At 41.4% G+C, this 144,179-nt stretch overlaps 2 protein-coding genes across 2 annotated transcripts; one reads left to right on the top strand and one right to left on the bottom strand.

Annotated features, from left to right (window-relative positions):
- Window positions 1-45,502: 45,502 nt before the first annotated feature.
- On the bottom strand, window positions 45,503-48,936 carry LOC147617141 (UDP-glycosyltransferase 85A2-like). The gene is made up of 2 exons (XM_086776731.1): window positions 48,240-48,936; window positions 45,503-46,820 (listed from the first exon to the last, which is right to left on the bottom strand). The coding sequence occupies exons 1-2, from the start codon at window positions 48,754-48,756 to the stop codon at window positions 45,796-45,798; spliced, it is 1,542 nt and encodes a 513-aa protein (XP_086632857.1). The 5' UTR covers window positions 48,757-48,936; the 3' UTR covers window positions 45,503-45,795.
- Window positions 48,937-66,278: 17,342 nt separating this feature from the next.
- LOC147617140 (ADP-ribosylation factor 1-like) lies at window positions 66,279-129,029 on the top strand. The gene is made up of 6 exons (XM_086776729.1): window positions 66,279-66,528; window positions 68,269-68,339; window positions 68,601-68,720; window positions 128,060-128,178; window positions 128,553-128,634; window positions 128,811-129,029. The coding sequence occupies exons 1-6, from the start codon at window positions 66,381-66,383 to the stop codon at window positions 128,814-128,816; spliced, it is 546 nt and encodes a 181-aa protein (XP_086632855.1). The 5' UTR covers window positions 66,279-66,380; the 3' UTR covers window positions 128,817-129,029.
- The last annotated feature ends 15,150 nt before the right edge of the window (window positions 129,030-144,179 follow it).

Genomic DNA, 144,179 nt, shown 5'->3' with positions numbered 1-144,179 from the left:
AGTGCTGCTTTTGTGATCATATGATGGACGGGCTTATGGAAGTGTAAAGAGTTCTTCTATCTTTACTGTATAAGTTCCGAGAATGAATAAAGTTTAAATCTTATTCTTATCTTGAATCTTGCTCTCTTGAGATTTTTTTAATTGGTGGTTAATCTTAATTAAAAAAATTTCTCTCAGTCTCATACTTGTGCATCTTGCGAAATTACCCCCAGTTTGCGAGATGAGGGCATCTCGCGTTTTTTAAGTGGGAGAGAATGTAAGATTCCTCCCCAGCCTCTCAAAATGTCCAGCATCTTCCCCTGTAATCAATCCCTCTTCAGAAATATAAAAGACTTGTTTCTAACTGTTTTAACCTAGAGAGAGAAAATATTCTAGAAAGAGAATATTCAAATTTTTAATATTTTTGGATAGAAAATTATCTCATCTTATTAAAATAAGTTCCCCTGAAACAGAAATTCAAAAAGAACTTTCCAATGTGCAATTGGAATTAATTGGAAATGGGTATAAAGGACCTTAGCCTAAGGGTCTAGATTTTCAGAAATTTTTGGATTATGGTCCAATTAAGGTTCCTATGGGCCAATAGCATCAATCCATGTGTAGGGAGGAGATAAATCCAATTTGTAAAAGAAGATACCCAAAAATGAGTAAATGCTCACATAAGATGAAGAGTTGAAAATGTACAAGGTTTATTAGTAAAAAACTATGAGAAATATTAAAAATATGAGATATTTTGGGTATCCAAAAATGAGTAAATGCTCACATAAGATGAAGAGTTGAAAATGTACAAGGTTTATTAGTAAAAAACTATGAGCAATATTAAAATGATTCCATTATGACACATATGTAAGGAAGGGGAGTTCTTTAAAGGAGGTGCATATTTCACATAAGATGAAGAGTTAAAAATGTACAAGGTTTATTAGTAAAAAACTATGAGCAATATTAAAATGATTCCATTATGACACATATGTAAGGAAGGGGAGTTCTTTAAAGGAGGTGCATATTTCACATGCTTGAATGAGTTTTAAACTCATAAAAATTGAGATATTTCATCTCTCCTCTCTCCTCATTTAAGTCTAGTTCCAAAAAGTTAGCTTAACTGACCTAAAAATGGTCAAATATTGACCAAACTGATTTAGAAAATTCTAGAATCAGTTTGTTTGGTTAGGAGCTCAATTTTTCCTATAAATAGAAGCCTCCCCCTTGTTGAAAAATAGATAGTGTTTATGCATCGTTACTCTACTCCACCTAAGCCAAGAACTGTGAATTCATTTAATAATTCACTAGTTTTTGGAGCTTCCCTCTTTCTTCAATCCCCATTAGTGGCTCCATCAACATACTTAACCAATTGATTGGTTGGGGGCCTCTACCGTGAACAAAGAATCAAGCAAGTTGTAAGGTAATTAGTGAATATTGATCTTTCTATAATTTCTCAATGTTTCTCTCTTCTCAACCCCTCTCAAGCTTGAGAAGTTTAATTGGTATGGTTTTTTAAATGCTATTGAAGTTTGAATAGTAGTGAAGAGTTACATAATTTAATAAATGCTATTGAAGTTAATTTTCATTTATGTTTAAATTCTAATGATTTTTATGTAAATTCTCTCTCTCACTCAAGAAATGGTCATACTCATGACCCGTTCTCAATCCAAATCAAGCTTTTCATAAAGCTTTTCCTTAACCCAAGATTAAGCTATGCTTGAGGTCAAATTAATGGCTTTTTTCTATGCTTTTAGTTTATGTATATTGATGATTCAATCCATTATGGATTAATAATCCAATTAGAGATCATTTTAATTATTTCCTTAATGATAAGCATTATCCCTTAGAAAAATTGAGATTTATCAGTCATAGCAGCGGAGCTATGGTAAAATTTTTATAAAAATTATGCATAAAATAATTTCATTCAAAGCATAAAAAGAGGACTTCCTACCATATTCTAGGAATTATCATCCTAGATTAATTGAAAGAATTTCATTACAATCATGGAGAAATTGAATTTTAATATCATGCATAAAGGATAAGTTTTTATATCAAAAGTGTTATTTTTACCATTTTTATTTCATGCATAGAAGTATGCATAATGGATAAATTTTTATATCAAAAGTGTTATTTTTACCATTTTTATTTCATGCATAGAAGTATGCATAATGGATAAATTTTTATATCAAAAGTGTTATTTTTACCATTTTTATTTCATGCATAGAAGTATGCATAGTGGATAAATTTTTATATCAAAAGTGTTATTTTTATCATTTTTAATTTTCATGCATAGAAGTATGCATAAAGGAAAATTTTTTATATCAAAAGTGTTACTTTTATCATTTTTAATTTTCATGCATAGAAGTATGCATAAAAGAAAAAAAATTTATATCAAAAGTGTTACTTTTATCATTTTTAATTTTCATGCATAAAAGTATGCATAAAAGAAAATTTTTATATCAAAAGTGTTACTTTTATCATTTTTAATTTTCATGCATAGAAGTATGGATAAAGGAAAAATTTTTATATCAAAAGTGTTACTTTTATCATTTTTAATTTTCATGCATAGAAGTATGCATAAAGGAAAAATTTTTATATCAAAAGTGTACTTTTATCATATTGGATTTCATGCATATAGGTATGCATAAAAGATATTCTTTTTATACTAAAAGTGTGATTTTCCTCATAAATGGATTTTATGCTTAACTTAGATGCATAAGAGAAATTCTTTTATTCTAAAAGTGTAATTCCCTACCAAATTGAAATTATGCATAAGAAGATGCATAAAAGATTGATTTTAATTTCGAAAGTGTTAGTCTCCTTAAATGGAATTTATGTATAAATAAATGTGTAGAGAAATCTTATATCAAATATAAGAATTCTCTTTTTTTAAAAAAGATATGAAATGTGATAAGATGTGATAAGAGGTGTATGAGATGTGATAAGAATTGATAAGATGCGTATGGAAAGTGATAGGATGTGATAAGAGGTGTATGAGATGTGATAAGAATTGATAAGATGCGTATGGAAAGTGATAGGATGTGATAAGAGGTGTATGAGATGTGATAAGAATTGATAAGATGCGTATGGAAAGTGATAGGATGTGATAAGAGGTGTATGAGATGTAAAAAGATGTGATAAGATGTGTATGAGATGTGATAAGATTTGATAAGATGCGTATGGAAAGTGATAGGATGTGATAAGAGGTGTATGAGATGTAAAAAGATGTGATAAGATGTGTATGAGATGTGATAGAATGTGTTAAGATGAGTTAGGATGTGTTAAGATGTATATGGGATGTGTTAGGACGAGAATGGATGTAATATGGTTGTATGAATGTGATGTGGTTGTATACATGTAGATGTATATGTATGAATGTGAATGTTGATGTGGATGTGGATGTATGGATGTAGATACGGATGTGTATGTATGTATGTGGATGTGTATGTATGAATGAGGATGTAAAAATGGACGTATGTATATAGATGTGGATGTATGGATGTATGTATGTAGATGTGGATGTATGTATGTAGATGTGGATGTATGGATGTGATTGTGAATGAAGAGGTGGATGTGAATGTGAATGTATGGATGTAGATACAGATGTGGATGTATGTATGTAGATGTGGATGTATGGATGTGATTGTGAATGAAGAGGTGGATGTGAATGTATGGATGTAGATACGGATGTGGATGTATGTATGTGAATGTGGATGTATGAATGAGGATGTGAAAATGGATGTATGCATGTGAATGTGGATGTATGAATATGAATGTGGATGTGTGGATGTGGAAATGGAGGTATGGATGTATGAATGTAGATGTGGATGTATGCATGTAGATGCATATGTATGAATGTGAAATTGGATGTATGATGTGGACGTACGAACATGGATATGTATGTAGAATAATGAATATGAAGATGTATGTGAGATAATGTAGTCTATATGAGTGAATGGATGAGAACGAGTATGGAATGTGGAATAAGTAATGTGGTCCGAGAGTGGATAATATGGAAAGACAAGAGTTCGTTATAGAAACTGTATTTGTGACTGTTTGTAAATGACTGTTTTATGTCAAGAATGCTGGAGAAGCATTTTGACCGTCTTGAGGATTAAGGTCATGAAGACTGAACTGATAAAGTTGCAACTGCTGACGGAGAGTCAATGGAGGACGTCTCGCGTAGCAAGGTCGATCGAGGTCTTGACCAGCCTCGGCTCGATTTAAATGGTGAGCTTCCGGTACGGTGGATGAGGGACCAAGGAAGCGGCCTATGAGTGAAGCGCTAGGTCACCTGCGAAGGATCCTAGAGGGTGCTGACCATACGGTGCTCGGGCTCTGGGTCGCCGAAGATACCCACACGTGCGTCGTGGAAGATATTGGAATAAGGAGTAAGAGTTGTTTTCTGAAACCGGGCATGGATCTGGTTGATTGACCTTGCTGGTCCTCAACAGATGAGTCCATGGCTCTTTTATATGGATCTGTGGGTTGATCTTGCTGATCTTCCACGGAGACTCCATTCTATTATATGAATATATTGCCGGTTACTATGAGCTAGGAACCATGGAAAAGGCCCCTGAGAGAACAGGTGGTGAGCGTTTTGGTTGCCAATGATGCCATAAGTATACCGATGAAAGAATGACTGGAAATAAGGATTCAACCAGAGACTTTGAGGATTGTCATCAGTGACATAATGGTTTTATTAAAGGATTGTTTTAAAGCTAGTTGATGCTAAGAAAAAGGCAATTTCATATTGGGTGTGTAAGTGGTATGACTAGTTTTATGTTTGCATGAACTTCCGGCTAGGGGGCCTTGGAACTCTTTTCCTTGGTACCTGGGACAAAACCTAACCAAATTCCAAATTGGATCCCATCACTACAGTGGTTGGGCGGTTGGCTAACCCATGGGATCGGATGGGGTTAGGCTGGACTGATGGATCCGTAAATCGAGATTTAATTTCTATTATTACGATAGATGAAGTAAATCCCGGATAGAAATTGTTCTATGGATAGGAATCAACGGCTGTGCCTCTTGATGGGAAAAAAGCGTTGATCCCAATGATCCAAGTGCAAGTTCTTCCTTGATTTGACCAAGTACCGTTAAAGGTGCAGTCAGATCAGTTTGATCAGTAATGATCTTGACTACGTTAGAGTAAAGAGTTATCCTAGTGGAATCGCCCGTGCTTTCCGGGTAAAGGAAGTTTTTCCGGTTTCGGTTTTGGACAAACCGACGGATTAGTCTCTTGTCCGGATATCCGTGGGCGAGGCCCCGAGTGTGGGACCCCTGTCCCGCGCGAGAAGTGCTACTTCCGCTGCTAGTACCCCGAATCCGTTGCTCGGTGGGAACAGGGATCTCACAGTTGGTATCAGAGCGGTTTTGAAAGCTAATAAAGATAATTAAATTCTTATCTGAAATTGGTAATAAGAATTCAGAAACAGCATTTTCATAATGTATTTTCATTCCGTAAGCTTCTTTAATGAAGAAATTTTAATCAAAGAAATTGTTTTTATAGATGGAAGTTCCACATTTATCTGGTATTTCCGACCTCACCCAGTCTCAAGATATGATTGCATTTGCCTTCGAGCATCTCATCTCTTTCGCTTCAACTCAAACAAGCCGAGCAAGACTCGCACGCCATTTCGCGGATTTATATTTTCCTACCCCAGCGGAGAGAATACAACATAAGTGGTTTGCAGAGCAATATGTCCACGCCCATTGCAACCGCCATACAATGCTGTGGCAGAATCTCTCATTGACTATGATCTTGTTAAAGCTGAAAATGGTGCGTGGTGTCATTCTATATCATTCGACACCTCGAAATTTCAGACTTTCATGTCGAATTTATAGACTCCTTAGTCGATTTATCCCTAAGGAGAAAATAATAACTCCCTTCGCAGTTAGAGAACTTATGTAACAGGGCATGACTATGGCCCAGTACCGTCGTCTTATGCGTCTCTCGAAGAGATTTTGAATTTTGGAGCCGAGCCACTCTATGTAATTATTGCAACTTGTATATAAATATACAAATGTTTTTTTTTTTACGGACGATCGGATAAAGAAAAATCTATTTATCAGACTTAAGTCATAGATCTCCAATAAGATCAACTGAGGAGCAAATTATGTCAAAAGTTTATCAAGACGCACAAAAAGGTTGTAATTGTTTGATATAATTCATACAAATTGTTAATTCAAATTGAAATTCGTAAATTAGTAATTGGGTCTTCAATTGGAAGTACCGCAATTGTATGGAACCCTGACTTACTTGAGACCTAGAGATGATGGTATTTACCTTATAGTTTCGAGTATCATGACTATCCGTATATACCGAGGGTATAACTGCAGCTCTTTACCGACAGTATATACGAGTAAATCTAAGACTTGAAATTATAAGCGTTAATGCTATCCAGATGATGATTTTGAATGTGGTTGATATGATTTTTAATTCTGTTTGGGAACTGATGAATTGATTTGGATTCTAATTGAAAAATGATGATCCTTGAAAATGGGTTGAAATGTAATAAGCTGAGCGAAACCACAATGTGGATGATTGGGATGAGTCCCTGTAATGATAAATGATGAAAATGATTCAGCAAATCACTATGAGATTAGTGGATTATGTTGTCAAATTGCTACTGTTAATACTTGAGACGGTAGATCAAGTTAAGGGATGACAAATTGAGAACTTGCTTAACTTAAATTCCATGGAGGAATGTTCAGAAGGAAATTTTCGATCTAATGGACCATTATCGTGTTAAAGATATGAATGATATGATCTTTAATTTTGAATGTGGTTGATATGATTTTTAATTCTGTTTGGGAACTGATGAATTGATTTGGATTCTGATTGAAAAATGATGATCCTTGAAAATGGGTTGAAATGTAATAAGCTGAGCGAAACCACAATGTGGATGATTGGGACGAGTCCCTGTAATGATAAATGATGAAAATGATTCAGCAAATCACTATGAGATTAGTGGATTATGTTGTCAAATTGCTACTGTTAATACTTGAGACGGTAGATCAAGTTAAGGGATGACAAATTGAGAACTTGCTTAACTTAAATTCCATGGAGGAATGTTCAGAAGGAAATTTTCGATCTAATGGACCATTATCGTGTTAAAGATATGAATGATATGATCTGAATGAATTGTTATTTAATGATGAATTCTATATAAGGGATATTTATCCCCATATTCTGTTGGGTTGACCGGAATATAAGGAACCCCAGAATAAATTGGATATTAAGCAAAAAAGTTGTCCTCTACTTGCGAGATGAGGACATCTTGCACCTTTTAAGTGGGGTAGAATGTAAGATTCCTCCCCCAGCCTTAGAAGTATACAGGAGTAAGAATCTCCCTTTCTGATCTTATAATTATTCTCTCTCTAAAATAAAAGAAAGATTCTGTTTAAAAAAGGAAGAACCTTTTTCCTGAATACTTCTCAAGAGTCCCACCTGTTTTAAGGATTCAGAACAACGAGTTCAGAAGTGAGAATCGATGTTTTGGATATCAAGGTTTTGGTCTCGAGTACGGCCCAAAAGAAGTTATTTATCTCTTGGAAAGTATAAGAAGTTATCTCCCAGATATTGTGGACCAAAGAAAGTAGGTGATTTAGCTTACGAACTTCTTTTATCTCCTCATCTCAAAGTTCTGAATGCCTTCTATAGAAAAATGTGCCAAACCCAAATCATGGAAAGATGGTAAAACTTCAGTGGCAAGTTACCGTTGGCTTCTAAGTTACGCTAGCTCCTTCCTTTATATAAATCGTAACTTTTACTTGTCATTCACAGTAATCTTACTTCCATCGATCTTCTTTCTTTCTTAATCTCCTTCATGGCTTGGCAACAAGAATTAGTTTTATCCTTGATGATTTCTCACCTTCAAGACGCAAGGGAGTCTGTGAAGAAAGATTTTATAGAGCAGTATGAGCGCTCACTTTTCCCTCACTTGGGAACTTCTGTAGCGCAGACAAAATGGCGGACCTATCAAGACATAACTAGGGTAACACCCTGGGGTCAGCATCACTTTCGTAACAATGTCCGCTTGGCCATGGTTATTGAAGCTTTGGGTTTGGGTCCCCGATACTACTGCGTCATGAGATCAAGGCATCCTGGGTTTTCTGAGCGGGTCTTCTTACTGGCGTGTTTTCTTCCTCATGAGAAGATATGCCTTTATCCCATTTTTGGCTTGCCTCTCAGAGGTCCTTTTGTTAGATCACCTCATACCACTGAGATAGGTGCGGCAATAACCAACAGAATTATTCCCATAGATGAGTTACCTTATACTTGTGCAGCTTGTGAGTGCTGCTTTTGTGATCATATGATGGACGGGCTTATGGAAGTGTAAAGAGTTCTTCTATCTTTACTGTATAAGTTCCGAGAATGAATAAAGTTTAAATCTTATTCTTATCTTGAATCTTGCTCTCTTGAGATTTTTTTAATTGGTGGTTAATCTTAATTAAAAAAATTTCTCTCAGTCTCATACTTGTGCATCTTGCGAAATTACCCCCAGTTTGCGAGATGAGGGCATCTCGCGTTTTTTAAGTGGGAGAGAATGTAAGATTCCTCCCCAGCCTCTCAAAATGTCCAGCATCTTCCCCTGTAATCAATCCCTCTTCAGAAATATAAAAGACTTGTTTCTAACTGTTTTAACCTAGAGAGAGAAAATATTCTAGAAAGAGAATATTCAAATTTTTAATATTTTTGGATAGAAAATTATCTCATCTTATTAAAATAAGTTCCCCTGAAACAGAAATTCAAAAAGAACTTTCCAATGTGCAATTGGAATTAATTGGAAATGGGTATAAAGGACCTTAGCCTAAGGGTCTAGATTTTCAGAAATTTTTGGATTATGGTCCAATTAAGGTTCCTATGGGCCAATCGCATCAATCCATGTGTAGGGAGGAGATAAATCCAATTTGTAAAAGAAGATACCCAAAAATGAGTAAATGCTCACATAAGATGAAGAGTTGAAAATGTACAAGGTTTATTAGTAAAAAACTATGAGAAATATTAAAAATATGAGATATTTTGGGTATCCAAAAATGAGTAAATGCTCACATAAGATGAAGAGTTGAAAATGTACAAGGTTTATTAGTAAAAAACTATGAGCAATATTAAAATGATTCCATTATGACACATATGTAAGGAAGGGGAGTTCTTTAAAGGAGGTGCATATTTCACATAAGATGAAGAGTTAAAAATGTACAAGGTTTATTAGTAAAAAACTATGAGCAATATTAAAATGATTCCATTATGACACATATGTAAGGAAGGGGAGTTCTTTAAAGGAGGTGCATATTTCACATGCTTGAATGAGTTTTAAACTCATAAAAATTGAGATATTTCATCTCTCCTCTCTCCTCATTTAAGTCTAGTTCCAAAAAGTTAGCGTAACTGACCTAAAAATGGTCAAATATTGACCAAACTGATTTAGAAAATTCTAGAATCAGTTTGTTTGGTTAGGAGCTCAATTTTTCCTATAAATAGAAGCCTCCCCCTTGTTGAAAAATAGATAGTGTTTATGCATCGTTACTCTACTCCACCTAAGCCAAGAACTGTGAATTCATTTAATAATTCACTAGTTTTTGGAGCTTCCCTCTTTCTTCAATCCCCATTAGTGGCTCCATCAACATACTTAACCAATTGATTGGTTGGGGGCCTCTACCGTGAACAAAGAATCAAGCAAGTTGTAAGGTAATTAGTGAATATTGATCTTTCTATAATTTCTCAATGTTTCTCTCTTCTCAACCCCTCTCAAGCTTGAGAAGTTTAATTGGTATGGTTTTTTAAATGCTATTGAAGTTTGAATAGTAGTGAAGAGTTACATAATTTAATAAATGCTATTGAAGTTAATTTTCATTTATGTTTAAATTCTAATGATTTTTATGTAAATTCTCTCTCTCACTCAAGAAATGGTCATACTCATGACCCGTTCTCAATCCAAATCAAGCTTTTCATAAAGCTTTTCCTTAACCCAAGATTAAGCTATGCTTGAGGTCAAATTAATGGCTTTTTTCTATGCTTTTAGTTTATGTATATTGATGATTCAATCCATTATGGATTAATAATCCAATTAGAGATCATTTTAATTATTTCCTTAATGATAAGCATTATCCCTTAGAAAAATTGAGATTTATCAGTCATAGCAGCGGAGCTATGGTAAAATTTTTATAAAAATTATGCATAAAATAATTTCATTCAAAGCATAAAAAGAGGACTTCCTACCATATTCTAGGAATTATCATCCTAGATTAATTGAAAGAATTTCATTACAATCATGGAGAAATTGAATTTTAATATCATGCATAAAGGATAAGTTTTTATATCAAAAGTGTTATTTTTACCATTTTTATTTCATGCATAGAAGTATGCATAATGGATAAATTTTTATATCAAAAGTGTTATTTTTACCATTTTTATTTCATGCATAGAAGTATGCATAATGGATAAATTTTTATATCAAAAGTGTTATTTTTACCATTTTTATTTCATGCATAGAAGTATGCATAGTGGATAAATTTTTATATCAAAAGTGTTATTTTTATCATTTTTAATTTTCATGCATAGAAGTATGCATAAAGGAAAATTTTTTATATCAAAAGTGTTACTTTTATCATTTTTAATTTTCATGCATAGAAGTATGCATAAAAGAAAAAAATTTTATATCAAAAGTGTTACTTTTATCATTTTTAATTTTCATGCATAAAAGTATGCATAAAAGAAAATTTTTATATCAAAAGTGTTACTTTTATCATTTTTAATTTTCATGCATAGAAGTATGCATAAAGGAAAATTTTTTATATCAAAAGTGTTACTTTTATCATTTTTAATTTTCATGCATAGAAGTATGCATAAAGGAAAAATTTTTATATCAAAAGTGTACTTTTATCATATTGGATTTCATGCATATAGGTATGCATAAAAGATATTCTTTTTATACTAAAAGTGTGATTTTCCTCATAAATGGATTTTATGCTTAACTTAGATGCATAAGAGAAATTCTTTTATTCTAAAAGTGTAATTCCCTACCAAATTGAAATTATGCATAAGAAGATGCATAAAAGATTGATTTTAATTTCGAAAGTGTTAGTCTCCTTAAATGGAATTTATGTATAAATAAATGTGTAGAGAAATCTTATATCAAATATAAGAATTCTCTTTTTTTTAAAAAGATATGAAATGTGATAAGATGTGATAAGAGGTGTATGAGATGTGATAAGAATTGATAAGATGCGTATGGAAAGTGATAGGATGTGATAAGAGGTGTATGAGATGTGATAAGAATTGATAAGATGCGTATGGAAAGTGATAGGATGTGATAAGAGGTGTATGAGATGTGATAAGAATTGATAAGATGCGTATGGAAAGTGATAGGATGTGATAAGAGGTGTATGAGATGTAAAAAGATGTGATAAGATGTGTATGAGATGTGATAAGATTTGATAAGATGCGTATGGAAAGTGATAGGATGTGATAAGAGGTGTATGAGATGTAAAAAGATGTGATAAGATGTGTATGAGATGTGATAGAATGTGTTAAGATGAGTTAGGATGTGTTAAGATGTATATGGGATGTGTTAGGACGAGAATGGATGTAATATGGTTGTATGAATGTGATGTGGTTGTATACATGTAGATGTATATGTATGAATGTGAATGTTGATGTGGATGTGGATGTATGGATGTAGATACGGATGTGTATGTATGTATGTGGATGTGTATGTATGAATGAGGATGTAAAAATGGACGTATGTATATAGATGTGGATGTATGGATGTATGTATGTAGATGTGGATGTATGTATGTAGATGTGGATGTATGGATGTGATTGTGAATGAAGAGGTGGATGTGAATGTGAATGTATGGATGTAGATACAGATGTGGATGTATGTATGTAGATGTGGATGTATGGATGTGATTGTGAATGAAGAGGTGGATGTGAATGTATGGATGTAGATACGGATGTGGATGTATGTATGTGAATGTGGATGTATGAATGAGGATGTGAAAATGGATGTATGCATGTGAATGTGGATGTATGAATATGAATGTGGATGTGTGGATGTGGAAATGGAGGTATGGATGTATGAATGTAGATGTGGATGTATGCATGTAGATGCATATGTATGAATGTGAAATTGGATGTATGATGTGGACGTACGAACATGGATATGTATGTAGAATAATGAATATGAAGATGTATGTGAGATAATGTAGTCTATATGAGTGAATGGATGAGAACGAGTATGGAATGTGGAATAAGTAATGTGGTCCGAGAGTGGATAATATGGAAAGACAAGAGTTCGTTATAGAAACTGTATTTGTGACTGTTTGTAAATGACTGTTTTATGTCAAGAATGCTGGAGAAGCATTTTGACCGTCTTGAGGATTAAGGTCATGAAGACTGAACTGATAAAGTTGCAACTGCTGACGGAGAGTCAATGGAGGACGTCTCGCGTAGCAAGGTCGATCGAGGTCTTGACCAGCCTCGGCTCGATTTAAATGGTGAGCTTCCGGTACGGTGGATGAGGGACCAAGGAAGCGGCCTATGAGTGAAGCGCTAGGTCACCTGCGAAGGATCCTAGAGGGTGCTGACCATACGGTGCTCGGGCTCTGGGTCGCCGAAGATACCCACACGTGCGTCGTGGAAGATATTGGAATAAGGAGTAAGAGTTGTTTTCTGAAACCGGGCATGGATCTGGTTGATTGACCTTGCTGGTCCTCAACAGATGAGTCCATGGCTCTTTTATATGGATCTGTGGGTTGATCTTGCTGATCTTCCACGGAGACTCCATTCTATTATATGAATATATTGCCGGTTACTATGAGCTAGGAACCATGGAAAAGGCCCCTGAGAGAACAGGTGGTGAGCGTTTTGGTTGCCAATGATGCCATAAGTATACCGATGAAAGAATGACTGGAAATAAGGATTCAACCAGAGACTTTGAGGATTGTCATCAGTGACATAATGGTTTTATTAAAGGATTGTTTTAAAGCTAGTTGATGCTAAGAAAAAGGCAATTTCATATTGGGTGTGTAAGTGGTATGACTAGTTTTATGTTTGCATGAACTTCCGGCTAGGGGGCCTTGGAACTCTTTTCCTTGGTACCTGGGACAAAACCTAACCAAATTCCAAATTGGATCCCATCACTACAGTGGTTGGGCGGTTGGCTAACCCATGGGATCGGATGGGGTTAGGCTGGACTGATGGATCCGTAAATCGAGATTTAATTTCTATTATTACGATAGATGAAGTAAATCCCGGATAGAAATTGTTCTATGGATAGGAATCAACGGCTGTGCCTCTTGATGGGAAAAAAGCGTTGATCCCAATGATCCAAGTGCAAGTTCTTCCTTGATTTGACCAAGTACCGTTAAAGGTGCAGTCAGATCAGTTTGATCAGTAATGATCTTGACTACGTTAGAGTAAAGAGTTATCCTAGTGGAATCGCCCGTGCTTTCCGGGTAAAGGAAGTTTTTCCGGTTTCGGTTTTGGACAAACCGACGGATTAGTCTCTTGTCCGGATATCCGTGGGCGAGGCCCCGAGTGTGGGACCCCTGTCCCGCGCGAGAAGTGCTACTTCCGCTGCTAGTACCCCGAATCCGTTGCTCGGTGGGAACAGGGATCTCACAGTTGGTATCAGAGCGGTTTTGAAAGCTAATAAAGATAATTAAATTCTTATCTGAAATTGGTAATAAGAATTCAGAAACAGCATTTTCATAATGTATTTTCATTCCGTAAGCTTCTTTAATGAAGAAATTTTAATCAAAGAAATTGTTTTTATAGATGGAAGTTCCACATTTATCTGGTATTTCCGACCTCACCCAGTCTCAAGATATGATTGCATTTGCCTTCGAGCATCTCATCTCTTTCGCTTCAACTCAAACAAGCCGAGCAAGACTCGCACGCCATTTCGCGGATTTATATTTTCCTACCCCAGCGGAGAGAATACAACATAAGTGGTTTGCAGAGCAATATGTCCACGCCCATTGCAACCGCCATACAATGCTGTGGCAGAATCTCTCATTGACTATGATCTTGTTAAAGCTGAAAATGGTGCGTGGTGTCATTCTATATCATTCGACACCTCGAAATTTCAGACTTTCATGTCGAATTTATAGACTCCTTAGTCGATTTATCCCTAAGGAGAAAATAATAACTTCCTTCGCAGTTAGAGAACTTATGTAACAGGGCATGACTATGGCCCAGTACCGTCGTCTTATGCGTCTCTCGAAGAGATTTTGAATTTTGGAGCCGAGCCACTCTATGTAATTATTGCAACTTGTATATAAATATACAAATGTTTTTTTTTTTACGGACGATCGGATAAAGAAAAATCTATTTATCAGACTTAAGTCATAGATCTCCAATAAGATCAACTGAGGAGCAAATTATGTCAAAAGTTTATCAAGACGCACAAAAAGGTTGTAATTGTTTGATATAATTCATACAAATTGTTAATTCAAATTGAAATTCGTAAATTAGTAATTGGGTCTTCAATTGGAAGTACCGCAATTGTATGGAACCCTGACTTGCTTGAGACCTAGAGATGATGGTATTTACCTTATAGTTTCGAGTATCATGACTATCCGTATATACCGAGGGTATAACTGCAGCTCTTTACCGACAGTATATACGAGTAAATCTAAGACTTGAAATTATAAGCGTTAATGCTATCCAGATGATGATTTTGAATGTGGTTGATATGATTTTTAATTCTGTTTGGGAACTGATGAATTGATTTGGATTCTGATTGAAAAATGATGATCCTTGAAAATGGGTTGAAATGTAATAAGCTGAGCGAAACCACAATGTGGATGATTGGGATGAGTCCCTGTAATGATAAATGATGAAAATGATTCAGCAAATCACTATGAGATTAGTGGATTATGTTGTCAAATTGCTACTGTTAATACTTGAGACGGTAGATCAAGTTAAGGGATGACAAATTGAGAACTTGCTTAACTTAAATTCCATGGAGGAATGTTCAGAAGGAAATTTTCGATCTAATGGACCATTATCGTGTTAAAGATATGAATGATATGATCTTTAATTTTGAATGTGGTTGATATGATTTTTAATTCTGTTTGGGAACTGATGAATTGATTTGGATTCTGATTGAAAAATGATGATCCTTGAAAATGGGTTGAAATGTAATAAGCTGAGCGAAACCACAATGTGGATGATTGGGACGAGTCCCTGTAATGATAAATGATGAAAATGATTCAGCAAATCACTATGAGATTAGTGGATTATGTTGTCAAATTGCTAATGTTAATACTTGAGACGGTAGATCAAGTTAAGAGATGACAAATTGAGAACTTGCTTAACTTAAATTCCATGGAGGAATGTTCAGAAGGAAATTTTCGATCTAATGGACCATTATCGTGTTAAAGATATGAATGATATGATCTGAATGAATTGTTATTTAATGATGAATTCTATATAAGGGATATTTATCCCCATATTCTGTTGGGTTGACCGGAATATAAGGAACCCCAGAATAAATTGGATATTAAGCAAAAAAGTTGTCCTCTACTTGCGAGATGAGGACATCTTGCACCTTTTAAGTGGGGTAGAATGTAAGATTCCTCCCCCAGCCTTAGAAGTATACAGGAGTAAGAATCTCCCTTTCTGATCTTATAATTATTCTCTCTCTAAAATAAAAGAAAGATTCTGTTTAAAAAAGGAAGAACCTTTTTCCTGAATACTTCTCAAGAGTCCCACCTGTTTTAAGGATTCAGAACAACGAGTTCAGAAGTGAGAATCGATGTTTTGGATATCAAGGTTTTGGTCTCGAGTACGGCCCAAAAGAAGTTATTTATCTCTTGGAAAGTATAAGAAGTTATCTCCCAGATATTGTGGACCAAAGAAAGTAGGTGATTTAGCTTACGAACTTCTTTTATCTCCTCATCTCAAAGTTCTGAATGCCTTCTATAGAAAAATGTGCCAAACCCAAATCATGGAAAGATGGTAAAACTTCAGTGGCAAGTTACCGTTGGCTTCTAAGTTACGCTAGCTCCTTCCTTTATATAAATCGTAACTTTTACTTGTCATTCACAGTAATCTTACTTCCATCGATCTTCTTTCTTTCTTAATCTCCTTCATGGCTTGGCAACAAGAATTAGTTTTATCCTTGATGATTTCTCACCTTCAAGACGCAAGGGAGTCTGTGAAGAAAGATTTTATAGAGCAGTATGAGCGCTCACTTTTCCCTCACTTGGGAACTTCTGTAGCGCAGACAAAATGGCGGACCTATCAAGACATAACTAGGGTAACACCCTGGGGTCAGCAGCACTTTCGTAACAATGTCCGCTTGGCCATGGTTATTGAAGCTTTGGGTTTGGGTCCCCGATACTACTGCGTCATGAGATCAAGGCATCCTGGGTTTTCTGAGCGGGTCTTCTTACTGGCGTGTTTTCTTCCTCATGAGAAGATATGCCTTTACCCCATTTTTGGCTTGCCTCTCAGAGGTCCTTTTGTTAGATCACCTCATACCACTGAGATAGGTGCGGCAATAACCAACAGAATTATTCCCATAGATGAGTTACCTTATACTTGTGCAGCTTGTGAGTGCTGCTTTTGTGATCATATGATGGACGGGCTTATGGAAGTGTAAAGAGTTCTTCTATCTTTACTGTATAAGTTCCGAGAATGAATAAAGTTTAAATCTTGTTCTTATCTTGAATCTTGCTCTCTTGAGATTTTTTTAATTGGTGGTTAATCTTAATTAAAAAAATTTCTCTCAGTCTCATACTTGTGCATCTTGCGAAATTACCCCCAGTTTGCGAGATGAGGGCATCTCGCGTTTTTTAAGTGGGAGAGAATGTAAGATTCCTCCCCAGCCTCTCAAAATGTCCAGCATCTTCCCCTGTAATCAATCCCTCTTCAGAAATATAAAAGACTTGTTTCTAACTGTTTTAACCTAGAGAGAGAAAATATTCTAGAAAGAGAATATTCAAATTTTTAATATTTTTGGATAGAAAATTATCTCATCGTATTAAAATAAGTTCCCCTGAAACAGAAATTCAAAAAGAACTTTCCAATGTGCAATTGGAATTAATTGGAAATGGGTATAAAGGACCTTAGCCTAAGGGTCTAGATTTTCAGAAATTTTTGGATTATGGTCCAATTAAGGTTCCTATGGGCCAATAGCATCAATCCATGTGTATGGAGGAGATAAATCCAATTTGTAAAAGAAGATACCCAAAAATGAGTAAATGCTCACATAAGATGAAGAGTTGAAAATGTACAAGGTTTATTAGTAAAAAACTATGAGAAATATTAAAAATATGAGATATTTTGGGTATCCAAAAATGAGTAAATGCTCACATAAGATGAAGAGTTGAAAATGTACAAGGTTTATTAGTAAAAAACTATGAGCAATATTAAAATGATTCCATTATGACACATATGTAAGGAAGGGGAGTTCTTTAAAGGAGGTGCATATTTCACATAAGATGAAGAGTTGAAAATGTACAAGGTTTATTAGTAAAAAACTATGAGCAATATTAAAATGATTCCATTATGACACATATGTAAGGAAGGGGAGTTCTTTAAAGGAGGTGCATATTTCACATGCTTGAATGAGTTTTAAACTCATAAAAATTGAGATATTTCATCTCTCCTCTCTCCTCATTTAAGTCTAGTTCCAAAAAGTTAGCTTAACTGACCTAAAAATGGTCAAATATTGACCAAACTGATTTAAAAAATTCTAGAATCAGTTTGTTTGGTTAGGAGCTCAATTTTTCCTATAAATAGAAGCCTCCCCCTTGTTGAAAAATAGATAGTGTTTATGCATCGTTACTCTACTCCACCTAAGCCAAGAACTGTGAATTCATTTAATAATTCACTAGTTTTTGGAGCTTCCCTCTTTCTTCAATCCCCATTAGTGGCTCCATCAACTTACTTAACCAATTGATTGGTTGGGGGCCTCTACCGTGAACAAAGAATCAAGCAAGTTGTAAGGTAATTAGTGAATATTGATCTTTCTATAATTTCTCAATGTTTCTCTCTTCTCAACCCCTCTCAAGCTTGAGAAGTTTAATTGGTATGGTTTTTTAAATGCTATTGAAGTTTGAATAGTAGTGAAGAGTTACATAATTTAATAAATGCTATTGAAGTTAATTTTCATTTATGTTTAAATTCTAATGATTTTTATGTAAATTCTCTCTCTCACTCAAGAAATGGTCATACTCATGACCCGTTCTCAATCCAAATCAAGCTTTTCATAAAGCTTTTCCTTAACCCAAGATTAAGCTATGCTTGAGGTCAAATTAATGGCTTTTTTCTATGCTTTTAGTTTATGTATATTGATGATTCAATCCATTATGGATTAATAATCCAATTAGAGATCATTTTAATTATTTCCTTAATGATAAGCATTATCCCTTAGAAAAATTGAGATTTATCAGTCATAGCAGCGGAGCTATGGTAAAATTTTTATAAAAATTATGCATAAAATAATTTCATTCAAAGCATAAAAAGAGGACTTCCTACCATATTCTAGGAATTATCATCCTAGATTAATTGAAAGAATTTCATTACAATCATGGAGAAATTGAATTTTAATATCATGCATAAAGGATAAGTTTTTATATCAAAAGTGTTATTTTTACCATTTTTATTTCATGCATAGAAGTATGCATAATGGATAAATTTTTATATCAAAAGTGTTATTTTTACCATTTTTATTTCATGCATAGAAGTATGCATAATGGATAAATTTTTATATCAAAAGTGTTATTTTTACCATTTTTATTTCATGCATAGAAGTATGCATAGTGGATAAATTTTTATATCAAAAGTGTTATTTTTATCATTTTTAATTTTCATGCATAGAAGTATGCATAAAGGAAAATTTTTTATATCAAAAGTGTTACTTTTATCATTTTTAATTTTCATGCATAGAAGTATGCATAAAAGAAAAAAATTTTATATCAAAAGTGTTACTTTTATCATTTTTAATTTTCATGCATAAAAGTATGCATAAAAGAAAATTTTTATATCAAAAGTGTTACTTTTATCATTTTTAATTTTCATGCATAGAAGTATGCATAAAGGAAAATTTTTTATATCAAAAGTGTTACTTTTATCATTTTTAATTTTCATGCATAGAAGTATGCATAAAGGAAAAATTTTTATATCAAAAGTGTACTTTTATCATATTGGATTTCATGCATATAGGTATGCATAAAAGATATTCTTTTTATACTAAAAGTGTGATTTTCCTCATAAATGGATTTTATGCTTAACTTAGATGCATAAGAGAAATTCTTTTATTCTAAAAGTTTACAGTAATTCCCTACCAAATTGAAATTATGCATAAGATGCATAAAAGATTGATTTTAATTTCGAAAGTGTTAGTCTCCTTAAATGGAATTTATGTATAAATAAATGTGTAGAGAAATCTTATATCAAATATAAGAATTCTCTTTTTTTTAAAAAGATATGAAATGTGATAAGATGTGATAAGAGGTGTATGAGATGTGATAAGAATTGATAAGATGCGTATGGAAAGTGATAGGATGTGATAAGAGGTGTATGAGATGTGATAAGAATTGATAAGATGCGTATGGAAAGTGATAGGATGTGATAAGAGGTGTATGAGATGTAAAAAGATGTGATAAGATGTGTATGAGATGTGATAAGATTTGATAAGATGCGTATGGAAAGTGATAGGATGTGATAACAGGTGTATGAGATGTAAAAAGATCTGATAAGATGTGTATGAGATGTGATAGAATGTGTTAAGATGAGTTAGGATGTGTTAAGATGTATATGGGATGTGTTAGGACGAGAATGGATGTAATATGGTTATATGAATGTGATGTGGATGTATACATGTAGATGTATATGTATGAATGTGAATGTTGATGTGGATGTGGATGTATGGATGTAGATACGGATGTGTATGTATGTATGTGGATGTGTATGTATGAATGAGGATGTAAAAATGGACGTATGTATATAGATGTGGATGTATGGATGTATGTATGTAGATGTGGATGTATGTATGTAGATGTGGATGTATGGATGTGATTGTGAATGAAGAGGTGGATGTGAATGTATGGATGTAGATACAGATGTGGATGTATGTATGTAGATGTGGATGTATGGATGTGATTGTGAATGAAGAGGTGGATGTAAATGTATGGATGTAGATACGGATGTGGATGTATGTATGTGAATGTGGATGTATGAATGAGGATGTGAAAATGGATGTATGCATGTGAATGTGGATGTATGAATATGAATGTGGATGTGTGGATGTGGAAATGGAGGTATGGATGTATGAATGTAGATGTGGATGTATGCATGTAGATGCGTATGTATGAATGTGAAATTGGATGTATGATGTGGACGTACGAACATGGATATGTATGTAGAATAATGAATATGAAGATGTATGTGAGATAATGTAGTCTATATGAGTGAATGGATGAGAACGAGTATGGAATGTGGAATAAGTAATGTGGTCCGAGAGTGGATAATATGGAAAGACAAGAGTTCGTTATAGAAACTGTATTTGTGACTGTTTGTAAATGACTGTTTTATGTCAAGAATGCTGGAGAAGCATTTTGACCGTCTTGAGGATTAAGGTCATGAAGACTGAACTGATAAAGTTGCAACTGCTGACGGAGAGTCAATGGAGGACGTCTCGCGTAGCAAGGTCGATCGAGGTCTTGACCAGCCTCGGCTCGATTTAAATGGTGAGCTTCCGGTACGGTGGATGAGGGACCAAGGAAGCGGCCTATGAGTGAAGCGCTAGGTCACCTGCGAAGGATCCTAGAGGGTGCTGACCATACGGTGCTCGGGCTCTGGGTCGCCGAAGATACCCACACGTGCGTCGTGGAAGATATTGGAATAAGGAGTAAGAGTTGTTTTCTGAAACCGGGCATGGATCTGGTTGATTGACCTTGCTAGTCCTCAACAGATGAGTCCATGGCTCTTTTATATGGATCTGTGGGTTGATCTTGCTGATCTTCCACGGAGACTCCATTCTATTATATGAATATATTGCCGGTTACTATGAGCTAGGAACCATGGAAAAGGCCCCTGAGAGAACAGGTGGTGAGCGTTTTGGTTGCCAATGATGCCATAAGTATACCGATGAAAGAATGACTGGAAATAAGGATTCAACCAGAGACTTTGAGGATTGTCATCAGTGACATAATGGTTTTATCAAAGGATTGTTTTAAAGCTAGTTGATGCTAAGAAAAAGGCAATTTCATATTAGGTGTGTAAGTGGTATGACTAGTTTTATATTTGCATGAACTTCCGGCTAGGGGGCCTTGGAACTCTTTTCCTTGGTACCCGGGACAAAACCTAACCAAATTCCAAATTGGATCCCATCACTACAGTGGTTGGGCGGTTGGCTAACCCATGGGATCGGATGGGGTTAGGCTGGACTGATGGATCCGTAAATCGAGATTTAATTTCTATTATTACGATAGATGAAGTAAATCCCGGATAGAAATTGTTCTATGGATACCTAGAATTAGCTTCAAAACCAACTTAGACACTAATTTAGATGATGCAAGGATTTGGTCATCAAGGGGGATGTGGTAACCACTTCATAGGTTAACATGGTTTCACCTGCTACTATATAGGGTTCTTTTCCATCTTACCCACCGTTGAACGGGAACCTATCTTTTCCATCTTACCCACCGTCAAACGGGAACTATCTTTTGTAAGATGTCTTGAACTTTGTAAAGAAGCCTTATCATGAGATTAATGTATAATAGGAAAAGTCTAAAGACTTTGTGTATATACATTCTTAGGACCAATAATAGTGGTTGGACCATTTTTAAGTTTACAGTTGAATTAACATAGTTTTCCCTTAGCCGAAATTATCAAGAATCTAGTTAAAAATTCAGTCAAATGATGGGTAGATTACCCTGATGAGAGATCAATGATTCTCATTAAGAAAATCTGGATTAAGGAAAAAGAGTTTTGTGGAACCAATCTCGAATTGGGAATTCTACTTGCATAGAACCTCTGTTTTCTTTAAAGGACTGTTTTATGCTAGAATGCTAGAGGAAGCATTTGGTATGTGATTAACTAAGGAGAGACTCGTTGTGCAACATCTGGCACGGCGGCGGGGAGTTGTTGAGGGACATCGCTCGGCAAAGCCTGCCGAGGTCTTGACCAGCCTCAGTATTGTTAAAATGGTGCATTTCTGGTATGATGGGCGAGGAGCAACGAAGTGGTCCCTGAGTGAAGTGCTAGGACACCTAAATAGGATCCTAGAGGGTTCTGACCAGGTGATGCACGGGCTCGCAGTTGCTAGGACACCCATGCATACGTCAAGGAAGATACGAAAGAACTGAAAAGAATGACTTTTGTGAACTGAATTTTGATATTGGATCTCATTGGTTGACCAGCTGGTCTCTTCAACGAAGAGTCCGGATGATATATTTTGTAAAACAATGGATTCAATATTTTGGAGGATTATGATCAGTAATACTATGATTTCATTGAAAGATTGTTTTAAAGACAGCAAATTTGTTATAATGGCAGTTTCATATTAGGTGTGTAAGTGGTATGCCTACCTTAAATTTTGCTTGAAGCACCGGCTAGGGGGTCTGGGAACTCTCTTCCTCGGTACCCGGGCAAAACATAACCAAATGTTTACAAAGGAATCCCACCAATACAACTAACCCATGGGCCGGTTGGGGTTAGGTTGGATTAGGAGATTCTTGCGATACAAATAGTTACAATTAAGTTATGTTAGTTAGATTAAGTCCTAGAAGACCCTTGCTGTTCTATGGGAGGGAATCAATGGCTGTGCCGCCTCGGTGATTCTATGGACCAAGTGCAAGTCTATTCTTTGATCTGACCATGTGACTTTTGGGTTTGGTCGGATCAGTTTGGTTAGTTAAGACTTTGACTCGTTAGATTAATTCTCCCGTTAGATGATTTTCCTGGTGGAATTGCTTGTGTCTTTCGAGCGAGGGAAGTTTTACCAGGTTTGGTTTCGGAGAAACCGTCGGGCTAGTCTCTTGTCTGGATATCTGTGCGAGGCCCCGAGTGTGGATCCCTGCCTGTTAAAACCCTAAGATCTCTCTAGATAATTGTTATGCATAAACATGCATAAATCAGGCATAAACTCAACCACCCAACCACCCCCGAGCCCAAGGGATGCACACATGAATAATAAATGAAATACATCATACCTCTACCTTGATGTCCCATACCATCAAGAGGTATAACTCCAATCCAATAGCATGTAGCTAAAGCGTGAAATGGTAGATGAGTAGATATGGACCTCTACACAAGAGACCATAGCCCAAGCCTCCAAGCCTCCAAGCTCCAAGCCCCCAAGCTCCCTTGAGTGTGCCCCATGCCCCTATTATATAGGAGGGCCCTCAAGTGACTCTTGACTTTCCATTTCCCATGTGTGACCCTTGGATGCTTGACCCTAACCTTAACCCTTAAGGTTAGTCCTAACCCATGCTCCACTAGAGCTTGTTCCCATGCTCCCATGCTCACAAGCCTAATGTGGGTTAGCCTCCTAGTATATGCACACATAATGTGTATATAACATAGCACACATAATGTACATATAACATACTTCCTCTCTCTCAAAACATTGCACTCTTGCAATGAAAAGAAGGAGAACTGCGCTGAACAAACTCAATCGACTCCCAAGTCGAATCCTCAATTTTCCTATCTTTCCACCTAATTTTAACCTCAGGGATTAGTCAACTACAAAGTTTCCTTTCCCTGAATTTAAGTACCTTATTAGGTTCATGTGGAACATAGGATAAATTTTCGACTTCAACGAGTTCTTGAGGAGTAACTATGTTATCCTCACCTCCCAGTTTCCCTTTCAATCTATCGATATGAAAGACTGGATGAACTCTAACAATTGGAGGTAGTTTTAGTTCATACGCAACCGTGCCAATCCGATGTATAACTCGAAATGGACCACAATATCTAGGAGATAAATTTGAGCATTTTTCCATTGACAAAGTCTGAGAATCTTTAGGAACATTAAAATAAACCAACGCTCCTGGTTCAAAAGACCGAGATGAGCGTCCCCTATCAGCATAAAACTGTGCCCTATTATGAGCACTCCTGATAGAATCCCGAGCTTCGGTCAACATTTCCTACATATCTCGCAAGAAATCTCTCGATGCATCAAGCTCGATATCCTTAAGACCGACATCAATAGGTGCCCTCATACATAAGTATGCATTGACTAAAACCAATAGCCGTATATTAAAAACTGTTATAGGCAAATTCCATCATTGGAATATTTCCCAATATGATGATTTTCTAGAGACATATGCACGAAGCATATACACTATAATCTGATTCATACACTCTGTTTGCCCATCAGATTGCAGATGATCAGAGCAATTCACATTCAAAGTAACTTCCTCGTTGTAAACCATTCGGAATAAAGTAGGAAAACATGGCATTATAATAGCAGAAACCAGTGATTCATCGGCGCCCCGACATACCCACATCTGCATATGGAATAATCGACGTCTCGAGTTACCCATATCAACATAGAGAGTCATCAACGTCTCGATGAGTTATATATGTCCATCTGTAAACAATCAGGTTGGCTATAAAAATCAGGTTGACTATATAAATCAGGTTGACTATATAAATCACCTAAAGTACGGAACTAAAGAAAGAAATGCCAACAAAGGAAGAATCCAAATTTCCTTATCCGAACACAACAAGATAAACTTGTTTGAACTCTAAAGAAAGAGATTTCAACAAGTGAAAATGTCGATGAGATTACCCTCATCAAAATATGCAGGCTATAGATAAAAGAAGTTTATCTAGAAAATGCCCACAGTATAACTTCTAGTGAATTTAGAAAATAAGATTGTCTTTGAATGTTGAGGTCAACATGCTAAGTGATGTAAGCAAAGCAACAATCTTGAGCCCAAATTATCCCATAAGATAATATATGTGAGGGATCACTAGCGTCCCATACCACCATGATACCACCCATACATACCTTAATAATTTGAAACTCCCTAGTATGCCGTCTAGGAAATATGAATAAAAATCCTGTATAAAAGGAATAAGATGGCCTTATCCAGACTTTCACATACTAAAACCTGTCTCTATATACTTGAGACTACATCAAGGAATAACTCCTTCAGAGTACATCATTAGAAAAGAAATTGAATTATTGGTGCCTTTCTAATGATAACTACCCAAAACACAATAAATTTAGGGTAGAAAAATAACTCACCTAGATATATAAGCAACTAGGTGTCCGAGTTGGAATATGTACAAGAGTACAAAAAATATACTCCAAAATTACGTGCAAAAAACGAAGGTAAATGCTACCTTCAAAGCACATGTAATTACTCAAAAGATCAAAAGATCCTTATAAAACCATGGATAAAAGCATAGAAGCTCCTTAAATCCATGAAAACCATAGTTGATCATAAAAATCAATGCATACCATCTAATGGACATAAATCATGCCAAATTGGAGGCCAACTCATCAATCCGGAGTATATGAACGTTGTGTTGTTCAAATAAAACTCCAAAGTAAGAAAGTGAAACACGTGTGTAACACTCAATAAAAAACCCCTAGACACAAGTGATCTAGGCAGAACCTGATGAGTCCATATAAAACTTGGAAAACATCCAATAAAATCCACCAAAACAAAACCATCAACTAACCCATGATAGAGGCTTAAAAAATTAAGCACAAACCACACTTAAACAAGTGCAAAAATAAGTTATCATGGAAAATTATAAAAGGTGAAACACACTTTGAACGCAAATTATAGCCATTAAAAGAAATTAAGGAACATGTCCAAAAAGAATGACTAAAAAAAATAATCATGAATACATCGTTTAGAATTAATCCAAACATAAATATTCATTAATACGAGGTATAATCGTATTAATAATATGCGAATAATCCGCATCTATCTAATGTCAGCATGAGAAAACGTACTTCAACATTAAATAACCCTCAAAAATATTGAATTCTCGAGAAAAAGAATTATCATGAATTTTTTCTAAATTTTTAGGGCCTCAAAATATAACAATTTTGAATTCCACCAAACCTATCTTATGGCATTCTAAACCTATATTTTTCCAGAAAATTTTTAGCAATTAATTTTGCCAAAATACCATTGATATTTTAAAAATATCAATTTTTAGGATTTCTAAAAATAATTTCTAGAAATTTTCTAATTTTTCCTGAGAATCCCATCGTCCACGAAATTTCCAATTCCGCCCGACAATTCTCAAATCCAATGAAAATTTTTAATTTTAATAGATTTTTCTAATTTTTTGGGTCAAAAAATATATTTTTAAAAGAATTTGAATGGTCACGGGCGCCCGAATGGACACACCACATGCCAAACACCAACCCCACATTTTTTCAAAATTTAAAATGACCTTTGTCTAATTTTTCACTAGTTTTCAAAAATTTTTTGAAATTTATAAATTACCCCGAACGCATTTAGAATACGAACGGTCAAAAAATTTCGGAATTCCAACGGTTTTCCCGGAATACGGAAAGCCAAAAGTTTTGGGAAAATGAAAAGACAAAAAAAAATCGGAATGTGAAAGGTCAAAGGTTTCCGGAATACGGAAGGTCAAAAGTTTTTCCGGAATTCGAAAAGCCAAAAGGTTTCGGGAAAACGGAAAGCCAAAGGTTTTCCGGAAGTTGAAAAGCCAAGAATTTTCAAGAAGAAATTTCCAAAAAATTTTCAAAGATTTTTTGTCCTCAAATCCCCTATTTTTCAGTATTTTCCAGGCTTTTTCAAGCTTTTTATTGAAATATTATCAAAAAGCTTTTTTTAAAAATAAAAAACTTATTTTTTTAAAAAAATAAAAAAAATTAAATAAAAGTTTTAATAAGCTTTTGATTTTTTTTGGGGGGGGGGGCTTTTTTTCCGCCGGCTGCTGTGCGCAGCCCCCCCTCCCGTCGCCTGCGCGGAGAAGATGTGACAGAGAGAGAGGGACTCTCTCTCTTCTCCCCTCTCTCCTTCCTTTCCTCTCCATTACACTCCTTCTCCTCCAATCTCTTCTCTCTCTCTGTTAATCAGAGAGATTAACTTAATCCATGATTAAGTTTTTAATTAAACTTTTTTAATCATAATTATTATTAATTATGATTAATGTTTAAAAAAATCATTTTAAAAAGATTTTCCCACGAAAAAAAGAAGAAAAAATCAGATTTGAGAGGTGGAGAGAGTCCCACGCACATGGGAGAGCATCTCATGCATCATCACGCTGTCCCCTACTGAATTTCAGTAGAAATTGACAGAAATTTGATCGCATTCCCGCGGAAAAAAATCGCAAAAATGTATAAAAATACATTTTAAATCATAAAAATGCTTCAAAAATTCCTAAAAAATTAGAAAAAATTTCTAAAATTTCTAAAAATTCAAGGAATCCATTCTACAAAAATATCCACATAAACTTTATGGTATTTTTGTAAACAATTCCATTGATGCTTGATTTTAATCATAAAAAATAGAGAAAAATAGCATTAACTCATGGAATTTTCCCGCAAAGTCGATTCGTCCATTGAATTGTAGTTACACACGTTCCAATCACCAAATCGATGATCCACGTGCAATTCATCAACACAAATCAATAAAAAATAACATTTTATTAGTAAATATTAAAATTTACTTAAAAAAAATCAACAACAATTAACTAGAGATTGCTCTGATACCACTGTTAAAACCCTAAGATCTCTCTAGATAATTGTTATGCATAAACATGCATAAATCAGGCATAAACTCAACCACCCAACCACCCCCGAGCCCAAGGGATGCACACATGAATAATAAATGAAATACATCATACCTCTACCTTGATGTCCCATACCATCAAGAGGTATAACTCCAATCCAATAGCATGTAGCTAAAGCGTGAAATGGTAGATGAGTAGATATGGACCTCTACACAAGAGACCATAGCCCAAGCCTCCAAGCCTCCAAGCTCCAAGCCCCCAAGCTCCCTTGAGTGTGCCCCATGCCCCTATTATATAGGAGGGCCCTCAAGTGACTCTTGACTTTCCATTTCCCATGTGTGACCCTTGGTGGATGCCTGACCCTAACCTTAACCCTTAAGGTTAGTCCTAACCCATGCTCCACTAGAGCTTGTTCTCATGCTCCCATGCTCACAAGCCTAATGTGGGTTAGCCTCCTAGTATATGCACACATAATGTGTATATAACATAGCACACATAATGTACATATAACACTGCCCCACATAAGAGGCTAACGCTGCTTCCACCGTGCCAGGGCCCTCGGAGGGGGCGGAGGTCTCACAGGTGATCCCGTATGACACTCAACAATGCTAAGTATGCTCTCCTGAGCTTGCTCTTTGTGTTCCTCATATGTCATGTGATCATAATTTTCAATATGGGGTGGCTGGGCGGGTTCTAGTTTCTTGATTGGATTGTTAGGTGAATTAAGTGACAAATAAAAACTTGTTTCATCTTCCCTAAGTGACATACTAGATGTGTCATCTACTGACTTTCTTTGGATTGTCAGATTTTTATTATGTTTGCCCATGCGACGAGAACGAACTTTCTTTCGGGTTTTTGTACCATGTGTTGCACATGTGGGTTTTGTGGTTTGTGGATGCATTTGCATCATATGTAGCTTTTGGCTCTTTTGGGATTAGGTCCTCCACAAGCTCCTTTCCCCTGTCCTTTATTTTAACCTTGGTTCTACAGTTTGTTGGCCCTTGTTCTTCTTGGGTTTAGAAGGTTTTGTTTCATCTTTTGCTTTTGGTTTTAAAACATGCTCTTCTACCCATTTTGAAGTGTGTTCTTTTGCATTCTTTATGACTATTTCTCATGCCTTGGCTTGCAAGAATGTAAGCACATTCAAGGGTATCGTGTGGACAATTGCCCATTTTGCACACTTAAGATGTTAAGAGTTGTATTTTGTGAGATAGGTTACATTGTGAGATAGGTTACACTTAAGATGTTACGAGTTGTATTTTGTGAGATAGGTTAGATTGAATCAACTCGCCTTGGGCAATCTTGGAATATGTGATTGATGCCACATCGTTCATATATTGGTTGTAAAGTGTAAGTGATTGTGGACATGGAGATATTCTAAACCATGCAGTCTGCCACTTTGTGCGGTCCATAATAACAATAGAAACACTGCAATGTTCGTTGAGCTGTTTCTTGAGAAGTTTTGACCCTTTGAACTGTTTTTGTTTGGGGCATGGGAGGCTAAAAGTTTTGAAGTAATTGTAGGTGAATAGGGACATTGGGGTGTGTTGTGACCAAAGGCTTTGTAATCTATATAGTACAGAAAGATAGGCCTAGGCTACGCACATTGGGGATTGGGATGGACGTAGTGATGGCAATGAACACAAGGCATTTTGCCCATCACTTTGAGAGGCATTTACGATGTTTGGTTTTGAGGAAGCTCATCCTCTCTTTGAAAGTTTGGTTCAAGGCTTTGAAGCAAGGCTATGTAGAATTTAGGAAATTACAATTCTGAGATCAATTTTTCTTTAGCCTTTGCTTCACTTGGTTTAGATGAGAAACATCTCATATCATGATCATCCTCCATCATGTTGTCATCTAAACATATTGTTCTTTACAATATTGATCGAATGTTTCAGGATTGGATACAACAATCAAGTTGTGTAAACTGTTTTTCTTTATATCCATTATGAAACATCTTTTCAATTGAGCATTGTTTAGTTTCTCCCATGGCTCACATCGTGAGTCCAAGATTTTTATCCCGCATGATAAAATCTCTAATGGTTTTGTTTTGTTTTCGCTCAATCAAATAGAGTTCTCTCATTACACTCCACCGATCACCTTGTCTTGAAAAGCCATGGATAAAGATTGTTTTCAAGGTCTTGAAATTTGTCTTAATCGTCGTAGGCATCAATGTGATAAACTATCGAGTAGCCTTTCCCACTAAGAAAAGGTTCAACACATGTACCTTGGTAGGGTAGTTTGGATTTCCAAAGGCTTCACATCTTTGTTTCAAACATTTGTATAAATTGAACATGATTAGTCGTTCCATCGTACTTGCCCATGATTTTGGAAATCTGTATGGCCATGTTTTTGGATGAGTCACTGAGGCTGTGTGTGGTTGCTAATGTGGTTAGGACCTCATTTAGTCTATGGGCGACCCCCTTTCCTAGATTAGTCAATATGTCTAAGGTTTGGGTATTTAGGGGCTGCAAAGGGTTGGTACCTAGCACTTCTAAAGGTTTAGAACTTGTGGTAGTGCTAGGCAAGGGACCAAATCTCGGAGGGTTTGATGTGACAGGGGATGTCAAACCCGATGACATGCTTGTTGTCGGCATGGCGAATGGTATTGGGAGGTGCATTTGGGACATGGATCGCAATGGCTCGAAGATTTCAGCCATTAGGTTGAGTTTGGGTGTTATCCCACGTTAATCTCTCTATTGTTGCCATATCTTGACATTACCAATTGCTCCTTAATGAGCAAGCAAATGTGTGTTTATTTTTCACTTTTTAGGTTTTCTTACAAAGTGTTACAGCCTTAGGAGGCATGGCACACCCTTCGCTAGGTCAAATGAGGGTCCGTTTGCCCTAATTTGCTTAGGCGTTATGTGCACGTGAGCGACCTCTTAGAGATATTTTTTTGAAAAAAGTAAGTGCCACTCATGTCCAGATGGAAGTCGAGGTCCCAAAAGTGTATGTGAATGCCCTTAGGATGAGTTTTTCTGGAAAAAGTGCATTCCAGTAGCATCCCAGATGGAAGAGGAGGTCTCAAAACCTATTTTCCATCACTATCTTAAGATGGATTTTTTTCCAAAAAGATTTTTCCTATTTCACAGCCCGTTTTTGAATGTGTTTCGAAAAGAATTTGGAAAAATGATGTATGAGAGAGTTGTAGTATTTTTGGAGTACTACAACTTTGTCTCTTTGGCTTTTTCATGATTTTGTCATTTAGACACTCAAAAAGTAGCCCAAATATGATACACGGTCTTTTTCAGGCTGGGCGATTTTTAGTGCTTTAAGGCTCATTTTTTTGCCTCGATTTTTGGGTCAACTTTTGAGGCTGTTGGTCGAAAGCCAAAATGATGGATTTTCCCCTCGGACACTTGAGAACAATTTTATAGAGCTTGATGTAGGCTTTCCAATGAGCACTAGAACACGTTCGTTGGCCTCACGGTTTAGGAGATGTGAGCCTCTAAACAGGGCTGTTTTTTTCCCACGGACTTGTTTCGCGTCGTGAAAGTGCAGGGACCTTTCACGTTGTGAAATGGATCTCACGTCGTTATTTTTTTTTTTCGCATGGGTCTTTTTCACGTCGTGAAAGTCGAGTCACGAAAACGTGAAATGGATATTTCATGGATTTTTTTTTTCACGCGAGCAACTTTCACATTGTGAAAGTAAGTCAAGCTGTGAAATGTGTCTCACAACATGAAATAGGTATTTCACAAAAAAAATTTTAAAACACAGGGAACTTTCATAAAAGTCAGTGTTTCATGAAAACGTGAAAGTTAGGGTTTCATGAAAATGTGAAAGTCATCTTTCACAGATTTTTTTTTTTTTTTTTTGCGCACGGGCCTTTTCACGAAAACGTGAAAGTCAGGGTTTCACGAAAACGTGAGTCATCTTTCATGTTTTTTTTGTTTTCTTTTTTGCGCGGGGAACTTTCACGACGTGGAAGTCAAGGTTTCAAGAAAACATCAAAGTAATCTTTCATGTTTTTTTTTGGGGTGCGCGGGGAACTTTCACGACGTGAAAGTTAGGGTTTCAGGAAAATGTGAAAGTCATCTTTCACGGATTATTTATTTATTTATTTTTGCGCGAGAAACTTTTACGTGAAAGTCGGGGTTTCACGAAAACGTGAAAGTCAATTTTTTTGGGGGAGTCTAGAGGGAAATTCGAGTTTCCTTGTGTGAAGGGAATATTTTTTGAAATTTAAATTGGGGAGATTTTTCCCTTTTGGACTAATTAAGAGTCTTAATTAACCACTTATCATTAATTCACACCATTGGACAGGGCATGAAATTGCTAATCTATGTGCATCAACTAATGTGTAAATTAGTCCATAATTAGAGCTTAATTAACTCTTTGTTTTAGTCTCTTCTCTTTATGCAAAATTAAGCAGCAAAATTAAGCAAAAGAAGCAAAATTCCTCCAATTGATGAAGAAATGGATATTAGGTGTTTTGATGCATCGTGATGCTCTCAAAACACTCAAGAACACTAATTTCGACCTTTACATGATCGATTTTGACCCAAAAAGCACATTTTCTAGTTTTTTTTTGCTAGTTGAACTGGATTAATCACCCCTTAATGATAAAAACCAGTCAATTAAGGAAGATTAGTCGATTTTAGGAGTTTTTTAATATTTTGGAGAAATTTTTTAAATGATTAAGCTACTCCTAATACTTGCTAACACTCCAATGTATACAAATCAAACAAAAAACACACAAATCAAGTAAAAATTAATGATTCTAGCTCTATGCTTAACTCTAAAGAGAGCTCGAAATTATTAAATTACAATCCATTGCATTGTTTGATGCAATGGATGCAAACTGAACCTAATACACTCTATGTACACACTTAACAAACACTAAAAACTAGATTAAAACTAATAAAACAACACATGTAAGCCAAAAAAAATTATTTTAAAAGAAAAATGAGAGAGCTATTTCTCACAAAATTACACAAAAATATCCATCAAAACCACATTTTTTTAATGGAAAACCACTAATCAAGACAATGGGCAATGGGTATGCACAGATTAGAGAGCAAACAAAGGAAAAAGCCAAGGGATGGCTCCCTGGCACCAAAAATGTAATGGCTCACCCAAACCCCCTTCGAAACACATTCAACAAGAAGATTACCCGGCGAACCGCAACTGTTGTGGGGATCTTCCCATTGGCTGAGATTGTAAACCTTGAGGTCTCCAAGCTCCATAACTCCTTGAGAAGCAATCCCACCGTGTTGTCACATCGCCGCGCATTGCACTATATGTACTCATCCCTCCTCTCATCAATCACACACACTCACTAGCATGGATTAGAGAGACATTAGCAAGAGGATTAGCAAGAGCAAGACTCTATTGCACAATGGGAGAGTCCTTTGTATTATGAGAGATATTTATATACATGGCCATAAGTGTTCACACTCACCCTCACTTAAACTATGATCGGGCAGGCACTTTAGGCTCATAAGAGGCCTAATGCTATTACAATGACTACTCTCATAATATATCCATGAAGTAAATCACTTGGGACTTCATCCTAACTTGCTACCACATGATCTTGAAGCGGAAATCGACATAAGTATTTTGTTGGACCATTACGAGCGCTCGTCCAAGTTGTAGATTTGGACACTATTGCTTCATATCTTGAATGTATAACCTTTTGGTGCATCTACCTTGACTCCTTGATGTAAGATAATGCTAGTAGCCCTTGTTAACCCTAGAAATGGGTTAACAACACCAACCTAGTTTCCCACATGAAAGGTATGTGACATCATACGAATCTGGTTGGTGTAAGAAGTTTATCACTATGAACATCTGACGATATCGAAGAAAAAATCTTTTCTATTTGAGCTATTTCAAGACTTCAATGGGTCTTATTGGTGCTTCATCCTTGGAGGATTTACTTTCAAAATATGTGAAATAGCACGAGAGTTCAATAAAAGGAAAATTTTATTTTTTTAAATATAAATTTACAAAAATATATTTACATAAGTGTATTATTTAAAGGATTTTTTTTAAAAAGTTATAAATTTATAAAAAAAAAGGGTTCATTTTATTTTTACCAAATTCATAGATGAGGGATTTTGAAGGGATTTTATATATAGAGCTTGAACGCACGTGATGTATACGATCTTTATTTAGTAACCTCCCCGAGGTTCCATCGGCCATGTATATAATAAGATCCATTTGTTCCAAGGGAGGTTTTCCCCATTTTCCTTAATAGCATTTTTCCATAATGATGCTCACTTTTACTCCACCATCAAGGATCGTAGATTCCTGATATCCATTATGGTGGATAGGAATGGCATCATTTTTACAGTAATGTTTCGATTGATTGAATGGAATTTAGATGAATCTAGGAGCATCATTATTCTCTCTCAAAGGTTGTGAAGCATTGATCTCTAGGTTGTTTCTTAGTTTAGCATCATGTGGTTCTCTCTACCCATTCTTTTGCATCCCTCCAAAGAGTAGGATTGCTATGAAGCAAGGGCCCCATTGGTATTTACACCTCTAACGATAAAAATGACATTAAGCTAGCTACATCCTTTGGTCCACATACCACCTCACTTTCCCCAACTAGTTGTTATGTCATTTTGTGATCTAGGTGTATAAACCTCATCCCTTGTTTTAAACATCCTATTTATGAGGTCATCTCCCGGCCCTTCATTGGAGCTAAGTTCTTTACCCTCTTCTTATTCTTGAATTGGCTTTAGGATATCCAATTTTCTATTTTGTGTTACCTCCCCATGGGGGTACATTGTTTCTATAGACTTACTACTCCTTAATCTGTGCTCCTTAATCTGTGCTCAAACTTCCCATGGGCTTCTCTAATTAATGCCTTTATAATTTCTAAAATTTCAATCTCTTTTTCAGCATTAGGATATTCTTCAATGCCCTTTGGGGTCATTGGCCTTTCTAGGGCCATCTATTTAGGGATTTTTTATATTCGGATACTATCCTAGCTGGATCCTATTGACCTTATCGCTATAGTCCCTTTGTCTGAACTGTCTTGGATCAAGACCATCGATTCTTTGGGCATCTTCTCCTCCCTACTTTAGAGGTAGGAGTTGGTAATGGATGAACTTTCACCTTAACTTTGTTCAACTTATGGGGCTAGGCTTGGGTTAACACATTAATTGAGGCCACTATTTGTCCTCGTTATATATGTATCAAGCAAAGGATTATTATAGGATTGGTGGCAGTTGTCACTTCTCCATTTGACTTGTATGGATAATCCTTGAGATGAGATGATCCACTCCACACTTTGTACAGTTGAATGCTAGAGTCGTTGGAGAGCTTGGAGTAGGAACAACCATTTTGAGTAGGCACTCTGATTCTTGATGAGGTCATTGATAGTGATAACATTGCAATGGGTCCCTCTAGTTGTTATTACATTCATTTCTTTCCTCTTCCATTGTGTAGAGGTTTGAAATAGTGGCAGTAGTGTAACTCCTTCCATAATTTAAAAGTCGGGTATAATATCTTGTGGCTCTTCACAAAAGTCACGTTTTAGTACTCGCTCATGAGGATACTAACTTTTCTTCAGTGGCTCTTCAACCAAAACCTAAATGCTTGGTGTTATATTCCATGGAGGTGGTGGTAGGATCAGTGGTGGTAAGATTAGTGGTGGTAAGGGTACATCGAGTACCCTACACATTCCACATGCATAACCTTATCCTTGTGTTTGTGGTGGTTTGGAATTCCTAGTATATTAGAATGGTGGTGCTGTGGTAAAGCAAGAGTTGGTATCTACTTGTACTTGTGCTAGTGGGTTGAGTGCCATATCTACACATGGATATATCATGGTTTCCTAAGCTTCTACAATATGTGCACAATAGAGGAGTGGTATAGGTTATAGATGAGGGCACTCTATGCTCATGTGGTTTTGTCTACATATCAAAAACCTGACTACCTCTCTCCTTGGGTAGAGGTGTGGTATTGTCTTTTAACTTGAAATTCTTGAGGATTTTTGAGGTCAAGTCATCCATCGTTGTGGCTTTCCCTACTATCTCAGTCATGCCGTCTTGACATTCGAGATGGCAGAGCAAAAAATGGAGTCTTATTTTCTTTAGGTTGGGTTAATTCTTTCTATGTAAAACTATAGTGTACATTTTTATAGGCTGAGGTCTTTCCATAAGTAGGGGAGATGTAGGAGTTTCTATTTGAATGGGCCATTGACTCTTCAAGGCAACCCTTACATTATCATTACCCTTATTTGGAGATACCATTGGTTTTTTAGCAATGGTGGCCAAGTGGAAAAACTAAACTTTGGGGGACTAGTGGTAGAATTTGGTGGTGTTGAGATTACAAGCTCGGTGACAGCTAGAGCCAGGCATGATATGTGCTAGCATGGTAGATAGTAGCATGTGTGTGACAATAAATGGCCACGTCCAGTTGGCCACAGTGTGTGGACATTAGATAGGGTTATTTGGTGTGTGAACAAATCACATTTAGTGTGTGGTGTGGAGTTCTCTTCTATTATGCATTGTGTGAGATTGGATATGGCTTTCCTCTGTGGTTGAGGTTACACTAATGGATTAGGCTTTTCTCTCTTGTGTGTGTGCTCTCTCTTTATAAATTTTTTATCATGGTATCAGAGCCTAGTGCTCTCTATTAGGGTTTTGTAAGTGAGTAAAGAAGAGAAAAAAATTCTGTTTTGGAGCTATCCATTGGAGCTTGGAGCTTGGAGCTTGGAGCAAAGAGAAGCTAGGTAAGCAAAGCTAACACCCTTGAGCTTGGAGCAAAGAGAAGCTAGGAGCACACCCCTGCTCAACAGATCTGAAAGCTAAGGACCATGGGTAAGCAAAGCTAACACCCTTGAGCGGATTGCAGGTGAACAAAAACAGAGGATACATGCTCAAAATCGAAGCCATTGGAGCCCATTTACATGTAAATTGCAAGCATTGATGTGTGGGGAGCATACCTAGGACCATTGCTAAGCCATACATGAGCTCATTGATGATTAGAAACTCTCCAAACTCCCATAGGAGCAGGCAGCATTGAAAAAGCAGGTTCTAGGAGTAGATTTTAACCATCTTGCACATGTTTGATGCCTCCAAATGCTATATAATGTGGTTGGATGCATATGAAGCTTAGCAATTATGTGCATGTGAGTTTGGAGAAGCTTTTTGGGAGTTCATTTGTGAGAAACAACTTATTTGGAGCAAATTAGTAGAGGTTTTAGTCTTTAATTAGCAAAACAGAGCTTACTAATTCATCAATTACTCACTCACTACTTAAAATTAGATCAATTCCTCTTACACGGAGGTGGAGAAACATCATATGGAGCTAATGAATGCATGGGCCCTGAATTTGGATCTCATTTGAAGCAATTAGATTGGGATTAGTGACTATAAATCACTATTTACAAGTTTTTATCAAAAGAGAGTACAACATTTGGCATGTAATGACCTCGAGAATGATGTTTATATGCTACATGGAGGATGTATGGATGTTAATGCATATTGTACACACTTGATTTGATCATTTTCCAATGTTTTGGAAGATTGGAAGGCTCGGAAAAACCCATCACAACAAGGCAAAGTGGACTGTTTGCACATAGTTGAGCTCAAATGCTATGTGGATGATCTTGTATGCATAACACGAGCAAATTAAAGGTTTCTGCAAAAAGTGGAGGACTGTTTTGGATGCATTTCTCAGAATTTGTGAGCGACGCCAGATTGTTTTGAGCATTTGCAAAGAGTGTTTTTGAGTCTAAGAAGTTAGCGCCATAAAAATTTTGGGTTGTGTGGACACCATTGGCGCCGAGGTTTATTTGTGTATGTGTATGTATGAGTTGATTATTGGAAATCCTCAGTGAGCATTATGGTAAACAAAATGAGTGACAGTCCTAATAAAATTATTGGTGAGATACTTGATAGGCACAACTTCCGTATTTGGAAGTATCGTATTTTTTTAATGATAAATTTTCTCAAAGGCAAAGTGTTATATGCACATTATGTGTGCATATACTAAGAGGCTAACCCACATTAGGCTTGTGAGCATGGGAGCTTGGGAACAAGCTCCCATGGGTTAGGGTCAGGCATGGGTTAGGACTAACCTTAGTGGAGCATGGGTTAGGACTAACCTTAAGGGTTAAGGTTAGGGTCAGGCATCCAAGGGTCACACATGGAAAATGGAGAGTCAAGAGTCACTTGAGGGCCCTCCTATATAATAGGGACATGGGGCACACTCAAGGGATGGTCTCTTGATGTTATCTTGGAGGCTCAGGCTATGGTCTCTTGATGTTATCTTGAGGCTAGGTTATGTTATGTTCTCTTGTGTAGAGGATCATAACTACTCACCTACCATTTCACACTATAGCTACATGTTGCTGGATTGGAGTTATACCTCTTGATGGTATGGGACATCAAGGTAAAGGTATGATGTACTTCATTATAATTCATGTGTGCATCCCTTGGGCTCGGGGTTGGTCGGGTGGATGGGTTTATGTTTGATTTATGCATGTTTATGTATAAGAATTATCTAGAGAGATCTTAGGGTTTTAACAGTGGTATCAGAGCAATCTCTAATTAATTGTTGTTGATTTTTCTTTCTTATTATAATTTTTGGTATTTTTTTGAAGTAAATTTTAATATTTACTAAATAAAAATGTTATTTTGTTGATTTGTGTTGATGATTTTGCACGTGGATTGTTGATATGGCAGTTGGAACGTGTGTTACTACTATTCAATGGATGAATTGATATTGCGGGGGAATTTCGTGAGCTATTTTTTCCTATTTTTTGTGGTTTAAAATAAGCATTAATAGAAAGTTTTACCAAAATACCATATATTTTATTGTGGATATTTTTGATAGAATGGATTCTTTGAATTTCTATAATTTTAAAGAAATTTTTTCTAATTTTTTAGAAAATTTTTGAGTATTTTTATGGTTAAAAATATATTTTTATGCATTTTTACGGGTTTTCCGCCATGGATATTCTATCCATTTTCTGTTGAAATGCAGTAGCGGCAGCATGTTGATAATGAAATGGTCTCCCGTGTGCTTGGGATCCTCTTCATCTCTCAAATCTGAATTTTCTCTTCTATTTTCCTCCTGCCCATGATGAGAACCCCTTTTAGTTGGCATAATTTGATTAAACTTTAATCATAAGTAATATTATTGATTATGATTATCATTTTTAATGCAATGTTAACCTCTCTAATTAATAGAGAAGAGAGAACAGAAGGAAGAGGTGGAGAGTGAAGTTTAATTTGGAGAAGAAGGGGAGAGGAAAGTGGAGAGGGAGACCCTTCTCCCTCTCTCTCAATTCTGCGCGCACGCGGGGAGGGGGGGTGAGGGCTACGCAGCAGTTGTCGGGAAAAAAAATGCCCCCCCTAGAAAATTTTTGTAAAGCTTTGCATTAAAGCTTTTAAAATAAAAGCTTTATTTTTTTAATAAAAAAAGTTAAAAATCTAAAAAAAGAGATTTGTTTTTTTAATAAAAAAAGCTTTTCAATGCTTTCAAAAAAGCAAGAAAAATAGATAAAATATGAGATTTGGGAGAAAAAAAATCTCTAAAAATTTCTCAATTTATCTTTTTGAAATCTCTTGGCTTTCTGCATTCTTGGGAAACCTTTTGGCTTTCTGAATTCCGGGAAATCTTTTGACCTTTCGGATTTCGAAAACTTTTGACCTTTCACATTCCGATTTTTTTTTTTGTCTTTTTATTTTTCCGAAACTGTTGGCTTTCTGTATTCCGGGAAAACCGTTGGGATTCCGAAATTTTTTGACCGTTTGTATTCTAAATGTGTTCGGGGTAAATTAAAATTTTTTAAAAATTTCTAAAAATTAGTGAAAAATTAGACAAAGGTTATTTTAAATTTTTGGAAAATGTGGAGTTGGTGTTTGGCATGTGGTGTGTCCATTCGGGCACCCGTGACTATTCAAATTCCTTTAAAAATATATATTTTTAAAACCCAAAAAATTAAAAAATCTATTAAAATTATAAATTTTCATTTGATTTGAGAATTGTCAGGCGAAATTGAAAATTTTGTGAACGATGGGATTCTCAGGAAAAATTAGGATTTTTTTAGAAATTATTTTTAGAAATCCTAGAAATTGGTATTTTTAAAATATCAATGGTATTTTAGCAAATCTAATTGCTAAAAAATTTCTCGAAAAATATATATTTGGAATGCCATAATATAGGTTTGGTGGAATTCAAAATTATCGTATTTTGAGGCCCTAGAAAATTAGGAAAAAATCATGATAATTATTTTTCTCGAGAATTTAATATTTTCGAGGGTGATTTAATATTGAAGTACGTTTTCTCGTGATGACATTAGATAGATGTGGATTATTCGTATATTATTAATACGATTGTACCTCTTATTAGTAGTTATTTTTGTTTGTATTAATTCTAAATGATGTTTTCATGATTTTTTACCATTGTTTAGCCATTCTTTTTGGACATGTTCCTTAATTTCTTTTGATGGCTATAATTTGCATTCAAAGTGTGTTTCACCTTTGACACTTTTTCATGATAATTTATTTTGCACTTATTTAAGTATGGTCGATGCTTAATTTCTTAATTCTAAGACAAATTCTATCATGGGTTAGTTGATCTGTTTGTTTTGGTGGATTTTATTGGATGTTTTTCAACTTTTATTTGGACTCATTAGGTTTTGCCTAGATCACTTGTATCTAGGGGGTTTTTAATGAGTGCTACACACATGTGTTTCACTTTCTTACTTTGGAGTTTTGCTTGAACGACACCACGTTCATATACTTTGGATTAATGAGTTGGCCACCAATTTTAATGCTTCTTTTGGCATGATTAATGACCATTAGATGGCATGCATTGATTTTTATGATCAACTATGGTTTTCATGGATTCGAGGAGCTTCTATGCTTTTATCCATGGTTTATAAGGATCTTTTGATCTTTTGGATAATATCATGTGCTTTGAAGGTAGCATTTGCATATTGCTTGTACTTTTGTACTTATTCCAACTTGGATACCTAGTTGCTTATGTATCTAGGTGAGTTATTTTTCTACCCTAGCTTTAGTGTGTTTATTGGGTAGTTATCATTAGAAAGGCACCAATAATTCAAAATTCTTTTCTAATAATATACTCGATAAGGGTTATTCCTTAATGTGGTCTCAAGTACATAGAGACAAGGTTTTAGTATGTGAAAGTCTGGGATAAGGCCATCTTATTCCTTTTATATAGGATCTTATTCATTTTTCCTAGATGGCATACTAGGGAGTTTCAAATTAATAAGGTATGTATGGGTGGTATCATGGTGGTATGGGACGCTAGCGATCCCTCACATATATTATCTTATGGGATAATTTGGGCTCAAGATTGTTGCTTTGCTTACATTACTTAGCATGTTGACATGAACATTCAAAGACAATCTCATTTTCTGAATTCATTTAAAGTTATTATGTGGGCATTCTCTAGATAAACTTCTTTTATCTATAGCGTGCATGTATTGATGAGTGTAATCTCGTCGGCATTTTCACTTGTTGAAATCTCTTTCTTTAGAGTTCAATGAGTTTATCTTGTTGTGTTCGGATTAAGAAAATTTAGATTTTTCCTTTGTTGGCATTTCTTTCTCTAGTTCTATACTTTAGGTGATTTATACAGCCAACCTGATGGTTTACGGATGGAATTATGTGACTCATTCGAGACATTGATGACTCTCTATGTTGATATGGGTAACTCGGGATGCCGATAATTCCATGAGCAGATGTGGGGTACATCGGGCTGCCAATGGATACCAGGTTCTTGCTGTTATAATGTGATGTTTTCCTACTTTATTCCGAATGGTTTACAACAAGGAAAGTACTTTAAGTATGAATTTCTATGATCATCTACAATAGTCTGATGGGCAAATAGAGGGTATGAATCAGATTGTAGAGTATATGCTTCGTGCATATGTCTCTAGAAAAGTATCAAATTGGGAAAAGTATCTTCCAATGATGGAATTTGCCTATAACAGTTCTAAAGATATGGCTATTGGTTTTAGTCTGTGCATACTTATGTATGGGTACAATTTTATGCTGATAGGAGACACTCATCTCGGTCTTTTGAACCAGGAGCGTTGGTTTATTTAAAAGTTCCTAAAGATTTTCAGACTTTGTCAAAAGAAAAATGCTCGAATTTATCTCCTAGATATTGTGGTCCATTTCGATTTATACATCGGATTGGCATGGTTACGTATAAACTTAAACTACCTCCACATATTAGAGTTCATCCACTCTTTCATATCAATAGATTGAAAGGGAAACTGGGAGGTGAGGATAACATAGTTACTCCTCAAGAACTCGTTGAAGTCAAAGAATTATCCTATGTTCTACATGAACCTGAGAAGGTAACCTACTTGAATTTAGGGAAAGAAAACTTTGTAGTTGACTAATCCCTGAGGTTAAAATTAGGTGGAAAGATAGGGAAATAGAGGATTCGACTTGAAAGTCGGTTGAGATTGTTTAGCGTAGTTCTCCTTCTTTTCATTCCAAGAGTGCAATGTTTTGAGAGAGGGGAAGTATGTTATATGCACATTATGTGTGCATATACTAGGAGGCTAACCCACATTAGGCTTGTGAGCATGGGACCATCGGAACAAGCTCTAGTGGAGCATGGGTTAGGACTAACCTTAAGGGTTAAGGTTAGGGTCAGGCATCCAAGGGTCACACATGGGAAATGGAGAGTCAAGAGTCATTTGAGGGCCCTCCTATATAATAGGGCATGGGGCACACTCAAGGGATGGTCTCTTGATGTTATCTTGGAGGCTTAGGCTATGGTCTTTTGATGTTATCTTGAGGCTAGGTTATGTTATGTTCTCTTGTGTAGAGGATCATAACTACTGACCTACCATTTTACACTATAGCTACATGTTGCTGGATTGGAGTTATACCTCTTGATGGAATGGGACATCAAGGTAAAGGTATGATGTACTTCATTATAATTCATGTGTGCATCCCTTGGGCTCGGGTGGATGGGTTTATGCTTGATTTATGCATGTTTATTATGTATAACAATTATTTAGAGAGATCTTAGGATTTTAACACAAAGGCCTATGGAACTCGATGAGGCAGAACTAAGGGTTCCCCAAATGAATGCAACACTTACCCAGCTTATAGCACATCGAAATTGGACAGAGAGAGCCTTCAAAGTGTTTCATTACTTCTCGATATGTGTTATAAACAACATGTTATGCCATATACAGGACTCACAAAATCCCAAGGATGCATGGGATACTTTGGTAAAGTTCTATGGTACGACTACAGCACCAAAGAAGATGCAATTGAAGCAGAATATTCATGGTGTGACTCGAAGCAATAGAAGTGTAAATGATTATGTGCAAGAGATCAAAGAATGTGCTGATGCCCTAGCATCTATTGGTGCTTCTATGGATGATGATGACTTGATAACCATTACATTGAATGGCTTGGGTAAAGAGTACAAGGCATTTGAAACTTGATGAGCTTATTTCATTGCTTATTGTGGAAGATATGAAACTTGGAATAGGTGCCTCATCTAGCACAAATGAAAGTTTAAGGGATCAAGCATTCTACACTCATCGTAGTGCTAGAGGCAAGGGGAGATTCAGTCCAAGAGGACATGCAGGTGGCCGTGGTTGGCAGGATCGATCACATTCTCAACAGAATTTTCAGCCATCTTTCGGTGCTAGAGGTGGTCGTGGTTTTCACCCTCATGCTAGATGAAGATTTGTATCTAGAGGCAGGGGGAGATGGCAAACACTGCAACAGAATGTTAGTAGCATTGAGTTCAGTATTGTGGTAAAATTGGACATATGGCTAGATAAAAAGTAGAATGACTTCCGTGGTGGAAGAGTGCAGCATGGCAATTATGCATCATCTACTAATGCAAAACATGAGGAGCACTTATTTGCCATGAAACATGTAATAGGTACTATGACATCACAAAGGGAGAGTGATGATATTTGGTATATGGATTCTGGAGCATCAAACCACATGACAAGCCATGGTGAGTGGTTTGACAGGATGATGCCTACACATACGGGGGATGATACTCAACATCCTATTACACATGTTGGTAGTGTGCCATTGTGTATGCATGATGGCAAAGTAAAAACCATGTCAGATGTGTTGTATGTGGTGCCAACAATTACAAAGAGTCTTGCATCGGTTGGTCAGATGGTGGGTCAAGGAATGCAAGTTAGGTTCAATCAACATGGTTGTTTTGTTGAGGACTTCAAAAATGGTGCAAGTTAATTGCAAAGATTGTTCAAATTGAGTGCAGGCATTCCAGAGTTGAAGGCTGCCATGTTTTCAAAAAGTCAAGGGGTTGTGTCAGACATTGATATTTGGCATAAGAGAATTGGGCATGTGAATATTCAAAAGCTGAAATCTATGCAAGAAAAAGGTATAGTTGGTGGTTTGCCTAGGTTCAAATATGATGGTAGTAATCATATATGTGAAGCATATAGATTTGGGAAGCAGACAAGGTTGCCATCTCCAAAAGATGGTCAAATCAGTAGAAAACCATTGGAAATCATTCACAGTGACATATGGGGTCCATCACAGACTCCAACTATTAATGCTTGCAGGTATTATATCACATTTAAAGAGAAGAGTGAAGCACTTGGGAAGTTCACTGACTTCAAAGCATTGGTGGAAAAATAGTATAGTCAATGGATCAAGTGTTTGAGGACAGATGGTGGTGGTGAGTACACATCACGTGCATTTGATGCCTTCTTAAGAGAGTATGGGATAAGAAGACAAATTACATGCAGGTACATACCTCAACAAAATGGTGTTGCTGAGAAGAAAAACAGGATCATTGGTGAGATTGCAAGAGCTATGCTTAATGAGAAGTCTATGCCAAATTATTTTTGGGCAGAAGTATGTGCTACTATAGTGTACTTGTTGAACAGGACTCCTACCGCAGCTATACATAAGCGTACACCTATTATGAGGATGACAGGATTTAGGCTGGATATTGGTCACTTAAAAGTCTTTGGATGTGTTGCATATGTTCATGTACCAGATGAGAGAAGAAGGAAATTGGATCTGAAGGCTAAAAAATGTGTTTTCATTGGGTATGCGCAAGAGAGGAAAGCATATAAATGCTATAATCCAGTGACAAAACAAGTTGTCATTAGCAGAGATGTGACCTTTGATGAGATGGGAAGTTGGTACAAAGAAAGTGACCATGTCATAGTTGATGACATAGATGCAAATGAGGATGTGAATCTTCCTATGATGCAGGAATCTACGAGTATGAGTGGACCACTTGAGTCTTCCAGTAAGAATGAGAGTCCATGGTCAGGAAGATTGAGACATGATGTGAGCACACTGAGAGTAGTGCTGTGGACAAAGGAAAGAAGAAAGTGGAAGAAATTGGTATTGGTACTACATGTTATGATTCTCAGAAAGCCTTGATGAAGAATCGGGGATTCCAAAAATAACAACTCCAGGTGTTAGGAATGACAGGTATGTGCACCACATGCTAGAGAACATGGAGCTCGTAGTAGTAAGCCACAACCATTGAGGAGATCATAGAGAGGTTGACATATAGTGGTTATGCTATGCATTATACATATATGACATCAGTGGTAAAGCATGTAGGGCCTTCATGTTTTGAAGAGGCTATTGGCAAGGAAACATGGGATAGAGCCATGGATGTTCTATCTTGTGTGTGTGCATTGTTGATACCTAACCCTAATTCCAACATTAGTATCTGTCCTTTATTTCGGAACTAGACAAAAATATGAAGTGTGATTATGATAAGGCTAATGCACTGCATGTTTGGAAGTTGTGTGATGGTAGGACAAACAATTTATGCCATGCTAGGCTTTCACTTTTTGAGAGCTCACTAGAGTCCTTACAATAATGGCAGTACACAAACCATGAAAATATCCTATAAATATTAAACATCATGTATATATTGAAAAAAAGCACGGATATAAAAGCAAGCATATTTTTTCTCAGGTCGAGATGCTCAATTTTTTCTCCAAAATATACGACAAATTGTCTCATATTTGCAATCTTAGCTTGAAAGTAGAAAGTCTGAATGTTTTTACCCACATACGAAAGTGCCATGGCTAGAATTAAGTTGTTTTTACCCACATACACACATACACAAGTGCCACGGCTAGCATACACACATACACAAGTGCCACGGCTAGCATAAGATTTAACCTAAGGATTCTGAGTACCATGCTTGAGAGCATGACGTATCTGCATGTCGCGAGCGAAGGCGAGGAGGGTAGGAGGAGCATTAGAATAATTCTTCCGGAGATCGTGTGAGAGCTGCCTCGCTTTGATCCTGGCCTGTTTGCCTTTCTCTCCAACCATCAGTGTCTTCACCCCTTCTTCTACATCAGCTCTTAACAGACCCCCTTCCTCAGTGCGCCCCATCTCCAGGCCAACGCCCCACTCCTGGGCTATGAAGCGCACATTCACCCTCTGGTCTGCACCTCGCGGACAGCCCAGCATAGGCACCCCCTTCCACAAGCTTTCTAACAGCGAATTCCATCCACAGTGCGTGAGAAAGCCGCCCACTGCCGGATGTCCGAGCACTGCCACTTGCGGCGCCCAAGGGACAATCAGTCCTCGCGTTTTGGTTCGGAGCTCGAAACCCTTGGGCAAGCTGAAGGCCTTCTTGTCGCCTCTCACTGCATCTGTGCGGATGACCCACAAGAAGGGCTGCCCACTGGCTTCAAGGCCGAGAGCCAGCTCGGTGATCTCTTCAGCCGGCAAGGTGGCGTTGCTGCCGAAGGAGACGTAGATGACTGAAGAGTCTGCATGGGCGTTTAGCCATTTCATGCAATCGGCGTCGTGGTTGGTGTTGCCGTTGGTGGTGCCATTCTCAGTGGCGTTGCCATTCTCAGTAGCGTTGCCATTGGTGTAATTGCCATTGGCGCCATTGCTCTCAGTCGCATTGAGAGCATAGTGAATGAGAGGACCAGTGGCATAGGCTTGAAGTCCATAAACACTAGCCATGGCGTCGAACGGGCTGCTCTCCAGCTCGTACGCTGTGTGGATGAGAACCCTCTCCACATCCTTCACTTTTGACGCTGTCACCAGACACCTCTGCAAGAAAGCATCCGACTCCACATCTGCCGGATGGGTGAAGTCGTCCGGCAGCTCGTCTAGAGGGAAGCCACTCAGCCCCGGCATCCAGTCGATGAAAGTTGGCTTCTCACTTTTCCATCTAGGCCGTTCTGCATGTACATTTTAAGCGTCAGACATCTAACCCGCCAAAAAAATGCATGACCTTCAACCCCAACCCCAACCTGCTTTTATTGAAAAAAATATGCATCGATTAATCTGTTTTATAACTAAAACTTCAACAATTTTAATCTTTCAATTCAAAGCTAAGCAAAATTATAATCGATTTTTTCTCAATCGGAGCCCTGAAAATTAAGCAAGCAGTGGCACAAACCCACCCATTGACGTAATTATACAACTTTCAGCCACATAATCTCCACAAGCAAATAAAACCCAAAAATTTTTGAATAAAGAACTCTTTACGTCCCCTTTATTTACATGTTCCTTTCAAAAGTTAATTTAGTCCTACCAAAAAAAAAAAAGAGAGGGAAAGCTTCTCTTTACAAACGTAGATAGAGCTTTATATCTGTACTACCAAAAAGTTAAAGTACTACCAAAAAGGATAGCTTCTGTTTACAGAGGTAGATAGAGCTCTATATGTGTATGTGTGTGAGAAACAAAGGATAGCTTCTCCTTCCGGAGGTAGATAGAGCTGTGTATGTGTATGTGTATGTGTTTGAGAAACAAAGGACTACTTTAACACATCACCCAAAGGTCTATACTTGTTTATGTGTAAGGGAGAGTGTGAGTGATGACATGTATGTGTGTGTGTGTGTGTGTGTGTGTGTGAGAGAGAGAGAGAGAGAGAGAGAGAGAGAGGACTCCTTTAACATCCAATAGAGAGAGAGTGTGAGTGAGGTCTATACTTATATATACCTAGATGAATCCAGGAACATGCCCAAATTCACCTTTTAAGAACTCTCTAAGAGAGAGTGTGAGTGATGACAAGTATGTGTGTGAGAGTGTGAGTGAGTGAGCCCGAGAGAGAGGGAAAAAAAGAGGGGACTCCTTTAACATCCAATAGAGAGAGAGTGTGTGAGTTTGTGAGAGAGAGAGAGAGAGAGGACTTCTTTTAACATCCAATAGACCACTAATGTTCCATTGGAAAGACAGTGTGAGTGAATGAGCATGAGAGAGAGACAGAGACGGAGAGAGAGAGAGAGAGAGAGAGAGGACTCCTGTAACATCCAATAGACCACTAATGGTTCGTTTGACATCACAAGAGGTCTATACTAAACATGCATGCATGGGTGTCAAAGGAGATGGACATGGGGTGTAAGGTCTATACTAAACATGCATCGGTGTAAAGAGAGTTAGGAGATGGACATGGGGTGGAAGGTGTGTATACTAAACATGGGGTGGAAGGTGTAAAGAGAGTTAGGAGATGGACATGGGGTGGAAGGTGTGTATACTAAACATGCAGGGTGCCTTAGAATTTGTTCATCCCTTTATGTGTGTGCTTTGTGTGTGTGTGTGTGTGAGAGAGAGAGAGAGAGAGAGAGAGAGAGAGAGAGAGAATTTTGGAGGTTTACGCTTAAAAGGGATGTGGCCATTGGCAACCAGTGTTTTGACGCCTAGAATGAGCAGGTATGAAGTGGCGGAGGCTGTCCAGAGCTCGATTCGGGGGATGCCACAAGTGTCGGCCACGTCCTGCGACCAGGCCATGAAGGCGTCGGAAATTAGGCACGTCACGGGCTGCCGCTGCTGCTTGTCAAACCGCCGGATGAGCTGCGTGAGGCCATCTATCATTTCTGGGCCAGAGACGAAGAGCGCGTGGTAGTCCGGATCATCATCAGGAAGTCCGTCCGGAACTATTTCCAGCTGGATATTCGAATGACGGGCGGCGGCGGCCGCCAGAAGCGGCTCGATCTTCTTAGCGTTTGCGGCGTAGCATTTTGCAAAGCAAGCGACTGTCACAAGAGAGAAGCCTGCGGACAGCAGCGCGTTGGCCAGAAGCATGCTACCATTGAAGTGGCCAACGCCAGGTCCCGGCAGAAGGAGAGCATGCAGCGGAGGCAAATGGGTCTGCTCAGCAGCGGAGGCATCCATTGCAGTGAGAGCTTAATTCTACTGCCAAGGGCGCTGCAGGAAGACTATTACAGCAGGATTGCCGTATCCCACGATCCTCAAACCTGTTATATAAACAGCCGCCCTACAGCTTTTTCCACTCCGCTCACGTTTTTCTTCTCTTCTCTCTCTCTTTAAGGGAGGTTAAAAATGCACAACTCTAGTGTTTCTCGTGCCTAGCCTTCCTTTGACCATGACTAATAAATGTAATGCAAACATGAAATATGTCCCTTCCCTATTACCTAATCTCTAATTGGTGGGCAACCCTTCCTTACCAAACCTTTCCTTACCACTTCATTCTTGCTACATGGAAGCTTTGTGAAACTCTTCCTTAAGATAATATAAAATAATACAAAAAAGTTGCAAAAACTTTATGATGCCCTTTTTTTAAGCCTTATACAACACCCCTTGAACCTGGAGGATTCACTTCTTGTACAAAGGGGACCTCATGTCACAACATGTTGAGAGCTCTAATATAAGTAGCCATTAAAAGAAAAAAAATCCCATCTTGTAATTACCCCTAACTTCTTAATATAAAAGCCTTTAATTTGAAAAAAGGTGACCTCATGTCATGAAGTGCATGAGACTCATAAAAACCCCATATTTAAGTTTCTCTTAAAAATAAACTATATCCCTTTTTAAGCTTATGAGTCCCACTTATGAAACTAAAGTATCCCCTATTTAAGGTGAAACACATCTATGTCTTTAATGGAGGTTGAGAATGCACAACTCCAGTGCTTCTCATGCCTTGCCTTCTTTTGACCATGACTCATAAATGCAATGCAAACATGAAATATGTCCCTTCCCTAGCCTCCAAAATTGTAAAAACTTATGATTCCCTTTACATTAAGCCTTAGACAATACCCCTTAAACCCGTGGGATTCACTTCTTGTACAAAAGGGACATTATGGGCATGATTGAGATTGATAAAAACCCCCTATTTAAGTTTCTCTTAAAAATAAACTATCCCCTTTTTAAGTGTATGAGTCCCACTTATGAAACTAAGTTGCAACCCATTTTACACTACAAGAGACGGGGCCATTATCCACGTTTTTTTCGATGCTTTAGAACTAAGCTTAAAATCCCCTAAACATCAAACGTCGAAATACGCGCCGAAATAAGCATCGAAACAAGAGTCAAAAAAATTAATTTTACCACGCATTTTTCGACACCTTTTTCGATGATTATTTCGACTACTATTTTGACGGTTATTTTGACTGCTATTTCGATATGTATTTCGACTATCATTTAGACGCAACAAACTTTCGACGCTTATTTCGACGCGTGTAGGTATTAATTTATTTTTTTGGCATAATGGTGCATCCAACTGCAGTCTTGTAACTGGATGCACCATTATGCCAAATTTATAGAGTACCAAAGGCAACTGTACTCTGATGTGAAGAACAAAGCGAATTTGTTGAAAAAGTTAGAGAGAGTGCCATAACGTTTTCGACGTTACAAAGTAGGTACACAATTCACACGAGTGCAAAAAATGGCCAAATTATATTCCAAGATGTGAAATTTACATATCAAGCTCCGACGAGATAAGCCAAAATTGAAATTTACATATCAAGCTTTGACAAGATAAGCTAAAATTTGCATACAATCTATACAAGCTCAGACAAAGATGTGAGCTCATCAAAATGTGTATGTACAAGGGGAAAGACATGGGCAAGGCCACTCTATGCAGAGCCCTCACTCACTCAGGATCAGGCATTGGTCCCCTGCAAAAACCATACAAGATGCTTTTTTTGGTATATCAAAACAACGATCTAACATGACAAGGCAAAGCAAGTATACAAATCATAAGGTTAAGGGTTGCCGCACTTACCATATTATCTACAATGCGTCCCTAATTGAGGTTGGCGCCTTCTTGCTCAAGCTTCTCCAAAAGAAAGTATGTGTTATGGCAGCGAGCAATGTCCTCCTCTTCTCCCGTTTTGCTGGCCGACCAACCACTTGATTCTAAAAGTATCAAAACAACAAGATAAGCGTTGATACTTATACAAAGTAGACATAACATCAAATGAAACATACAATATAAATGTTGATACTTATAAAGTAGACATGAAATGCGTCCCAACCACCGCTTCCAAGGTGAGAGCTTCCTACGCTCTCCATTCGGGCTTTGGCTGCATCCTCTTGTTGCTTATAGCGTTGGGGATTTCGAGCATGCTTTTGCTTCTCCTCATTCCAATCCTCGGTGCTGATGTACCAAGGCTTCTCACCCCCTGCCTTTACTCTCCTAGTCACATCTCCCCGCCAATGTTTCATGACGTCCACCATGTGGTCCTTTATCCACCTTATGGGGATGACATCACTACCGCCGGTCAGCTTGTTCTCATCCTTGGTTTGATTTATGACTCTATCTTTCTTGTCTTTATCCAACTTTGGCCCCATAAAGTCATAAAGTCATTTGCAAAGACAATGTGGCAAAGCTCGCGGATGTGGCTCTTCATCTCTTGCCCGACATTATCCAAAACCACATTGCCATTGACAATTGTGTAAAATTTTTCTCCATCGACGGGTGTGGGCTGTGTGTCGAAACGTCGTGTGATGATCGCGAAGGGTGGAGTGCTTCTGGCGCTAGTAGATGGGAAAGGACGCTCACGTTGGGGCGTAGACCCATCCGTGCCCCCACTTGGACAACAATCGCCTCCACCTCCACTACTCGAGCGTTGTCCTCTGCGAGTGGACGAGTGACCTGAGGGAGGGGTTCTAGCGTCTCTTTGTGGGGTTTGTATAGGTGAACTAGGGTTAGCGATGGTGGTGCTGTCTCTTCTGATGGTGCGGCCGAAGTGCCCACCCCTCTCCCAAAATATTATTGTGCTATCACTCTTTGCTCCGGCGTGGCTTGTGCTAAAAAACCCATAAACTGCTCAGGCGACATGGCATATAGAGAGAAGGATGGAACTCTTTGTGTCAATAATTGGAATTGGTCACGAGGTTTTTGCTTGATTCAGATTTCAGAGATGGGAAAGTAGTTCATAGTCGTGGTCTAACCAAAATTATTCGGTTTACTTCTGACTTTGATTCTTAAGGATTTTCTTCAGGTAAAAATCTACTAAACTTCTAACTGTAAGGAAAATTTTAACTTTATGAATTTCATACCTTCCTAACCATAATAGATTAAGAAATGTTTCTATATTTATGACAATATTGAATTTTTATAAAAATACTCTTCTTCCATTAATCTAATTTTGGGTAAATATCAATTTGGTGATTTGTCCACATAAAATATCTAAGAATATTCTTTCTACCAATTTAATTATCAACCCTAATTTTCTAGGTGGATTTATGGTGAAAATTCCTCTTTTGTTACCAAAATTTAATTTAAACCTTTCTCTACTTAAAATACCATAAAATTTCTTCTTTTAATTAAATACAAATATCCATTTTTTAATATGCTTAAAATTCCTCTTTTTGTATTTAAATGATTGAATTCCAAATGTCATGGAAATTCCTCTTTTATCATTTAAAAATTCTTATACATAAAATAAATTTATCTAAAATTTCTCTTTTTTAAATTAAATAAAAATATCTATTATTTTAAATATGCCAAAAATTTCTTTTTTACCATTTAATTACTTGGATCTCAATTATCATGGGCTTTTCGCATAAAAAATAAATTTACCAAAAATTTCTCTTTTCTTTTTAATTAAATATTTATACATAAATACTAAAAATTTATTTTCCATGAATATGATGAAAATCATTCTTTTTACATAGGACGTCCAATCCTAGAATATGGTAGGAAGTCCTCTTTTAGCATTATGCATAAAATAAGATATGTATTATTTTTTAAAAATTTTACCATAGCTTCGCTGCTATTACTGATAATTTTTAATTTTTCTTAAAAGAATAAAACATTATAATACAAATATAATAGAAGATCTATTCTTAAACTTAAATCTAAACTATGAATTTGAATCATAATTTTAACCATAATCATAAACTTAATTATGATTATTCTACTAGATTAAGCTATTTTCATTAGTCCTCTTTTCCCAAATTGATAGGATTATCTCTTTCCCATTTAGAATCAATTAAAGTAGGTTTTAACTACTTATAAATAATCTAAAAGAATTAACCATGATTTTGTTAACATAAAAGCATTAAAATACCATTTTCTTATTCTCTAGCTTAACAAGCTTAGAGTTTGATTTTGAATTAAGAATTTATCAATGAGAAGCATTCTTTTGCTAAAGAATTAGCCATAAGAATGACTATTCTTTTTTTGTGAGAGAGAGATATACATAAGAAAGCATTCTAATTAAGCATAAAGATTAACTTTTTCTTGATTACACATTAAAATTCTTAGGGAAAGCTTGATTTGAATTTAAAACAACCAATTAGAAACTTCTCAAGCTTGAGAGGGGTTGAGAAGAGGTCATTTGAGAATATTAACAAAAAACCATAAAATTCATTCTTACCTCAAGGATTAGCTTGCATCTTTTTCTAGAAGTGAAGCCCCCAACCAATCAATTGGTTTAGCAAGTGGAGAAGAGAGAGCTCCAAGAGTTGTTGAAGAGAGAAAGAAGCTCCAAGCTCCCCAAAAGTAAAGGATTTTTAAGGGATAATAGAAAATATGATTATTTTAATATAATATTGGCATCGTATAGCTCACAGATGAGAATACAAAAGAATGAGAGTCCATTTATAGGTAAGGGAGGCCACTAACTGAGTCCAACTGGGTTCTAGAATTTTCCAGCGTCAGCTTGACTGAATTTGGACAAGATTTGGACCAATTTGGCTCCCCTTTTGATCGAGGAGAGAGAAGAGATAAAAATATTACAATTTTTTTGAATTAAAAACCCTCCCACACATGTGAAGGAGGCGCCTACCTCAAAGGTCCCCCTCTCCTTACCAAGGTGTCAAAAATTCATCATTTTTCTAAAATATCTCATTTTATTAGTAATATCACTTAATTTTAGTAACAAATAAACCTTGTACTCAATCAACTCTTCATCTTATGTGAGCATTTACTCATTTTTGGGTATTTTCTTTTATTCATTGGATTTATCTGATCCCAACACATGGATTAATCCTATTGGCCTATAGGAACCTTAATTGGACCATAATCCAAAAAAATTTGAAAATCTAGACCCTTAGGCTAAGGTCCCTTATATCATTTTTAATTGATTCCTAATGCACATTGGAGAATATTTTGGACTTCTGTTTTAGAAAAATATATTTTAGATATTAGGAGAACCTTTTATATATATAAATATCTCAATATTGAATTATCTCTCTCTAGAATTTTTCTTCTCTCTAGGCAAAAACAAGAAAAAATAATATTTTCTTGTATTCAGAAATAGGGAATAATTACAAGGGATTGAGGTAAAAGCTTATTCATTATTCAAGCTGAGGAGGAATCTTACATCACCAGTTGTGATTGAACCTCATAATGTTAAACCTAAAAAAGCAACCAAAATATAAAAAATGGACGAGTATCGCTTCCCCTTTCAAGAGGAAGACGTACTTTCTATCGAAATAAACCCATCAAGCCAAGAAGAGTCATCAGAGGAAGATTGCACGAATGGTGCAATTGAAAGAGCACGTGAGGAATTCGATGAATCTCTTACGAAATTAAAGCAGTCTCTCAAATCCCCATTTGGAGGAGTGCTCTTCTCTCGTAGAGCAAAACTAGCATAACTTCAGTCCTTGCACCTTTAAAGGGGCTAACCTTGAGCTATACCAAGATATCAAGAGCTTACATGGAACATGCCTCATGTAAAGGATTCGCAAGTTTCCAAACAGACCTCAGTTAAAGGACCGAGTGTGCCATTATACACATTGGGCACTCTTGAAAAAGTTGTGAGCCATGAAGAGGATGAAAGTGAATGGGAAAATGAAACTGAAATGGGAATTGAAACTATATCGGATATGAGAACATCCATGGTTCCACTTGAAGGTTCTATCGTGGTATAGTTAGATTTCCCTACGGGATATGATGTTAAGTGCAAACTCGCATTGATTAGCCCTAGAGCTAGACTTAACATCATGACAATAGACACTTGGGTGTAATTAGGACACCGTAAAATCATCCCTAAAGACAATGGTCTTGCAAGAGGTGTCAATAGACAAAACATTGAAGTTTCAGGTTGCTTTAGCTATGCTGCTTAAACAATCGAGGGAAATATGGAATTTAGATTGCATGTTACCCTATATCCCCTTGAGTATGATGTCATCCTTGGTGGAACTTGGGTAAATGACTCTTAGTATTCAATTAACGAATCCATGTAAAAAGTCACCTCAAACACTCCTGCAAGGCATTGTGAAATTGCTCCTACTACAAGAGAAAGAGATCTTGGAGGAGTTAGAAATCCCAACATATCTTACTCAGGATATCCCAAGGGTTATGGTTGGATTAGCACTTTACAATAAAATCACCACAGTCCAAGCACAACTTTATCCACAACGAGAACACAATCTGATAACCCTCGAGTTATGGGATTTGTTAGGTCAACCAACACTCAACATTCATCATGAGAAAATTCCATTCACAAAAGACATCAACATGCCATGTTTGGGGTACGTTGAATAAACAATGCATATAGAATCTAACCTCCTTACTTGCAAGTTTTTTGTGGTTGAGTATGTGTTGGAAGAAGATTTGATCTTGGTACATAAATGGACTATTGCTACCTCACTAATGTGCTTTGCTCATGATAGGGTCATCATGGTGGTGGTCAATGACACAAAGTTAACAATACCATATTGGGAAGAGGATCCAGCCCTAAGGGATTTCTATGATGCTGAATGCAAAAAGCTACAAGCCTCTTCCTCGAAAGCCACTCTACACACAGACATACTATCTACGTCAATAGCCAACTCTGACAAAGCACTCCATCCTCACTAACAAATTCCAATGCTAAAACCTCCTCATCTCAACAGCTATTCTTGAAGAAGTCCCCCAACTGCAACCATCTATCTCTAAAAAGGAACTTAAAGAAAAAGCCTCGACCTCGACAACTCCTCATCGACCAACCTCACCAAAGGAGAAAGTTGCAAGCTCAAAAGCCTCAACATCAGCCGCCCACCACTCCACGCTTGACTCAAGTCTCATCGTCAACAACACCCATGAGTCTCAAACCCACAAATCAAGGTGTCTTAATGGTATCAAAATGTGGGTGAAAAAGCAGCTACTTGTAGCTCAAGACTACTACGAAGGCGCCAATCCAATTTGGGTGCCTCGATCATCAAAGCCTCTCCCTCAACGCAAAACTTAGCGGCTAAGAAAGAATAAAAGTAATCCACAACATTGTCCACTAAAGCCTATGTGAGTTACTCAACAAGTCTAGGTACCAAAAAAGATTACTGCAAACTCAAGGGTACTACCAAGGCAATACCAATGCTTTCCCAAGCACATTAAGACGTGCCCAAGCTTGCTCAAATAAAGAAGCCTCAAAGGCATCAACAATTAACTCCTAATGTTCATCAAATATGGGTGTGTGTGCACGTGCTTCAAGAACAAGGGTATCATGATGGAAATCCCATCATATGGTTGCTAAAATCTAACAAAGTGAATAAAGCCTCACCACCACCGACTTTAATTCCAAAAACTTCACCTAAATTTTGACAAGAATGAAGGCCCAAGCAACACCAAGCAACACCAAGAAAGCTACTCAACTCCTCTCATGTAGAAAACACATACACACGTACTTGCGTGTTCAGTCATCACCAATGGCAACCGACCAAAAGCTATACCTACCGCCTCAACAACACTTGAGCCACAAATTCAAGAATCAATCCCCACGTCTATAAACGGAGACTTATGAGCGCATCAAGGATAAACTCACAATGCTCTTTTCACCCCTGGATGAGAAGGAAGCTATGCAGCAGACATAAGAACCTATTGTCTCAAAAAGGAGAGTAGCCACAAGAACCTATTGCTCGTAAGGTAGTTTATATTTAAAAAAAGAGAAAAAGATTTATTAAAAAATGAGACAAAAAAAGAAAAAGATAAAAAACACAAGGGAGTCACACAATAGATGAATCCCAAGTATTCTTAGCCACTGCACAAGAAGCAATTCACAAACTTATTACTATAGTATTTATTTATGAAATGGAGCACACTGATTAGGTATCACCCATTATCATTGTGTCGAAGTAGAATGGAAACTTGAAAAAAGTTAATGCAACCACATGTAAAAATCCTTACCCATTCTCGTAGACTAAACACATTCTAGAGAGAGTTGCTAGTGAGGAAGCCTACAGCTTCTTAGACGGTTTCTCATGCTATAGCAAAGTATCTATTGCACCTAAAAACTAGCATAATATTGCATTCACCACTATGGGTGGCACATTTGCCTATCGGGTTGCCCTTTGGAGCAACCAATGCTCGTGGCTTATGTGCACATGCACAAGTGGTTGGAATTGTTCGTTGATGATTTGTATTTTCATTCCAAGTAGAAGGACCACCTAAGAAAGATATTTCAAAAGTGTTGATTGTATCGAATATCCCTAAATCTATTGAAATACCAATTTTAGGTGAAGCATGGGGTCAATTTGGGACACATTGTATCTAAAAATGGAATTTCCATAGATGAGAGCAAGGTCAATTTGATCTTATAATTACCTCCACCTACCAACTTTAAGGGAGTAAAAAGGTTCATGGGACGCATCTGGTACTATAAAAGCTTCATTGTATTCTATGCAGATATTGCATAGAATATAGGGAGTACAAAGGTTCATGGGACACATCAGGTACTACAAAAGGTTCATTGTATTCTATGTAGATATTGCAAGGCTATTGTATAGACTATTAGTAGTCTTCAAATGGACTAAAAAATGTCAATAGGCATATGATGAACTAAAGAAGGCCTTGGCAAGTGCACCCATCTTGAGACCCCCAAACTAGGACATAATCTTTCATTTGCATAATGATGCTTTAATTGTTTTCATTGGTTGTATGCTAGCATAACCAAGGGAATACAAATTGGACTACCTTGGTCGTTTTTATAGTAGGCAACTCAATGAGGTAGAGATTAATTATAAGACCATAGAAAGAGAAGGGTTAGACATGGTCTATACTGTGAAGAAGTTGAAACATTATATTTTGGCCAAGAATTTTGTATTTATCATGGACCACAAGGCATTGTTATATCTCATCAATAAACCTTGCACAATGGGATGAAAATGAACCTTTCTCCCCCTCAGCTCTGGAGAGTTACAAAAGTATTTAAGAGATGAGTTAGCCACGTAGACAACAAAAGTAGAGCCATACGAATAATGTCTTAGCATGAATAATAGCATACAGTTCTTCTCATGTGTTGAATATTTAATTTGTAGGTCAGTCAACTTTTTACTCTCAAGAGCAATTGGCTTGCCATCATGAAATAAAGTGGCTCTAATAGAATACTCCCTAGCATCTATTTCAACCACAAAAGTTTTACTTAGATCTAAAATTTGGAGCATAGGACTTGTAGTAGCCTAATGTTTTAAATCATTAAAACATTTATCTAGCTCCTCTGTCCACTCGATAAGCTTATACTTATTATACTTACCTTTCTCCACCCCTTTAGAAAGATTTGAAAGAGGTAATGCATAATTCTAAATGAAGGCCTGGAAGAAGTTCACAAATCCCATAAAAAGGGTTAGACTTGTGTGATGGTCCCAACAAGAATCGGCCATTCACACACTTTCTTGATTTTCTCATAATCAGTATGGACACCATTAATGGTAATAATGTATCCAAGTATATCAGATCCCAAGAATCGGCCACCCTTTTCTGATTTTCTCATAATCAATATGGACATCATTAATGGTAATTAAGTATCCATGTATATCAGATCTTGCTTAAAGGAATCACATTTGCTCTCTTTTAGCAAACAAGACTTCTTTTTTTGAGAATATCTAACACAATTCTCAGATATTGAGAGCATGTCCCACTAGGGTTCACAAATCCCAAATTTAAGGATTTGACTTGGATGATGGTCCTAAGAATCATCCATTCAACACTTTCCTAATTTTCTCATGATCAATCAACATGGACACTGTTAATGAGAATAAGGTATCGCAAGTATGTTAAATCTCTTTAACAAACAAGGCTTATTTTTTATCATATCTAACACGATTCTACAATGTGCTAGCATGTTATTCTAGGGTTCTACCATTTATCTATCCATTAAAAGATAATCAATACCTTAGAAAAATTTCTAGCGTATAATGCATACAAGAAGACAAATCTTCTATAATAGCCTACGTGCCCCATGAATCTCCACATCCCATTGTAGGTTAATGGTGGTGTGATCACATGGATCTTATTCTCATCTACGAAGATGCCATTCTTGGAGATAATGTGTCCAAAGATAACTCCATGTTTAACCCAAAATAAGCGTTTGAGTGTGTTCAATGAGGTGCAATAAAGTCCACATCTCTCTCTCAAAAACAAGCCTAAGATGAGCAAGATGCTTCTTCCACTTTGACTGCATGTAAAGATCATCAATGAATATATATATAGGATCTTTCAAAGGAGATTCTTGAAGGTTATACACATTAAGTGCTAGAAGCATCTTTTGGAGGAGATCCTTGAAGATTATACTCGATATGACACTTGAAGCATGTAGGCACATTATTGCCCTAACGAGGTTGGGTAGGGTGAGGGGTGGATGCATTACTATTGTGACTAGAATTGGGTTTAGGGTGTACATTACTTGGGTTGGTAGTATTAAAATTGTATTTTTTTATATTTGAATTGGAAAAAGTGCATGCATTATTACTACCATTACCAAAATTACCATTTCATTGGACGTCGTTCTTGTGATGAAGGAGATTGATAAAATTGAGGGCGCCGAAAAGAAGATATGAAACTTTGATTCCTTATTACGAAAGAAGATTATCGATTGGGTTGAGAACTATATTGACCATTACAAGGTAATTGACGAGGCAAACCTTTCTTGCACTCAGAATCATGAGCAAGAGAGATTACATCATCAAGAGAAGTTGGCTTGAACATGTTCACATCTGCTTGAATAGTTGATTCAAGACTATCTTCATACTTTTGTTAGAGTGACTCTTCAGCAACATCCTCGAGCATACAAAGCATAAGAAGTGATTGCCAAAATCTCTCCATGTATTGAGAAAATGTATCACAATCTGTCATGCGGAGAAGATTCCATGCTCGATGAGTGTTAAGGTGGAATTGTGGAGGAAGAAAAGTCGACTTGAATTTGTCTTGGAATTGATCCCAAGTAAGAGGCTTGGTAGGACCCATGTGCGGAGAAGATTCCATGCTCGATGAGTGTTAAGGTGGAATTGATCCCAAGTAAGAGGCTTGGTAGGACCCATGTGCGAAGTGCGTTCCACCACAAAGAAGCTCGATCACTCAGATGATCAGTAGTACACTTTATTTTATCTTCCTTGTAAAATCACTCACCAGCAAAATAATCATCAAATTGAGTCAACCAAGAAAGAACTAGATGACCATCCTTTTTACTGTCAAATTTGGAGAACGTGAATACACGACAGCTGATCTTGGAGTCCTTGTGACTCCATTGCGAGTCGAAAACAGATTTGAGAATCTTGCTCAAGCGATCATCTTCAGGAGACATGACATTAGGAGATTCCTCATGAACGCGCGGGCGCTTGCGTTGTTCTTCAAGTTGCATCTCAAGTAGAAGAATACGCTCCTCCAAAGTAGGAGTGGGAAGAGGTGACACAATCGAAATGGTTGTTTGGTGGTTGAGTGTCATCATCAGAGTCCATGGGTGTAGATGCTTGATAGAAATCGAGGATGGAGTAGAAATAGAGATTGGAAAAAAATATATATCCCTTCAAAAGAAAGAGAAGAGAAGAAGAAGAAGAGAGAAGAGAAGAAGAAGGAGAGAGAAGAAGTTCTCTTTTTCTTCTTCTTCTCTCTCCTTCTTCTTTGTCCCTCTTCTCTTCTCTTTCTTCTTCTTTCTTCTGTTTCTTCTCCTTTTGCTCTCCTTCTTCTTCTCCTCACGGGTTCACCAGAGATCGCCACACAGCTTCCTATAATCCCACAGTGTCAAAAGCAGACAAGGGATAGAATATAAAGGAGGGAAGAGTTACCTCCTTATCGTTTGTCTCTTATGAGACATCCACGCTTGAGTGGTGGGGAGGTGTGGAGTCACTAATGCCAATGCGCGTGCTGCCCATCCATCCGTCAGAGTTGGATTCGCGTTGGTTTGCCGTCTGTCGCCTATTACCGGTGCTTGTTTTGGCAGTGCCGGCTATATTGGGTGTACCTTATGCTTGGGGGATTGTTGCCGATGCTTGTTGGTAGTCGGTAGCTGGTGTGTTCTCCAGTGTGACTGGTGCACTGTCCTTGTAGTAGTGTGCACCGTAGACAGTACACATGCGGCACTCTGACAAATGGTGTCACTCTCGGGTCTCGTGCCGGTAGCTCTCACCTTCACACAAAGGACAACAATCATGGGCCGTCTGAGTGCCCAATACACACCCCTTTTTTCTGACAAGAAAAGTACGCGACACAATTCTCTGTGTTCCCTGGCTCTTTGGCTTGATACCAATATTGGAAGCTCAAGGTTGGCCCTCTATTAAAACTTAGCTTAAAAAAGAAATACATAAGCTTAAAATAGAAGAAAGCTATGCACGCGACACAAGAATGGGTTAAATCTCCCCCACCATGAGAGTGGCTCATGTCCTCTTCATGGTGTATTTAAATATATTTCTTTATACAAAAAGCAAGAGCCAAAAATACATATAGCCAAAAATATAGATCTCCACATTGGGCTTGCATAAGCTTAAATACAAAAGTGTGAACACTCTAAGGTTTACTCATAAAATAGAACTAATATATATCAAAATGTTGCACACTAATGTGCACATAAAATATCACTGCCACTTTCGAATAAATAATCGCCACGCACCATATGTCAATAGATTTCCATCAAAGCAAGCCCAATGGGTCCATGCACATCCCACATATTAACCCTGCCCACACTGATTTGCACTAACATTCATAATATACGCTCTATGTGACAAGTTAGAGGTGATTAGTCTCGCTTGCACATAAAATAAATATCCATTAAATAAATCCATAAATTCTAAATACTATGAATAATTCCAACAGTTAGTAACAACTATACACACACACACACACACATATATATGTGTGTGTGTGTGTATATATATATGTATGTATGTATGTATGTGTGTATGTATATATGTATGTATGTATGTATATATATGTATATTGTATGTACATATGTATGTATATGTATGCGTGTGTGCGTGTGTGTGTGTGTGTGTGTGTATATGTATATGTATCTATACATACATATATATGTATATATGTGTATCTATACATACATATATATGTATATATGTGTGTGTGTGATATACATATTTGCTTTTTCTTTCTTGTTATCTAGCTACTTTCTAGCTACCAACATCTTACACTTTACACCCTATGGCTAGTAGCGAAACTATGGTGCTCATGAGCTTGAGAGAGTGTGTAAAGTTTGTTGCCATCCCCTACGCTTGGTTCTCAAACACTCTGATTGGCTCTATGGCTCTCTCTGGAGGTAGCTTCTTCTTCATGGCTATTTATTGTCAATTTTGAGCATTTTACTCTTTGTGATGTGGCCTTGTGTAACGATGCTAAGGTTTTTGGCATGCATTGTTGTTGTGCATGGGGCCTTGAGTCTACACTTTTGGGCTTATGTGTGTCTATGTAAGGATCTTCTTAGACTATGTTGTTGTGTTGCTTTTGGGCTTATGTGTGTCTATGTTAGGGTCTTTTTAGACTATGTTGTTATGGATTTGGTCAATGGGACTCCTGCTTTTGTGTTTTTGAAGTGTGGGCTATGGTATGTTGGAACTTGGAGCCTCAAGGTGTAGACAACAACCTTAGAGATTTCTAAGCACTAGTGATGACTTTCTCACATGCGCCAAATTGACATGGTTTATGAACTTGAGTTCCATTATGCTTATTAAATCATGTTGAGACCTTATGGAGATTGTGGGCTTCGTGTTAGTGATGTTCCAAGGCTTCCAATTGTCCCTCTGAACTTACCAATGTACCTTGCATCTTCGAAGATGGAGATTGAACAAGATTTCAAATTTCTCTTCAAGATTAAATCTAACCATAGAAATAGCTTGAAATGAACAAGACAAATCACAAGAAAATAAGGCAAGATACAATCTCTCCACCCCTAATGTGAGTGTGGCTCCATGTGGCTATTTAGAAATTATATTTCCAAAACTAATCTCCCAAATTTGATCCTTGTAGCTTGAACATCCAAAATTGGGGCTTTGCTTTTACAAAATTAACCTTAGTGCCAAGCACACTTGAAAATAAATATGAGCCGATACACACATAGCCTATACATGCGATACGCATCACTTATACAAATACAACGCTTAGCTAAATAAAAAATAAGGTGTGAAACCAAACCAATTACAAGATCGACATAGCCAACTTAAAAATAATACTCTATTCGACCACTTAGTGAGTGTTCATGTGCTATGTACAAATCATCATTAATGTGACACCTTACAAGGTGCCATCGCACCACTGCTCATCACTTAAGTCGGCACCATTACACTACCCACCACCTATCTCACCAATGTCAAACATATTAGTTAAAACAAATAGTAAGAACAATCCCAACATGACAACATAAAATAGGCACAAACATGAACACACGAGAACATAAAAGAGGCACAAACACATACACCAATAAGACACTAGCTCAATATTTAACGCGTAATCACCCATAACACCAATAACACTAGCTCAATATTTAACGCGTAATCACCCATAACACCAATAACACTAGCATAGCCCCAAATGCATAAACCACTAACACTAGCTCGTAGTATTAATGTGGTATCACTTATGATACCAACTGCCAGCATGGTATAGTGGCATCTTAGGCATCCTTGATCAACCATACAGTGGACTTCCTAACAACCAGTCACACCACAACACCAGCTCAATAACACTAGCTCAATATTTAACGCGTAATCACCCATAACACCAATAACACTAGCATAGCCCCAAATGCATAAACCACTAACACTAGCTCGTAGTATTAATGTGGTATCACTTATGATACCAACTGCCAGCATGGTATAGTGGCATCTTAGGCATCCTTGATCAACCATACAGTGGACTTCCTAACAACCAGTCACACCACAACAAAATCGATTACTATTGTGAGAACCCATACATTTGAGACTAGGTCAACATTTATCTATTAATATAGGATTGAATCATTTGAGGTTATGTCAAATCTACACACACAAACATGCATAGCACGCGCGCACACACACACACACACAATCCATGTAATCAATCTAAACGAGTAGTTAACTTTTAGCAAAGAGGGGTATTGCTAAATGCATACTATTACATTGATTGTAGAGTTTCTTTTTGAACCTCAACAACTTGTGAGCTAGGACATCTAACCTCGCTTTAATTTATTTTCTTGATTTAGATCCTTTTTTCTTGTTAAAAATTTAAGTAGCTTGTCTCATATTTACATAAGTCTTGTGGCACACAATCTCCGACCTATAAGTTATATGTTGACCACGATAAGTGAGAGGAAAGCTAAACATGTGGTAATGCAAACTTGCTTCAAATTCAAGGTAGTGAATTGGGCATGACATGGAAAGTGAGATGAAGGCTAAACATATAGTAAAACTAAAATTCAAGGTAGTGCTTTTATGCACGGTTATGCCAGTTGATTTCGAGAAAAGAAGTGTTTAAGGATCTACACCCATGATTGGACAAATATATATAATTATGTGGATATGACAAAAGTATTATAGCTTTAGTTGTATAGCGGAACTTTGCTTCTTCTCCATCATGCCTTTTCAAACCCTTACACAAATATCCTTTGTGTTTATATAGGCTAGGTGAATGTACATTGTGTTTATATAGGCTAGGTGAATGTACATTGTGTACGCAAAGCTTGACTTGGAAAATATAATCAGCCAACTCAAAAGATAAAAAGAAAAGCGCCCATTAATAGGAGGACCATTAGAGTTACAAGAGTGAAAGATTTAATATAAAATTTTATGCTAGGAAGGGGGCATCATGTAAAGATACAAAGAGCATTGAAAAGTTATTACATGGAATCAAATAATGGATGGTAGGATTGTAACATGTGTATCATAGATGCAATTAAGCATTAGTAGAAGTCAAAAAAAGAACATGAATATGCATTAACCTTCAAACACAACAAAAAAGAAAAATAGAAATTTGCAACATTTTTTTATTCATATAGAATCATGGAGGTAGTGTGATGAGCTATGAAATAGATGGGACACATCTATGATCACGGAGCACATGAAGTAAGCATCGGATATGAGAATTAAAATAATGGTGAAAGTATGGAAGGTAAATTAGAGGAGTGGGTATGCTTTGGTTATCGAGCTTTGTTGGACCATATGGGCATGATATCTACTTTTGGATTTTTCATACTTACATAAGAAAAATAGGAGAGAGTAAGGCAATACACAAACCAATACCCATAGATGCTCTATATAGGTGATTCAGTAAAGTTACTACACTTTTTGAAAGTGAAGGATTTTTTTTTGAAGGATTGAGAGCATCCCTAACAAAGGACTGGCTGTAGCTCCTCAATTGATTATACTCATACTCCCCTAGCTTATATGTCTCACACACCTGTTCCCAAGTCATCTTTTCCCTTGTCAGATCAAAATAGAAGGCGGTTATTGCATCTTTGAGAACTCGATCTGTTTTTAGCTTCCAAGCCATCTCCTCCATATCCATTCTTTGATGGGTTTGCTTTCCCTTTTTAAGCAGTATTCTCTTGTCAAGAAGTGATGTTTGAATGTCCAAAACTTCACTCTTCTGAAGGCCTAAAATGCACCTAAACAGCGTTGGGCCTAGTTGGACTGTTCCTGGTGCCTGCTGAATTTGCCCACTCTTCAAAGTTGGAAGTCTGGGATTGATTTTTAGTGTATTCTTTGACGATTACTAGAAAACTTGACTTATAAACAACGTTTATAGTTGGTAAAACGGGTAAAATGCTCGTTCAAAAGAATCAAGCATGATGAGGAGGCCCAGATGGTGTGTAGAGGAGGACATTTCCACTAATTTATTTGGGTAAGGGTCCAAAAAATGTTTTAAAACTAATTTCCAAGGATCTCTATGATGTGTCAAATTATCCCAAGAAAATTAACCAACCCACACACATGAACAAAATTTGTGGCTGTGTCCGAGTAATGTGAAAAAAATCATGTTGGGCTACTTATCGAATACAAACAACCGTGTTAACAGTGCATTCCTCGTTAGACCTTGTAGTGCTTATATTTTTCAACCAATCAAAATAAGGACAACTCTTAAATCTATCCAATTATTGTTTCCGAAATCTCTACTATATAACTAAAATATATGAAAAATCATTCCTAGAATGCCTTTTTTTTTTCCGTGTGAAGATAACTCCTCCTGGCACGTGTACGGCTGAGCAGTACTTGTGTACCGTAAGCCGCATGACCGTGCGCTTAACAAGGTTTTGGTCGTCCGGGCGCCCTTTTCTGGTGTAGCGGAGGCTATTTATTTATTCAGAAACATATATCGTCGCTTCGGTAAGAAAACGCAGAGAAGAATCTGTGCATTTTTCGGCCATAGCCGCAGCGTCACCATGGGCCTCACCTTCACCAAGCTCTTCCAACGGCTCTTCGCCAAGAAGGAGATGCGCATCCTTATGGTCGGCCTCGATGCAGCCGGTAAAACCACCATTCTCTACAAGCTCAAGCTTGGCGAGATCGTCACCACTATACCCACAATAGGTACTTCATGTCTCTCTCTGTTACTCTCCGCGTTTACGTGTTTCGTTTTTAGCGGATCCATGGCGAGACGGTTTTCTGATGGTTTTGTTCGCCACGGGGTTGATTCGCATTCCTTATGGTTAGGGTTTTGGGGACTAAGGTTAGGATCTGGGGGCTAGGGTTGGCTAGGGGTCTCTTATTGGCTCTTTCGCTGCTGGAGTAAATTCGCATCACCGAGGATCACGGCTAGGGCTTGGGGATACGGTTTGGGCGGGATAGGGGTTAGGGTTTGGCACCATCATTGCAAGATATAGTTTCCAATCTTATGGCCTTTAAGCTATCCCCTGTATGATCTTTCGTCCGTAGAGCAGGTAATCCTCAAGTTCAGGTCATACGGTTAAGATATATGTGACATATAGACTTGTTAGACTTGTTATCCAGACAAAAGTTTTCCGTCGGAGGTTTTACGAGCACCTTCTCGGTGGTGAGTTACTATGTGCATGGTTTTATGAGCATCTTTGCTAATAGTATGCTCTATTATGAGCACCTTCTCGGTGGTTAGTTACTATGTGCATGGTTCTTCTGAGAGCTTGGCACATAGCCAGGTGTTTGGGAGTGGAGTTCTTGGATCTAGGCAAGGCTTCAAGATCAGATTACACTCTTAAGATGTATATGCCATATGCATTTAAAATTCAGACAGAAGGGCCCTCCGAGGTTTTATGGCCTTCTTTCAAGTCATCATAGATGTACTATTTTTAGCACCCTCTCTGTAGTGAGTTACTATGTTCATGGTTCTCTTGAGAGCTTGGCACATAGCCAGGTGTTTGGGAGTGAAGTGCTTGGATCCAGGCAATTTTCTGAGTGTGCGGCTCATATTGCATGAAATGATCATCCAACAAAAATCATGCATGGCTAGGAGAGTGTGAGCTCTTGGGTTTTGAAGTGAGCTGTCAGGAGACGTATCTAGGCAACAGAGCTGTCAAGATGGTTGGTCTAGCCATTCAAGTGTAGGCATGAACATGGATTTATAATTAGAAAAATCCAAGTTTGACAGAGAAGGGATCTGGTTTAAAACTGACACCTTGGCTGACCAAAACGATTCATATTGAGCCTAAAGAGAAGGAAAACTTTATCTGCTCCTTCTCGTCATATCTCTAGCCCTTATCGAATCAGATGTTTTGGGATAAAGCTGTACTCGTCCTGCAATTGGTTCTAGATATGCTGCAACCTTTTTGTCAAACACAGACATGCTAGTTTCAGCCAGCTAGTTAGTTTATAGTACTTTTTCTATCCAATTGGTCCAATTTCCCAACCATCTACGGAGGGGGGGTGTGGGTTCTCTTTAGTGCTAGCCTTCACATCATGTTGGAGTTTGCCCCTCACTTCCGCAAAAGTGAAAGAAACTCAGTTAAATGGTTGAAGATTTATCTTCTATGGTGACATTTCGTCATACATGAATTTGCACCTACCGATGGCATGTGAGGGGTGATGTCATAGCATGCAGTCTTTGCTATGCATAATGGGGTTGATGATTTGAAGTGTTGTGAATGAAGTCAAGATTGCACTTTGGTTTTTATTAAGTTTGGGAAATAACCTGAACTTTCATTGGGATATGCATTTAGATTTTTCTAGCTGCTGATCCCCAAAGTGCTTAAGCTTATCGGTTATGAATCATTCAGTTTTCTTCTTTTTTAAGCTATTCAGTTCCCAGCAGGTGAAGAGTCAGTTTCCTGCACCTGAAAGGTTGAGGTTTTCTGGCAGGTTTCAATGTGGAGACTGTGGAGTACAAGAACATCAGTTTCACGGTGTGGGATGTCGGAGGCCAAGACAAGGTACGTGCATGGAAGAGCTTTTGTAATGTTAACCCCCCTACTTTGTCAAGGTAATTCTGAAGCAATGAGGTTGCTGATTGAGAGTAGAGGATAGCCGTTGAGTCTCATTTTGGGATCAGTGGTATGCCCTGTCCGTGATGACATCATTGATTGCATTGAAATGCTACTTTATCCCATGCTTTGCACGACGTTATAGCTGCCCTCAAGGAGGTTGTTTAAAGAATGAGCTCTTGTTAATGCATTTTTGATGTTGTGGAGCAGATCCGCCCGCTTTGGAGGCACTACTTTCAAAACACACAGGGTCTTATATTTGTGGTTGACAGTAATGATAGAGACCGTGTAGTGGAGGCCCGAGATGAACTTCATAGGATGCTCAATGAGGTCAGTGTTCTGTTTTAAATTGATTGGTAGGTTGAAAGGGCATCATCACGATTCTCTATATAGATTATTATGCTGTAGTGTTTTCAGATTCTTCTGCCAGCATGTTGGCTCTATGTGACTATGTTGAATTTTTGAGCTGCTATCTCTTGTAACACCATTCATGCCACATGGTGTGTTTAATGTGCACTCCAGCACTTTCACTCATCACGTGATCTGTCAATGAGATATGGCATTCTGCTGGCAGCCCTCTCTTTGCTGCTCAAGCTCCGTAGCCTTCTCATCACAACTCCATAGGATAGTTTAATAGTATCATTTCTTGGGTGGACTGGCTTTGATGAATGGATTCCTTTGGAACTAGAAGTTCTGAACTTCTATAATCAAGGTAATCATAAATTGTCTGCCAACTATGAGGCTTTATAGCATTAGAGTGGGGGGTGTGGGAGGCTGAGGAGGTTATTACTAGCGGAGGCACCACGGGAGAGGAGGATGAATAGTGGGAGAGGTCCTTTCTGGAATAAGTTAGGAAACCCGTCTGCGTGGGCTGGAGCTTCGGCTGGTCCGCTCGCTTGGCGGTCCTTGTTGTGTGGAGGATGGGAGTCGTCGTATGACCTCTTGGAGACAGCAGGTGCAATCGACTTACCTACACAATCCGCTTGTTGGTTTGCAGCCTACGGGGATATCTTGATATAAAAGCCGTCGCTCTAGCGGTGGACCTTCCTACCCTTTGAGTGCTCATCACCTCTAGGAGAACCTCCTCAGCGCTTCGGGGCTTAATGGCTCTCACTTTTTTCAGCAGATCAAGTGGATAGTGCATTGTTTGCAGATAGTGCATTGTTTGCAGTTAGGTGTGACACATTGCACAAGCCTGCTCTGGTCATCATTGCAACGCCGGCAGATCAAGTGGATAGTGCTTTGTTTGCAGTTAGGTGTGACGCGTTGCACAAGCCTGCTTTGGTCATCATTGCAACGCCGGCAATCATCAATGCGGGCATTACTCATCAAGGGACGCCCCAAACTGCGCCCCGACGTGCGCATTCTCTCTAACCACCTCTTGCACCCCCCCCACCCCCCCCACCCCCCCCCCCCCGTGGTGCATGATGAGCCAACATCGTGGCAAGAGGCAATCAAACAGCCCGCTTGGAAACAGGCTATGGAACAAGAACTCGAAGGCATTGATCGTAATGGCACGTGGTTTTTTGGGATCGCCCTCGTCATAAGGTCATTGGAACCAAATGGATATTCCGCACCAAGTTTAAGGCCGATGGTACCTTGGACAAGTACAAAGCCTGGTGCAAGGCTTTTGTCAGAAAGAAGGCATTGACTTTGACGACCTACAACTCGAATGATGACCATCCGTCTCTTACTCAATCTGGCAACACACCCCAATTGGTCAGTCTACCAGATGGATGTCAAGAGTGCCTTCCTAAATGGCATTCTCGAGGAGGATGTCTACTAACCTCTGGGATTCTCGCATCCTAGGCATAACGACAAAGTCTTCCGCCTACATAAAGCTCTCTACGGGCATAAGCAAGCCCTTAACCCCCTGAGCGTGGTATCATCGCATTGACAAATTTCTATGCAGCCAAGGTTTTCCCATCCCACTGTGATCCCAATATCTATATTCATATAGATCAGGGCATGGTGTTGTATGTAATATTTGGTTCAAATAAAGCCAAAGTGGTTAATATTATGGCACAGGCTACAACTAAGACAAACGTTTGAGATGATTGATCTCGATCTTCTCTCGTATTTCCTTGGCATGGAGGTGGTCCAGCGTCTTGATGGTATTTTTGTAGCACAAAAGTACTGTCTTCAACTCATTACTTCCTATTTTCGTGATGGTGCTATCCCTGTGGCCACCCCATTGGATCCAACCATCAAACTTACAAAGGAAGAGGATTCACTGCCACATGAAGAGCGAGCCTACTGACAAGTGGTTGGGAAACACATATGGCTCGCTAACTCTAGACCTGACATTTCCTATTTGTCAAATCCCCATAGGATCACCTTGTAGAACGCTCCTAGTACAAGACTCGAAACCTGCAAACAAACAAGCAAACGTGAAGGGGGTGCAGGCCTGACTCACCTCCCAACCTTGACAGTCGTAGGCAAGCCCACAAGTCTTGGCTGTCCCCACCGAGCCACGGGCTGAGCTAACTAAATCGACGTACCGACCAATCTCTACCTCGTGACGTCCCATACCGCCACGAAGCTACCCTCGCGGCCTCGAGACTGTTGTCAGCCTTGGCTGCATAAAGCAGGTGCACATCTGCACTAGATCCAGGCTCTTGACCATAGAGCTCTCACAAAGACACGCGAGACTCTATGAACTAATGACTAACCTTGGCCACCCTTTTATAGGCTCTTGGCCGGTCACCGGGCGTCCACACTTGGGCGCCCGCCCGTTAGTTTATCCCTAACTCAGCTCGCCAATCAGCCTGCCTAGCTCCAAGCTTCCCCAAAGCTCGAAGCTAGTCTTGTGTGCGTGTAGCACACGGTAGATACACAGTGTGCACATGACATACAAGAGCTCACTAAAAAGCCAAGGTAATCTCTCTGAAGAGTAGTCTATGTCTCCCATGTAGTGTCCTCCTCAACACGATCCTTTCACTTGATCTTGTATTCCGTGATGTGTATTACGTAATCTTCTTTCACGAAATCCAAGAATCTTTTCAGGTTCGTGTGGAACAAATGTCATATTCTCGACATCTATGATTTCTTGAGGAGTAACTAACTGGTCAGTTCCACCCAGTACTTCCTTAAGTCTATTGACATGAAATACAGGATGAACTTTCACATGAGAAGGCAAATCCAATTCATATGCGACTGAACCAATCCGGAGCCAATCCGTCGTGTAATACGAATTGGTCCACAATATCTAGGGGATAATTTCGGATCCGTAAAGTCTCGGAATCTTTCGGAACTCGCAAATACACCATCGTTCCTTCAGACAACTCTCTGGGTGAATGATATCTATTAGAATAAAATCTGTCTCTATCTTGAGCACTTCTAATAGATTCTTTCGCAACTTGTAACATTTCTTGCATATCTTGCAAAAAATTACGTGTTGCATCATGCTGAAGTTCTGAAAATTCCACTGTAACAGGTGATCAAGGTTGAAAACCATACATAAGCATGAAAGTACTAAAACTTGTACTCGTATGCTTAGTACTATTATATGCAAATTCTAGCATAGGAAGATAATCCTCCCATGAACTCTGTCTTTTGGATACATATGCTCGAAGCATATCCTCCAAAATCTGATTCACTCTTTCAGTCTGGCCATCAGATCGAGGATGTTCTGAGGAATGTAACATGCGGAAGCTCTGGGAGTCTTCTTTCAGTCCTAAACACTACTGAGAACATGCTGATGCAAAACGCAGACATGAAGAGAGAGTAGAGAGAGAGATATGCTGCAAATTCAGTATACATCATATAGTACAAAAAGGTACTCTTCTACAGCCCTAGGCTGCCTCATACAAAAGGTGATAAACACCCAAAATCTGGTCCTAAAGGTGGACCCTAAGGATCCATTCCCTCCAGGAATGAATGACTAACACAATGAGCTCATGTGCCTTTTATAGGCCCTTTGGACACAAGGAGAGCTGACCGACTGCTGGTCGGCGAGCCGACTTGCTTATTTTATTCATAAAATGCAGCGCATGTAGTCGCCTTGTCTTTTGGTACAGCCGACAGTGCTTTGTTCCAGCCGACAGCACCCTGGTCCTCCTCCAAGTCCAAACTTGCCTCTTCTGCACCTGATGCTCCTAAATTCTGGTTCTGACTGTCTTTTTCTGGTTGCCTCTTCTGGATAATCTATGAGAATGTCCATGGCTATTCATGCACATGACATCCCCCTCTGCTAAACTTGATGACGGGATTCCAACCTGTTCTTGGATGACTGTCATCATCCCACTCTATTCCCGGAGTCCCTCTGTCATCCATCCAACTCTGGCAACCCTTTTCAGCGAAAACTCCGCCCGGTCTCCAAAACCACTTTGTCTCTGAATAAGATCTATGCATCTGTTCCCTCCAGTCCCCAATCCATTCTTGCCCTGACTCTGAACACTGTCTTGGTCTTCATTCCTGAGAAATGAGTTTGGCACTCTCACTCCACCCCTTGGAGGATAATCCTCCCTTGGGACCGTTGCCTGAGAACCTATCTGGCTCACAGGACTGCCATCCCCTTTGGCTTTGTGGAACACCACCAAAACAAACCTCTTGGGAGCTCTTCCCGATCTTGTGTTCCTTGCCTTGGGCTTCGTATCCTTGCACTTTCCTGTACCTTGGACCTGTACACCATCATATGGGACTTAATCAGCGTTTAGTCTTGTTGAGCCTGATGCTCTGATATACCAATGTAACATGCGGAAGCTCTGGGAGTCTTCTTTCAGCCCTAAACACTACTGAGAACACGCTCTGATATACCAATGTAACATGCGGAAGCTGTGGGAGTCTTCTTTCAGCCCTAAACACTACTGAGAACATGCTGAGTCTTCTTTCAGCCCTAAACACTATTGAGAACATGTTGATGCAGAATGCAGACATGAAGAGAGAGTAGAGAGAGAGAGATGCTGGAAATTCAGTATATATCATATAGTACAAAAAGGTACTCTTCTATAGCCCTAGGCCGCCTCATACAAAAGGTGATAAACACCCAAAATTTGGTCCTAAAGCTGGACCCTAAGGACCCATTCCCTAGAGGAATGAATGACTAACACAATGAGCTCATGTGCCTTTTATAGGTCCTTTGGACACAAGGAGAGCTGGTCGATTGCTGGTCGGCCAGCCGACTTGCTTATTTATTTTATTCATAAAATGCAGCGCATGCAGTCGCCTTGTCTTCTGGTACAGCCGACAGTTCCTCATCCAAGCCGACAGCACCATGGTTCTCCTCCAAGTCCAAACTTGCCTCTTTTGCACCTGATGCTCCTAAATTCTGGTTCTGACTATCTTTTTTTGGTTGCCTCTTTTGGATAATCTCTGAGAATGTCCATGGCATATTCATGCACATGACATCTGAGGAACTCAAATTCAAAGTTGTTTCCAACTTCAAAAACAAGTCTCCAAAAATCATTGGTAAACTTAAGAGTCCCTATCATTGACTATGTCTTGCGGTAATTCGTACAGTCTAAAATCGTGGCCTTGATGTGTTCTTGGCAATCCAGTAATAAAATCCATGGAAATACTTTCCCATTTATTACCCGGGATTTGCAAAGGATGCAACAATCCAGCTTGTCTAAAGCGTTCAGCTTTATTTGCTTGACAAACTTGACACTTGAGAACGTAATCTTCTACATACCCTTTCATCTTTGGCCAATAAAAAGTGTGTTTCACTAACGATAATGTCGTGTGTACCCCAGGGTGTCCAGCAGAAGGGGCGTCGTGACACTCCTTAAGAATCTTGGACATAATGTCCTGGATATGTGGTACACAAATTTTGTCATTACGGAATAGTAAACCCTTCCGAATCATCCACTGACCTCCTATAGCCTGAATGGTAGGCCGCTCAGTCATTGAGTCTTGGTCAATCAATGAGCTCCCGTCCTGGATCTTCTGCCAAAATGGACCAAAATAACTATCAGTCTTGCAAAGCCCTCTCAATGACTGAAATAAGTCAATAGAAATCTCGGTGAACGACAAAGTATTCACCTCTCTAATTCGACTAAGCGCATCTGCGACACTATTTATGGACCCTTTTCTATAACGAATCTCAAAATCAAAATGTTGCATTAATTCAACCCATTGAGCTTTCCTTCCTCTCAAATGATCGGCATCACACACATACTTGATTGATTGATGATTTCCAAAGAAAAACAATAAAACCGAGAAAAGAACGAAGTTGTTTCACTGTCTGTGGTATAGTCCAGGCCAGAACCTTCTGAATTCGGTCATAGTCAATGCTCAATCCATCTCTAGTGATCTTGTGTCCCAAGTAAATGATGTCGGTTATGAAAACTCACATTTACTTAATTTAGCATATAGTCGATTTTGTCTTAAAATAGTTAAGGTGTCTAACGTGATCCTTAAGAGTACGACTATATATCAAAATATCATCTAGGAACACAACCACAAATTTTCCCAAATGTTCACGAAAAAGATCGTTCATCATTTGTTGGAAAGTGGTTGGAGCATTGGTTAACCCAAAAGGTAATACGAGTGTAATATGGCTACTATGCAAAAGTGTGCTTAATGATGTTTAACGCAAAGCAATAAAGATTAACGCTAATCACATTCTCATGACATAAGAGTAGAGAGAAGGAGAAGAGAGAGACTCTTTACCTAACCTACTCCTACTATATATTACTGAATGAATGAGTAATTACAATGATTGTCATAGATCCAATGTAGATCTAGACTATGAATGCTATGAATGAACTTATGCTTACTGTTCTCCACTGTGCGTTAATGGAAAACGCTGATTTGGAGATGTACTTGGCTGATCCAAATTGTTAGACTGCATGTCCTCGGTCTTGGCTCTGCAATCTCTGACTATGAATGATTATGAATGATTCATAAGTTGCCTTTATATAGGAAAGCGATAGCAAGTCGTAATCAGGTCGGTTTTCACTTTTCAGGCCATAAAAAGTCATAAAAAATGTCATAAAATGTGTTCATATTGTGCCCATAATATGTCCCAACCATTGGTACATGTCCTGGGTACCTCCGGGCACCTATAGGGCCACCAAATTGGCTCCAAACTACCCATATACAACCTCTAACTTTGCCCTTAAGGTGGCTGTAAGGAATAGTCATGTCTACGTGGCACCGGATTAACGTGTGCACGTGACAACGAGAAACTCGTAATGGCCATACCTAGTACGAAAGGTGGTTCTTTCAACATGCCTTTCATGAATAGGTATCTGTTGATAGCCGGTACGTAAATCTATCTTTCGCTCCGGCTAACCGGTCAATCAGGTCATCTGATCTAGGGAGAGGATAACGGTTCTTAATTGTCAGCTTGTTCAATCTCTAGTAATCTATACACATTCTCCAGGTGTTGTCCTTCTTTCTCCTAAGCAACACAGGTGCACTCCAAGGTGATTTACTTCGACGGATCTGGCTCATCCTCAAATAATCTTCGAGTTGTTTGGCCAACTCATCTTTCTCAGCTTGGCTCATCATGTAAGGTGGAATACTAACAGGGTGAGCACCAGGGACCAGGTCAATACGATGATCTACTGCCTTTTCGGGTGGTAAGCCCGATGGTAGTTCCTTAGGAAATAGATCTTGAAACGAATCAAGTATTTTCTTTAATTCTTTGCTTTCAAATACACTTAATTCATTGACATCCATAGAAGGTATGAGAAATGAAGAAAGTGGAATCAAGACACAATGGAAAGCAGTATACAAGGAAGAATCCATTATATTTTCAAAATCAACTGCATGTATAAGAGGTCCTGAGAGGGATGTATACAATCACCTAAGATACTATATTGGGTGTTCCTATGTTCAAAAGAAAAAGTATGACTAGACCAATCTATCTGGACGTGAAGAGTCTTAAACCACTAATGTATAGACAGGAGATAACTTCTAACATCCCCTCTCAACTCCTAGCCTTGGAACTAATCCTAGGGAGCTGGAGTGCCACCGGAGCATAGCCCAACGTAGAGACTTCGTGAAGAGGTCTGCCGCATTGTCCTCCGTCGAACAATAAAGTAGCAAGATGTCACCAGCCAAGATCTTCTCACGTACAAAGTGATATTGTATCTCTATGTGCTTGGTCCGGGCATGGAAGACCGGGTTCCGAGCAATAGTTATACAGCTCTGGTTATCGCACTGGATGACTGTGGACGCCTTCTGTGGAAACCCAATCTCGCCAAGCAACCTCTGCAGCCACACAACCTCGCAAGCAATACCACAAGCAGCCCGGTACTCTGTCTCTGTCGATGATAAGGCAATGGTTGGTTGCCTCTTACTGCTCCAAGAAAGTGCGCTTGAGCCGAGGGTAAAACAGTATCCTGAAGTAGATCTCCTCGTGTCTAGATCTCCTCCCCAATCTGAGTCACTCCAACCTTGGAGTCGGACTCCATCCAACAATCCCCCTCCTGTGTAGAAGAGTCCAAGATCCTTCGTACCCTGGAGATACCGCAAGATCCACAATCCTGCATCCCAATGAGACTTCAATGGCGTCTGCATAAATGAGCTCAACAGCCCCATGAAAAAGCTCAAGTCCAATCTGGTGTTTAGCAACTAGATCAAATGAACCAACCAGCTTCCGATGCTCAAAAGCATCAACTGGCTCACAAGGATCATTAGCAGTTAACTTTGTATTCGGGTCCATCGGCGAAGTAATAGGCTTGCAGTTCTCCATCCCAAAGGCCTTAAGCAACTCATGAACATACTGTTGCTGAGAGACGAAAATCCCCTCTGGGTTTGCCAGATCTCCAATCCCAAGAAGAAGTGGAGTAAGCCTAAGTCGGTCATCTCAAACTCCTTTGGCAAGGCAGCCTTCGTCACTCCAGTGTGCTCCACAGTTGCATAGAAACGCGTTTCATACAGGTTCGAAATGTACGAAACGTTTCGAAACGTTTCGTTCTGTATGAAACGCGTTTTTTTCATCATCCAATTTTTTTTATTTTTTTATTTTTTTATTTTTTTATTTTTTTATTTTTTTATTTTTTTATTTTTTTATTTTTTTATTTTTTTTATTTTTATTTTTGTGTACAATGTAGAGACGGATTGCATTGAGAGTTCTCTCCCAGGATTGCAGTTCAGGGCCTTGTGAGAGAAACTGGAGTACATGGGCTCTTTTTCACACGAAAATGAGAAATAGACTCTCCTCAGCACAATTGGAGAGGCTTGTCTTTTGTCATTGCAATCTCTGATTGCTAGAACAAAAGGGTCATCCCATTGAGCCTCGCCAAGTGAATCCAGATAAGATTGATATCATGAAGTGCAAGGAGATTCCCGACATTCCTCAGGAGGAGAGAGACATCTATTCTATGCTCTATGAGGAGATCATGGCTCCGGCTCGCACTACACGATCTTCTCGAGAGCCTAGTACTAGTGGTGCACCTGCACCTCTAGAGGATGAGGCATTTGAGGACTCGGCTACCGGCAGTGACCTTGAGAGTGAGGCTGCAAAGGCAAAAGATGCAGATGAGGATGAGCATGAGGATGCAGATGAGGATGCAGATAGTAGCTAGCAGCTGCTGCCAGTATCATTTTATTTGGACATGTTATTTAGTTTGAACTTTGGACATGCTATTTATTTTGATCTTGGATTTTGAGTCATGACTCATCACCCACGTGGTGATCCTTTTGATTTCTGCTTAGTCATCAGTGATCACCCACGTGATTTGTGATATCATCATATCTTACATGTATTTTGTTTCTATTGATATGAATTCAATGTGGTCTCTTATAAGTTATGTCAACAGTTTTTTCTTTTCTATATTTCAAGTTAAAAATATACATGTTTTTTCTATTTTGTATGAAACCTTTTTGTACCCGTTTCTTACCTTTTATGAAACGTTTCAAAACGTATGAAACCCGTTTCATACCTGCCGTTTCTGAAACGCCTGGCAACTATGGTGTGCTCCACATGACTGCCGGTGAGAATGAGATCATCCACATAAAGGATGATTATCGTAACCATCCCGTGTTCCTGAAAGAGATACAGGTTGGGATTTGCAACCGATCTCTGAAAACCAGTCCGGAGAAAGAAGGAATCAATCTGGGAGCCTGTTTAAGACCATACAAGGCCTTCCGTAACTTGTAAACCATCCCTTCTGATCCTGGAACAAGCCTGGAGGCTGCTCAACATACACCTCCTCCTGCAGGTCATCATTAAGGAACGCAGATTTCACATCCATCTGATACACAGGCCACCTCTGAGAAGAAGCAAGGTCAAGAACGGTCCGAATCGTGGTCATCCTTGCTGTCGGTGCAAAGGTATCCTCATAGTCGATGCCTAGTTGTTGAGCATAACCTTTAGCCACGAGTCTGGCTTTGTGTTTGCCACCGACCCATCCGACACATATTTGGTCTTAAAGACCCATTTGACACCAATGACTGACCATTTTGACGGCCTCGGAACCAACTCCCAAGTGTTGTTCTTCTCGATGGCATCCAGTTCCACCTGCATGGCTTTCCTCCATGTATCCTTTGCAAGGGCTTCCTTGGCAGAAGTGGGCTCTTTGTCCCGCATGATACGAGACATCAAAGCATAGTTTACCTGAAGAAGCTCCGTTGAATGACTTTTGTCTTGGACTTTGTGCGATCTTCGAGGTCCGTCCTCTGTGGTCCATTCGGAGGGAAGCTCCGTGACACCTGACTCCCGAAGAGTGTCGACTAACCACCTGGGTACTCGAACAGAACGCACAGCCTCTTGCTGCTGCGGGGGCTCAACTCCAGGTGCGGGCTCAACCTCCTGTACTGACTGCGGTTGTCTAGCTGGAACAATGGACTGGGAATCATCATCAGAATCCTCTGGGTCTCCAAGAAGTGGCGGCTCATCAATAGTGGATACTGGAACATGCTCATCAAAGACCACATCCCTGTTGACAACAATCTCATTCCTCTCTGGATCAAACAATCTGTATCCCTTGGAAAGAGAGTTATGTCCGACAAATATAAGCTTACGGGTCTTGGAGTCAAGCTTCCTCCTTTGCTTCTTCAGAATATGTACATATACTGTCATGTGCACAGTGGGTATCTACCGTGTGCTATACGCATGCAAGACTAGTTTCGAGGCTTGGGGAAGCTTGGAACTAGGCAGGCTGATTGACGTGCTGAGTTAGGGATATACTAACGGGCGGGCACCCAAGTATGGACGGGTGGACGGCCAAGTGTGGACGCCCGATGACCGGCCAAGAGCCTATAAAAGGGTGGCCAAGGTTAGTTATTGTATTGTAGTGAGTCTCGCGAGTTTGTGAGAGCTCTATGGTCTTGGAGCCTGGATCTAGTGCAGACGTGCACCTGCTTTATGCAGCCGAGGCCGGCAGCAATCTCGAGGCCCGCGAAGGGCAGCTTCGTGGCGGTATGGGACGTCGCGAGGAGGAGATTGGTCGGTACGTCAACCTAGTTAGCTCAGCTCGTGGCTCGGTGGGGACAGCCAAGACTGTGGGCTCGCCCACGGCTGTCATGGTTGGGAGGTGAGTCAGGCTTGCACCCCCTTTGTTGTTTGGTGTTCGTTGTTTGCAGGATTCGAGTTTCGAACCAAGATCGATCACGAGGGGATCCGTGGGGATTTGACAGTGGTATCAGAGCATACCTCGTGAACGAGCAAGTCGGTAGGTAGAGAAGAAGAGGTCGAAGAAAAGTATGTGTTAAAAAAGCTTGCTGTTTTTTCTGTGCATACTGCAGTTTTCAGTTTGGTATGTGCTTTTTCTTCATCAAAGAAACCCATGTTGATGATGGGAGATGGTAGTTTTAATAGGGTTGATTGCTTTTGCAAAGAAGAGGTGAATTGTTGTGCATACGCATGAACTGCAGGGAGAGAAAACTGGAAAAAAAAAAGCATGTTTATTGCTTTCGTTGCTTTCGTTGAACGCATGAGAGAGAGAGCGAAAGACGTGCTGGCGAGTGGGTTGCTGGCCGAGTTGTGTTGACGTGGCAGGCGGGCAGGTACCTTGCAGGCGGGCGGTTGCGTAGCCAGGCGGCCAGGCAGCGCCTACGCCAGGCCAGGCCAGGCTTGCGTAGCCAGCCCAGGCCCAGTACTGCCGGCGCCTAGATCACGTGGCTGTGTGGCCAGGCCTGCGCAGCCAGCCCAGGCGGCGCCTAGGCCAAGCGAGCGCCCACCCAGTCCACGCACGGTAGGCTACGCTGCCACAGACCACGTGCGAGTTGACGCAAGGCAGGCACAAGCTGGTGCGCAGGCTGGCGAAGGTGCTGGCGATGGCGGCCACTTCAGGTTACGTCAGCATCCGCCGGGAAGAAAGCATGCGTCGGCAGCTTGAGTCGCCTGCAACCAGCCGGCGGGTTATTTTGGAGGAGAAGAAAAAAAAAAACAAGGAAAGCTTACGTTTATGTTTTTAGCTTTCGTTTTTTTAAGAGTTTAAATTTTTTTAAAGTTTAAAAGACCCTCCTCCAAAGTTTAAAGGTGTTTCTTTTTTTTAAAGAAAAAAGAATATATATATCCATATATATATATATATCAAAAAAAAAACACAAAAGCTAAAGCAAAAGCTAAGCCTAGCTTTTTCGAGATTTTTGGCTTTTGGGAAACCTTTATAACCCCCTCACGTGGGCTTCTTGCCACACATCTCTCGAGTTCTCAAGTTCTCAAGTTTTCAAGCTCTCAAGCTCTCCAGTTCCCGTGCACTTTTGTTGTGCAAAGATCGACTTTTCTCTCCACGTACCCTCTTCACGATGTCGACCCAAGAATCAGAGTTGGAGCCCCTCGTGGAAGGCGAAGGCTTGCCGGCTACGGAAGGCACTGATGCCGATCTTTTTGACGAGTTTGTGTCAAAATCCGATTTCCAAGAGTTCAAAGTAGCTCTCGAAGCTTCTTCGACGGAACGTCAGGCACAAATCGCAGCACAGATGCAGGCTTTGCAGAACTCCATCGCTCTATTGACCACTACCCTCTCTACTTTATCGGGAATGGATACCTTGGCTTCTGCTTTAGGCCCCAACATTACTCCGGAACCGTTCGGGGGCGAGCAAAAGCAGAGAACCAAGGAGATCGTGGACACTTGGCTACATAAGTGGCAAGTTCACTTTCAGTTTCATCCATATGATGATGGAAAGAAGATACAGTTAGCAGCAGGTTTCTTGTCCGGCAAAGCCTTGCTTTGGTGGAAGGAACTGAACCCAAAGCCAACGACTTGGGCACAATTTGAAGACATTTTCAAGAAAGAATTCCTCAAGAAAGAGGATGACTACGATGTTGTTGCCCGGTTTTCAGCTTTGACCATGACCTCGTAGCACCTCACTTATGAGGTCTACCTCCAGAAGTTTCGTGACTTGCAGATGAAAGCTACAAAGATGGATCCCACTACTCTTTTGGGATTTTTCGTAGCTGGTTTACCAGACTCGTACCGATTACGGGTTAAAAATAACAAATGTAAAACATTGGACGAGGCCATTCATTCAGCTCGTATCTATGATGATACGATGGTCTCTTCCAAGTCAAAACCCGTTACCGAGCAGAGGAACAAGCATAAAAGAAAGTTCTCCGCACCTATGGCTAACACGACTGAAGGCAAGTCTTCGGACCAACCTTCGAAGAATACAAGTTCGACACCAGCCAAGAAGAAACGACTTCTTAGGACTTTAAAGCTCAAGAAGGAAGGACGTTGTTTTATCTGCGAAGAAAAAGGACACATGCGTAATGAGTGCCCGAAGAAAAAGAGTATCAAGTCAAACGCAGGACCCAAGCCAAAGGCAGCTAACCAGTTGTCTTTGACAGGTACGTCAATTACTGTACTTTCTCGCCCTAGTACTTATTCTGATTGTCTGTTCAATTCTAAGGTATTTGGCATGCATGATCTTCTCCGAGTTTATGGAGAAGTGAATGGCCATAAAATTCACATTCTTTTAGACCCTGGCAGTTCGCATAACTTTGTTAACTACAAACTTGTGCAGAAATTGAGTCTTGATACGACACTCAGCGACCATACCTATGAGGTACGTCTACCTGCGGGAAGACAAGTTTGGGATCGCAAGGTCGAGATGCTTCCAATCCAGATTCAGGACTACAAAGATACTCTGGAATGCTATGTTATGCATCTGGAAAATGTAGTCTTGTTATTAGGGATTGAGTGGTTTAAGACTCTTGACGTCGAGATAGATTGGTCTAGTCATATTTTTTCTTTTCAGCATAGGGACACCAAGTATAGTATTTTAGGTGATTGTATTCATCCCTCTCAGGGACCTCTTGTAAATACAATTGATTTTGGAAATATAATGGATTCTTCGTTGTATACCGCTTTCCATTGTGTCTTGATTCCACTTTCTTCTTTTCTCATCCCTTCGTTGGATGTGAATGAATTAAGTGTGTTTGAAAGCAAAGAATTACAGAAGATACTTGATTCGTTTCAAGATGTATTTCCTAAGGAATTGCCATCGGGTTTACCACCTGAACGGGCAGTAGATCATCGTATTGACTTGATCCCTGGTGCTCATCTTGTGAGTATTCCATCTTATAGGATGAGTCAAGCTGAGGAAGATGAGTTGGCTAAACAACTCGAAGATTATCTGAGGATGGGCCACATTCGTCCAAGTAAATCACCTTGGGGTGCACCTGTGTTGCTTAGGAGAAAGAAGGACAATACTTGGAGAATGTGTATAGATTACAAAAGATTGAACAAGCTGACTATTAAGAACCGTTATCCTCTCCCTAGATCAGATGACCTATTTGATCGGTTAGCAGGAGCGAAATATTTCACGAAGATAGATTTGCGTACTGGCTACCACCAGATACGTATTCATGAAAGGCCTGTCGAAAGAACCGCCTTTCGGACTAGGTATGGCCATTACGAGTTTCTCGTATTACCTTTTGGATTAACCAATGCTCAAGCCACTTTCCAGCAAATGATGAACGATCTTTTTCGTGAACATTTGGGAAAATTTGTGGTGGTGTTCTTGGATGATATTTTGATTTATAGTCGTACTCTTGAGGATCATGTCAGACACCTCATGATTGTCTTATCTATTTTGAGACAGAATCGACTATATGCTAAATTGAGTAAATGTGAGTTCTTTATGACCGACATCATTTACTTGGGACACAAGATCACTAGAGATGGATTGAGCATTGACTATGACCGAGTTCAGAAGGTTTTGGACTGGCCTATATCGCGAACAGTGAAACAACTTCGTTCTTTTCTCGGTTTTGTTGTCTTTCTTCGGAAATCTGTACGGGAGTACTCTCAGCTCACACTACCGATGACCGACTTATTGAAAGGTTGTGGATGTAAGTCCAATCAGCCTATCACTTGGAATAACGATTTGGATATGGCCTTCAGACTTTTGAAAGATAAAGTCAAGGAAGCACCTATCTTAGCATTGCCTGATCCTAGTCGGCCTTATGTTCTTGAAACTGATGCCAGTGACTATGCTATCGGGGCTGCTTTATTTCAAGATGGTAGACCGGTTGCTTTTGAAAGTAAAAAGCTAGACGACACTCAATCTCGTTGGCCAACCCTTGAGACGGAGCTTAATGCTGTGATTCATGCTCTCAAGGTTTGGAGACATTATTTATATGGCTCCAAGTTTGTGGTATTGACTGATCATCAGTCAATCAAGTATGTGTGTGATGCGGATGATTTGAGAGGCAGGAAAGCTCGTTGGGCAGAGTTAATGCAAGATTTTGATTTTGAGATCCGTTATCGGAAAGGGTCCATGAATAATATTGCAGATGCGCTTAGTCGGATTAGAGAGGTGAATACTTTGTCGTTCACCGAGATTTCTACTGACTTATTTCAGTCATTGAGAGGGCTTTGCAGGACTGATAGTTATTTTGGTCCATTTTGGCAGAAGATCTAGGACGGGAGCTCATTGATTGACCAAGACTCGGTGACTGCGCAGTCTACCATTCAGGCTGCAGGAGGTCAGTGGATGATTCGGAATGGTTTACTATTCCGTAATGACAAAATTTGTGTACCATAGATCCCGGACATTAGGTCCAAGATTCTGAAGGAGTGTCACGACGCACCTTTTGCTGGACACCCTGGGGTACACAGGACACTATCATTAGTGAAACACACTTTTTATTGGCCGAAGATGAAAGGGTATGTCGAAGATTATGTTCTCAAGTGTGAGATTTGTCAGGCAAATAAAGCTGAACGCTTTAGACAGGCTGGGTTGTTGCATCCTTTGCAAATCCCAGGTAATAAATGGGAAAGTATTTCCATGGATTTTATTACCGGATTGCCAAGAACACATCAAGGCCACGATTCTATTTGGGTTGTGGTAGATCGCTTGACAAAAATGGCTAGATTTTTACCGACCCGGAAGACAATTACAGCTACGCAATTAGCTCGGAAGTTTATCGAGCAATTGTTTAGACTGTACGGGTTACCGTAGGACATAGTCAGTGATAGGGACTCTAAGTTTACGAGTGATTTTTGGAAACTTGTTTTTGAGAAGTTGGAAACAACTTTGAATTTGAGTTCCTCTGATCATCCTCAATCTGATGGCCAGACTGAAAGAGTGAATCAGATTTTGGAGGATATGCTTCGAGCATATGTATCCAAAAGAGAGTTCATGGGAGGATTATCTTCCTATGTTAGAATTTGCATATAACAGTACTAAGCATACGAGTACACGGTTTAGTCCTTTCATGCTTATGTATGGTTTTCAACCAAGATCACCTGTTACAGTAGGATTCTTAGGACTTCAGCATGATGCAACACGTAATTTTCTGCAAGATATGCAGGAAATGTTACAAGTTGCGAAGGAATCTATTAGAAGTGCTCAAGACCGAGACAGGTTTTATTCTAATAGACATCGTTCACCTAGAGAGTTCTCTGAAGGAACGATGGTGTATTTGCGAGTTCCGAAAGATTCTGAGACTTTACGGACAGGTAGATCTCCGAAATTATCCCCTAGATACTGTGGACCATTTCGTGTTACACGACGGATTGGTTCAGTTGCATATGAATTGGATTTGCCTTCTCCTGTGAAAGTTCATCCTGTATTTCATGTCAGTCGACTTAAGGAAGTATTGGGTGGAGCAGATCAGTTAGTTACTCCTCAAGAAATTATAGATGTCCAGGACATGACATTTGTTCCGCACGAACTTGAAAAGATTCTTGGCTTTCGTGAACGAAGATTGCGTCATACGCTTATCACGGAATACAAGATCAAGTGGAAGGATCGTGTTGAGGAGGACGCTACATGGGAGACATTGACTTCTCTTCAAAGAGATTACCCTGGCTTTTTAGTGAGCTCAGGAGTGAGCTCTTAGAGGAAGGGGAGTATGTCATGTGCACAGTGGGTATCTACCGTGTGCTATACGCATGCAAGACTAGTTTCGAGGCTTGGGGAAGCTTGGAACTAGGCAGGCTGATTGACGAGCTGAGTTAGGGATATACTAACGGGCGGGCACCCAAGTATGGACGGGTGGGCGGCCAAGTGTGGACGCCCGATGACCGGCCAAGAGCCTATAAAAGGGTGGCCAAGGTTAGTTATTGTATTATAGTGAGTCTCGCGAGTTTGTGAGAGCTCTATGGTCTTGGAGCCTGGATCTAGTGCAGACGTGCACCTGCTTTATGCAGCCGAGGCCGGCAGCAATCTCGAGGCCCGCGAGGGCAGCTTCGTGGCGGTATGGGACGTCGCGAGGAGGAGATTGGTCGGTACGTCAACCTAGTTAGCTCAGCTCGTGGCTCGGTGGGGACAGCCAAGACTGTGGGCTCGCCCACGGCTGTCATGGTTGGGAGGTGAGTCAGGCCTGCACCCCCTTTGTTGTTTGGTGTTCGTTGTTTGCAGGATTCGAGTTTCGAACCAAGATCGATCACGAGGGGATCCGTGGGGATTTGACATATACATCGCTCCCAAACACACGGAAGTGAGAGACATCAGGTTTCTTGTCAAAGTATGCCTCAAAGGGAGTCATGTTAGGTACTGAAGTCGTTGGAGAACGGTTGAGGATATGGACAGCCGTAGCCACTGCCTCTCCCCAAAGTGGACGAGGAAGATCATGATGCTCCAGCATCGTCATCGCGCCATCTCCAGCACAGTCCTGTTCTTGCGTTCTACCACTCCATTCTTTGAAGGCGATCCTGTATTGGCCAGTTCCCTCTTGATGCCGTGATCTGCACAAAATCTGACGAAAACATTCGAAGAGAATTCACCTCCTTTGTCAGCCCTGAGAGTCTTTACCTGCAATCTAGACTCTTTCTCCACCATCACATGCCAATCCTTGAACCGAGCAAAAGCTTGGTCCTTCTGAGAAAGAAAATAGACCCATGTGAATCGGGAACAATCATCAACAAGCAACATGAAATATAGAGATCCTCCCAAAGATGGTGTCTGCTGAGGTCCACACAAGTCAGTGTGAACTAACTCCAATGGTTTTGAAGTCCGCATGGAAGCCTGCTTTGGAAAGGATTCCTTGTGCTGCTTACCACGTATGCAAGAACTGCAACGTCCTTGCGTGCTGCCAACATGCCCGCTGCCAACATCTTGCAAGCTAACCACCATCTGGTCCTGGAAAGCTCGCCGCAGCACATCCACATTTAAGTGGTCAAACCGAAAGTGCCACAAGTCACCAACCTGGAACTTGTCAATGAGGAGAGTGTGGAGAGTTTGTAGATACCGTTCTCCACGTCGCCTTCCCGCTAGTCTCGCGGTCCCTTAGAGCAATTGAATGCTCCTCAAATTCCACTCGGAAGCCAGTCTTGCATACTTCATGCACTGACAAAAGATGAAAACCAAGAGCGGGGACGTAAAGAACACGGGAGAAATGCTTACCCCCCTTGCCGTCGGGAATAATCTCCATCCGACTCTCATTGTGAATTGGAATGGTGGAATTGTCGCCAATGAAGATGTGACCTGACTGCCGTTTCAGATCCAAAAAGAAGTCTCGGGAAGGAGTCATGTGCCTGGAAGCACCACTGTCAAGAATCCACTCCTGGGTATCCTTTGCGGTGAAGCCAACTACCTCCTCGCTCGAAGACGATGAAGCATGCGAGTCCATCATCTCTAAGTGCACAAATGCTGGAGTCTTTGCAGCTGAGGCTGAAGAATCAACACTCTTCCCAGTTCGCTTAGGACACTTCCTCCAATAGTGGCCTTTCTCGCCACAATCATTGCAGGACCTCTCGGCCTTCAGTTTCTCTCGGTCTGTAGCAGGCTTCTTCTCAGAAGACTTCTCCGATGAAGCCTTCCCATCGAGGACAACCCAAACTCAAAAGACCCTACAAAAGACGACGTGATGAACATGCTCTACACCAGCACAACCACCACACCTACCTAATGCCAAATACTTCATCATGTTCCTCTTCACCCAATTACCTTCTTCATCGTCTCTCATGGTTCCCTTTTGACCTGAGAGGGGGTGTGCGACAATCAGGCCCAAAAGAGAGAAGGCCCTCATTTAAAGGTTTTTATCTAGTCGGCTGTTGGCCAACAAACTTGGTCCGCTGGGGGGCCAACGCTATACAAAGCTTGTGCATAGCCTCCTCCTCCAATACAAAATCATCATCGACTCTACCCCCTTTGCAGTGTACCATTGCAGCAGCCCGACTATCAATGCATCATATTGATCAACACAGTCATCATCGATCATCACCACTGCAGCAGTCCTACGTAGCACACCATTGCAGCAGCCCAGCTAAAAGCAGATCATCACAGAGCATCCAGATGCAGCGCTCCTGCCCCACAACATATAGAATTGGGCATACATCATCAGCATTCTGCAGCGCGACATTGTCCCCCCGTTGCTACAGTAGTTCAATAGCTCGCCTTGCTCTTGCACCTGCATATCCATCTGCCGTTGCCCTAACTCTTGTGCAGTCTTGCGTTTGTAGCCTTCGACCTCTACATCACTCAGAGTGCCACCGTTGTCCCCGACGTGAGCCTTCGTCCTCGACCTTGCTTCTTCGCCAGTTTACTTCCTCAGGGTCAATTCATTAGTGTCTCACACAGAGGCTCTCTTGTACTGGATTACATTCACCATTATACATATATTCATTCATCCATTTAATGCTGTGTTGATTTGTTCTGATCTCTCACACATTAGGTTCTTTCGTCCTTTTGCCCTCACATCCTACACTTGATATTTAAGTAAACAATCGCTTCATAGGGGGGACAACGTCTTCTCTGGAGTTCAAGCTGCGATCTTTACCTATTTTCCTTGAAGGAGAGCATCTGGATGGGACAAACTTCAATGTTTGGAAGGTGAAGATTGAGTCTATTCTCGAGACTTACAATCTGGCAGAGATTTTGAAAACCGGCCTGACGGGCGGTGAAACAAACACTCGCACATAAAACACTTCAACGCCATTGAGGACCTAGAAAAGGAAAAACAAACAGGGGGAGCTAGAGTGCTCCTGCAAACAGTACACGGAGACCGATTGGCCCCAAAACGCAGTGGCGCCCCTTGCGGTATTTCTTTAATTGATTATAAGAGCTTTGATTACAATAAGGCTGGAAACTCAGCCGTCACAGTAGAACTCCTGAAGCCTGCAAAGAACCTGCATCATGGCTTCGTGTCCACTAGGCATCCACAAACAAGTCCAGCCATTGTTCACATCGAAAGACTCTCTCACATTGAGTCTGCATACAGAAGCTTTCTCCTATGATCAGGGCTGCCACAACCATCCATAGCCTCTCACACTATGAACAGCATCACACCCTGACACATCCAGTGCTTCTGCATCACAACACAGACTCCCAAACTGTCTCTCAAAAGAGAACTCGTGTCACAGCACAGCATACCATACAGTCGACACACCTGTACCAACCTTCTCCACCTTCCAAGGGTACTATCCATCTCTGTCATGGATTCCCTGTCCCCTGCCCAATCAGTAGCAAGGCTGTACCAAACATGTGTCCATTCTTGTACCTTCTGCCTGCATGTGACTTGTCTCTTGGAAAAACCCAAAAACATGTTTCCTCGAGAAACCTACGACCTGTTTCCACATGAAACCCTTAGGCCTGTTTCCCTTTGAAACTTCTGTCCTGTTTCCATACAGAACCATTCATGGCACCATTCAACAACAATGCCAACAACGGTATACATCTAGTTACCTGTTCCCTCATGAAGCATCTGGAAACATAGAGATGCCCATAACTGTAGGGCCCTCTCTTCCTCCTAGAAAGGAAGAGAACAATCTGCTCCATGAGCACGCAGCCATGCGAGCTTGCATCACTCCCATGCCAAGAAACATTTTCAATTGACCTGTACTTGCAGCCGGAAACCCAAGCACGTAGCTGAATTTGCAGCCAAACAAAAACAGCCCATAAACAGTCCTCGAACTGATATCAAAACAATCCCGAACCCAAAGCAAAGAGAAGCTGAAAGTTCCATCAGTTGAACGCCATCGACATGATGTCTATGTTCATGAAAAACCAGCCCCTCCTTTCTGCAAAAACATGGCGTCCTCCAAAAAGCACACACCTTGTGTGTCTAGAGAAACCAGCCTGTAAGCTGCAGCCTGACTCTTGTGCAAAAGAGCATGTGTTTCAGCTCTCTGCGCTTGCAGTCCAGCCCACCTTCTGTTCTGCAACCCAACAGTCGCCAGATGGAGAGGGAGAGAGCAGTGCTGGCTGTCCCCACGTGTACGCCCCTGTTTCTTGTGCAGTCCCCTCTTTCCAAGAGAGCCTCTCATACCCTGTTCAGTCCAGCACCTCTGCAGTGGTGCGCTTCCTACAGCTGCCTGCAGCGTATCGCTTGCTTCCATGAGAGAGAAAGAAGCACGAGAAACCTGCTCACCGTCCAGCACAACCTGCAGTCCAACCCGCCGGTTGTTCCTTGCAGACCTGCGTAGCTTTTCAGCAGAAAGAGGGAGAGATCCACACACCGTTCTGCCCGACTGCCTGCTCACACAAAAGCAAGAGAAGGAAAAGAGGCGTGTAAGGGCAGTCTTGTACGCAGCCAAACTCCAGAACTTCAGCGCTGGCCGCTTGTGTACCAGATGAGCAGCCCTCCTGACTGGAAAAGCACACCACCCTCAAAAGATAGGCGCCTTCCCCTTTTCTGCCCGCCAGCCCCTCTCTTTTCCAAAAAAGACACACGTGGCCCCAATAATAGCATAAGGGCCACGTTTTCTTTCATGAAGGGCATTATAATATATTTTTTTAAAGGTTTTTAAAACCTTTTGAGTTAAAGTCTCTTTGCCCCCTTCACACTTGGGGTTGTCCACACATGGGCTTCCTTTTTAACTCCAATCTGATGCCATTCACACTGTCCACCATGTCCCCGTGCACACCTGCATACTGTCCAGAGAAAAACATAGGGTCGTGACAGATTCTTACAACTCCTCAATCGAATCTGGCTGAAGCATATCTCAACGACGAGGAGGAGGAAGAATGAAAGAAGGAAGCCCTCGTTCTTTCCTCTTTCTCAACTGTAAAAATGTAGTTCTCTTTCACATCAAACACGAGACGTCGGCCTCTTCCATTTGGACGTGTCTCGAAGATGTCTATGATCGACAGATTCCCATGAAGCGAGCTTCTCTTGTGGTACAACTCAACAAATTGGACTCTTCAAAATCCAAGACCATGAGAGAGCACATCAACAAAATGCAGGCTATTTGAGACGAGATTCGCTCCCGTGGAAAAGAAATCGGCTCAGTCAGCTTCTTGCATCCTTCAACAACTTCTTTCAGATTTTGGATTTCACCTTCTTTCTGTGCAAGAATTGTGTAGTCTTGGCACACAAGTGGAGTTCACCATGGATTCAGTTACTATCCTTCATCTAAAGACGAGTGTTGTTCTTTGGGAAGGGTATGCAGACCACGGTCTCTACAAGCTTCATGCTCTTCTTCTCTTCCCTCCCCTCCTAGAGGTGATCTCTGGCATACCAGATTTGGACATCTTTATCATGAGGACTTGCGGCAAGCCTTTCGCGACAAACTGAGTAAGGGCTTGATTGATTTCCTCAACCGGTTCCCTATTGTTGCTGTTCCTTCTATGACTCCGTATGAGGCTTACTTTGGACAGAAGCCAAATGTCTCTCATTTTCGAGTATTTGGTTGTCCAGCTCACATGCGTGTTCCAAAAGATCATGTTATGAAGCTGGATACCAAATCATGTACTCTCATCTTTGAGGGGTACAACACCACTTCCAAAAGCTACCGCCTTTATGATCCTATTGCTGAAAAGATCTTGATGTTGTATTTTTGAGGGATCATCTTTAGAGGGGGTTTTCCTCCTCCTAACAGATCCTCTTCTTCGTCCTCTCATGAGCATCCCGGGGTGGTTATTGAGCTTCCTCCTCCAGTTGTTGCAGATGAGCATGTGGATGAGGATATCATGCTTGATATTCAGGTAGATGATGGCGAGGATTTAGAGTAGCAACCTCTTGCCGCATAGACTCCAACCTCTACCAGACAGATTCCTAGATGGTACATTGACATTGTCCACTCTTCAGGATTGAAAGAGCTGCCTCCCCCTTCAGAGGGGGGCCCTTGCCGTTCTTTCCAATTGTAGGAGCGGATTGGTGACGAGGACAATCTATGTGTGAACTATGCTCTTATGTCACGGATCGTCAAAGATCCGGAGCCTACCACCATCAAAGAGGCTCTCTTACAAGTACCCTGGAAGCACGTCATGGAGGCAGAGTTGGACACTATTGAGCACAACAATACGTGGGAATTGGTGCCACGGCGTACCCATCGGAAGGTCATTGGGATGAAGTGGGTTTACAAAACCAAATACAAGTTTAATGGTTCCCTGGATAAGCACAAGGCTAGACTTGTGGCCAAGGGTTATTCTCAGAAAGTTGGCTTGGATTATGATGACACTTTTGCTTTGACAGCTCGGATGTCTACCATCCGCACCAGTCTCTTAGTGGCTGCTCAGAAACGGTGGAAGATTTTTTAGATGGATGTAAAAGCCTTCCTCAATGGAGATCCTCACGAAGAAGTCTATGTTGAACAACCACTTGATTTTGAGCGTTCAGGCTATGCTGGAGAGGTTTTCAGACTGTGGAAGGCTTTGTATGGTCTCAAGCAGGCTCCTCGTGCTGCATGAAACCAAAAGATTGACTCTTCCTTCAAACATAGGGGGTTTAGACATGTAGCGTCTGATCCTAACCCATAATAGGTATGTTGGCAATCGTGTATGTGGATGATTTGATCATCATAGGGAGTCACATTGAGCACATCTAGAAGACCAAGGATGCTCTTGTCCACTTTCGAGATGACAGATATGGGCGTACTCCATTTTTTCCTTGGACTAGAGATCTTTCAGACAGAGACATGTATCTTTCTCTCTTAGCAAAGGTATGTCCAAGAACTTTTAGAGTCTTTTCAAATGGTCACTTGCAACCCTGTGTCAACACCCATGGATCCGGAATCTTGACTTACTCTCATTGATGGTACAGACCTGGTTGATGCTTCTTGTACATGAAGCTTGTGGGTTCCTTAATTTGGTTGTTCAATGCCCGCCTAGATCTCAACTTTCCAGTTGGTCTATTAAGTTCCTTCATGCAGACACCTGAGAAATCCCATTGGTATGGTGTCCTTCGCATCTTCAGATATCTTTAGAGTACTTTGGATCGCGGCATCTTCTTTGGCCAGGTTGATGAGAGAGGACAAAATCACATCAGTTTACAGGGATTTAGTGATTCTGATTGGGTAGGTGATCCAGACACCAAGAGGTCTACAACAGGATGGTGTTTCACTCTTGGATTCGGAGCTATTTCATGGAGTAGTAAGAAGTAGCCTACTGTTGCGCTGTCTTCTATAGAGGCGCAGAGTATAGAGTAGTTTGTTCAGCTACCCATTGATAGAATGTACAGCGGAAGAAGGGAAAGTGGAAACACGAGAGAGAGAGTGAGAGAGAGAGATGGAGAGGAAACACAGGTGAGAACCTGCTCTCAATATCATCACCAAAAGGAATACATGTCCCGAGTAAGAGGGGAGAAAACCTCGTATGTGAGGGACTGCAGCAAACAATGCTAAGCAAGCAGTGAGAAATGAGGGAGGCAAGCCAGCTATATATATGCCCATGAGTAGGCAGCCGACTGGTGATAAAAAACCTCCACGATTGGGAAAATACCCAAGACTCCATGATATGGGGAATAATGTGGGAAAATATATGAGGGGTGACCAGCCCCTGTGACTAACATGGTTAGCCCTAGAGGCTATAATAGGACACCAAACAGGAAGCCCGTAAGAAGGAGATGATGTCTAACACCCCCTCTCAGCACTGGATGCTTGAGTGAACTCCAAGAAGCCAGAGACGTCGTCCTCGATCAAAGATGAAAGACTGCAAAAACAGGTACCAAGAAAGCTCCACAAGCAATCTCCTCAGCAACTCAGCTACAAAAGCAACAGAACAAGCTGCCAGGTACACCGCTCCCCTGGAAGAAAACAACCATGTAGGCTGCGACGTGCTGCTCCAAACCCAAGTGTAATAACACTCCCCGAAGTCGAATGTCGTGTATCCAGCTTGGAGAAGGTATGAAAGACCTCAACCATCCAAGATCAGATCGTGTATATAATCAATCCTGGGAGAAGCAAACTGCTCCTCACTGGAAACCTCAAAAGAAAGAGTCAATCTGCTCCAACTCTATACTAAGAGTAGCCAAATGCTGTACAAAAGCATCCTCTAAAAAGGTCGGCATTGCAAGATGTAAAGACTATGTAGAAAAGATGGGTTCCATCTGCTCAAACTCAGTACCATGAGTTGCCCAATGCTGTACATAAGTACACGCCACTGAGGTGGGCATCGCAAGATGAAAGGACGACTCATCCCCCTGTGAAAACTGATGTCGTCGGATTGGTACAAGCCCAACCTATTCTGATCCAAATCCAAAAAACTCTGGAAGTATCACTATGCCCCAGGTACGGTTAGAAACTGCAGATCCAAAGCATCCCCCTGTGAAAACTGATGTCGTCGGATTGGTACAAGCCCAACCTATTCTGATCCAAATCCAAAAAACTCTGGAAGTATCACTATGCCCCAGGTACGGTTAGAAACTGTAGATCCAAAGCATCCCACTGAGTCCAAAAAACCATCCTCCAAAACAACAAGCTGCAGAACTGGCAGGGGGAGGGGCATCCTCAGAAGCATCACAAAGAGAGGCAGAGGTAGACTTCTCACAATGAGGAAGGGAAGCAGGAATATAAACTGCAGTGGTAACAAAATCCTAAAAAGCATGACAGATAGTAGAAGACTGCTCTAGAAGTAGAATCAGATCCCAAGAATCAGCAATAAATAAATGATCCATGTGAAAGGGTCACACCGCAAAGGGCCAAAACACCTTCCTTGTTCTGCAAACATTGCAAGGAACACATGTTTGGACAAAATAAACTCTGCTCATGATCTCTGAAAAGATCACAGCTGTCCTCCAAAATCTGTAGACTCCTGTGATAGAAGAAGGTCTCCACAGTTACAAGACAGCTCTCGAAACTGATCCTCAAGTGAACTAGCTGGAGATAGGCCCCCTCCGAGTGTAGAAAACTCTTGTGGGAAAGCAAAACGCAGCCAAAACACTGCTATCCAGCAAAAATAGCACTCCACCGCCAATAGAAGGCAAGGAACATGAAGAAACCGGGAAACCGTGTAGGCCAGGAACAAACACAGGTATAGATGCTCCAAAATCACCAAAACGCTGATTGAAATCAGAAATTCAGAATCCTTCTCAAGTACCAAACTGCCTCCAAAGCCACAATCCAAACAAGAAACCCCCTCTGCAAGTGATATGTGTCCACTGGAGAAGAAAACGCAGCCAAACAAGGGCTACAAACCTGAAAATTCAAGTCAACCAGTGTCCACTGTCCACACCTCCTATGAGGAAAAACGCTAAAGAGAAGGTACCTTCGGGTCCAACAGATGAAGCCCCAAAGAAGGTAGAGCTACCAGCAAGATTTGTTCAGAAAAACGCAGTAACCATGGCTACAAATCTGAAAAACGCAGAGGTATTCGGAGCAGTAGAAAGGGCTGAATCTGGAAACGCAGCAGAAATAGGTACACCCAAGCCTCAGATCAGCAAATCAGCATGAGAAACCTGTAGAAGAAAAAAACGCAGCAAATATGCTGCTGCTGGCCTGTACAAAACAGGCGACCAGCACTACAGGGGGGGTATGAATGCCGAGAACTGCTGAAAACTGCTGTAGACAGCCACCTGTAGAAAAACGCAGCAACCTATGTGCTGCTGCCCTGAAAACAGTGCAGAAAACAGGTGTTCTCAGTGGCCAAACTGATGAAGAAGGACCACGGGCTGCTGAGAAGAAACGCCTGGAAGAGGCAAGCGGCCAGCAGCACTTCTGAGAAAAAAAAAATGCAGATCTGTTCACCTTGCTGAAAACACCAAAAACGCAGGAGGGAGCATCCAACACTGAAGATCACCGGCGCTTTGATACCATGATAGAATGTGTAGCGGAAGAAGGGAAAGTGGAAACACATGAGAGAGAGAGAGAGAGAGAGATGGAGAGGAAACATAGGTGAGAACCTGCTCTCAATATCATCACCAAAAGGAATACATGTCCCGAGCAAGAGGGGAGAAAACCTCGTATGTGAGGGACTGTAGCAAACAACGCTAAGTAAGCAATGAGAAGTGAGGGAGGCAAGCTAGCTATATATATGCCTATGAGTAGGCAGCCGATTGGTGATAAAAAACCTCCACGACTGGGAAAATACCCGAGACTCCATAATATGGGGAATAATGTGGGAAAATATATTTGAGGGGTGACCAGCCCCTCTGACTAACATGGTCAGTCCTAGAGGCTATAATAGGACACCAAACATGAAGCCAGCAAGAAGGAGATGATGTCTAACACTTGTGAGGAGATTTGGTTGTGGCGTTTACTTGGGGAGATTGGGTTTCTTCCAAAGAAACCCACCATCATCACTGCGACAACCAGATGGCAATTGCATAGAATCCCGTTTTTCATGCAAGGACCAAGCACATTCAGATCCAATACCATTTTGTAAGAGAGAAGATTGCATCGGAGGAACTACTGTTCGACAACAAACAATGTTGCAGGCTTGTTCACCAAGCCTCTTCATCACCCTTCTATTGCCTCACACTCTAGCTCCTTAGGCCTTGTTCCCCACCCAGGATATGAGAGGAGGTGTTAGGATGACACTCATCATTTTCGTCTCCTGTGTTGTGAGAATAGGAATATGGCCGACTCTTCGGCTTCACGACTCTTCGGTTCCCGACCCTTAGACTTCCGACTCTTGAGCTTCTGCCTAGCCTATTTATAAGCACTGTCCCCCATCATTCTGTTTGTTCAGTTTTGAATGTTTTCCACGCTTGCCTTGTGCACACGGAGCCCACTCCCTGCCTCAGGTAGTTGTATTCAGCTTATGAATTCATTCATCAGCGTTCTCTCTCTCTCTCTCTCTCTCTCTCTCTCTCTCTCTCTCTCAGTTCCAACGTTTCACTTCTTTTGTGCATCTGTTTCTGTTGCCCTCCGGCAGGATGACCGTATCCTCAGTGGAAATCTCCTCCTGCAAAACGACTCCAGTTTGTTGATGTGATCCCATATGGAAGTAGAATCAGTCGGTGAAAGCTTCAACATTTGATGCTTCAGGGAAACTCTCTTCATGGGTGTCAAATCCCCCTCGTGATCGATCTTGGTTCGAGACTCGAATCCGCCGAACAAACGAACAAACAAACAAGGGGGTGCAGGCCCGACTCACCTCCCAACCATGACAGCCATGGGCAAGCCCACAGTCTTGGCTGTCCCCACCGAGCCAGGAGTTGAGCTAGCTAGGTTTGACGTACCGACCAATCTCCTCCTCGAGACGTCCCATACCGCCACGAAGCTGCCCTCGCGGGCCTCGAGATTGGTGCCGGCCTCGACTGCGCAAAGCAGGTGCACGTCTGCACTAGATCCAGGCTCCAAGACCATAGAGCTCTCACAAACTCATGAGACTCTCTATATCTCAATAACTAACCTTGGCCACCCTTTTATAGGCTCTTGGCCGGTCATCGAGCGTCCACACTTGGGTGCCCGCTCGTCCATACTTGGGTGCCCGCCCGTTAGTATATCCCTAACTCAGCTCGTTAATCAGCCTGCCTAGTTCCAAGCTTCCCCAAGCCTCGAAACTAGTTTTGCGTGCGTGTAGCACACGGTAGACACACTCTGTGCACATGACATACTCCCCTTCCTCTAAGAGCTCACTCCTGAGCTCACTAAAAAGCCAGGGTAATCTCTCTGAAGAGTAGTCAATGTCTCCCATGTAGCGTCCTCCTCAACACGATCCTTCCACTTGATCTTGTATTCCGTGATATAAGCGTGTTACGCAATCTTCTTTCACGAAATCCAAAAATCTTTTCAGGTTCGTGCGGAACAAATGTCATGTCCTCGACATCTATAATTTCTTGAGGAGTAACTAATTGATCTGCTCCACCCAGTACTTCCTGAAGTCTACTGACATGAAATACAGGATGAACTTTCACATGAGAAGGCAAATCCAATTCATATGCAACTGAACCAATCTGTCGTGTAATATGAAATGGTCCACAGTATCTAGGGGATAATTTCAAAGATCTACCTGTCCGTAAAGTCTCGGAATCTTTCGGAACTCGCAAATACACCATCGTTCCTTCAGAGAACTCTCTGGGTGAACGATGTCTATTAGAATAAAACCTGTCTCGGTCTTGAGCACTTCTAATAGATTCCTTCGCAACTTGTAACATTTCCTGCATATCTTTCAAAAAATTACGTACTGCATCATGCTGAAGTCCTGAGAATCCTACTATAACAGGTGATCTAGGTTGAAAACCATACATAAGCATGAAAGGACTAAACCCTGTACTCGTATGCTTAGTACTGTTATATGCAAATTCCAACATAGGAAGATAATCCTCCCATGAACTCTGTCTTTTGGATACATATGCTCGAAGCATATCCTCCAAAATCTGATTCACTCTTTCGGTCTCGCCATCAGATTGAGGATGATCTCAGGAACTGACTATGTCCTGCGGTAACCCGTACAGTCTAAACAATTGCTTGATAAACTGCTGTGCTAATTGCATAGCTGTAATAGTCTTCCGGGTCGGTAAAAATCTAGCAATCTTTGTCAAGCGATCTACCACAACCCAAATAGAATCGCGGCCTTGATGTGTTCTTGGCAATCCGGTAATAAAATCCATGGAAATACTTTCCCATTTATTACCTGGGATTTGCAAAGGATGCAACAACCCAGCCTGTCTAAAGCGTTTAGCTTTATTTGCCTGACAAATCTGACACTTGAGAACATAATCTTCTACATACCCTTTTATCTTTGGCCAATAAAAAGTGTGTTTCACTAACGATAGTGTCATGTGTACCCCAGGGTGTCCAGCAGAAGGGGCGTCGTGACACTCCTTAAGAATCTTGGACCTAATGTCTGGGATCTGTGGGACACAAATTTTGTCATTACGGAATAGTAAACCATTCCGAATCATCCACTAGCCTCCTGCAGCCTGAATAGTTGACTGCTCAGTCATCGAGTCTTGGTTAATCAATGAGCTCCCGTCTTGGATCTTCTGCCAAAATGGACCAAAATAACTATCAGTCCTGCAAAGCCCTCTCAATGACTGAAATAAGTCAGTAGAAATCTCGGTGAACGACAAAGTATTCACCTCTCGAATTCGACTAAGCGCATCTGCAATACTATTCAGGGACCCTTTCCGATAACGGATCTGAAAATCAAAATCTTGCATTAACTCTGCCCAACGAGCTTTCCTTCCTCTCAAATCATCCGCATCACATACATACTTGATTGACTGATGATCAGTCAATACCACAAACTTGGAGCCATATAAATAATGTCTCCAAACCTTGAGAGCATGAATCACAGCATAAAGCTCCTTCTCAAGGGTTGGCCAACGAGATTGAGTGTCGTCTAGCTTTTTACTTTCAAAAGCAACCGGTCTACCATCTTGAAATAAAGCAGCCCCAATAGCATAGTCACTGGCATCAGTTTCAAGAACATAAGGCCGACTAGGATCAGGCAATGCTAAGATAGGTGCTTCCTTGACTTTATCTTTCAAAAGTCTGAAGGCTATATCCAAATCGTTATTCCAAGTGATAGGCTGATTTGACTTACGTCCACGACCTTTCAATAAGTCGGTCATCGGTAGTGTGAGCTGAGAGTACTCCCGTACAGATTTTCGAAGAAAAACAAGAAAACCGAGAAAAGAACGAAGTTGTTTCAGATGCTGGGCTGCTCGCTGAAGCTCCCGCCCATCCCTGCTTGCGCTTCCTGCACACCTGCGCCCCCCGCCTACCTGCCTGCTTGTCCCCTCGCGCCTTCTCTTGCCCCCCCCGCCTGCTGTCGCTTCTGCGCCCCCCTCCCACGCTGCTCTGCCCGCCGCCCCTTCTTTTGCCTCCTCTGCCTGCTTTCGCTGCAGCGCCCCCCTCCCTCGTTGCACTGCTCGCCGCCCCTCCTTGCCTTCTCGCCCCCCCCCCCCCTCTTCGCGCCCACCTCCCCTCTGCAGCGCCCCGATCTCCCCCATCCGCCAGCATTTCTCCTCCCTGCCCCTCTTGCGCGCAGCTTCCGCCCCCCTCCCCCCCCTAGGGCTTCTCCTTCGCCACTTCACCCCCCCTCCCCTTTCTTGCTGACTTCCGCCCCCAGGGGGTTTTTTTTTCCTTTTTCTCCGGCCTTCGTCTTCCGCCTCTCTGTGTGCAGCTCGATTCTTGCAGGATCTCCGCTTTCGCCTCGCCTTCGCCTTAGCTTCAGACTCTGATGGAGGCTCCTCCCACCCCGCCTCAGAGGGACTCATCCGCAGCCCCCTCGCCCGCCCCTGAGGACACCCCCATCAGGCTTCCTTTTTCGCCGGAAGAGAAGCGAGCCTCACCGCAGAGGTGGAACGCCTCCAGGCTCATTCCACCATCTGCCGTATAGTCGGCACTCGCCCCAGCAGAGGGGAGATTCGGGATCTTCTCCAGGCCTGCCTTCTTGCAGATGTGGGCAAGATCTTGGACGTACAGCTACTGGGCCGTGGACATTATCAGATCGAGTTCGAGACCGCCCAGAGCGTGGCCAAGGTCCTTGCCATGAGCCCCCTTGACATCAGGGGTGCTCGGGCTTTCTTCAGACCTTGGCAGCATGGCTTTGACCCAGCAGCAGCTGAGCAGGGAGAGCGCCTTTTTCATGTTACAGTTTGCTTCCCTGGACTCCGCCGGGAGTATCTTCCGCTCCTCTCTCGGCTAAGAGCATTGGTGGGCTCGGTACTAGAGACTGGCCCCACAGCAGCTTTAGTGGTGGCCAAAGCAGCTGGGCTACCCTCTGTCAGAGTTTTGGTGTCTGACATCTCCTCCCTTCCTAAGGTCATTCAGCTACCTAGGATAGGGGGAGGATGGATTGATTAGAGAGTGGAGTTCTCGGGGCTCCCGAACCAGTGCTTCATTTGCAGGCAAGTCGGTCATCTGGCCAAGGCCTGCCCTCGCAGGAGACCTCGACCCTCACCACAGCAGCAAGCCCCTGATGGCCCGCCCACAGATGTGGCACGGCAGGCTGCCTCCAGGACACTTGCTCAGGCCACAGAGACCTCGGAGTGGCAGCCTGGACAGGGGCGCCGTCGAGGGAGACAGCCGCAGCAGCACGCCCAGAGACCGCTGCAGCAACAGCCACAGTCTCAGCCTCACTGGGTTCCCGTGAGGAACAGCTTTGCTCCCCTCCAGGAGGAGACCCCTGCGGCAACGACTGAGGACCAGGAGATGCCAGCACCCCCTCCTTCACCCCCCCCAACCCCGTCCCCTCCCACCACCTCGCCTCCACCTTCGCCTCCTCCCGTCCCCGCTCCGGTTTCGGCAGCGGCTCCCTCTCCACCCCCTCGCCCGCCCCCCTCGCCCCCCCCCCCTCCTCCCCCCCCACCCACCTCGCCTTCCCGGGAGGCCTTGGCAGTCCCCTGGCGTTCGCCTGCAGTCCGAAGGGTGCTGAGCACCGACCTCGCTCGAGCACCACAGAGGAGACCTACCATGCCGATTCGGGCTTCACGGATATCATCTATCCGCAGTCGGCTGAGTCGCCTTGGTGTTAGACAGCGATCGGAGGCTTTTGATTACGCCTTCACTCGGCTTTTTGGAGCGGAGGGCCACCATGAGCCAGCACCCATCCGAGTTCATGTAGTGATACCTCCGGCCCGCGGGGAGGAGGCACTTGATTCATCAGCGGTGGCCTTCTCGTTCCCTCTATGTGGCCCTTGCGACCGGGAGTGGACTCTAGAGCCCGCTCTTAGCACTTTGAAGACTCAGGCAGTTGAGTTTTCTCATCATGTGAGCGATCTGGAGGTGACAGATGTGATAGGCCGGCTATGGGAGTTAGCTCATTTTTTCTTGGATCTCGGGAGTGTGGATGCCTCAGGGATTCGTCATTTGGTCGTGCGTATAGTGGCAGACTTAGCACGCGACCCCGGATATGTATGTATACACGAGGTTGCTCTGTCAGAGCGGGAGGCAGTCGCCATGGGCCACAGCCCACTGGCGCCTGATCTGTGATTCTTGCAGTACACCGGGTGGGCAGATTCGCAGCCGCTCGGATGGGGACTACTCTCCATCCAAGCCGCTTGCGAAGGCCCGCCGTACGGCTGAGACAGCATCCACCTCAGCAGGTCATCCATGAGGATCATCTCATGGAATGTACAGGGCCTGGGCGGAGCACATTTTATACGCTATCGTGGTTGCTTGAGGCAGGAGCTTCAGAGATGCCTAGTTGGTGGCAGCATTGATATTTTGATGATGCAGGAGCACCACTTGGGTGAGAGCAGGATCCGGAGATATGGTTCGGTGATGCCTGGTAGATGGGATACCTTTTGGTCTGCAGGGTTTGGTCCTTTGGGTGGACAGGGAGGAGTATGCATGGTCATTGCATGGTCATTGCAGATGTATGGCGGCATGCCATTGTGGATTGAGGGATCATTGTGCCTGGTAGAGCACAGTATGTCATTTTGAGGATGCATGATGAGCTATTGGGCGTGCTCAACGTCTATGCGCCTAATCATGCTAGTGCCAGAGCAGAGTTCTGGACCCAGGCTACGGATGCATTGCCAGAGGCCGCACATTGGTGTGTCGGGGGAGACTTCAACATGCTTGAGGACCCGGCCGATAGGGTGGGAGGCAGTCATGTTACAGTGCACGGCACGGAGCTTGCAGCTTGGGACCGGTTTTGCATGTCACTGAGGATCACTGATGCATGGCAGCATGGGGCCTTCTCCCGCTCTCAGGACAGTCTTAGTTTCTCTCGGTCGGATCGCTGACAGGGAGGGACTAATCTATCACGGATTAATCGCTTTTATGTGGGCGACTGGTTAGGGGAGCGAGGGGGCTCCGTCGGCATTCTCGCTGGCACCTCATTTTCAGATCATGCGCCAGTTCTCCTGACATTGGAGGAGAGGACACGGGAGCCCAGCTTGCAGTTGAGGATTCCAGAGAGGGTGCTTACAGATCCCAGTCTCGCTGAGGACATTGAGAGGATCTGGCATGATAGTGAGTGCTTTGACCAGGATGCAGCAGGCCAGTGTGCCCAGGGACTCATCGAGCTTAGCTCTTTTTTGCACGCTGCAGCTTTGACACGGCTGGGAGAGATTCGCGAGCGGGAGCATCGGCTGAGACGCAGCCTTGCTTTGCTACAGCGCCTTCAGGAGCAGCAGCTTGCATGTGAGTGGTTGGCGTCATAGTTGAGCCAGGCACGCCAGGAGATTAGAGAGGCAGAGGAGCAGAGACATGAGTTTTACTATCGTCGTCAGGCCTCTCAGTGGACGCAGCTTGGTGATAGAGTGATTGGGGAGTTTTTTGAGATCACTGGATCCCGCCATGCTCGAGCAGGAGTCCGTCAGCTTGGTAGACCGGATGGATCGGTAGCTACTGAGCCCGGGGAGATCAGAGCCATTGCCACTGCATTTTATAGAGACCTGCTTTCAGTGGAGCCAGCCACTGAGGACAGAGATGCTTGCAGATAGACTGTGTGGGCCCATGTGCAGAGGAGGGTCACAGATCGTATGCGTACAGTTCTTGGTGCGCCTCTTTCAGAGATTGAGCTTGCCGAGGCCTTGAGGGTCCTGCCGCGACATAGTTGCCCAGGGGAGGACGGACTGACGCCGGCCTTTTTTATGCGCTATTGGGATCTTTTGGGGCCAGGCCTCCGCAGGGGCTTTCAGTATGTTTTGGACACTGGGGTGATGCCACAGAGCTTTTCAAAGGGCTTGATCTTTCTTATCCCCAAGGGGGAGGGAGTATCAGATGATATTCGGCATTGGAGGCCTATTACGATTCTCAACACTGTCTACAAGGTCTTAGCAAAGGCCTTGAGTTTGAGAATCCAGTCCTTTTTGGGAGAGTTGATTCATGCTACCCAGACAGGATTCGTCAAGGAGCGCAGTATCCTTGACAACATCTTTACTTTCTGGGAGGCGACGGCCCGAGCTAGATTTCTTGGCGAGGACTTGGTCGTGATGCTTCTCGATTTTGAGAAGGCATACGATAGAGTTGATTGGGGTTTCTTAGAGGGCACTATGCTTCGCCTGGGCTTTGAGCCAGGATGGATCAGAGGGGTGGCGGCTCTGTACTCCACAGCTCGTAGCCAGGTGTTGATTGCAGGAGGACGGGGGCCGAGTTTTGAGCTGACCAGATCAGTCCGACAGGGGTGTCCCCTCGCCCCTTTTCTTTTTCTCTTCTTTGCGGAGGCTATGAGCATGTATCTGAAGGCAGAGGAGGTTGGTTTGAGAGGACTCTAGCTCCTAGTCCAGAGGGAGGACCTGCTTGATGCTGAGTTTGCAGACGACACGAGCTTATTTTTGCATGGCCAAGAGGCCAATCTTCTTCGGGCAGAGCAGTTGCTCCAGGTTTTTAGTGCAGCTTCGGGAGCATTGATCAATTGGCGCAAGACAGTGGCCTTTTGGATCAGTAGTGCTCCCACTCCGGCATGGAGCCCGGACCCCGGTTTTAGATGGATTCCTCCTGGCACAGCAGTGCGGTATTTGGGATGCCAGATTGGACTAGATTTGTCACCTGAGCAGCAGATTGCCCCGCTTCTTCTGAGCATTCGGAAGAAGCTTTTGTATTGGAGTACAGCTCGACTATCCTTGGTTGGGAGGGTGGTGGTGGCAAATCAGGTGCTGTTAGCGACCATGTGGTACATTACGTCTTGCTGGATCTTCTCGAGCTCTTGCATCAGCCAGGTACAGAGGCTGATCAGGAACTTTCTTTGGTCTGGGCGGGACGGTCAGCCAGCCCGGGCAAAGGTTGCATGGGCAGTTATTACACTTCCGCTGGCTCAGGGAGGCTTGGGCGTTATAGATCCAGTCGATCAGAGTAGAGCCTTATTGGGGAAGCTTATTGTTCGGGGGCTGCTTCCAGGCGCTGAGCCTTGGAAAGAGCTTCTCTTGCAGCGGCTGCAGGCTCGGGCTCCCCCAGCAGGGGGCACTTGGGCACCAGAGATTCGCTGGATCTTCATAGAGATGAGGAGGACAGGCCTCAGTAGAGGATGGGAGGACAGATTTGCTTTGAGTATCCTGAGAGCTTGGGAGCTGCTGAGACCGGGGCTCTCTCAGCGACCTCCTTCTTGTGTTGAGGAGCGGGCTAGACAGCCGCTCATCTGGAGCCCAGCGGTTCGCACATAGCAGGGTCATATGCTGGGTTCTCGGCCTCGTCTAGCCTGGGGACCTTTAGTGGCAGGCCCAGCACGCAGTTTTGGAGACTGGCAGGCCTTCTGCAGTCTCCGAGAGGAGATCCAGGTGGAGAGGCTGAGTCACTTCAGAGGGGGGATGATTATGAGGGATGATATTCAGGAGGCACTCACAAAGGAGTGGTTCACGCCTTTTGAGCTAGTGGCCCCACGGTGGATGGGAGCCTTTACTCAGTTGGAGATCCTTATTGCTGTCAGAGCTTGCACTGAGGATGGCAGATGCCTCTACTATGAGATTCAGGATGAGGGCAGACTTCAGAGAGTGGAGGTGGAGTCGCCTTTGGTTGCAGAGTGCACCTTTCAGAGGTTACGGGTAGTGGCCGCCGCTTCTCGGAAGTGGCATATTGACCTCGACCTTGCTGATGTGCTCCCGGATTGGCGCATATGGGCATATGCAGCGCGCCCCTTGGCCCGGTTACAGTGGGACCCTGGGGAGTACGAGTGGCATGATCCTTATGCATCCCTTGAGGCCACAGAGATCACCTTTTTCCCGTATACTGTTCGGCTAGAGAGGCATATTTTGACGGCGAGGAGGATGGTCTCTCCAGGTGCAGCGGGGCATTGGCGGCTACAGGGACTCTCACAGGAGTTCCTGGAGGATTTTTGGGCTCGGCTTTGGGCTAGTCGACAGGCCCGCAGGATCTCGACTTTCCAGTGGCTGGTCGCCCACAGGGGCTCAGCAGTTGGCACCTGGCTTGTTTACAGCGGTCTTCCGGTGGCCTGCGTCCGATGCGGCCACCCTATGGAGACACAGAGACATTGCCTTTGGGATTGCCCTCAGGCGCAGCAGATTTGGCTGCGGATGCTGCGTATTCTGGCCCCCCTCTGTCCAGAGGGTATGTTTACGTGGGGTGCCGCTGCTTGGTCGATTCGTCAGGGCTTGCTATGGGCTATGAGATGGAGCAGGATAGTCAGGCCATCAGATTCATTAGGGGCCAGCCTCGCCTGGTTCCGGCACCGGATTTCTCGTCCGCCAGCTGGACACAGGAGAGGGATTTACGATGGGAGCTCCTCAGCAGCCTCACCATCTGGTTCACCTGGAGAGCCCGGTGTTTCACGGCCTTTGAGGGGAGACTGGAGCCACCAGCAGAGACTGTACGGGAGATTTGGCAGGAGTTAATCCACACCTTGCGAGGACAGTATGACCGCATCCGGGGCGACTCGGACGAGGCGATCTTGCGGCGCCAGGCCTTTCACACCACCTGGCGCAGCGGCCCCTTCTACACCTTACACACGGGATCCCCCCCGTTGGCATTACAGGCTACCTGTTTGGCTATTCCCCCCCCCCTTATCGTATGATTTAGCCCCTCAGTCCTTAGTACTGATGCTTGTATTTTGCAGCACCGAGGGAGAGTCTCCCGGGCTGCCTTGCTGTATTCACTGCTCTGTTTCTCTTATGAGCAGGAGAGATCTTTTTGTAGCCCTACGGGCGTTTTTATATAACTAATGAAAGGATCTTTTCTCGGAAAAAAAAAAAAGAACGAAGTTGTTTCACTGTTCGTGGTATAGGCCAGTCCAAAACCTTCTGAACTCGGTCATAGTCAATGCTCAACCCATCTCGAGTGATCTTGTGTCCCAAGTAAATGATGCCAGTCATAAAGAACTCACATTTACTTAACTTAGCATATAGTCGATTTTGTCTTAAAATAGATAAGACAATCATGAGGTGTCTGACATGATCCTCAAGTGTACGACTATATATCAAAATATCATCCAGGAACACCACCACAAATTTCCCCAAATGTTCACGAAAAAGATCGTTCATCATTTGCTGGAAAGTGGCTGGAGCATTGGTTAACCCAAAAGGTAATACGAGAAACTCGTAATGGCCATACCTAGTCCGAAAGGCGGTTCGTTCGACATTCCTTTCATGAATACGTATCTGGTGATAGCCAGTACGTAAATCTATCTTCATGAAATATTTCGCTCCTACTAATCGGTCAATTAGGTCATCTGATCTAAGGAGAGGATAACGGTTCTTAATGGTCAGCTTGTTCAATCTCTTGTAATCTATACACATTCTCCTGGTATTGTCCTTCTTTCTTCTAAGCAACACAGGTGCACCCCAAGGTGATTTACTTGGACGGATCTGGCCCATCTTGAAATAATCTTCAAGTTGTTTAGCCAACTCATCTTCCTGAGCTTGGCTCATCCTGTAAGGTGGAATACTGACAGGATGAGCACCAGGGATCAAGTCAATACGATGATCTACTGCCCGTTCAGGTGGTAAACCCGATGGCAGTTCCTTAGGAAATACGTCTTGAAACGAATCAAGTATCTTCTGTAATTCTTTGCTTTCAAACACACTTAATTCATTCACATCCATGGAAGGGATGAGAAAAGAAGAAAGTGGAATCAATACACAATGGAAAGCGGTATACAAAGAAGAATCCATTATATTTCCAAAATCAACTGTATTTACAAGAGGTCCTTGAGAGGGATGAATACAATCACCTAAAATACTATACTGGGTGTCCTTATGCTGAAAAGAAAAAATATGACTAGACCAATCTATCTGGACTTGAAGAGTCTTAAACCACTCAATCCCTAATAACAAGTCTACATTTTCTAGATGCATAACATAGCATTCCAGAGTGTCTTTGTAGTCCTGAATCTGGATTGGAAGCATCTCCACCTTGCGATCCCAAACTTGCCTTCCCGCAGGTAGACGTACCTCATAGGTATGGTCGCTGAGTGTCGTATCAAGACTCAATTTCTGCACAAGTTTGTAGTTAACAAAGTTATGTGAACTGCCAGGGTCTAAAAGAATGTGAATTTTATGGCCATTCACTTCTCCATAAACTCGGAGAAGATCATGGAAGCCAAATACTTTAGAATTGAACAGACAATCAGAACAAGTACTAGGGCGAGAAAGTACAGTAATTGACGTACATGTCAAAGACAATTGGTTAGCTGCCTTTGGCTTGGGTCTTGCGTTTGTCTTGGTACCCTTTTGCTTTGGGCACTCCTTACGCATGTGTCCATTTTCTTCGCAGATAAAACAACGTCCTTCCTTCTTGAGCTTTAAAGCCCTAAGGAGTCGTTTCTTCTTCGCTGGTGTCGAACTGGAATTCTTCGAAGGTTGGTGTCACCAGCCTGGACATTTCCCAGTCTGAAAGGGGTCTGGTGGACTCCAGGATGTTTAAATATTTGGAAAGTACAAGCTTTGGGAATGGGAGATTATCCTAGAATACAAAGGACCACACTCCTAAAATTTAGGAGAGTTGCTATTTTTGGCCCGCTCCGATGGAAATTCTGTTCGCGTCATTACATGTGGAATTGAGCAGATACCAAGAGTTGGCAAAGTGCCTATGACAGAATGTCTACCAGTTGGGATATTTTTAGAGGTAAAGATTATGGAAGGACCCATCTCTTAGATTGGGACATGTGGCAAGAAAGTGGACCAAAGTGAGACAAGTGGCCTGACACTTGTTAGAAAATGGATCAAAATGAGACAAGTGGCCTCACACTTGTCACTTCAGCTATTGTGTGGCTCTCCACTTGTCATTGTAGCCTTCTCTTGCCATTTTAGCTCATGGGAGGTCCAAATCTATAAATTGGAGAGCTCTCTCTTCATTAATGGAGGCTCTCTTGCTGCACACTAGCCTCTACCACCGTTGAAGGCTTCTCTAATGATGGCTACTCTCTTTCTCTCTCTCTTGAAGGCTGCCCATGAAGAATACCGGCTGTTGGGGACTGTTTTGGAGGCTTCCATCGCGAAGAAATACTTAAGGCAAGGGTATTCAATCATTTATTATGATTTCTAGCCATTGTATGTGTTGTACCAGCATTTGTACTTGCTGTACCTGCTGTACCAGCAATTGTACTTGCTGTACCAACTTCTGTACTTGCTGTACCGCCCACCATACCGGCTGTACCAGCCATTGTACCTGCTGTACCAGCCACTGTACTTGCTGTACCAGCTTCTATACTTGCTGTACTTGCTGTACCAGCCACCGTACCGGCTGTACCAGCCATTGTACTTGCTGTACCAGCTTCTATACTTGCTGTACTTGCTGTACCAGCCACCGTACCGGCTGTACCAGCCATTGTACTTGCTGTACCAACCATTGTACTTGCTATACCAGCCATTGTACCTGTTGTACCGGCTGAATGGAGAGTTGTACTTGCTGTACTAGCTCTATTGCATGAAGACCCGTGGTTTTTGGGGAAGAATCAGTACCCACACGGAGGTATATGGATTACATTGATGGCTCGGCATTTCTACAGCCTATGTTCCGGCTTGGTAGCCTTGTGTTGGGCTGTGCTATGGCATTTGTATATGGATAATCCGGCATCTCCCGTGGGGAGAGTAAGGCCCTCAAAGCTTGTACATGATATTATTCTCCTTGGGTAATAAAATACTCCAAGGGGGGGGTCGGCCCATTCCGGCCTCTATGTGGTGTCACACGTGCAAGCTCCATTTTCAGCATTTGTGGATGTTTTGTCCTGCTTTATGTTTTATGCAAAGTGATGATGGATATGTGTTAAGGCTGTGGCCATGTTTAAATGTTTTAATATGCATTGATGGTATCAACAAGTGTGTCAAAGGCCCTAGTCCCCCGGGCACCGCTGCTACGAGTTACATTGGTATCAGAGCATAGGCTTTCTTGGAAGCGGAGGCTTCCTTCTATCAATAAGGAAGAGAAAAGATCTGGAGTGGGGACCACACTTACCATCATTGCTATTAAGCATGGCCAGCCACTTCAGAGCCTATGAAGCAAGAGCATGAACAATAGACAGCTTGATCTAAGGATTTATGAATTCACAAAATTTATCTTGGAAGTATGGAGTTGGCTTTATGTGCACACGTTTAGCACTCTTTCCATATGGATATTGTGGATTATATTATCAAGCTTACAGGCAAGCTATATGGAGATATATCTCAAGATATCTTAAGGATATGGTGACGAGATATTTCTGTTGGCTTCATGACCAACTTGGCAAAGAATAGCTAAGTATACTTTGAGTTTGCAAAGTTGGTGCTTTTGCTATTTACTATGAAGTGTTTTTGATGTTCACTAACCCTTGTATAGCTATGCAAGGAGAAAGGTGTTGTTGTTTGCCTTGAGATGGTTTCAGGGAAACATTGTTTATGGCTCCCTTTAATGGGATGAATTCTTTTCATGGCTCCCTTTATTGGGATGGAATATATCTATGGAGATTTCTTTCTTGTCGAGATTTATATAGATATTGGACTTAACAGGCAATTTCTATGGACGAATCTGTTCGAGTTTATAGAGAAGAAATCTTTGGTTATCTCATGGATATGATGCTTTTATGGATTAAGTTCACCTCTACTCCAAGGTGTGTGGTTAGCACGGAGTATGTGGTAAGAGTTATGGTATACAAGGATTATGGTATACAGGTGTATGGATTCCTGGACTTCTTTTCTAGGAATTTGGATCCATCCTCAGGTTTATGGATTATGTTTATGGCTCCCTTTTACTGGGATGGATTATTCTTTTTGGCTCCCTTTATTTGGGATGCATTGGACTTATGGAACTCATGGTTCACTTACCTTGTGTAGTGTTCTCTTGTCCTACGTGCTCTCTTGAAGATTGTTTCTACCATGTGAGGGTGGAACAATAGAGAGCAGATGGAAGGGAACATGGGCACTTCAAAGGGTAGTGACAAGCACAACATACCCTTTGTAGTGTTCTCTTGTCCTACGTGCTCTCTTGAAGATTGTTTCTACCATGTGTGGGTGGAACAATAGAGAGCAGATGGAAGGGAACATGGGCACTTGAGAGGGTAGTCTGAGTTGGTGGCCGAAATGCCTATAAACTATGTGTAGCAGAAATGCGTATGGAACACCAGGTTATCTATGCCTGCGAGTGATTGTTTTCAGGACTCCTTGTTTAGCCGCCCTGTGTAGTATTTCTCTTGACCTAAGTGCTCTTCAAGATGTTGCTACCTTGCTTGGTAGAACATAGAGCCAATGGTAGAGAATATGGGCACTGAAGTCGGGCCGGGCGTCAAGGCAGCTCCTTGGTGATCTACATCGACATACCATTGTTTTCTAAATGTTGAATTTCATATGCATTGGCATGGATTATGCTATCTGGACTTATGGGACTATTTTGTCTCACCCATTTATCTTGGGACATGATTTTGATATTGGTATTATGGAGAATTATTTAGTCTCGCCCATTTCTTTGGGACATGGATTCTTCAGTTATATTGGATTTTTTGAGACTGTCTCGTCTCGCCCAATCGATGGGACATGATTATATCTTGAATATATGGCTTGAAGCTTAAAGTTGCGGACAACTTTTAAGAAGTTGGGGAGGATGTCACCAGCCTGGACATTTCCCAGTCTGAAAGGGGTCTGGTGGACTCCAGGATGTTGGAAAGTACAAGCTTTGGGAATGGGGGATTATCCTAGAATACAAAGGACCACACTCCTAAAATTTAGGAGAGTTGCTATTTTTGGCCCGCTCCGATGGAAATTCTGTTCGCGTCATTACATGTGGAATTGAGCAGATACCAAGAGTTGGCAAAGTGCCTATGACAGAATGTCTACCAGTTGGGATATTTTTAGAGGTAAAGATTATGGAAGGACCCATCTCTTAGATTGGGACATGTGGCAAGAAAGTGGACCAAAGTGAGACAAGTGGCCTGACACTTGTTAGAAAATGGATCAAAATGAGACAAGTGGCCTCACACTTGTCACTTCAGCTATTGTGTGGCTCTCCACTTGTCATTGTAGCCTTCTCTTGCCATTTTAGCTCATGGGAGGTCCAAATCTATAAATTGGAGAGCTCTCTCTTCATTAATGGAGGCTCTCTTGCTGCACACTAGCCTCTACCACCGTTGAAGGCTTCTCTAATGATGGCTACTCTCTTTCTCTCTCTCTTGAAGGCTGCCCATGAAGAATACCGGCTGTTGGGGACTGTTTTGGAGGCTTCCATCGCGAAGAAATACTTAAGGCAAGGGTATTCAATCATTTATTATGATTTCTAGCCATTGTATGTGTTGTACCAGCATTTGTACTTGCTGTACCTGCTGTACCAGCAATTGTACTTGCTGTACCAACTTCTGTACTTGCTGTACCGCCCACCATACCGGCTGTACCAGCCATTGTACCTGTTGTACCAGCCACTGTACTTGCTGTACCAGCTTCTATACTTGTTGTACTTGCTGTACCAGCCACCGTACCGGCTGTACCAGCCATTGTACTTGCTGTACCAGCTTCTATACTTGCTGTACTTGCTGTACCAGCCACCGTACCGGCTGTACCAGCCATTGTACTTGCTGTACCAACCATTGTACTTGCTGTACCAGCCATTGTACATGTTGTACCGGCTGAATGGAGAGTTGTACTTGCTGTACTAGCTCTATTGCATGAAGACCCGTGGTTTTTGGGGAAGAATCAGTACCCACACGGAGGTATATGGATTACATTGATGGCTCGGCATTTCTACAGCCTATGTTCCGGCTTGGTAGCCTTGTGTTGGGCTGTGCTATGGCATTTGTATATGGATAATCCGGCATCTCCCGTGGGGAGAGTAAGGCCCTCAAAGCTTGTACATGATATTATTCTCCTTGGGTAATAAAATACTCCAAGGGGGGGGTCGGCCCATTCCGGCCTCTATGTGGTGTCACACGTGCAAGCTCCATTTTCAGCATTTGTGGATGTTTTGTCCTGCTTTATGTTTTATGCAAAGTGATGATGGATATGTGTTAAGGCTGTGGCCATGTTTAAATGTTTTAATATGCATTGATGGTATCAACAAGTGTGTCAAAGGCCCTAGTCCCCCGGGCACCGTTGCTACGAGTTACAGTTGGTCCGAAGACTTTCCTTCTGTCGTGTTAGCCATAGGTGCGGAGAACTTTCTTTTATGCTTGTTCCCCTGCTCGGTAACGGGTTTCGACTTGGAAGAGACCATTGTATCATCATAGATACGCGCTGAATGAATGGCCTCGTCCAATGTTTTACATTTGTTATTTTTAACCTGTAATCGGTACGAGTCTGGTAAACCAGCTACGAAAAACCCCAAAAGAGTAGTGGGATCCATCTTTGTAGCTTTCATCTGCAAGTCACGAAATTTCTGGAGGTAGACCTCATAAGTGAGGTGCTGCGAGGTCATGGTCAAAGCTGAAAACCGAGCAACATCATAATCATCCTCTTTCTTGAGGAATCCCTTCTTGAAGACGTCTTCAAATTGTGCCCAAGTCGTTGGCTTAGGGTTGAGTTCCTTTCACCAAAGCAAAGCTTTGCCGGACAGGAAATCTGTTGCTAAATGGATCTTCTTTCCATCATCATATGGATGAAACTGAAAGTGAACTTGCCACTTATGTAGCCACGTGTCAACGATCTCCTTGGTTCGCTGCTTTTGCTCGCCCCCGAACGGTTCCGGAGTAATGTTGGGGCCTAAAGCTGAAGCCAAGGTATCCATACCCGAGAAAGTAGAGAGGGTAGTGGTCAAGAGAGCGATGGAGTTCTGCAAAGCTTGCATCTGGGCTGCGATTTGTGCCTGACGTTCCGTCGAAGAAGCTTCGAGAGCTACTTTGAACTCTTGGAAATCTGATTTTGACACAAAATCGTCAAAAGGATCGACATCGTTACCTTCCGTAAGCCGGCAAGCCTTCGCATCCCACAAGGGGCTTCAACTCCGATTCTTGGGTCAACATCGTGAAGAGGGTACGTGGAGAGAAAATTCGATCTTTGCACAACGAAAGTGCAAGGGAACTTGAGAGCTTGAGAGCTTTAAAACTTGAGAGATGTGTGGCAAGAAGCCCACTAGAGGGGGTTTATAAAGGTTTCCCAAAAGCTAAAAATCTCCAAAAGCTAGGCTTAGCTTTTGCTTTGCTTTTGTGTGTTTTTTTTGAATATATATATATATATATATATATATATATATATATATATATATATATATATAATAAATGGACATATATATTCTAAACTCTTAAAAAAAAATAAACACTTTGAAACCTTGGAGGAGGGGTTTTAAAAATTAAACTCCCAAAAAAAACGAAAGCTCCAAAGAAAACGTAGGCTTTCCTTGTTTTTTTTTTCCCTCCTAGATTAGACCCGTCGGTTGGTCAGGCATCACACGTGCAGTGGTCGCCATCTTTGCTGTCGGCTTGCTTTCCAGCATCTGCGCCAGCCTCTCATAGGCCTGGGCATGAAGCCACGTGGGCTTGGGCTGGCTTCGCAGGACTGGCCTGGGCGTTGCCTGGCTGGCTACGCTGCCTGGCCTGGCTGGGGTACCTGCCTGCCTGGCGTAGGCGCTGCCTGGGCTGGCTGCGCAGGCCTGGCAGGCCTGGCCGCCTGGCGTAGGCGCTGCTGCGCTGCCTGGGCTGGCTACGCATGCCTGGCCGCCTGTAGCTACTAGTAGCCCAACGCCTACGACACATGCGACACACACGGCCAGTACAGCAGTACTCGGCCAGCAGACACAGCAACAATGATGCTCTCTCTCGCTCTCTCTCTCTCTCGCGCCAAAAAGCAACGAACATGCTTTTTCTGTTTTCTCTCCCTGCAGTTCATGCGACTGCACAAACAAGTCTCTTCTCTTCTTTGCAAAGCAAACGACCCTTACTAAACTACCATCTCCCATCAACATGGGTCTCTTTGATGAAGAAAAAACACATACTATTTTGAAAACAGCAGTATGCACAGAAAAAACAGCAAGCTTTTTAACACATACCTTTCTTCTGATGACCTGGCTGACAATACCATTAAACTCATTTAGATGGGCTGTCATAGACGCCCCTTCCTTCATCTGAAGACCTATGAGTTTCTTCAACCAATACACTTTGCTTGAGGCACTTTGTTGGGCATACAAGTCCTGCAATCTCTGCCACATTCCCCAAGCTGTCTTCTCTCCACGAATGCTGAAAAGTAATGAGTCTGACACAGACAACATGATAGTAGATCTTGCCAGCTCATCCATATCTTCCCACAGGTGAGAGCTCTTCATTGCTTCACATCAAGAAGCTTGAAGGCTCGCATAATTATGATATTTGGCAAACCCAGTGCTACAATGTGTTGCTCCAGAAAAAGCAGCACAAGCCTATCAAAGAAAGGGGTGTGATGCCCGCTTCTCTTACTGCTGAAGAGTGGGAAGATATGGATGAGCTGGCAAGATCTACTATCATGTTGTCTGTGTCAGACTCATTACTTTTCAGCATTCGTGAAGAGAAGACAGCTTGGGGAATGTGGCAGAGATTGCAGGACTTGTATGCCCAACATCTTCGACCTCTTCTTCTCTACCTACCGACTTGCTTGTTCACGAGGTATGCTCTGATACCATTGTCAAATCCCCGCGGATCTCCTCGTGATCGATCTTGGTTCGAGACTCGAATCTTGCGAACAAACGAACAAACAAACAAGGGGGTGCAGGCCTGACTCACCTCCCAACCATGACAGCCGTGGGCAAGCCCGCAGTCTTGGCTGTCCCCACCGAGCCACGAGCTGAGCTAACTAGGTTGACGTACCGACCAATCTCCTCCTCGAGACGTCCCATACCGCCACGAAGCTGCCCTCGCGGGCCTTGAGATTGCTGCCGGCCTCGGCTGCGCAAAGCAGGTGCACGTCTGCAGCAGTAGATCCAAGCTCCAAGACCATAGAGCTCTCACAAACTCGCGAGACTCTCTATATCTCAATAACTAACCTTGGCCACCCTTTTATAGGCTCTTGGCCGGTTATCGGGCGTCCACACTTGGGTGCCCGCCCGTCCATACTTGGGTGCCCACCCGTTAGTATATCCCTAACTCAGCTCGTCAATCAGCTTGCCTAGTTCCAAGCTTCCCCAAGCCTCGAAACTAGTCTTGCGTGCGTGTAGCACACGGTAGATACACACTGTGCACATGACAATGGGTGTCTTCCGGTCATAGATGTCAGAGAATCTCTTCCAAGCAACATGTCCATGGGTATCCTGTTTGATGTGAGTGATGACTGAGGATTGAGAGTCCAGAAGAATGAATGACCAAGCACGGGCATTAAGCCGATCCCATAGAGCAGCTTCGTGCATAAAGGCATCCCTCGTATCCTCATCCTCTGCGGTGTCTAGGTTAGGCTGGAGGACCGGTCGAGTGATGAACTCCCGAAGATCGTAAGTTTCCAAGATTGCTTCCACCCATGACTTTCCAGATGTGGTAGTTTGTGCCATTGGCATCTGAAGGAAAAGTCAGAAGAGTGGGTAGTTGAACCGCCATTGGATGAGTGCTTCTGCTTCCCTCTGAGAGGTAGTGCCAATAGATCCAAGTATATTATATGTCTTTTGTTTGGGTGGTTTTTGTGCTAGGCTGAGGAGACCAATTTGCAACTACCTATGGTTCAGTTCTGGTGCTTTAGACTCTAGAGATAGCCATTATTTTTCTGAACTAGGGCTTCGTAATTGTTGAAGCACCGCGCACCTTGCCTTTTCATATGTGAAAGGGCTTTGGAGAACATCAATGAAGTACAAGCTTTGGGATGGGAGGCTTATCCAACACAAGAATCAGACGCCCAAACCTTGGTCATGCTGCCGGAAACGGGACATTGGGCACAAAAATGGCTAAGTCTCGCGTAAGAAGCTACCTGCCAAACCCTGAACATATAGGGAAGGAATTTGGTGCAGAACCATGTTTTCAATGAATGTTCACACTCACTTATAGTGTGGGTGGACAAGTTATTATATGGCACCTCAGTTTACTCAGTTTTTACACGTTTTGATAATTCGGGCACCCCATGAGTAAGTTATTGGTTTTACACCCAAATGGCCGAGCATTAAACATTGGGCACCCAATTTATGAGAAAATGACCAGAATAGTTGTGGGTCACTTCTTGGGGCAACAACACACACACATCGATTTGCTCATATAGGTGGCAAATATTGTTATTTTTGTCCAACCTTAGGATAAGGTTATTAAAACACTAAAAGGGCTTCAATTTTTGATCTACGCCAGCTTCTACCTCTTTTTCTCGTATATGTGCATGTGCCTGCACACCTCCGACAGCTGCCGTACTCTTCCGTACAACATTTATTGCTGCTGGCGGCCCTGTACCTGTTGCTCTCCCCTCGTACTTGTTTCTGCAGAGCCTGTACCAGACCAGCTGTGTATCTTGCTGTACCAGCCTATAATAACTTGTTTGTACCTGTTGAAGCTACTGTACGAGTCCTAAGTGCCTGCTGTATCGGCTGATTGGGTTGTACCAAATTTTGTATCGGCTGTACCATGCTTGTACGAGCTGTACCACACTATGCACCAGCCTTGTACCCGTTGTACCTGCTGATGTGGACTGTTCATGATTGTACCAGCTCTCTGGTACCTGCTCTTGGAGATTCATTGCCTATTCTGGCCCCAGTGTGGTGTCCTTGTGCACTCCTTTTTCAAGTTTTGTGTGGAATCTTGGCTGTGGGCACTCATTAAAGCATGTGTCATATGTGGAAGCTTTGGGAGTCTTCTTTCAGCCCTAAACACCATCCTGGAACATGCTTGATGCAAAACGCATACAGAAGATGGAGAGAAGAGAGAGAGAGAGCTGAGTATTCAGTATATTCTATAGTACAAAAAGGTGTACAGATCTTGCAAGCCATAGGCTGCCATCAAAAGGTGGTATCTCACCTAATCTAGAGTCTAATCTATGACTCAGTCCATGGAGGACTGAATGAATGACAAGAACGCAACACAATGCTATTTATAGCCTTGGAAAACCAATAAACTCATCGACCTGTTGTCGGTCAGGTCCCCCTTAATTTGCTGCAGCCGACTCAGATTAGTTAGTCTTCATAAATGCTGGCTGACGGCCCCTTGGGTTCCTCCAGTGTCTTCCCTACCCACACCTAGCTGCTGCAATTCTTGAATCTAGTCCAAAGCTGGTTCTAATCTTGTTCTTTATCTTGTTTCCCTTCAAGGATCAGCGTTGGGATTAGCATGTACATGGGCATGCACATGACATCCACCTTTGCTAAACTTGATGATGGGATTCCAACTTCTGTTCTTGGATGATTGTTGTCATCATCCCTTTGTCTCTTCCTGGAGTCCCAAACCTGTCATCCTTCCCTTCGTGGCAACCTTTTCACTGAAAACCCTACCCGGTCTCCAAATCCGCCCCAAATCTGATGAAGATCTATACATCTGTTCCATCTTGTCCCCTAGCCCTTCATAAACTGTCCCTGAACACTTTCTCTGGTCTTGTATTGAGGCTTGCACTCTCACTCCACCCCTTGGAGGATCCTCCTCCTTTGGAACCGTTGCCGGAAAGCATTTCCTGGTGTGCCCCAGCGGCACCCGACTTACCTATGGGATTATTATTAACTCATAAGTCATTTATAGTCACTTGTAAGACTTGACCCTATAATCAGCCTACTTTCCTAATTTGTGGTCCCCAAATTAGGTCAGCTAACCCTATAGTTAGCATCAAGTACATATCCTCAGGATGAGGTTGATTAAAGTCCATGATAATTTGTTGAATGAATCTTGAAGAGATAAATGAGCATGGGTAACAAATGAGAGAGGAGCTTTATGTAGTGCCAGCCCCTCTCGAGGCATGCACTGGGCCTTAGAGGTGCTAGTAGGAGGGTGTTATAGATTTCTGATTGACTCATCTACATACCTTTGTGTATTTTTGAAGAATGGATGAGGGACATTGGTGGATCATGTCATATATGCAATGAGGTTTAGGAAGGGTTATATCCCTTTGGATCTGATTCTTGAGTGACCCTTTTTGTCACTTTCGTTCTGTAGAGCAGACACTGACTAGAAGATCTTGTTGCACAGAGGCCAATGAGAGCACTTAGCACCAAGACCACATTCTTGTCAGAGGGCAACAGAAAGATGTAGATGAATGACAGAAACTCTGAAGCTCCAAGTGAGAGATGAGAGAACCAACAAAACACTGATGCACTAATCCTCAAGGAAAAGATGGATATAACCAGCTCGTAGGCGAGGAGTGGTCTTTGTAGGCACAAAGGGACCAAAAGCAATGATGAAAGTGAGGGGGGGACTCGGGAGTTAGCCTACAGAGACCACTCTGTTGGTTGTATCCATCTTTTTTTTGAGAATTGGTGCATCAACGTTTTGCTGTGTTCTCTCATCTCTCACTTGGAGCTTCAGCGTTTTTGTCATTCGTCTACATCTTTCCATTGCTCTCTGACAAAATGCTGAAGCTCCAAAGTCCAGAGAAAACAGCAAAACACTGATGCACTAAACCTCAAGAAAAAGATGGATACAACCAACCCATAGGTGAGGAGTGGCCTCCGTAGGCAGAGGGCTCAAGGGTGCTCGTCAAATGACCAAAAGTGACGAGGAAAGTGAGAGAGGGGGCAGCATATATATACTCTCCATATGAACTGGCTGACTCCCTCATTACTCCTACATGACCTGATAAATAGTGAAAATAAGGCATAAATGCCATAAAAGCTTGGGCAGCCCACATCAGAGGCCCAAAAAAAATAGGGGAAAAGGGGGGGGATGCTAGAACATGGGAAGGACACTTGTAGACACCAAATAGCTACTAATAGGAGATGATATATGCTAACACCCCCTCATAGGTCGTGGGGGTGGCCTAAGACCATAGTTATGGGAAACGGAAACGGAGATGGAAATGGAGATGGAAACGGAAACGGAAATGGCAATTTTGAGGATGGGGGAAACGGAAACGCCACGCCATCCCAAGTTATCCTAAGAGGGGGTTATGGGGAAAGTCTATAGTGTACATACTACACTGTACATTTATGAATCATGATTTGAAACTTTACAATTTTAAACTTTAAAGTTGCATGAGAAATCAAAGCATTTAGAAGTTAGAACTTGGCATAATCACAAAATAAGCTAAATCCATCACTCAATCAAGAGTCAAGACCAAGTCCTTAGTGACTAGCCATTACAAAAAAGAGTAAAATCAAATGTCAAAGGAAGCTACTCTCTACAGAGTCTAGATTCTAGAGTCCTGAGTCCCGACTCCTCAAGACTCTTCTATGCTATAGAAATAGCGTCATCCTCCTGAAGCTCATCCTTTGGTGGAGCTTCTTCCATGCCATCTTCATGTGTTTGACCATCGCCCTCTGCCTCCTCATATCAAATGAGCATGTGTAGGCATATCAAATGAGCTTCCACCACTCCCAAGAGACGATGTAGTATGCAAAGAAGTGGGTGGATGGCTAGATGTAGCACTTACAGGAGTTCCTTGAGAAGCTAAATGCTGAGTTGGAGCACTTATTGTATGCTCCTTGCACCGAGTATTTGGTGGAGGGGGAAGAAGTGAAGCTTCGCGTTCCATTCTTTGTGCATCTACTGGAGCAATCTTCTCGCATTTACCTATTTCAAACCCTAGCAAGGCAAGCAAATGGGCTTCAACCTGCTTTGGACAGCCACCTCTTTCCAGACCACAATATCGACAACAAAATCTTCTTGCCCCACCTCTCTTGGAGTCATATTTATTAACAATGTCCACCTGCTGCCACCAATAGTCACTCTGGGTCAATTCCTTCTCATTCTCTCTCTCAAGATGTGGCTGCCTAGATGCCATGAATGATGAGAGTGACAAAGAAATGCCTGCAAGAATGGGGATGGAAAAGAAAAGGGCAAACACAAGAATGGGCACAATGTGCAGCGTGTAGCAAATTGCAAGAAAGGAAGAGGGAAAGCAACTTGTGCCTTTCTCTACAGAGGGAATGGAAGAAAGAAAGGAAAGAAATGGATTGCTAGTAGCTACAGAAACTTCAAAGTTCAAACAGAGAATCGACACTGGACAGGTTATGAAATGCTATGTGCAAATAGGTGGAAAAATGAGGATTTCTTTTTGCTATTTTTTATCTTCACACGTGAGCGCCAGGTTCGATAATGATTTGGGCCTTTTTTTATATTCATTCGAAGACTGAAGCACATTTGAACTTCGAAGGGCGTTTTTTTAAATAGCAGGGCTTTTTTTATCTTGGTGCCGCCCTTGATAAAGATTTAGGGCTTTTTTACTCTTCGATCTGCTCGCCCGGTCCTTTTTTGCTCATTTTCATTGGGCGTCGGGGAGCGCATCGTCCAGGTGCTGTTTTTTTTTTTGGCTTGCGTGCTACGTGGCTTGAGACCCAAGAAACGGCCTGGTAATGGCCTAGGAAACGTTTCTCTCCGGCCAGAAATGCCAGAAACACCAGAAACTCGCCGTTTTCGGCGGACGGAAACATTTCATGGAGTGAAATGTGTTTCAGTCCCAGCACTGCCCGAAACGGCATTTCTTCTCTCAAAAATGGGCGTTTCCAGCGTTTCTCGTACTATGTGTCACCAGCCTGGACATTTCCCAGTCTGAAAGGGGTCTGGTGGACTCCAAGATGTTTAAATATTTGGAAAGTACAAGCTTTGGGAATGGGGGATTATCCTAGAATACAAAGGACCACACTCCTAAAATTTAGGAGAGTTGCTATTTTTGGCCTGACTCCGATGGAAATTCTGTTCGCGTCATTACATCTGGAATTGAGCAGATACCAAGAGTTGGCAAAGTGCCTATGACAGAATGTCTACTAGTTGGGATATTTTTAGAGCTAAAGATTATGGGAGAATCCATCTCTTAGATTGGGACATGTGGCAAGAAAGTGGATCAAAGTGAGACAAGTGGCCTGACACTTGTTAGAAAATGGATCAAAATGAGACAAGTGGCCTCACACTTGTCACTTCAGCTATTGTGTGGCTCTCCACTTGTCATTGTAGCCTTCTCTTGCCATTTTAGCTCATGGGAGGCCCAAATCTATAAATTGGAGCCCTCTCTCTTCATTAATGGAGGCTCTCTTGCTGCACACTAGCCTCTACCACCGTTGAAGGCTTCCCTAATGATGGCTACTCTCTTTCTCTCTCTCTTGAAGGCTGCCCATGAAGAAAACCGGCTGTTGGGGACTGTTTTGGAGGCCTCCATCGCGAAGAAATACTAAAGGCAAGGGTATTCAATCATTTATTATGATTTCTAGCCATTGTATGTGTTGTACCAGCATTTGTACTTGCTGTACTTGCTGTACCAGCCACCGTACCGGCTGTACCAGCCAATATACTTGCTGTACCAGTTGTACCAGCCACCGTACCGGCTGTACCAGCCACTGTACTTGCTGTTCCAGCCACTGTACCTACTGTACCAGCATTTGTACTTACTGTACCTGCTGTACCAGCCACTGTACCGGCTGTACCAGCCATTGTACCTGCTGTACCGGCTGAATGGGAGTTGTACTTGTTGTACCCTTTCTATTGCATGAAGACCCGTGGTTTTTGGGGAAGAATCAGTACCCACACGGAGGTATATGGATTATATTGTTGGCTCGGCATTTCTACAGCCTATGTTCCGGCTTGGTTGCCTCGTGTTGGGCTGTGCTATGGCATTTGTAAAGGGATAATCCGGCATCTCCCGTGGGGAGAGTAAGGCCCTCAAAGCTTGTACATGATATTATTCTCCTTGGGTAATAAAATACTCCAAGGGGGGGGGTCGGCCCATTCCGGCCTCTATGCGGTGTTACACGTGCAAGCTCCATTTTCAGCATTTGTGGATGTTTTGTCCTGCTTTATGTTTTATGCAAAGTGATGATGGATATGTGTTAAGGTTGTGGCCATGTTTAAATGTTTTAATATGCATTGATGGTATCAACAAGTGTGTCAAAGGCCCTAGTCCCCCGGGCACCCGCCGCGAGTTTCATTGGTATTAGAGCATAGGCTTTCTTGGAAGCGGAGGCTTCCTTCTATCAATAAGGAAGAGAAAAGATCTCAAGTGGGGACCACACTTACCATCATTGCTGTTAAGCATGGCCAGCCGCTTCATAGCTTATGAAGCAAGAGCATGAGCAGTAGACAGCTTGTTGATCTAAGGATTTATGAATTCACAGAATTTTATCGTGGAAGTGTGAAGTTGGCTTTATGTGCACACGTTTAGCACTCTTTCCATCTGGATATTGTGGATTATATTATCAAGCTTACAGGCAAGCTATATGGAGATATATCTCAGGATATCTTAAGGATATGGTGACGAGATATTTCTTTTGGCTTCATGACCAACCTGGCAAAGAAAAGCTAAGTATACTTTCAGTTTGCAAAGTTAGTGCTTTTGCTATGAAGTGTTTTTGATGTTCACTAACCCTTGTATAGCTATGCAAGGAGAAAGGTGTTGTTGTTTGCCTTGAGATGGTTTCAGGGAAACAGTGTTTATGGCTCCCTTTAATGGGATGAATTATTTTCATGGCTCCCTTTATTGGGATGGAATATATCTATGGAGATTTCTTTCTTGTCGAGATTTATATAGATATTGGGCTTAACAGGCAATTTCTATGGACGAATCTGTTCGAGTTTATAGAGAAGAAATCTTTGGTTATCTCATGGATATGATGCTTTTATGGATTAAGTTCACCTCTACTCCAAGGTGTGTGGTTAGCACGGAGTATGTGGTAAGAGTTATGGTATACAAGGATTATGGTATACAGGTGTATGGATTCCTGGACTTCTTTTCTAGGAATTTGGATCCATCCTCACGTTTATGGATTATGTTTATGGCTCCCTTTTACTGGGATGGATTATTCTTTTTGGCTCCCTTTATTTGGGATGCATTGGACTTATGAAACTCATGATTCACATACCCTGTGTAGTGTTCTCTTGTCCTACGTGCTCTCTTGAAGATTGTTTCTACCATGTGAGGGTGGAACAATAGAGAGCAGATGGAAGGGAACATGGGCACTTCAAAGGGTAGTGTCGAGCACAACATACCCTGTGTAGTGTTCTCTTGTCCTACGTGCTCTCTTGAAGATTGTTTCTACCATGTGTGGGTGGAACAATAGAGAGCAGATGGAAGGGAACATGGGCACTTGAGAGGGTAGTGTGAGTTGGTAGCCGAAATGCCTACAAACTATTGGTGGCCGAAATGCCTATAAACTATGTGTAGCAGAAATGCGTATGGAACACCAGGTTATCTATGCCTGCGAGTGATTGTTTTCAGGACTCCTTGTTTAGCCGCCCTGTGTACTATTTCTCTTGTCCTAAGTGCTCTTCAAGATGTTGCTACCTTGCTTGGTAGAACATAGAGCCAATGGTAGAGAATATGGGCACTGAAGTCGGGCTGGGCGTCAAGGCAGCTCCTTGGTGATCTACATGGATTATGATATTTGGACTTATGGGACTGTTTTGTCTCGCCCATTTACTTGGGACATGGATTATGATATCTAGATTTATGGGACTGATTTGTCTCGCCCATTTATCTTGGGACATGATTATGATATCTGGACTTATGGGACTGTTTTTGTCTCACCCATTTATCTTGGGACATGATTTTGATATTGGTATTATGGAGACTTATTTAGTCTCGCCCATTTCTTTGGGCATGGATTCTTAAGTTATATTGGATTTTTTGAGACTGTCTCGTCTCGCCCAATCGATGGGACATGATTATATCTTGAATATATGGCTTGAAGCTTAAAGTTGTGGACAACTTTTAAGAAGTTGGGAAGGATGTCACCACCCTGGACATTTCCCAGTCTGAAAGGGGTCTGGTGGACTCCAAGATGTTTAAATATTTGGAAAGTACAAGCTTTGGGAATGGGGGATTATCCTAGAATACAAAGGACCACACTCCTAAAATTTAGGAGAGTTGCTATTTTTGGCCTGACTCCGATGGAAATTCTGTTCGCGTCATTACATCTGGAATTGAGCAGATACCAAGAGTTGGCAAAGTGCCTATGACAGAATGTCTACTAGTTGGGATATTTTTAGAGCTAAAGATTATGGGAGAATCCATCTCTTAGATTGGGACATGTGGCAAGAAAGTGGATCAAAGTGAGACAAGTGGCCTGACACTTGTTAGAAAATGGATCAAAATGAGACAAGTGGCCTCACACTTGTCACTTCAGCTATTGTGTGGCTCTCCACTTGTCATTGTAGCCTTCTCTTGCCATTTTAGCTCATGGGAGGCCCAAATCTATAAATTGGAGCCCTCTCTCTTCATTAATGGAGGCTCTCTTGCTGCACACTAGCCTCTACCACCGTTGAAGGCTTCCCTAATGATGGCTACTCTCTTTCTCTCTCTCTTGAAGGCTGCCCATGAAGAATACCGGCTGTTGGGGACTGTTTTGGAGGCTTCCATCGCGAAGAAATACTAAAGGCAAGGGTATTCAATCATTTATTATGATTTCTAGCCATTGTATGTGTTGTACCAGCATTTGTACTTGCTGTACCTGCTGTACCAGCCACCGTACCGGCTGTACCAGCCAATGTACTTACTGTACCAGCCACTGTACTTGCTGTACCAGCTGTACCAGCCACCGTACCGGCTGTACCAGCCACTATACTTGCTGTTCCAGCCACTGTACCTACTGTACCAGCATTTGTACTTACTGTACTTGCTGTACCAGCCACTGTACCGGCTGTACCAGCCATTGTACCTGCTGTACCGGCTGAATGGGAGTTGTACTTGTTGTACCCTTTCTATTGCATGAAGACCCGTGGTTTTTGGGGAAGAATCAGTACCCACACGGAGGTATATGGATTATATTGTTGGCTCGGCATTTCTACAGCCTATGTTCCGGCTTGGTTGCCTCGTGTTGGGCTGTGCTATGGCATTTGTATAGGGATAATCCGGCATCTCCCGTGGGGAGAGTAAGGCCCTCAAAGCTTGTACATGATATTATTCTCCTTGGGTAATAAAATACTCCAAGGGGGGGGGTCGGCCCATTCCGGCCTCTATGCGGTGTCACACGTGCAAGCTCCATTTTCAGCATTTGTGGATGTTTTGTCCTGCTTTATGTTTTATGCAAAGTGATGATGGATATGTGTTAAGGCTGTGGCCATGTTTAAATGTTTTAATATGCATTGATGGTATCAACAAGTGTGTCAAAGGCCCTAGTCCCCCGGGCACCCGCCGCGAGTTGTACTTGTTGTACCCTTTCTATTGCATGAAGACCCGTGGTTTTTGGGGAAGAATCAGTATCCACACGGAGGTATATGGATTATATTGTTGGCTCGGCATTTCTACAGCCTATGTTCCGGCTTGGTTGCCTCGTGTTGGGCTATAGGGATAATCCGGCATCTCCCGTGGGGAGAGTAAGGCCCTCAAAGCTTGTACATGATATTATTCTCCTTGGGTAATAAAATACTCCAAGGGGGGGGGGGTCGGCCCATTCCGGCCTCTATGCGGTGTCACACGTGCAAGCTCCATTTTCAGCATTTGTGGATGTTTTGTCCTGCTTTTGTGTTTTATGCAAAGTGATGATGGATATGTGTTAAGGCTGTGGCCATGTTGGAATGTTTTAATATGCATTGATGGTATCAACAAGTGTGTCAAAGGCCCTAGTCCCCCGGGCACCCGCCGCGAGTTTCACTATGCCTAAGACCCAAGGAGCTGCTATGAATGCCAATAGTTGATTGAGATAATCCTTTGGTGAACAAGTCTGCAACATTGTCCTCTGTAGGACAATATTCAAGGATAATGTCTCCCTCCAAGATCCACTCCCACACAAAGTGGTGCTGGATCTCTATATGCTTGGTCTGTGCATGAAATACCGGATTCTTAGCAATAGGCAAGCAATTGTGGTTGTCGCATGAGATAAGGATAGGTTGATTTTGTCGAAAACCAAGCTCCTCAAGTAGCGGCCGCAGCCAAATCATATCACAAGTAGCTGAACAGTCCTTGCGCGATAAGTCATGTGTTGTGTGGCACCACTATCCAAAATCCACGGAGGTGAGTTGGAACAAGAAAGAAAAGCGTGCTCCACCATTGGATGGGGGGTAACATATTTGAGATCCATTTGGTTGACAGAAGGTAACTCCACAACAACTTTGGCGGATGAGCTTGCCCCTTCAGCCTTTGACTTCCCTTCCGAGTCTTGCATGCGACTATGGCATTGTTGCCATTAGTGCCCTTGTTTGGAGCAATAATCACGAACCTTTTGGTTGCTAGAAGAATTAGAAGTTGAAGATCTCTTTGGCTTAGCATCCTTAGAGTCCTTAGACGGAGGTGCCCCACCTTTGCCTTCGTTACGCTGTCCCCCTCTTTGTCCAATGAAACCCTAGTTACCTTTCTGTGAAGAAGAATCCTTGAACTGATCAAGGACCATAGGCGCACCAGCTCATCCGAGGGTATGGTTTCTATGCGTCTTGAGGTAAGAAGTGAAGAATAGAAGCTCCCATGTTTTGTGGGCAATTGAGCAAGTAGCCGGATGGCAATATCCTTAGTGGAAATCTCCTTCTTGCACCCAGAAATCTTAGATCGCAATGACTCTAGTTTATTGATGTGATCCTGCATGGAAGTAGAATCAGGGTGAAAGCTTCAACATTTGAAGCTCCAAGGAAAAACTCTCTTCATGGGTGTCTTTGTGTCGTAGATGTTGAAGAGTTTCTCTTCCAAGCAACGTGTGCATGGGTATCCCGTTCGATATGAGTGATGACCGAGGGTTGAGAGTTCAAAGGGATGAATGACCGAGCACGGGCATTTAGTTGATTCCATATAGCAGCTTCGTGGGTAAGGGTATCCCTTGTATCTTCATCCTCTACAGTGTCCGGGTTAGGCTGGAGGACTGGGCGCATGATGAACTCCAGAAGATCGTATGTCTCCAAGATGTTGTAGTTGGCATCTGTAGGAAAAGTTGGAAGAGTGAGAGGGCAGCGGAAACCTGTAGATGAGTAACAAAAACGCTGAATCTCCAAGTGAGAGCTGAGAGAAAACAGCAAAACGCTGATGCACTAATCCTCAAGAAAAAGATGGATACAACCAGCCCATAGGCGAGGAGTGGTCTCTTTAGGCAGTGGGCTGAAGGGTGCTCGCGAAATGACTAAACGCGACGATGAAAGTGGGGGGAAGGGGCAGCATATGTATACACTCCATATGAACTGGCTGACTCCCTCATGACTCCACAACAACCTGAAAAATGGTGAAAATAAGGCATAAATGCCATAAAACGGTGGGCAGCCCACATCAGAGGCCCAATAAGAATAGGGAAAAAATAGGGGAAAATAGGAACATGGGAAGGGCACCCGTAGACACCAAAATAGCCACCAAAACAGGAGATGATATATGCTAACAATTCTGGCTTCATTATCTAGTTAGACATAACGCATATGTGTATCTCCATCTCGAGTAGGATTCAAGGACCTTACAGAACAGCCCAACATAGTCAGAAGGTCCTCATGAGATGTCCCCTTCATGTCTAGGTCTTGGCTTTGGTTTTGTTTAGAACTGTAAGCCTGGTTTGAAATCCTAAGTTCTTTTGCAGGATGAGCTGCGGGATGCTGTGCTTCTTGTCTTTGCCAACAAGCAGGATCTTCCAAATGCTATGAATGCAGCTGAAATCACTGACAAGCTGGGCCTGCACTCTCTTCGCCAGCGTCACTGGTAAGTTCATACATGTATATGATGATAATTACCGACTTAAGTTTCGGATTGGTAGTTAATGCTTTCTACATTGAAAATTTCAGAAAATTATATTTTTCCTTTTTATGCCCTTGTATTATTTGCAAAACTTTTTCTAGTCTTTTTGTTGTTTGTGTTCGTTTGTTGTTACATAACTGCAATTCGTCTCTCAATTCGTAAGGTAGTATATATTCCAGTCTTATGACGGTATAATTTTTACGTGCTAGAAGTGCTACACAAGGTTGCTATACATTCTTAGGGTCTTTATAGACATGGATTCTGCCCATTGGGCAGAATCCTCTGGGGCGGACAGTGTCTTTGGGGCAACTCTTTTGATTTGTGTTCGTGTGGAACAGGTATATTCAGAGCACATGTGCTACCTCTGGGGAAGGTCTTTATGAAGGCTTGGACTGGCTCTCTAGCAACATTGCGAGCAAGGTGTGAGGGTGGAAAATTTGGGGATAAGATCTTGGCTTTAGTTTTGTTTATGTATAACATTACAGGTGTTGTTTTGAACTCGTCCCCTTCTGGACAGCATGGTATGATAGTCACTCGGGCACTGACTTTGCTGCTAGAACAAATTTTGATATCTTTTACTGTTTGTTTATGTGCAGGGTTAAAGATAATTTTGATCGTCATGCGTAGTTGTGTGGATGAGTAACCTTCACATGCTCCCTAATGGATGTTTATATGACACTGATTGTTGGATTATTACCCAAAGAAGAGCCATAGTGGATGCTTTAATGAGTTTTTTTCATGGCAAAGTCTAGAGATTTTTTTTTTCTGGTTTGCACAGAGCTTCTTAACTAAGATAATGTGTTTTATATTTGCCACTAGTGTCCTCACTTCTTGTGTTTACTTCTTTCTATAGAAGTGAGTTCGTATGTGACCTATTTGTGACAAAGTTGCTACCCGTGGGAAGATCCTACGCTTTTTGTGAGGGTTAAGGGTTTTAACTATGGATGTCGGGCCGTACTTTGCTGGCCATTGATGTGCAGATGGGGAGCTAAAGGAGAGATGGCAGATATCATTTTCTCTCCCCATGTTCCTCCTGGCCTGTGTAAGTGGTTTGGGTACTCTTTCTCCCAGCATTGTACAGGCAGTCTCTCTCTGCCAGGGAACAGCCTGCTCCACTGACATACTCGTTTTTATGCATGTCTGCTTCCACTCTTTCCTTCAACCGCACTTCAATGTGAGAGCACATGTGCTTTTTTGCAGCTGTTTGTCTTCTTGAATTATGGGCATTTTTAAAGCAATTCTACCATGTTGTAGTTAATACATGTGACGACATGCACGGAGTGGTCTAGTGTAATCACTTCTATGGAAGGGCTCTGAAATCTATCCTAAAATGGTTTAGTGTTATTGCGGGCTCGTCAGGAATGACGAAGATCAGATCAAAGAAATGTTTTGTTCTTTGGTCAGCTTATTTGTGTCCTAAACAGATGAGAGTTATGTACATAGTTTGTTCCCGTCTTCTGCATGCCTTGATGACGAACACTTGATGAATGGGTGGATTTTAATGTGCATGCAACTTCAACTTTGAATTTTAGATTAGAACATGGAAGTGTATACTTATGATACACAAGGTGAATTCTTAGGAGAAGCTGTCAAAGAGGTCTTCAACCTACGTTTTTTAGGTGGTTCAAGCAAATGGCCGGTCAATGGTGACATTCAAGTTGCCCTAAACACACGAGGAATATGAAGTTAAATGTATTCGTGTAAGGCAGCGTAAAGGTGTTTTCGAGAGAACAGCTGAACGGTCCTCATGGTCCTTCCCTTTGTATTCATATTATTCATGAGCTGTTTTGCCCTGTGTGGGAGAATGGCTTTGTGAGACCACCTATATATGTGTTGATGCAAGACTTTTTAGTATGGTTTTTACATCTTCCTTGCCAAGTAGAGTAGTTGCATTTTCTATGTTACGAAGAAGTGTTCTTATAAACTAACTACTCGTTTAATTTTTATGTCGTACCTCTTAATATATGTATGTCCTCAAGTAGCCTTGAGGTAGAACTTTGGGTGAGAGAGAGAGAGAGAGAGAGAGAGAGAGAGAGAGAGAGCGAGTAGGGCTAGGTCTGAACAGTGGTTAGAGATGACTGCAAGTGGGACTGTGAATAATGTCTGTAGGGGTAGGTCTAAACAGTAGTTTTAGATTTTCTACTTGACACCATAAAATGGTTGGAAGATGTCTCTTCCCCCTTAAAAGTAAAATTGAGCTGTTCTCCTTAAGCTTTTTTGGTGCGACCTTATGTTGTGCTTTTGAAGTTTTGATTGCCCAAGGAGTCCTCTCATTTTCCCTACTGTCAATAGGGGTTACTAATGATAATGCAGGCAGCATTATGTATCATTAGTAACCCCTATTGACAGTAGGGATTACTAATGATGCATAATGCTGCCTGCATTTTTGACTTGGTGATTGGTGTAGCTTTGATCACTCTCTCTCATCTTGCACAATAATTGTGTCATTGTTCAGCCATCCCTTGAGTACTTTTTGAAGGAAGGTCGTCACTATTGTTTGACTTTTTATATTCTTGAAGATAGCATGGCATTACATTGAAATAGAGGGCTTTCATGGGTAAGGGGAAGCATCAAAAGATTCTTTTTGTCTTTCTCTGTCTTAGTGTTTCAAAGGACCGAGTTCTTAATCGTAATCTATACGGCCCAATGCCTGGAAAAGTCCCCATATTTGTGGATAATTGGCTTGTCCTCTGTTCACATGTTGACCTTGCTATACTACTCAAGTCTAACTCAGGTTTATTTCAGTTACCCACCATCGCATGTTGACCTTGCTATACTACTTAAGTCTAACTCAGGTTTATTTCAGTTACTCACCATTAGAGGTAATGCTCTACAAGGCAAATGAAAAATTCACAATGGATCTTGGAAGCTCTCCGTCTAGAAATTGGGTTAAAGAACTTTGGCGTCATTATCGGGGAAAAGATAATAGCCAACACAAAATTCCAAGAAAAAGATTAGAAAATGTATATTAACTAATCAAGAAATTAAATAAAAAAGAAGAGCTCACGTATCTTCACACAAAAACCCTCTTTTCTTGAATGAAATCTCTCTGAAGTTCGGGCTTCACACATAGCATGCCCTCTCAGACACACCTCTCATCTTCTCGCAAGAGAGACTTGACAGGAGATCCATTAGGCTAGCAAGTTGAGTGAAGTTCAAGAGCATTAGATGTAAGAGGAGTCGTAGAACTGCAAGGGAAAGATTCCCACGTGACTCATTTGATTGCTGTTTACTTTTTCACATTATCTAGTTGAACAAGCCTCATTCAACTTGTTCCATTACAATTCCTCCATTCAGCACAACTTATTGAGCTAAACTTGACTTATATGGCCTATTGGACCACCTCCACATACACTACATACCAATGGCTCCCCTTCTTCCCTCTCGTCTACACTACATATCAATGGCCCCCCTTCTTTCCCCTTTTCCCTATTGCTTTTAATCTTCTTACTACATCTTTATTCTAATGGAAACATGCTCACAAGGTGATAAGAGGTCCTCTTGCTACTTCAATTCTATGATCCTATTCCCATGCCTTAGTATTTGGCTCGGTCAAATGAGCCTTTCTATGTTCACACTCATGGTCACTAACCCACTAGCATTTCTGACATTGACCTAATTAGAATAATTAATGACATTAAAATCTCAATCTATTAAGTCTAAACAATGCCGTTCAAGTGAAAAAGGCAAGTTGGAAATGGAAGTTGGTTATCTTCATATACTCGTGGAAAAAAATCTAGCTATTGATATGCATTTTATCTACGTTAACATAGATTTTCTTTGTGGTGGGTGTTTTTTTTGTTCACATAATGTTGACTGCCAATCTTCTGTGTGAAAAAAAAATAGAATTTGATTAGTGTGGTCTATCTTGTGTTGTAAGTCCCTCCTTGAAAAATCTTGGCATGGATTTGAAGTTTTAATTGAGCCTTGGAATATGATTTAACATAGAAAAAAAGGAGGTAGCTTGTGATTTTGCTTCACTTCCTAAATGTGACACTTAGCTTAAAATAGTAACTCAAATTCACAACACCGGTGGTAAACTAGGGTTTCAGGGCTTTTCTCTACTATTGATAAATTGAATTTACTGAGCCTTTTATAATTGCCAAAAAATAAAACTAATACCAATGATATTTTTTACAGTTCACCAGGTCAAATGTTCTTGTCATCACTTTGATTGCATCACTCATGATATTATAACATTTTATGGGTATTAATATTCAAACGATTAGGTCAAAATTTGATTTTGATTAACAAAACCATCAAACTCAGTTGGTTGTGACTCATCTTTTCTCCATCTTTATGGAGGCAGTTATGTTGAGATATAGAGTTCAATTAGTGCTGCAGACATTGATGTGACTTGCTGGATGACAGCCTGTGTACTTACGCCACTGGCATATTTAGTGAGATTATGAGTGATATGTCGCCAATGGTTTACAGGCTGTGTGACAACCACTTTGGTGTATTAGAGTTATGGTATAGTTATAGTCCCAACTCATGTAGTAGTCGGGCTCACACTATGGACCGACCTTTGTAAGTTATAGTAAGAGATATGCGATGTGACTTGCTGGATGATAGCCTGTGTACTTACGCCACTGGCATATTTAGTGAGATTATGAGTGATATGTCGCAATGGTTTACAGGCTGTGTGACAACCACTTTGGTGTAATAGAGTTATGGTATAGTTATAGTCTCAACTCATGTAGTAGTCGGGCTCACACTATGGACCGACCTTTGTAAGTTATAGTAAGAGATATGTGATGAATATAGAGAAGAGAATAGAAGAAAATTTAGCCATCCATCTCTCTTTTGTGTGCTTGTCTACTCTTGGGTGTGTGTGTTGCCAAGGAGCTCAAGGAGATTCTCTCCCTCATATTCTTCTCATGGTATCATAGTGCCGGTTTGTGTGAAGAGCTCAAGAGGCAAGCAAAGAAAGCAATACACAATTAAGGGTAATTCTATCTCTCTCCTTCTTTGATTTTGGAGCAACACCTTTGGGTAGCTGTGAGAGGTACAAACAAACATAGAAGTCACTGTCTTAGATTGAGGCATCCTTCTAGGTGAAAGAAGAAAACCATGTTATGTGTAGTTAACTGAAATTTACGTGTTTCGGTGCAATTCTGGTGTATTTGAGCCCCGATTTGGCTATGCAAGTTTTTTTGCATCATGTGGTCTTAGATGAAAGTGTTAATTTTGATTGTGAATCTCTAATTTTTGGTTTCGGTGCAAAGTTGTGACATAAATTTTCTTGTAGGACAGTCTCTATAGAGAATCAAAGATTTGCAAGTTATTGGTGGATGTATGTTTATGTAATTGCTCCATATATAGTTGCAGTATAACATGTGTATGGTACTGTTGAGGAGTTGAAGATTACAAGTTTGTTGTACTAAAGTATTTGCAAAGCACTAGCATGGAGTGCTATTACTTTTGAAAACTAGGGGACATTATAAAGGACTACTAAAAAAAACAGAATCAAAAGAAGAAAGTTGTAGTAAGAAAACTATGCATCATCAAGTAAACATGGTGATGATAGAAGTGAGTAGTTGTTTATGATTCAACACATACTCAGTTCCATGACATGAGATATGTCAGGATCTAAAGATATTTGGTATGTGGATTTTGGTGCCTCTAACCACATGACTAGTCATGGTGAGTGGTTTAGAGATGTGCAAAAAACGGAAAAACTGGGATATGTGGAAACATATAATGATACTACGCACCCCTTTGTGCACATTGGCAAAGATATTGACACATACATGAAAATTATGGTGGCTAGGGACTACCTCTCATTTTTCATGCATCCAATCAGTCCACATGCATCTAACCCTTACATTAAGTTTACTCCCTTTGTACAGCTTGAGTTTTTTATTGGTTCTCTGGCATATCCCCTTATTTTTTTTTATTTTTTGCTCCAAAACTCAAACTATTGGAAGCTGACAATTGGCCCTCTATAAAAATCAATTTGAAAGAAATACTCAAGATAAAAAATAGATAAAAGCTTATGCACATGACATAAGAAAGCGTTAAATCTCTCCCACCATGAGAGTGGCTCACGTCCTCTTCATGGTGTATTTAAATATATTTCCTTGTACAAAAAGCAAGAGGCAAAAATACATGTAGCCAAAAATATGGATCTCCACTTTGGGCTTGCATACGCCTAAATACAAAAGTTTCAACACTCTAAGGTTCACTCATGAAATAGAACTAATGTATATCAAAATGTTGCACGCTAATGTACACATAAAGTATCACTTCCATTGCCGAATAAATAATCGCCATGCGCCATGTGCCGTGCGTCAATAAATTTTCGTCGAAGCAAGTCCAATGGATCCATACACATCTTGCACACTAACCCTGCCACACTGATCTACATTGACATTCACAAGATAAGCTTAAAATATGTGACAAGTTAGAGGTGATCAGTCTCGCTTGCACATAAAATAAATATCCATCAAATAAATCCATAAATTCCAAATAATTCAAATAATTCTAACATTCCTCCCTGGTGAAAAGCAACTGTCCTCAGTTGCTAAATATGCAATACCTCAAAGTCGGTACCTTTGCATATTTAAACAACTACGTGCAATACCTCAATTCGGTGACCTTGGCTTTACACGAAAGAAAATATAAAGTTCAAAATATCCATCACAGAAATCCACAATATCAAAATCTCGTGCAATATCTCAATTCGGTGACCTTTGCACGGAAAAATAACCATATGTGATACCTCAAATTGGTGACCTTCACACATACCAATGGCAAATACCAAAATAAACTGTCAATCATGTGATACCTCAAATCGGTGACCTTCACACGGTTACATTGGTCTCAATACCAAGTGTAAAATTCACTGCTGCAACCGTCTGTGAAAGGAGTCGATCAAGGAGGTAGAGTGTGTAGCAAGGGTATAGTCTGGAATCCACTAAGATTCTTCTACACAAGATGATTCTTGTACTTAACCAAATATTTGACATAAACATTGCCATTGCGAGTTGTAGTTTGCTCACGATCAAGAATTGCTTTAGGAACTAAAATTTTTGTATCAGTCTCTAGGAGAGGTAGGTCATCATAAATGGGGGTAGAAGGTGGTGTACCTTCAAAAGGTCTAAGTAGACTAATGTGAAAGGAATTATGAATATTCCAATGGTCAGGAAGGGACAAATGATAAGCATTGTCATTGATCTTAGTAGTAATTCTAAAGGGCCCATAAAATCGTGGAGATAATTTAATGGCTAGATGTTTTTCAACAAACTTTAGTCAACGCTTTTCTATGCAAAGCCAAACTAAATCATTTTCTTTAAAAGTCTTTGGTCTTTTATGCTTGTTAGCTTGTCTAGTGTAAGCTTGTTGAGTCTTAATAAGAATAGACTCACAAGCTTCGGCCGAAATACAGTTATGAGTCACGGCAAAATCACGCTGGAACTTCATGAGAAAGTTTAGTAATTGTTGCAAAAGATGCAAATACTGATCCCAATTTGTAGGAGATGAGATAGTGTAAGACTTTAAATGATCTAAAACAGTGCTGTTTGTGGTCTCAGTTTGTCCATTTCTTTCTAGATAATATGTAGAACTAAAATCAATCTTTGTGCCTAAGTTTGAAAACAATGCCATCCAAAAATGATTACAAAATCGAGAATCACGATATGAAATAATGACTTTAGGTAATCCAAGACAGTTTTGATAAACAATTGTGTAGCATGTGAAGCATTCAATGTTTTATGACATGTAATGAAATAAGCTTGCTCACTAAACCTATCCACAATTGTCCATATCATATCATTTCGAGAAGATGTGGTAGGTACACCAGTTATAAAGTCCATAGAAATTTATTCCCATGGTGCCACGGGAATAGGTAAAGACATGAGTAGCCCGTGCTGTTTTCCTTGGCATCTTTTAACTCGTTGACATGTCACACATTCTAATACAAAAGAAGCAACATCATGTTTTAATTGTGGCCAATAAAAATATTATTCTCTGGGTGCAAAGAGTAGTGAGAATGCCACGATGACCAACATATGGGGGATGATGCATCTCTTCAAGAATAAAAGATCTATAAGAAGAAGCTCGTCTTGAGTAAGTGCATCAGCGACGACTACATTCTCATTTTACCAGGCTGATATTGGATAAGAGGATGAAAACTCTGAATAAAAGATGCCCATTTAATATGGCAGTCTGGGATAAGAGGTTGATTAAGAAGGTATCTAATACTTTGTTGGTTGATCTTAATCATAAACTCAGAACCCATAAGATAATGTTTCCACATGCGTAAGGCATGGATAACTGTTAATAACTCCTTGCATATGTACTATACAAAAGTTCAGAAGGTGTCAATTTTCTACTCTCATAAGCCAAAGGATGTCCATCCTGCATGAGGACAACACTGGAGCCACTAGCATTAGTGATGACTACGAGGAAGAACGATCGAGTAAAGTCTGGAAGTTGGAGGATAGGGGCATGAGTCAAAAAATATTTTAGTCTATCAAATGATTTTTGTTAGCTTTCACCCCATCGAAAAACTAGACCTTTAAGCACCATCGTCAAAGGAAGTGCTATTAATGAGAAATTACGAATAAACTTCCTATAAAAACCAGCCAAACCAAGAAAAGATCTAACTTCTTTAACACGTTGGAGTAGACCAAGTCTCAATGACTTTTACCTTTTTTGGATCAACTTTGATACCTTCACTTGAAACAATGTGGCCTAAGTACTTAATTTGATCTTGGAAAAAGAGACTTCTATTCGGATTAGCATAAAGTTGATTTTCTTTAAGAAGATTACACACTAATGCAAGGTGCTCTTCATGTTCTGCATGATTCTTTACTGATGAAGACAAGCAAATCATCAAAGAAAACAATGACGCAATTTTGATGGTCAAGAAATATACGATTCATCATGCGTGCAAAAGTAGCAAGTGCATTAGTTAGACTGAAAGGCATAACTAAAAATTCGCAATGACGAGTTTGAGTATGAAATGCAGTTTTATAAATGTCAGAACTAGTCATTCGAACTTAATGATATCCAGATTTCAAATCAATTTTACTAAAGACAAGATGCACCTTTAAGCTTGTCTAGCAAATCATCAACACGAGGGATGGGATATCTATTTTTAACTGTGACCTTATTGAGAGATCTATAATCAATACACATGCGGTAAGTCTTATTTTTAACTGTGACCTTATTGAGAGATCTATAATCAATACACATGAGGTAAGTCTTATTTTTCTTTTCAACAAGAAGAACATGTGCACCAAAAGGAGAACTATTAGGTCGAATAAATTTCTTGTCTAATAATTCTCTAATTTGGTGTTCTATTTCATTTTGTTGAAGAGTATTTGTACGATAAGGAGCTCTATGAGGTGGTTGCCTACCCGGAATAATCTCTATAGTATGGTCTTCAGGACGTGAAAGAGGTAAGGTAGGAGGTAAATCATCTAAACAATCCTGAAACTTAGCCATGAATGCTTGTTGTTGCTGATGAGAAGGAGTGAGATTATTTTTATATGCTTACACTTCGTTATCTAAAATCATGTATGCAGGTGATTGCTTTCGAAGTGCACGTTTAGCTTGGGTATGGGATAATAATGGATACATCTCAAGAGAACGATCACCAATTAATTGCATGAGAGTAACATTGTGTGTGAAATCCTTAGTATGCATGGAATAATCAATATGTGGATTGAATTCATGTCTAAATGGCATACCAAGTATGATGTCACTAGAATGCAAAGGTGCAATGAGAAAGTTTTGTTTTTGTTTATAAGGCCCAATTTGTATCTCAAGGTGACGTACTTCACAAGTTCCCGTGTAGTGTGTGCCTTGAAATGCAGATTTAACCTTATAACACGAAGGATGAGTCTCCAAATGCAACCTACGAACTGTCTTTTTCAGAAATAAAATCATGCGTACTACCTTCATCATGAAAAATAGTGATGTCACTTAAAACTTACCTTATCACCTTGCCGATCTCATATTTCACGTGCATATTGATGCATCAAATTTTGCTATTAGTTGTGTACTAGCCCAGCCTGGTGATTTCAAATTGGACTATCCCGTCTGCTAGAAGGGTTGGCCATGGTTTACATCGTTAAGAAATATCGACATTACCTCTTGGCCCCAACAAATTCGTATTTTTTGTGGACCATCAAGCCTTATTATACCTAGTGAATAAACCTTGCACCATGGGGAGAATCACACGATGGTTGCTATTATTGTTGGAATTCGACTTTACAGTCACGGTATGAAAGGGAACACAACATGTGTTAGCCGACCACATGTCAAGAATTCCAAATGGGGAACCAGCAAAACTGGTGTTGATAATGATCTCCCTGATGCTTGTTTATTCAAGTTAGACATGGTACCCAAATGGAGTGAAGAAATCTCAGAGTATCTAGCTTATGGTTTTTCACCAAGAAATACCTTTGAACAAAGATAAAATGCGACGGCTTATCAAGCTTTTTGCTGCACCTTATCAACTGATTGCGGGAGAGATATATAAGCTAGAAAAATATAACGTGCTCAGAAGATGCATTAGAGAGGATGAGTTCGTCACCATATTGGAAGAAGCTCATTCAAGGATAGCAGGGCAGGCATTCTATTGGAGAAATCACAGCTCAAAAAGTGCTTCAAGCACGACTATGGTGGCCTGCGTTATTTGGAGATGCCATAGAATTTGTCAAAAGATGTGAAGAATGTCAACGTGTGGCTATCCCACAACAAAAGGACAAGATGCTGCTAACCCCTATTTTATTGTAAGACAACCATTCGACAAATGGGGGATAGATTTTGTGGGACCTATTAGTCTAGTGGCACATCCATCCCAAGCTCGATATGTGATTGTGGCCACACTGACTATTTCACAAAATGGGCAGAAGCCAGAGCCTCAAAGAGAGCCGATGTATGATGAACAACAACAAAATTTTTATACGAGAAAAGTATCTCGAGGTTCGGATGCTCGTTTAGAATTAGTCAGGGATCGCGGCTCACATTTTATTAATGAGGTGATTGATCATTTACTTGCACGATTCTTAGTTATCCACCCATCGAAAATCATCACCTTATTATCCATAGGCCAATGGTCAAGTAGAGAGGGAGAATCCATTAGCTCAAGGCTAATTGACTTGGAGAAACTGGATGAGATCAGACTGATAGCATCACATGGACTCATGGTTGAAAAACTACGCAGAAAACATTGGTTTGACAAAAACCTGAAGCAAAAAGAACTGGAAATGGGGGACCTTGTTCTCATGTATGGTGTGGGAAATGCCAGGAAAAAGAAACTCAAATACCGAGGCCTGGGACCATTCCGAGTATTGAAAATCACACCTCAGGGGTCTGTTCGAATTGAGACAATGACAGCATCCAAATGGTGGGTTATGTCAATGGAAGTAAATTAAAAAAATATTTTGGACCACTGACCCAAGAGATGCTGCAAGAACATCTCTTAAAACAACATAAATAGCTTGGAAAGAAAAAATCCAGCAAGCGCACAAGAAGAGGCTAAGGCTAGGGAGGCCAAAGCCCAACAATTACGACACAAAACACTAATACATGTCAACCTGGCTTCTGTGACTCTTTTTTGGATGAAGGGGAGCTAAACATTGAGCCAGCACGACTTAAGGTGGGACTTACTACAGCTAAAGGCCATGCAACAAGCATTGCATTATTAGATATAGGGTCAAGTCATAACTTGATCTCATATGACACGTGGGTAGCATTAGATATACCACACCTTGAACCCATTGGTGCACAAGTTCGTAGTGTTCACTTGATAACCATAAAAGCCGAAGGATTTTTAAATGTAAACATTTCCATCAGAAATAATTCCTTGGTCGGGAAGGTGTTTGTCATGCCTGCAGGTTCCATGGAAGAAGAGATGATTCTAGGACGATCCTGGATCTGTGCCAATAAATGCAATATCCAATGGGAAGAAAGAACAGCATTGTTAAGCACATGCGAGAAGGTCATGTCCATACCCTTATGGAACTTGACAAACAGAGGGAAGCACATCATAACTGATAAACAAACAACGAGTGCAGTGGTAACACCTCAGAGAACAGAATCAGCATCTGTTCCACGAAGCTTGCCCACATAATGCCCAACATCTAAGGGTACACAGAAGTGGGTGCCCAAGAATCAACTTAAAGATCAACCAGACAACATAAGAAGGAAACCATGAATGATATAAAGACCCCAAGAAGAACCTGCAAACAATTCAAAAGTCAGATCTTGTTGACTCGAACCGATTGGCAAGACTCAAAGCATCCGAAGAGACCTCAAGGATTCCATAAGCAATGGGTTTAAAGGAATTTACTACGAGCACAAGGATACTATCAAGGCAATACGGCAATATGGGTACCCAAACCCCACTCAGTGGGCCAATACCACAAATAGTTTGAATCATCAAAAAGAGATTGGTAAGAGCGTGCAACATCAACTCCTAACTCAAGCAAGAACCACGCTAAGCCTTGTGTGGAGGAAAAAGAAAACTCAACCAAATGGGTTGGGAATTGCTAAAGCAACGAAAGTACCCACTTTGGACAAGACTGAACAAGGAACCTAAAGGTAAAAACAAAGTAGTTCAGCAAGGGGATGTAGATAGAAGCCCTCCACAACCAGGCACGGTAACAACATTGTTCAATTGGGTGGAAGGCACAATAAAAAACTCCCACATGGAACTAAAACGATTGCACCAACAAATACCCAAAAGTGCCCAGCTGACCCCTTGGTTCTCGTGGCAATAAAACAAAAGGTATCCAATGATTGCACAAATATGAGGTAAGCAAAGTATCATTCACTCATCATGTGCATGTTTGACTACTTGAGCATATAGAGAAAAAAAATGAGAAGTATTCGATCTTAAGCATTCCCGGTGAAACTGCAGAAAAACGTTCACGCCGTGAACAAGGCCAAAACCGTTCACATCGTGAACAAAATTACAAAGGTTCACACTGTGAAAAAGTTCATGCCGTGAAATTGTAATTTTTCACGAGCCAATAACGTAGCACCACATGGCATTCTTCATTAAGATAGCCGCCCTGTCCGATGGCTGCATTATAAATTCGATTTTCTTTTCGCTTTTCATCATTTTGCATTGTATGCGTTGTCTGATCGTGTTTGAATCGCTTCATCGTGCATCTCCCAAGCTCGCCTTCTCCTTACAACCTTCTCGACTATTCCCTTCCAGGTGGGAGCTTGATTCTCTTCTTTTCTTTTCTTTTTAATTTTTGTTTTTGTTTTGTTTTGTGTTCTTTCAAGAATCGTGACATCTTGAGAAAATACACATTAATTGGTAAAAACAAATGACTTGTAGGCCTTCACGTATGCATCATTCAATAAAGTTAACAATCATACACCAAAGAATCATAATCAAATGATTAAAAATATGACCCACAGTTTCACGAATGCTGTGTTTTCACGAAAACTGTGTTTTCACGAAACTGCATTTTCACACGCGACCTTTTCACGGTCGCACCTTTTCACGGCCATACACTTTCACACATGACCTTTTCACGGCGGCCTATGTTTTCACGGCCATACACTTTCACGCCCAACCTTTTCATGGCCACACCTTTTCATAGCCATACACTTTCATGCCCGACCTTTTCATGGTCACACCTTTTCACGCCCGACAATTTCACGACCATACACTCTCACACTCGACCTTTTCACAACCTGTGGTTTCACGGCCATACACTTTCATGCCTGACCTTTTTTCACAGTCACACCTTTTCACGGTCGCACCTTTTCATGGCCATACACTTTCACGCCTGACCTTTTTACGGTCACACCTTCCCACACCTTTTCATGACCATACACTTTCACACCTGACCTTTTCACAGTCGTACCTTTCAATGCATGACATTTTCAGGGCCATACACTTTCAGACTTGACCTTTCACGGTCACAAATTTTCACGCTCGACCTTTTCGCACCTTTTCACGACGACTACACCTTTTCACGGCCATACACTTTCACGCTTGACTTTTTCACGACCTGCACATGTACGTACTCACTCCTACCTTTCTCCTTTTGATCATTAACACACCAGAGGATTGCTCCTACACTAACGAACTCTTCAATTAAACTAACCTATTTCCAAAAAAAAAGAAAAAAAGAAAAATAAAAAAGATGATATCAAACCCACCAGTCGTTAGACTGATCCTATGTGCCTAATATACAGATATCAACCCCCTCGGAGTTCAAAGCCCATGAGAACCCATCTCTACAACTCAAGCCAACAGTGCTACTGGATCCCTAGCTAGTCAGAGAAGAACGAAAACATAGCGATCGAAGGTGAACTTCTTAGGTCCTTATGCCTAAACCTTCCATGGGAGCATCATCAGCAAGGAAGCTCACATAGCCCATGGCAAGGTAGCCCTCCAGTACCACAGCCCGAAATGTCTACAAATACTGGAAGAGGCTGAAGTTAAAGCAAGACTGGTCTAGGTAAGATGGCATAGCTACTCCCACGAAGTATCGACATAGAGCTCTGCGCGGAGTACCTAAAGACCTACGACAAGGGGACCAAAAGAGGACAAATCACCAAAGCAGACGGCACTACAGAGCAACTCCTCATCACGGAGGAACTCATTAGGGAGGCTTTTTAACTTGCAGCCGCCCCGCAACCAGGGTCCACCAACACATCATTCACAAGATGCCTCTGGAGGCCATGCTCGAGAAGAATTCATACAATTCGAATGGTACCAAGTATGAGAATATCCAAGACGAGGCTACAAAGAAAGCTTGTAGGGCCATGTCTTTGATGATGCAAGTAAAGCCAGTGGACAGATATAACATAGTCATTCTCAATTGGATTTCAAAAGTACATGAGGATAAAGAGGATGATTGGGCATACTATCTACATAAGGAGATGGAGAATTACTTGAAATCCCATCAATCGAAGATATGTAACCCATACCTCCCTCACATCGGTTCTCAATCACATAGCAAAAAGGCCAAGGAGCCTAAGCCAGAGGAGCAAATGCAGTTGGCACTATTACCAGACCAGCGCAAATTAACAACTAAAGCTGTGTAAGAAGGGCAAGCTATCTTGATGGAGACCAAGGAGATCATAAAGCAGATCAAGAAAGAGCGCAAGAAGAAAACAGATAAGAAGATGAGGGGAGTGTTTACAAATGTTACTGCTACTACCTAAGGCACAAAGACTAGAGGAGGAAGTGGCCACAGAAATTCGCACCTACCAAGAGGCACTTAAAGAGAATATTCTCAGCCATAACACAGGAACCCCGGTGGCAACAAGTCACTCCTCCAACAAGCCCATCACAACTCAGTTTTACAGACCTATCTCCTCTCAAAGAATCAAGTCTGGCAGACACGCCAACAGAGACAGCTCCAGAACAAGCAACGCTAATACAAGCTAAGGAAAGACAAGATGTGGAGGCGACAGAGGCCCCCATGGAAGCAAGTAAAAGAAAAAAAAATCCAGAGCCACGAAGTTCAAGCAAGAGGAGAAGATTAGAAGATGAAGAAAGACTTCCCCAGCTGGCCTCCCTGCAGAACATCGACTATCAACAATTCTTGCAGGAGACAATGGAAGGACATGACCAGCTGCTCAACCAACCATAGAGTGGCGGCCTAGAGATAGAATCAAGCACAAATGCAATGTGGAAGAAAGAACAAAAGGTTTGGCGGTGCTACCTCAACAACACATATGCTCCACGACCATAACACTGCCCTCTGGAAGCAGGTAAAAGATGGATCCACATAAGTACAAAGGTTAAAAGCAAACTTGGAAGCAGTTGAGGCTACCCACAAAGATGTCATCATGAAGATTTTGAAAGCTATAGAGGAGAAAGAGAAAAGGTACAATGCCCTAGAGAATAATAACATGATCTTAAGCCAAACAATAGTACAAAGGATCAAGGAGAATGTTAACCTCAATGCCAAATTGGAACAAGCAAAGGAATAGCTCCAGAAAGAAGTCACCCACACAAAGGAACTCACAGACAC

The sequence above is a fragment of the Cibotium barometz genome, chromosome 37 (genome assembly GCF_041138505.1).
Source record: "Cibotium barometz isolate CiBa-2024 chromosome 37, ASM4113850v1, whole genome shotgun sequence".
In the NCBI taxonomy this organism is placed as follows: Eukaryota; Viridiplantae; Streptophyta; class Polypodiopsida; order Cyatheales; family Cibotiaceae; genus Cibotium; species Cibotium barometz.
This window is presented reverse-complemented; position numbering and strand designations above follow the sequence as displayed.

What these genes read in the sequence shown, in the direction of transcription:
- LOC147617141 (XM_086776731.1), bottom strand. Translation starts at nt 48,756, where the DNA reads ATGGATGCCTCCGCTGCTGAGCAGACCCATTTGCCTCCGCTGCATGCT. An exon ending in TGGCCACATCCCTTTTAAGC is followed by an intron (nt 46,821 to 48,239) that starts GTAAACCTCCAA and finishes ATGTACATGCAG; the next exon opens with AACGGCCTAGATGGAAAAGT.
- LOC147617140 (XM_086776729.1), top strand. Translation starts at nt 66,381, where the DNA reads ATGGGCCTCACCTTCACCAAGCTCTTCCAACGGCTCTTCGCCAAGAAG. An exon ending in CACCACTATACCCACAATAG is followed by an intron (nt 66,529 to 68,268) that starts GTACTTCATGTC and finishes GTTTTCTGGCAG; the next exon opens with GTTTCAATGTGGAGACTGTG. An exon ending in TCTCTTCGCCAGCGTCACTG is followed by an intron (nt 128,179 to 128,552) that starts GTAAGTTCATAC and finishes CGTGTGGAACAG; the next exon opens with GTATATTCAGAGCACATGTG.